General features: G+C 38.1%; 1 long non-coding RNA gene across 3 annotated transcripts; it reads left to right on the forward strand.

Annotated features, from left to right (window-relative positions):
• The first annotated feature begins 13,882 nt into the window (after positions 1-13,882).
• LOC149749814 (uncharacterized) lies at positions 13,883-81,115 on the forward strand. Of its 3 annotated transcripts, none has more exons than XR_016392531.1 (5): positions 13,883-14,125; positions 15,583-15,770; positions 19,604-20,014; positions 20,408-20,529; positions 74,181-81,115. It is a non-coding gene; the product is annotated as an uncharacterized LOC149749814 (long non-coding RNA). The 3 variants fall into 3 exon arrangements; XR_016392533.1 differs by having other exon boundaries at positions 13,892-14,125; positions 19,939-20,014; XR_016392532.1 differs by lacking the exon at positions 15,583-15,770 and having other exon boundaries at positions 13,897-14,125; positions 19,939-20,014.
• Positions 81,116-121,232: the final 40,117 nt, after the last annotated feature.

Here is a 121,232-nt window from a genome sequence, read left to right on the forward strand (position 1 = left end):
TTCACAGGGGACTTCTACCAAATATATAAAGAAAAGCTAATACCTATCTGTCTCAAACTATTCTAAAAAATTTAAAAAGGATGGAATACTCCCAAATTCATTCTACAAGGTCACCATCACTCTGATATCAAAACCAAAGAAAGACACTACAAAAAAGAAAATTATAGGCAAATATATCTGATGAATATAAATGCAGAAATTCTCAACACAATATTAGAAAAACAAATTCAATAATATATAAAAAGGATATATATGCCATGATGAAGTGGAGTTTATTCTAGGGTCACAAAGATGGTTCAACACTTGCAAATCAATTAATGTGATATACCACATTAACAAGAGGAAGGAGAATATTCACATGATCATCTCAATAGACAAAGGAAAAGCATGTGAGAAAATTCAACATCCATTCATGATAAAAACTCTCATCATAATTGGTATAGAGGAAACACGTCTGAACATAATAGAGACTATTTACAACAAACTCACGACTAACATATTTAATGGTGAAAAGCTGAAAACTTTTCCCCTAAAATCAGGAACAAGACAAGGATGCCCACTCTTGCCACTTCTATTTAACATACATAGTACTGGTAGTCCTAGCCATAGCAATCAGACAATAAAAAGAAATAAAAGGCATCCAAACTGGAAAGAAAGAAGTAAAATCCTATTTTCAGGTAGCATTATACCAATGTGGAAAACCCTAAAGTCTCTATCCAAAAACTATTAGAACTAATAAAGGAATTCAGTAAAGTTGCAGAATACAAAATTAATATACAGAAATCTGTTGCTTTTTTATACACTAATAATGAACTATCAAAAAGAGAAAGCAGAACAAAGTCATGTTTAGAATTGGATCAGAAAGAATAAAATACCTAGGAATAAACTTAACCAAGGAGGAGAAAAACCTAAACTCTGAAAATTATGAAACACTGATGAAGGAAATTGAAGATGATACAAAGAAATGGAAAGATATCCTGTGTTCTTAGATTGGAAGAATTAATAGTTAAATGTGTCCATACTACACAAAGCAATCTACACATTTGATGGAATCCCTGACAAAATAACCATGACACTTTTCACCAAATTAGACCAAATAATCCTAAAATTTATATGGAACTAACCACAAAAGACCTCAAGTTGCCACAGCAATCTTGAGAAAAAAAGTAGATCGCTCAAATTATCATGCTCCCTGATTTCAGACTATACTACAAGTCTACAGTAATCAAAACAGCATGGCACTGGCACAAAAACAGACACACAGATCAATGGAAGAGAACTGAGACCCAGAAATAAACCCACACATCTATGGTCAATTAATCTACAAAAGGAGCCAAGAATATACGGCAGGAAAAGAAAGTCTCTTCAATAAATAGTGCTGGGAAAACTGGTCAGTTACATGAAAAAGAATGAAATCAGAACATTTTCTCACACCACATACAAAAATAAAACGGATTAAAGACCTACCTAAATATAAGACCAGAAACTATAAAACTCCTAGGAGAGAACAAAGGCAGAACACTCTTTCACATAGATCCAAAAAATATATATTGCAATGATTTATCTCCTAAGGCAAAAGAAACAAGAGCAAAAATAAACAAATGGGGACTAATTAAACTTAAAAGTTTTTGCACAACAAAGGAAGACATTGACAAAATATCTGAATGGAAGAAAATATCTGCATATGATATGACCAATAAGGGACTAATATCTAAAATATATAAACAACTCATACAACTCCTTATCAAAAAAACAACCAGAGGGCTCCAATCAAGACGGAAGAATAGAAGGATGTGGAGCTCACCTCTTCCCACAAATACTTCAAAAATACATCTACATGCAGAACAATTCTCACAGAATACCTACTGAATCCTGGCAGCTCTCAGACACACAAAAGTGAAAGAAAGATCTCCATGTATCCAGGTGGGATGAAAGAAAATAAAAGGAAGCAGGACAGGACCTGAACCCCTGGAAGGGAGCTGTGAAACAGGAAAGATTCCTGCAACCTGGGAAGCCCCCTCACTGGCAGCAAGATCAGCTGGGACAGAAAGAGAACTTCAGAAGCTCAGAGGAAAGTACAGCAACCAGTTTCGGCAGGCAGAACAGAGAGAGACCTGCACAGATGGTCCGTGCCACCACCCTGCACTCCCTAGCCCGATAAGTGCCTCCACTGGTGTGGGTGGGGGCTGGGGGCTGAAACTCGGGTATTAGAGGACAGACCTGGGGACAGGACTGGGATTGGCTGCACAGAGACAGCCTGAAGGGGCTGGAGTTTGGTACAGGCTGTAATCACGGGTGTATGCAGAAGAAGCCTGGGCCTGCCATAGAAGTGAAATACCATTTTTAAGCGGCCTGTGAAGGGAGGGGCAGGGCCTGCCAAAACAGCCTCTTTCTCAGTGAGCTCTCAGCCAGCTTGGTCCCACCTCTACAAGCTCTGGGAGCACAAAGGTGCAAGTGCCAGCATGTTGCCCACAGGCAGAGGTGGGCTGAAATCAGAGCTTATCTCCAGGGGCCATTCAACTTAGGAAGCAGGGCTGAAATCTGAGCCCTTTCCCCATGGCTATGCAATCCACAGATTTAAACTGCCACCACCAGCTTTGTAAAATCTGCACCTGCAGGACATCCAAGTGGACAGTGGGTACTCCCACAGCTGGGACAGGTCTGGCCTTAGAATCTGTGGGCTTATAGGGCATGCATATGTGGAGGCATGGCCAGGGTCTGGGCTGTTTCCATAGCTCCCATGGTGGGTCCAAGTGTGCAACAACTGTGGCCCTGTTACCTGATTTTAGTGGATCTGTGCCTATGGATCTGCACTGATAGTTTTGTGAAAGCAACACCTGAGGGACACCAGGGCCGATTTCTGGCATTCTCACAGTTGAGGCAGGTCTGAGGGAAGTGCCAACAACAGTGTACTTTGTGAGATGGGTGATAGGTGACACCACAGAGCACACTCCCCAGTGGACAGCTCCAGCAGAGGAATACTTAGTGGCTTCTCTCTCAGTGGGAGTGCTCTAATCTTGCCTACCTCAAAGCACAGCTCACAAACAGATATGGGGGCTTCTAGTCCAACAGCTACGGAGCAGATCCTGCCCCCAACAGGGCTGTGACAACCATAGAGCAAAGAGGAGGCCCCATTCAACATTCAGTGCAAGCTCCAGCTAGACACCACAACAGTCACATCCCCGAATGAGGGGATAACAGCCAGCACACACTGAGAAAAGAGGTCACAGGCATCCATACTAAAAACAGCCCTCACACCAAAAAACATTAAACCCATGCAGGCTACACAGGGATGTTCCCATGCAAAAATAGCCCTCCAAGACCACAGTAGATAGCTGTTTCTCCTAAACTCATAGAGTAAGAGAAATAAAAGTAAAGTGAAGAAGATGAGGAACCACTCCCAATGAAAAGATCAAGAGAATTCCCCTGAAAGAACAAACAAACAGACCTCTTCAGTCTAATAGAAACTGAGTTCAAAAAGGAGATAATGAAAATATTGAAGGAATTAAGAGAAGCTATCAACAGAAATGTGGATTACTATAAAAAGGAACTAGAAACTATAAGGAGGAGCCAAGAAAAATTAGAAAATTCATTTGCAGAGATGAAATCTGAACTAAAGGCAATGAATAGCAGAATGAGTAATGCAGAAGAAGGAATAAGTGATCTGGAAGATAGAATAATGGAAATCAGCCAATCAGAACAGCAGACAGAAAGCCAAATTTAAAAAAAAATGAAAGCAATATAAGAGACCTATGGGATAATATAAAGCATGCCAGTCTATGCATAATAGGGATTCCAGAAGGAGAAGAAAGGTGAAAGGGGATCAAAAATGTAGTTGAAGAAATTATGGCTGAAAACTTCCCAAACCTAAAGAAGGAAACAGATATCCAGGTACAGGAAACACAGAGGGACCCATACAAGATAAACCCAAACAGACCTACACCAAGACATATTATAATTAAAATGGCAAAAGTTAAAGAGAGGATTCAAAAAACAGCAAGAGAAAAACAAAGAGTTTATTACAAGGAAACCCCCACAAGGCTATCAGCCGATTTCTCTACAGAAATGTTGCATGCCAGAAGGGAGGGGGAAAATATATCCAAAGTCTTGAAAGGGAAAATTCTGCAATCTAAAATACTCTACCCAGGAAGATTAACATTCAGAATAGAAGGAGAGATAAAGAATTTCTCAAACAAAAGCTAAAGGAATACAGCAATACTAAACCTGTCCTTAAAAGAAATATTGAAATGTCTTTTCTAAATAGAAAAGAAGCAAGAACCTATAGGAAAGAGAAAATCACAATTGGAAAGTATATCACTTAAATTAAGCTAGTATACAGATTAAAAAAAGAAAAAAATCAAAAAAAAATTTGTGAAAGCAATGGTAACCACAATGAACAGCAAGATGATAAACATGAAGATTTAAAAGAGGACATCAAACTCATAAAATGTTGGGGAGGAGAGTAAGAAAATGTAGGGGTTTTTTTCAGAATGTGTTGGAGCCTATATGACTATCAGTCTAAAGCAAGTAGATATAGCAAGGGGTTAATATTTTTGAAAAACAGTGTAGCCACAAATCAAAAACATGCAATAGGTTCACAGAAACCAAAAAAGAACACAAACATAATACAAAAGGAAGGCATCAAAGTACAAAAGAAAAAACAAAAAGAAACAAAGAAATACAGAATCAACTGGAAAGCAAGGTTTAAAATGGCAATAAATACGTATCTATCAATAATCACCTTAGATGTCAATGGACTAAGCACTCCAATCAAAAGACATAGAGTAACAGATTGCATTAAAAAAAATAAGAGCCTACAATAGTCTCCCTACAAGAGATCCACTTTACGTCAAAGATCACACATAGATTGAAAGTGAGGGGATGGAAAAAGATACTTCATGCAAATGGAAACGATAAATTGGGGGTTGAAATACTCATATGATACAAAATAAACTTCGAAACAAAGGCCATTAAGAAAGAAAAAGAAGGACACTATATAGTGATAAAAGGATCAGTACAAGAAGAGGATATTACACTTGTCAACATATATATATATATGCACCCAATATAGGAGCACCCAAATACATAAAACAAATACTAACTGATATAAAGGGAGAAATTGATGGAAATACAATAATAGTAGGAGACTTTAACACCCCACTCACATCAGTGGCAGAACTTCTAGACAGAAAATCAATATGGCAACAGAGATCCTAAATGATGCAATAGAACAATTAGACTTAACTGATATTTTTGGAACATTACATCCAAAAAAAAGCAGAATACACATTGTTTTCAAGTGCACATGGAACATTTTCTAGGACTGACCACATACTAGGGCACAGAAAAAACCTCAGCCAACTTAAGAGTATAGAAATTATTTCAAGCATTTTTTTTTACCACAGTGACATGAAGCTAGAAATCAACCACAGAAAAGTAAATGAGAAAACAAAACAAAATGATTACATGGAAACTAAACAACATGCTACTAAAAGACCAAAGGGCCGACGATGAAACCAAAGAATAAATTTAACAATACCTTGAGATAAATGACAGTGAATACACAACCATACAAAAATTTACGGAATGCAGCAAACGCAGTTCTTAGATGGATGTTCATAGTGATACAGGTCTTCCTCAGAAAACAAGCAAAATCTCAAATAAACAACCTAACCTACCTCCTAAAATAATTAGAAAAAGAAGAACAAACAAAACTTAAACTTAGCAGAAAGAAGGAAATAATAAAAATCAGAGGAAATAAAAGATATTTAAAAAACGATAGAAAAAGAAATCAATAAAACCAATAGCTGTTTCTTTGAAAGGGTAAACAAAATTGACCAACTTCTGGGCAGGCTCACCAAGAAGAAAAGATAAATAATCCAAATAAACAAAATAAAAAATGAAAAAGGAGAAACAATAACCAATACCACAGAACTACATAAACCATAAGAGAATACTATGAACAATTGTATGCCAACAATTGGAGAGCCTTGAAGAAATGGACAAAATTCTAAACATTTACAGTCCACCAAAACTGAATCAGGAAGAAATAGATTATTTGAACAGACTGATCACTCACATATATACACACATATATTTATATATGTGTCTATAAACACACAGAGTATATATGTAAGTAATTGTATATATACATATGCACATAATATTTTGAGCTATTTTAGGGTAAGTTACACATGTATAATAGTTTGACCCTTTATCGCTAAATATGTCAGCGTGTGTTTCTTAAGAATAGGGTTATCCTCTTACATTTTCACATCATAGTACAGTTATCAACTTTAAAATTTTACATGAATATAATCCTTTAATCTACAGTGCATCTTTCAATTTTGTCAGTTTCTTAATAATGTCTTTATAGAATAACCCCGACCAACTCCTCCAGGAGGCAGTCAACTGGGTCTGTGACTAAGCTCCAGTTAAAACTCTAGAAACCAAAGCTTAGGTGAGCTTTCCTAAATGCAAATTCTTCATGTCTATTAGTACACGTCATTGATGAGAGGAGTTAACACTGTCCATGACTTCACCAGGAAAGGACAGCTGGATGATCCGTGTTTGGAGACCTTCTAAAGTCTACCAATTGCATTTTTTCCTTTGTCTGATTTTAATTGGTATTCTTTCATTGTAATAGGCTATAGCCATGAGTATAATAGCTTTCAGTGATATTTGTCCGTTTTTCTAGAAAATTATCAAAATTGCGGGTGGTCTTGGGGATCTCTGAACTTGTAATTTGTGTCAAAAGTGAGGGTGATTAGGGAAATGCCCAGACTATTTAGATGGTGTCAGAAGAAAGGGCGGTATTGCGGACAGTTCTCTAGCATCACAGTATTACATTGACCTGCCCCCGCCCCCTGCCCCAGCTATCAGAAGTGCCCTGTGGTACCTCAGACACCTGGAAAAGGTCACCAAACTTAAGTTTGCTTACACTGAAATTGCCTTTACTGGGTGGGTTCTGTAATTTAATCTCAAACAAAAGATTGCTCTCAAAACACAAGCCTATTTCTTTTGTTCTGAGGGTATTTTAATAGTTGTCTCCAAAAGATGTGAGGACATGTACCATATGACCTGCTCTACTAGATAGCCTAATGACAGTTTTGGGAGAAAGCTTTCTGGGTGCAGCTCTTATTACCTCATTGCTGACTTTATGAGTTAGCGGGAGGTAAGGAAGAGCAATTCGATAGGATAAGACATGCTGGGTTTAAACCAATTTCTACCCCCCAAAACACCTTTGGAGACTTTTCATACTATAATATAGCACATACTTGAGAAATAGTTAATATTTTTCCATAGTGAATCTTGCTAGTGAGGGAGGGAAACACTACTAAAAGGAATAGCAGTCTAAAAATTGATTCAAACAAATGCGCCATTAGAAGCATGCAGTTAAAGTAGTGAGTAAAGATGTGATGCTTTATTTCTTACAATTCTTTCTATGAACATCCATACTTTAGGACCCATAAAAAGGATCAATGGATGTTCTTTCTTTTTTATTAAATTTGTAAGTCATTGGAAAATATACAGGCCCACACTTCTTTGCTCATATCCCGTTCATCTGTGAGAGGGTGAAAATAATGGCTCAAAATGTTTCCCATCTTTGTCAGAGTCATATATCCTATTGATTGCTTGTTTCCAACAAATGGTGATGAGCCATAAACTCTAAAGCCCTCCATGCCCCATCTCCTTAACATTCTCCTCATAACAACCAGAATCAGGTCCATTCTATCTGCTTTTGTGATTTTAATCATTAGTTTGTAACTTTAATACCATCCATTTTGCTATCAACACGGTATGTAAGGGTTTTTTTGGATGAAGAAAAATGAACATTTTGCATTTTAAAATTGCATTTAATAATTTAGAACCACCATGGGTTTCTGTTCTTAGAAACTGCAACCAGATCTCATATCAGCAGATTTGATTATTGAAAGCACAGAGTAAAAGTTGCATTATAATGTATAAAGATGCTGATGAAGAGCAATGGAGTGCTGTGTGGTACAGCTTTGATTTACAGATCAACTAGGGTGGCCAGTTATTGATCATTACCTGTGAATTATTGATACCCTGAGATCAGTGAAATGGTTTCTTTTCAGCTTGTCTCAATTTACACTTCCTTCAAAGAATGCAGGTTTTGTTTGTAGGACTGTCTTTGTTTGACTTCCCTGAAACCTAATGGTTCACAGTACTTGTTAGAAGAGGATTCTATTGCATCTTGATATTTTAGGGAAATAAAAGTGTCTCCTTGGAAGGAAAGTCTTTCCGTTCAGTGTAGTAGTATTACCCCTTTGTATCAGATTCTTGTAGGGTCCTGGTTCTTTTAATATGAATTTGCCTTAATCATGTAACGACCTTTCCCACTTTTCTTGACCAAGTGACATTAGAGGTATTCTTTTCTTTCCTTCCTTCCTTCCTTCCTTCCTCCCTCCCTCCCTCCCTCCTTTCTTTCTTTCTTTCTTTCCTTCTTTCTTTCTTTCTTTCCCTTTCTTCCTCCCTCCCTTCCTTCCTCCTTCCCTCCCTCCCTTCCTCCCACCCTTCCTTCCTTTTCCTGTCTCTCTGTCTTTCTTTCTATCTTCTTTCTGATGTGAAAAAGTTGTCAAGTGACAATTAAAACCATCATTATTTCACCCCAAATCAGAACCTTGAAACCACTTTTAAGTATACACTCCCCTTTACTCTTCTTGTGCAATTAGTTATCAAGCTGTATTGATAGTTTTCCTTGATATCTCATCAGTCTTTTCCCCCTTATTCTAATTGTTGCTACCATAATTAAGCACTTGCAATAATCAGCTATTTTCACTATCTGGAGTCCTGGCTCTATATAATACATGATGTTCTCCACTTATAAATTTCAAAGGTTCAGACCCTGACGTTGAATGCAAAATACTACAATCAGATTTTGATCTGATTTTTAGAGGAAATCTATGATTAGAAAAAAGTTAAAGATTTCTTCTGTAAATCATCTTCTGGCACATTGCTTTAAATTTTTAACATTATTCTATACAAGTCTGTATGGATGTTCAGAGTGGACAGCTCATCTGTGCAATAGGATGTTTTATTCTAGATCAAAGAACAATTACCACTCTTAGTATGTGAGATATTTTAATGGTTGTATTTAAACAGTTCCTTTTCTTTAAAGTTTTTGTTGTCTATTCAAAATCATCAGTGAACTCAAATGCCAATCAACTGGGGCTTGGTTGAATCAATAATGCTGTATCTGCAAAGTAGAATACTATGTAACTATTAAAAGAGATAAATCTACCTGGCTTAACATAGAAAAATCCCCAAGATGGATTGTCAAATAAGAAAGCAAGCTATGAGGGATTTTAGAGTAGATACACAATTTAGTTGAGAAAATAAGTATGTGTTTACATATGTACCTGTGTATGTACAGACAAAGTTTGGAAGGATATACCCTATTTTATTAAAACAGTTACCTCTTAGAAATAAATGTAAATAGATTTTTAAAAATTTATACATTTATTTACTGATTGAAATTTTCATTAGGAGCTTGTATCACTTTTATGTGTAACATTGAAAGAAAAAAATGACATATACCATGAGCATTTGTAACTATATAAGCAAGCCTAAAGTTAATATTCAAAGCTCCTCATAATTTAGCCTCTGCTGATATTTCCACCATTACTGTTCACTTTGTTAGGATCAGTTGCAGTTTGCTTCTGGTTTACTAACTCTGTTTTGGCCAAAGCAATCTCCCTTTTCCTGAATATGCCTCATGTGAGTGTATAGTAATGTCTCTGAACACCTCCATTCACAGGGAGGAATCCTGGCCTCCTTTACATGCTAGCATGTGTTCTTCCATCATGTTTTCACATACCTAACACTCCTGCCTACCGATACCAAGAGCAGAATTGTCTGAACGGCAGGGATTGTGTACCACTGCCATTGTTTTCTCCAAATCCCTGTGCAACCTGTAATTTACATAATTTATTTAGATTGCCCCATATTTTCTTTTTTTTTCACATGTTTATTGGAGTATAAATGCTTTACAATGTTGTGTTAGTTTCTGCTGTACAACAAAGTGAATCAGCTATATGTATACATATATCCCCATATCCCCTCCGTCTTGAGCCTCCCTCCCACCCTCCCTATCCCACCCCTCTAGGTCGTCACAAAGCACCAAGCTGACCTCCTTGTGCTATGCAGCAGCTTCCTAATAGCCATCCATTTTACGTTTGGTAGTGTATATATGTCAGTGCTACTCTTTCACTTCATCCCAGCATCGCCTGCCCCCTCCCCTGTGCCCTCAAATCCGTTCTCTACGTCTACATCTTTATTCCTGTCCTGCCACTAGGTTCATCAGTATGGCTTTTTAAAATTCCATATACATGTGTTAGCGTACGGTATTTGTTTTTCTCTTTCTGACTTGCTTCACTCTGCATGACGGATTCTAGGTCCATCCACCTCACTACAAATAACTCAATTTCATTCCTTTTTATGGTGGAGTAATAGTCCATGTATATATATATGCGCCACATCTTCTTTATCCATTCATCTGTTGATGGACACTTAGGTTGCTTCCATATCCTCACTATTGTAAATAGAGCTGCAATGAACATTTTGGTACATGACTCTTTTTGAATTATGGTTTTCTCAGGGTATATACCCAGTAGTGGGATTGCTGGGTTGTATGGTAATTCTATTTTTAGTTTTTTAAGGAACCTCCATACTGTTCTCCACAGTGGCTGTATCAATTTACATTCCAACCAACAGTACAAGAGGATTCCCTTTTCTGCACACCCTCTCCAGCATTTATTGTTTGTAGATTTCTTGATGATGGCCATTCTGACCAGTGTGATGTGATACCTCCTTGTGGTTTTGATTTGCATTTCTCTAATGATTAGTGATTTGCATTTCTCTAATGATTAGTGATGTTGAGCATCCTTTCATGTGTTTGTTGTCAATCTGTATATCTTCTTTGGAGAAATGTCTATTTAGGTCTTCTGCCTATTTTTGGATTGGGTTGCTTATTTTTTTGATATTGAGCTGCATGAGTTGTTTGTATGATTTGGAGATTAATCCTTTGTCAGTTGCTTCATTTGCAAATATTTTCTCCCATTCTGAGGGTTGTCTTTTCGTCTTGTTTATGTTTTCCTTTGCTGTGCAAAAGCTTTGAAGTTTCATTAGGTCCCATTGGTTTATTTTCGTTTTTATTTCCATTTCTCTAGGAGGTGGGTCAAAAGGGATCTTGCTGTGATTTATGTCATAGAGTGTTCTGCCTATGTTTTCCTCTAAGAGTTTGATGGTGTCTGGTCTTACACTTAGGTCTTTCATCCATTTTGAGTTTATTTTTGTGTATGGTTTTAGGGAGTGTTCTAATTTCATTCATTTACATGTAGGTTGTTTATTTGAGATGTTTCTTGTTTTTTAAGTTAGGGTTGTATTGATAGAAACTTCGCTCTTAGAACTGATTTTGCTGCATCCCATAGGTTTTTGTGTCATCATGTTTTCATTGTCATTTGTTTCAAGGTATTTTTTTATTTCCTCTTTGATTTCTTCAGTGATATCTTGGTTATTTAGTAGTGTATTGTTTAGCGTCCATGTGTCTGTATTTTTTGCACATTTTTCCTGCAATTGATATTTAGTCTCATAGCGTTGTAGTTGGAAAAGATACTTGATACAATTTGAATGTTCTTAAATTTACCAAGGCTCGATTTGTGACCCAAGATATGATCTATCCTGGAGAATGTTCCATGAGCACTTGAGAAGAATGTTTATTCTCTTGTTTTTGAATGGAATGTCCTATAAATATCAATTAAGTCCATCTTGTTTAATGTATCATTTAAAGCTTGTGTTTTGTTATTTATTTTCATTTTGGATGATCTGTCCATTGGTGAAAGTGGAGTGTTAAAGTCCCCTCCTATGATTGTGTTACTGTCGATTTCCCCTTTTATGGCTGTTAGTATTTGCTTTATGTATTGAGGTGCTCCTTTGTTGGGTGCATAAATATTTACAATTGTTATATATTTTACTTGGGTTGATCCCTTGATCATCATGTAGTGTCCTTCTTTGTCTCTTGCCTTTGTTTTAAAGTCTCTTTTGTCTGATATGAGAATTGCTACTCCAGCTTTCTTTTGATTTCCATTTGCATGGAATATCTTTTTCCATTCCCTCACTTTCAGTCAGTATGTGTCCCTAGGTCTGAAGTGGGTCTCTTGTAGACAGCATAAATATGGGTCTTGTTTTTTTAACCATTCAGCCAGTCTGTGTCTTTTTGTTGGAGCATTTAATCCATTTACATTTATGGTAATTATTGATATGTATGTTCCTATTACCATTTTCTTAATTGTTTTGGGTTTATTATTGTAGGTCTTTTCCTTCTCTTGTGTTTCCTGCCTAGAGAAGTTCCTTTATCATTTGTTGTAAAGCTGGTTTGATGGTGCTAAATTCTCTTAGCTTTTGCATGTCTGTAAAGGTTTTAATTTCTCTGTCAAATCTGAATGAGATCCTTGCTGGGTAGAGTCATGTTGGTTGTAGGTTTTTCCCTTTCATCACTTTAAATATGTCCTGCCATTCGCTTCTGGCTTGCAGAGTTTCTGCTGAAAGATCAGCTGTTAACCTTATGGGGATTCCCTTGTGTGATATTTGTTGCTTTTCCATTACTGCTTTTAATATTTTTCTTTGTATTTAATTTTTGATAGTTTGATTAATATGTGTCTTGGTGTGTTTCTCTTTGGGTTTTTCCTGTATGGAACTCTCTGCACTTCCTGGACTTGATTGACTATTTCCTTTCCCTTGTTAGGGAAGTTTTTGACTCTAATCTCTTCAAATATTTTCTCAGACCCTTTCTTTTTCTCTTTTTCTTCTGGGACCACTATAATTCGAATGTTGGTGTGTTTAATGTTGTCCCAGAAGTCTCTGAGACTGTTCTCAGTTCTTTTCATTTTTTTTTCTTTATTCTGCTCCCTGGCAGTTGTTTTCACCATTTTATCTTCCAGCTCATTCATCCATTCTTCTGCCTCAGTTATTCTGCTATTGATTCCTTCTATAGTATTTTTAATATCAGTTATTACATTGTTCATCACTGTTTGTTTGCTCTTCAGTTCCTTTAGATCCTTGTTAAATGTTTGTGTTTTTCTCCATTCTGTTTCTGAGATTTTGGATCATCTTTACTGTCCTTACTCTGAATTCCTTTTCAGGTAGGTTGCATATTTTGTCTTCATTTATTTGGTCTTGTAGGATTTTACCTTGCTCCTTCATCTGTAACATAATTTTTGTTGTTTCATTTTTTTTTTGATGGGAGGGGCTGTATTCCTGTCTTACTGGTTGTTTGGCCTGAGGCTTCCTTCAATGGAGTTTGCAGGAAGTTAGGTAGAGCCGGACCTTGGTGCCGAGATGAGGACCTCCAGGAGGCCTCACCTCAATTAATATTTCCTGGCATCTGAGGTTCTTTGTTAGTCCAGCAGCTTGGACTTGGTGCTCCCACCACAGGAGCTCGGGCCTGACCTCTGGCCTGGGAACCAAGAACCTGCAAGCTGCATAGCATCATTAAAAAAAAAGAATAAAAAAGAATAAAAGGAGCAGTACAATAACAAAGAATAAATATAAAATTAGAACAATAAAAAATGTATTAGGAAAAATAAAAATATAATTGAAACAACTGCAACTGCAACAAGGGAAAACAAAACCACACCAGAAACAAGAAAAAAAAGTGGTGGGGGGGAACAACCCAAAAGGAGCAGAAGAATAACAAAGTATAGAGAATAAAATAAAATTAGAAAAATAAAAGGTTTATTAGAAAAAAATAATTATATTAATGAATTATCAAGAAGAAGGTAAAACAGCACCCTGACCTAAAAGAAGAGAAAAGGAAAAAAAAAAAAAAGGCCTTGGCTCTTGGGGGTGGAGTTTAGGTGGGGGGGGTGGAACTTAGGCAGGGGCAGGGTTTAGGGTTGGGCAGGGCCTAGCCAGGGTGGTGACGTTTGAGTGTGGGGCGGAGCCTAGACTCAGGACCCACACAGCCAGAAAAGGCCTTGGGTGTGGGGACTAGGCTGGGCAACATTCAAGTGTGTGGTGGGGCCTCTGCCTAGGACCTACACGGAATGGGAGAGGCAGCACATCCAAAGGGGTTCTCTGGAGTGTGGATTTCGGGAGTTTGGAGGTAGGGCCATGGGTGAGGGTGTGTGTGTGGGGTTTAGGCCCAGGGTGTTTGGAGGGGGTCTCAGAAGGGGTCTCCGAGTGTAGAGGTGGGGCCCTGGGTGGGGGTGTAGGGGCAGGGCTTGGGCTCTACCTGGTAGGAGGGAGGCTCCCAGGGCAGAGGATTAGGCCTGGGAGCCCAACAGGCTCCCCGGTGCCTAAGTGAGCAGGGAAAGCACTGGCCGTGTTCCTTTCTGTTCCTCCACGCCCTCCCCCATGGTCTCCCCCAGGGTCTCCACAGTCGCCGCTGGACCCCTAACTGTGGGCTGGTCCCACTGAGTGTAGGATCTCCTACCCCCGCCCATTTGCCCCTCAGGGGTGCAGGTCCCAGAGGTCTGGCCTTTACTTTTGCTCCCCCTTTCCTCCCTCCCACTCCGTCAGGACCCACGCAGCTGGAGGGGTTTAGGTGGGCAGAGGATCAGGTCCGGGATTTCATCAGGCTTCTGGGGCCCAAGAGGGTAGGGGAAACCTAGCCACCCTCCGTTTTGATCCTCTGCCCTCCCAGTGGTCCCCCAATTTCCCCCTCCAGGTGTGGAATCTCTTCCTCTCCCCCAGCTGCCCCTCAGGGGCGCCAGTCCAGTCCCACCTCCACTTCTCCTCCCCACTCACTCTCCCCATGCCCCATGTCGTACTTGGTTGCTGGGGGTTCCTCCCGTCCCCTTAGGCGTCCGTGGTCCCCTACCGGTGCCTGGTAGGTGCCCTAGTTGTGCCAAGATGCGAATTTCATGCCCTCCTAGTCTGCCATCTTGACTCCCCCATATTTTCTTTAGTGCTTTATAAGGGTAACTGGGTAATTAAGTATGAAAAGTGAAACCACTGATATAAGTCAGTTCTATATTCACTTTAATAACTGTTAGAACAAAATAGCTGTTAAAATATCTTACACACTGAAAGTGGTAATTGTTTTTTGATCTATGATTATGTATCTTTTGGCACAGAGAAGCTGTCCACTCTGGCCATTCATGTAGCCCTGTTTGGAATAACTTTAAAATGCTTATCTTAGATTTCTAAGTGCTTAAGGCCAATGTCCCGTTTAAAAAACATTCTTCCATACAGTTCCAGTGACCCCTTTCCAGCACCTTACTTATCTTTCTATGCCTTAGTTCTTCATTTGGTGATAACAGTAGTTCCTACCTGATAGAGTTGTTATGTGATTATATGAGGTAATGATATTTCGAATGTGCTTAAAATAGTTGTTTGGCATGTATTAGTGATGTTTCATTTAATCCTCACTTGGGACTTATCTTGAGAGCTTAGTAAAACACCATTCAAATATAGCACTTAAAACAGTGCCTGGCACACAGTAAGTATTCAGAATAATTTATGGAAATAATTCTTCTTAATTTTTTTCTCCTCGTCTGAATCCTCCCCAGCCACATTTCACAAAAGTATCTTAGCACCTTTTATGCTCTTTTGTCTCAGGGCAGGCTTGTATTTCAGTGCTAACTTGCAGAAATTTCCTGGAAGATATATTCCTCTCCTGGGTTTTGATCTTTAAAGGCTGAGCATCCTGGAAAGATGATACTAAGTGCCTATGTTTAGGATTGGAATTTTGGAGGATGCACATTGATGGTGACAGGATTTTGGAAGGAATGGGAAGCAGTTTGAAGGTGAGATTCTAGAGGCTCCTAGTCTCAGCGTACATCCCCAGGTACATACATGGCGTAAAATCAAATAGCTTTTAGATTATAGACTTGCATAATGAGGATTTCTGCTGTGGCCGCAGAAGGCTGCAAGATGAAGCTCTTTCTCTAGAATGTCCTAAATTATGGGTGAACCCTGAAGGTGATACACCCAGCAATGGCAGAGATCAGAATTTCCTAGCAGCCCATTAGGCTTTTGAGGCTGAATATAATTTGATTAAATGAAAATAAAATCATTGATCATTCTTGCATACCCTATAAAATGAGATTCACAGCCCTTAACCAGAGAAATTGGGTCCTTTTATAGGCTAACTTTGTCTCTGTCAAACTGGGATATGCACCTCCTGATGATCCAGAAGGACAGTTGAATATTTAATAATCTGAGCTCCAGGATCCATTACCCATCTAATAGCTGTTCTTTGGAGGAAACGCAAATGACTTTTTCCTAATCTTTATTCAAGGATGAGTCTTAAAAAACTCTGGAAACATAAACAGCATGAGCTCCATCGAGAATAGTGCAGAACAAGCACACATTAAATAGTAAACTAGAAGGAATCTGAAAGAGTCAATGGTGGTCATTTTGAAGTAAAAATTCTAAACCCAGTGGTGGATGGTAGGACAGATAATGACACATCTAGTCACCACAGACTCCCTAATAAAGCATAAACCTTAGCTTTGTTGCAAGGATGAAAGTAAGAATAATCTCCCTTAATGGGAGCAGCAGACCAGAGGTGTTTAATCACCTAAAATCACTGATGGTAAAATCACCTCATCGTGCTTATGGAGGCAAGGATCATTTACACACACTTCAAGTCACCCTTGACAAACAGGCTCTTTGTTGATTTCATTAAGTGCCGAACTTTTCTCACCCACCTCGCCTCAGGATGCACACATTTCATTTCCATGCGTGTTCTGGGAGGACAGTCCATGTCATTTGCCAGCATTTCGGCCAACATATACATAATCAAATGCAGCCACCATGGAACATGGCCTGAGAAACAATCCATCCAGTGTTTAATGAGTAACATTAGCATGCTCTTAAAAGCACTAATAGCAAGTTTCATTACTGTTCATTTTAGTGTGGATGGCAGCTATCCAAAACCTAACCATGTACTAAATTCATTTTAGTAAAAGCAGAAAATAATAAATAAAATAAATGATTGTAATTACAAGTTACTTCTAGAAGTTAGACTTATATTAACATGACATTAACTCAGAAAAGAAACACTTTCTTCTTTTTTTTTTCCAGATTACAATTTTCTTTTAGGAAACCCTTTCTCTCCTACAGTGACTTTCAATCTAATATTGTCTTCAAATTAATTTTCATTATTTTATTATAAAAGTGATGTTATTATACTTTTTGGGATTTTGATCCTGAGGATCAGAAATTGTTCAGAAGGCATTTGGAGTTTTCTATAAATTTGTTTATATTGACTTTTGCAGTATCCACTCCCACTGCTTTCTTGTGTGCCTTCCTATACTTCTTCCCTTTCCAGTCTCTTCAGGATGTTCCCCAGCTCCTTTACAGCTATGGTTCTGGATGTGATTTTAGTTCTGCAAGTCACACATTCTCACGGGGACATGGATTTGGAATTTTCTGGTGCAGATGGTGGCAGAGGTTCTCAGTTGCTGGAGTCATCAGCTTCAGCGGTGTTTCCTCATTTGAGAATCTGCTTCCTCACCATTGCAGAGGCAGTAGCTGTTGTGGCAGCCTGGTGTGACCAGAACCTCAGTCTAGGGTCTGTTGCTTCCCTTCTCTCTAATTATAAGCTTTTCTACTTCAGGTATCTAGGAAAGATTCTATGCTCTACAGCTGAACCCTGAGTAAGACTGCCTTGGTGCCTACTTCATAGATTGCAAACATTTTGGTGATTAAATGGGATACTTGCATACAGTTTCCTTAGCCAAATGCCTGGCACAGAGTGGATAATAAATATTAGCTTCTATTTTCCCCTCATAATGCCTAGGGTGGTTCAATGTGAACCTACCTGATAGAAAAATTAAATCCTCAGTATACTTTTTAGTTACATGGTGACTACATATGACACAGTAGAGAAAGACATAGAGACAGTGTGTTATAATGGTAGGGCCAGAGAGTGGTGAACAGTATTTAGAGTAAAATGATCTAGGTTCAACTCTCAGACCTACTTATTGTTTGGCCTTGAGCAAAGTTTTCTGGGGTTTATTTGTTCCAGCTACAGTGGGAGATGAACTGCGTTTTCTTTAATGTTTCTCAAGTTTTTAAAATTCTGAGACTTATATTCTAGCTTCATTTGCTTCTAATTTTCAGTAATGATTTGAAATAACAAGAATGTTCACTTCTTTAGATGACTCATTGTTTAAGGCGTATGATAGCAAACGATGAAGTTGTTTTGTTTTGTTTTTAAGACTTGCCTGATGCTTGCCATCATAAAAGGTGAATTAAGCAATGCAAGGAAGAAAAAAAATAGAGGTGAGGATAGTACATTCAACGCATTTGGGAGGGTAAAGAAAAAAGTCCTCTTAGTTTAGTTTGTCTTATCAGTGACAAACTGAAACTGGTTTTTCATAGTAACACCTGGTCATTGTTCTAAAAATATGAAACTTGAGGCCTGTTTGTTGTTGTTGTGTTTTTGTTTTTTTACAGTTAGAAACCTTGATTACAGTGCTACATTTAGAAAATTTAGAAAAGGCACTCTGAGGAACTGAAAATTGTAGAAGAAAATAGAATCTCTTAATGGTGTAGGAAGTAGATAAAATCTCTGGCAGAGAAAAGCAGTTTTCACAAAAATATAATAGAGAAAGATAACTGAACTTATTATAAAGGCACCTAACTAAAAGGGAAAAATCAGTAGAGGAAAGGAAGTTATCTCCTAGTCTTAAGCTGTTTAAGGTCTTGGGATGCCAGGAAAGATGCAAAATGCCATTTATTCTTTTTCTTTCTCTCTCAAAACTGCTTTAAAAATCCACGAAAAAGGGCTTCCCTGGTGGCGCAGTGGTTGGGAGTCTGCCTCCCGATGCAGGGGACACGGGTTCGTGCCCCGGTCCGGGAGGATCCCACATGCCGCGGAGCGGCTGGGCTCGTGAGCTGTGGCCACTGAGCCTGCGCGTCCGGAGCCTGTGCTCTGCAACGGGAGAGGCCACAGCAGTGAGAGGCCCGCGTACTACAAAAAAAAAAAAAAAAATCCACGAAAAAATCAAGCCTGCCTTTTAGCTGTTAAAATTGAATTTTTAAAAAATGACATGGGTTCAGATTTGGATTGACATTATTGACTAGTCACTCTTCTTTTCATACAAATGATAGCAGTATCAGTGTTTGAATCTGGCTCATTTGGTTACGAGGAAGAATTCAGTCAGATTATTGCAGTGGACAAATGGTTGTTATAATTACATATGGACTCTGACTGGACCTGGAAGCTGAGGCGTAGAGAGAAATATTTTGCTCCCTCTCTGAGTCTTTGGTGCTCTGTGTCCATCTGCTGTATTCCCCATTCCAACCTCTGGAACTTATCTGCTGACGCTGGTTTTCTACATCTTCATTGTCCAGCTTGCCTATTTGCGTAGGTTACTTCTCCTAGATTATCTTTGTCCCCTTTCTACAGCACACATTTTTTTCTCTAACTTGTATTTTAATCTCATGTATAACATAGGAAGCCTTGCCTCTGTTGGGGTAAGGAAAGCATTTTCCTCTTTTCTCCTCAGAGCAACTCCTTCATTTGGGAATATGTAACTAATATGATTGAGGGAATTGGGACCTGGGCTGCCAAGAATTTACCACTCGTTCTTATTCTCATTCTCTTGTTCTTTCTGTTTCTCACTAGTTTCACTTCAGAGGGAAAGAAAGAAATCCTTTTTTTTTTCTTTTTTGGCCGCACCACGCAGCATGGGGAATCTTAGTTCCCCAGCCAGGGATTGAACCCGCAGTGGAAGTGCATAGTCTTAACTGCTGGACCACCAGGAAAGTCCTGAAAGAAGTCTTGATTTTAAATTCCAAGCTGTATTCTGGCTTTACCAGAATGACAGCTGTTAAATTTCCCCTTTTGATTTCTATGTATATTGATCTACTGGTTCAAGATCCATAAGGCAGTGATTCTCAACTGGAAGTGATTTTGATAGGGGACATTTGACAATGTCAGAAAACATTTGTGATTGTCAGGACTGAAGAAGGAGATTCTACTGGCTTCTGGTCATTAGAGTTCAAGGATGCTGCCAAACATCATTCAATGCACCAGGTAACAACCCGCGTTAAAAATAACAATAATAATACTGCTATATTTAAAATAGATAACCAACAAGGAGCTACTGTATAGCACCAGGAACTCTGCTCAATACTCTGTAATAACTTATATGGGAAAAAAAATTCGATAAAGAGTAGATACATGTATACGTACAACTGAGTCACTTTGCTGTACACCTGAAGCTAACACAGCATTGTTAATCAACTATACTCCAATATAAAGTAAAAATTAAAAAAATTTTTTCTAGCCCCAAATATCAGTAGTGCCAAAGTTGAAAAATTCTGCCATACGAGAAGTAAAGGGTTTGAGATTAATTATTGCCTTTTTATTCAAAAACTATTTTATTACCATTTCTAACTATCTAATCTCTCAATTACACCCTTCCAGATTCCCAGGGAAAGATATGAATGGTGAAGCCTATTTTTGAACTAGGCTCCACAAAGCACAGCCTTCTGCCAGTCCAAGGGTTCAAGTTCCTTAGTCCAACCCGAACAACTATGACTCACAAGGTATCAGCTATGATTATAAAATAAAACATGGACATGTTAGCTCTTGTCTCTAAAAAAGGTAGATAATTTTTTTAGAAGGAGATGTGATTAGGTAGGAATCATAAAACATGTTCAGACCAAAAAAATAAAATATAATTTCCTTAATACTTAATAACTTTTAATTGATGACAAAAATCAAGTGAGTCTTCTATCATGTACATTTTAAGCCAATATGATTCAGTAATATTGTTTTGGATATTCAGTTACTATATTTGTGAGAACACTTAATTTTTATTATCTCTGAGAAAAAGGAAAAAACTAATTACATATTGGATTAATTTGTGAGTTTCCTATCCTTAGGTACCCTGGGGGTCTATAATTCTTACTTCCAGGAACTCTTTGTAAGCCTTTTTTCCAGAAAAGAGTTTCAGACCAGGAATGCAGAGGCAAAGCAGAACACATTGTAGATGCTAATATTCACTAGAAGAGGAGCAAGGGAGCTGTTTTCGAAGGAGTGAGAAGGAGTGTTGTGCACAGATTCTGTTATGACTTTAATGGAAACAGTGCATGTCATTCCCACAGCTTGCTGAGTACTTGCCCCTGAGAATATAGTGATTAGAATGAATGATGTGCTGGGATTAAAACACTTTACTGTTTAGTTCTATTTGTTGGGAAACATTTACTGATTCTAGCCCTGGTTTCCCTTATGATATGATTAGGCAGAGAGGAGTCACTTTCCTGAGGAAACTGAGGTCACAGTGTTCTCTCACGATATAAAGCTCGTGAGGCATGTGGAAGAGCTGAGATCATGGATTTGGAAAGGATCGCCGTAGAGTTGTTAAAATAAAATTTTCTACAGATAACTTACTGATCTAGTTGACTTCTATTCAGTGATTCATGACTTGGGTACTGTTTAATCTAGCAGGTAGAAAGGAGCTCTGAAGAGCAGTACAAGGTGAGAGCTTTTTATAGACCAAAGTGAGCAGGGTCAAGGACGATGTACTGGTCATTTGCTAATGGGTTAATGAGAGTTCCTTTCCTTATATGGAACAAGGAGCTGGATAAGGGTTTGGTAAGCAGGCAAGCATGATTGGTTGGTTGACCTGGGCCTTCCTTTGCTTGGAGAGCCCAGGTAGGGAAACTTAGATAAATTTTGGTTTGCTGATGTGGGGCTTAGCATGAGTGATTCCATCTTGGACCTAATCTGGTTACTTTGACAGAGTCCTTGGCCTATCACATAGTCTTTACTATGCAAATAGGGCCAGTCACTTCAGAATTTTGAGAATTGATCTCAGTATCTTTCTACTGAAGACAATAACTGCTTTCCAGCATTGTGGCAAGACATTTAAGAGCTTCCATCACAGCTCCAGCGCAACTTAACCACGTAACCAGTTCTGTGAATGCTGTCATGTTCTGGAATATTATCGTGCCTCACTTTTCTGTTTTGTAAATTTGGGAAGATTGTATCTGCTTCACAGGGTTTTTTGAGAAAGAAATGAGTTACTAATAATGACTGCAAAGCACTTGTGACAGTGTCTGTCTCAAATGTTATTATCATTGTTAATGCACATTGAGCTTTTAGCTCAGTGCTTGAAAACCTGGCAATCATTCAGTCAATGGTAGCTAGTTTTTACACAGTGCCCGGTATTATTATTGCTAGAAACAAAGAAAAATAACAATTTACGTCAAGGGAGAATCCAGTAAATGATCTATGAAGGTCTGTTATTGCCTAAACCAACATATGCTTTGTGATAGTGATTAGGCTGGGTGGGAGCCATCAGTCAAGCCAGAAGGATGAGGCAAATGAGGAAACCTTTTCAGAAGACATGTGGATGATTCTAGGGAACTGGATGACGTTTTGGTTGGGGGCATAACTTCACAGTAATTGAACACTCCCCAAATATCATTTTTAAAGTAAACTTACCTTATTGCTGTTAGTTGGAGGCATAAATTTCCACTCTGTGAATGCCCTGTGCATTTGTGGATCCGATTGCAGGGTTAAACAAAATCAACAGAGTTCTTCCATCCCATTCATTTCTAATGCAACCTGTATTGCTACCATCAGCAGCAAAATAAAATCTTTTCCATTTACCTCTGACTCAAAAAGCAGAGGGAGAGGCATTTTGAGATAGTTTAAATAGGGAAATGGAGATTTAGAGGTTAAGTGATGGGTTTAATGACAGTGGTGCTTCATGTTAGTACTGTATTTCATTTTTCAAAGTATATCCTCATAAATAATCTCCTTGGATCTATACAACTAAATAGAATAGAAACAAGAATATAAGACTGTTATCTCCGTATAACAAATCAGAAAGCTGATGTTTCTCTATCAGATGTATACTCAGGCTAAACTGGAGACATTGATTCCAGCTCTCACTGTTACGTAGGGGAGCTTCTCTTGCTATCATTGTAAAGCCTACAGCATTTCCCCAGCATTGACTTTATTCTGATTTCTTTAAAAATAAACTCCTGGGCTTCCCTGGTGGCTCAGTGGTTGAGAGTCTGCCTGCTGATGCGGGGAACATGGGTTCGTGCCCAGGTCCGGGAAGATCCCACATGCCGCGGAGCAGCTGGGTCCGTGAGCCACGGCCGCTGAGCCTGCGCGTCCGGAGCCTGTGCTCTGCAACAGGAGAGGCCACAACAGTGAGAGGCCCGCGTATCACAAAAAATAAATAAATAAATAAACTCCTGCTAGTCTTTCTTGAATTAGATGCTGATAGACCTAAGAAAATGAGTCTAATTCCTCTTCCCCATTAGCCCTAAAGCTAACATACCTGCAGATCTTCTAAGTTACTCTTTTCTCTAAATCAGACTTCCCTCAGTAGTCTGAACTTATCTATCACAAATTCTAGAACTTTCATCATACGTCAGAAAAATGTACTTTATCCACTTCCCTGAAGAAAGAAAACAAGTATAATTCACTCAGCTAATATTGACTGATGGCCAACAGTATTAGAATCTTATTGTGTGTTTATGTACAGTCATGAACAAAAAAGATACAGTCCTTGAAATTAGGTAATTTGCTTATTAGGGCAGGGACATAGGTGATATTCATGAAATAATTTAAAATTTTATTCAGCAGTAAGTTGCCATGAAAAAAATAAAATAAAAAACAGTGTTCTTGAGCATTATATTATATTGAATGGAGCAAGAAGTTATCCCTAAGGAAATTGCCTTTGAAAGACAAAAAAGGAGCCAGGCATTCAAAAATCTGGGACAAGAGAGAGCCAAATAAAGGAAAATGTTAGTGCAAAGATGGGAGCCAGGCTGGTGTGATCAAAGGATCAAGAGGATTCCAATAAATAAGGACTAAGTTGAATAAGGGTGCAAATGAGAAGAATTGAAGTTAGGGACATAGGCAGGGACAGATATTCTGGGGCCTTAGGATGCCCCATAAAAGGGATTTGGATTTTATTCTAAATCCTAGTGCTATCTATTGGTTTTGAGTGTGGAGAGACTTGATCTGATCTCATTTTTAAAAGAATACGCTGGCTGTTTTAAGAAAAATGAATTGTGGGGAGGCAAGAGTAGAGTCTGGGGACTAGTGAGAGGCTTCCAGTAAACCAAAAGAGATTATCATGTTCAAACAAGGACTTGATGATGCATTGTCTTGCCTTAGAGTTGGGGCGGATGGTGATTGAAAGGGAAGAATTGGACACTTCCTAGCTGGGGATTTGAGTAGCTGGGTGGACAACGCTGTCCTCACTTGAAGTAGGAAAGACTTAGGGTGAGAGAAAAGGTCTTGGGGCTGGGGACAAATGGGTAGTTCTGGTTTTAAAAAAATTATGTCTGGAATTTATATTTTGTTTTAGATGTGTTCTCACTTATATGCAGTACAGGGTAACAGTAGTTTCCCTTGAATTTGAGCCGTTATTTCTATTATATCAGCCTCAGGTTGTAGTTGTTTATTAAGCAGTCATGTGTAGAAAAAAATGTATTCAGTGAAAAACTATGCATCCTTTCTCTCTCTCTCTCTCTCTCTCTCTCTCTATATATATATATATGTATATATATATATATATATATACACACACACACACAGACACGTACTTTTTTTTAATGCAGCCTTCTTAGATTTCCCTTCTTGGTTATCAGATTCTAGCTCTGTTTCTTGTCTCTGAGCTATTTTGCAACTCTTTGTAAGTTGCAGGTAACTAATAGATATATAAACTCTTCTCTGTGCAGTAGTGATTTTAATTGAGTACCTTTTTTCTGTGGAAAACTGGTTTTGTCCACATTTGCAATTAATTTCAACATTCCTTTACTCCATATGAATTTTTCTTCCTTTTCCCTTCATTCAGTTACAACATCTGCTTGATTTCCTCATCTAAGTAAAGTAAAATCTTTAATGTGCATTCCTTTTTATATCTGTATGAGAATCATAGCTTTACTTTTTCCTAAAAATGATCTTTTAGCACAGTTCTCACCAATGGCTCATATTGCTCTCCTGGGCAGATGAACACCCATACATTTTCACACAAACTACTGTAAAGTTGTGCTCCCGAATTCTGTATTTAATAATGTGACATTAACACATTTCATTTCATATGATGCCAATTTCCCAGAAAAATTCTGGACTCTCATGTGAAATACCCAGAATCAATTTTGCCAGTACAATTATGAATTCAAATGTCAAATGATTCATTTTATACCTCAGCCCCAAGAACATTGCATCCTCCTAGTGGAAGGGAGAATTTCTAATGATCAGTCTTTGAGCTTCCACAAGCCATTTAGTAAAATTTTAGACACTTTGTGTACAACAGAATTAGTTTGTCAATAATGAAAGATATCATTGAGTGTTTCTAAGCAAATTCATACATTGCCTCTATTCTCAGAAGTGTATACTTCAGTGACTAAGGTTCTGAGAGATTGTAATTCATTAATTCTTAGAGGAAACTTACTTGAAGTTATATTCTAAAACTGTCTTTTAAAAAAGATTAGCTCATGACTCATAAATTGGAGTGGTTCATTTTTTGTCTTGTCAAGGAAGAAGAAAACGTACTTCACTGACAAGGAAAAAGAAACATTGCATCTTTGGCAAAGGTGCAGTTTAAATATTTAGAAAATTGTGATTCATAAGTCAAAAAAGGTAACGATATAATATCATTTCCAGAGCTGTATCTGTGCAAGCACTTTTTGTACTCATATAACATTAATTGATTTTAAGGTATCATTTGTATAAGTTATTATTAACATTGAAAATATAAATCATGAAGATTAAATGACACAATTAATTTACAAAAAATAAGTTCATCTAACGTTTATTTTGTAAGACTTTTTAAAAAATATTATGCCAGGCCTGGCAAACTTTAACAAATATTTTAATTTCTTATAAATCATTTTTTGAATGTGACTATTTTAGAGGAATTATAGATGAAAACAGAGTTTTGGTTGACAAATTGAAAACTTCACAAAGAAAGAAGCATAGATTTATTGATTGATATAGCTAATATGTTTATGGCATCTGTGAGAGCCACGTATACAGGTAGATTGTGAGATGGGTTGATGATTACCAATTTTGTTCTGACATTATGAAAATAAACACTCAAATGTTACACAAAACTTATTCTTTGAGTTGGGGTGGATGGTTATTGAAAAAGAATAATTAGATGCTTTCCATTTTGGGGATTTCAGTAGCTGGGTGGACACTGTTGTCCTGACCTGAAATAGGAAAGACTTATGGTGAGGGGGAAGGTCTTGGGGCTGGGGTAAGAATGGATAGTTCTGTTTGTAACAAACTTACTTCTAGAATTCACATTTTATTGTAGATGTGTTTTTACTTGCATGCAGTAGAGGGTGACTGTAGTCTTCCTGGGACTTGAGCCTTTATTTCTGTTATATCAGTCTCAGGTTCAGTTGTTTGTTTAGCAGTCATGTGTGGAAAAGAAAGATGTATTGCATGGAAAACTATGCATCTTCCTTAGATTACCATCTGTAAAATGCTTACTTTAAAAATCTTAGTTGAACTTACTTTTATCCATACTGGGTTGACATTTTTGGTATATTTTTAACAGTTCTAAGACAAAATATTTCACTTGTCATTGAGAGATTATACACTAGACTTGGGGAAACGTGGGGGCTATCCTGATGAGGCCTCTCATTTACATTTCCTCATTTGTGAAAGAGAAAGTATTTAGTTTCTGGAAACTTGGGGTTGCCTCCCCCCTCTTTATGTTAGACTACATTTTGAATTGGCCTTAGAGTTCCTTCAAATAAAGCAACAAGCAATAAATGGATATTTTCATACTTCTATAAGCTCTCTTCTTGAAGGAGAGATCCCTTGTAGTATTCACCATTTTAGCTCCAGAACCTACATTGTTGATGGTTGAGGGTAGATCTCATAGAGGTGTCTTTGCCTTACTGGGGAGTCTTTGTATGGCTTATAGGGTACAATTCTAAGGTCAAAAGGAAAGTGATTGACTCTATCCCTAACATTTCTCAAGGACCCGTGATGATAGAGAATCACAACTCTCTTCCCACATTTGGTACCCTAAGAGGTAGATTTCTGTTTATTCTGTATAAGAAATATTTTTATTTATTACTTTATTTTATTTTATTTTATTTTTTGCGGTACACGGCCTCTCACTGTTGTGGCCTCTCCCGTTGCGGAGCACAGGCTCTGGACGCGCAGGCCCAGTGGCCATGGCTCACGGGCCCAGCTGCTCCGCGGCGTATGGGATCCTCCTGGACCGGAGCACGAACCCGTGTCTCCTGCATCGGCAGGCGGACTCTCATCCACTGCAGCACCAGGGAAGCCCAAGAAATATTTTGAAAAGAAGCAAACATCATTTCTAATCAAAGAGATGTTTTTCAAAGGAGTTCTTCAAAATGTACGTGTTCTTTTCCTTTGGGATAGTACATAAGACCTACCTTCTGGAAAGGTACACACATATCAAATCATGTGCTTCTTCCTTAAAAGGAAAAATTCATGTTTGGTCAATCCTCTTTACTTCCCATAAGGAAAAATTAACTCATTTCTTAGAGTGTCCAGAGACTCTCAAGCTCATAATGAGTATTTTATGGAAATTTTCTCATAATTGAAGATTAATGTTTAGTTTATGATTTTATTTCAATAATCTCTACCATATTTATTTTTAACCCATTGCACAAATAGGGGTAACATAAGTTGACTAAAGCAGTATAACAAAGATTTTATGTTTGATGGACTTGGGAAGAGGGAGGAATAAGAAGTTTTTACACCCTTTTTCTCACTTGTTCCCAGCAGTGATCTCAAGTTTCAGGACAGTCTGGATGGCAAATAGGCGAATAGAGAAAAGTATGCTTTGTTTCTGTGGCAGTCTCAGAGCCAATGACTTCTCTGGGAGAGAGGTAGCTTATCCAGCCTAAAATTTTGAGACTGAAAACTTAGAGGGAAGCTGGTGCAAGATTTCTGCAGGATAAAACCCTTGGTGCTACTGCCAGAAAGGAATAGATGTCTGGTTTGTGATATTAGTTATCTGTTACATTCTTGGAAAGGCTAAATATCAGCTTCCCTGGTACCCAGCAAATGGCGATAGGTCAATTACTGCTGCTCTAAATGAATATTTTTAAGCAACTTTTTCCCCTTGGCATTATTTAAAGCATAAGTGGTTAGATTTATTTATTTATTTTTCACCAGCGTATACATGTCAATCCCAGTCGCCCAATTCATCACACCACCACCCCCACACCCCCGCTGCTTTCCCCCCTTGATGTCCATACGTTTGTTCTCTACATCTTTGTCTCAGCTTCTGCCCTGCAAACCAGTTCAAGTCTACCATTTTTCTAGGTTCCACATATATGCATTAATATACGATATTTGTTTTTCTCTTTCTGACTTACGTCACTCTGTATGACACTCTCTAGATCATCCATGTCTCAACAAATGACCCAATTACGTTCCATTTTATGGCTGAGTAATATATATGTGCCACATCTTCTTTATCCATTCGTCTGTCGATGGGCATTTAGGTTGCTTCCATGACCTGCCTATTGTAAATAGAGCTGCAATGAACATTGGGGTACATGTGTCTTTTTGAATAATGGTTTTCTCTGGGTATATGCCCGGTAGTGGGATTGCTGCATCATACGGTAATTCTATTTTTAGTTTTTTAAGGAACCTCCATACTGTCCTCCATAGTGGCTGTATCAATTTACATTCCCACCAAAAGTGCAAGAGGGTTCCCTTTTCTCCACACCCTCTCCAGCATTTGTTGTTTGTAGATTTTCTGATGCTGCCCATTCTAACTGGTGTGAGGTGATACCTGATTGTAGTTTTAATTTGCATTTCTCTAATAATTAGTGATGTTGAGAAGCTTTTCATGTGCTTCTTAGCCACGTGTATGTCTTCTTTGGAGAAATGTCTATTTAGGTCTTCTGCCCATTTTTGGATTGGGTTGTTTGTTTTTTTAATATTGAGCTGCATGAGCTGTTTATATATTTTGGAGATTAATCCTTTGTCCGTTGATTTGTTTGCAAATATTTTCTCCCGTTCTGACGGTTGTCTTTTCGTCTTGTTTATGGTTTCCTTTGCTGGGCAAAAGCATTTAAGTTTCATTAGGTCCCATTTGTTTATTTATTTTTTTAATTTCCATTACTCTAGGAGGTGGATCAAAAAAGATCTTGCTGTCAAAGAATGTTCTTCCTATGTTTTCCTCTAAGAGTTTTATAGTGTGTAGTCTTACATTTAGGTCTCTAATCCATTTTGAGTTTTTTTGTGTGTATGGTGTTAGGGAGTGTTCTAATTTCATTCTTTTACATGTAGCGGTCCAGTTTCCCCAGCACCGCTTATTGAAGAGACTGTCTTTTCTCCATTGTATATCCTTGTCTCCTTTGTCATAGATTAGCTTACCAATCTAGGAACGTGGGTTTATCTCTGGGCTTTCTATCCTGTTCCATTGATCTATATTTCTGTTTTTGTGCCAGTACCATATTGTCTTGATTACTGTAGGTTTGTAGTATTGTCTGAAGTCAGGGAGTCTGTTTCTTCCAGCTCCGTTTTTTTCCCTCAAGACTGCTTTGGCTATTCGGGGTTCTTTGTGTCTCCATACAAATTTTAAGATTTTTTGTTCTAGTTCTGTAAAAAATGCCATTGGTAATTTGATAGGGATTGCATTGAATCTGTAGATTGCTTTGGGTAGATAGTCATTTTCACAATATTGATTCTTCCAATCCAAGTACAGGGTATATCTCTCCATCTGTTGGTATCATCTTTAATTTCTTTCATCAGTGTCTTATAGTTTTCTGCATACAGGTCTTTCCTCTCCCTAAGTAGGTTTATTCCTAGATATTTTATTCTTTTTGTTGCAATGGTAAATGGGAGTGTTTCCTTAATTTCTCTTTCAGATTTTTCATCATTAGTATATAGGAATGCAAGAGATTTCTGTGCATTAATTTTGTATCCTGCAACTTTACCAAATTCATTGATTACCTCTAGTAGTTTTCTGGTGGCATCTTTAGGATTCTCTATGTATAGTATCATGTCGTCTGTAAACAGTGACAGTGTTACTTCTTCTTTTCCAATTTGTATTCCTTTTATTTCTTTTTCTTCTCTGATTGCTGTGGCTAAAACTTCCAAAACTATGTTGAATAATAGTGGTGAGAGTGGACACCGTTGGCTTGTTCCTGATCTTACTGGAAATGCTTTCAGTTTTTCACCATTCAGAATGTTGTTTGCTGTGGGTTTGTCATATACGGCCTTTATTATGTTGAGGTAGGTTCCCTCTATGCCCACTTTCTGGAGAGTTTTTATCATAAATGGGTGTTGAATTTTGTCAAAAGATTTTTCTGCATCTATTGAGATGATCATATGGTTTTTCTTCTCAGTGTGTTAATATGGTGTATCACATTGATTTATTTGCATATATTGAAGTATCCTTGCATTCCTGAGATAAATCCCACTTGGTCATGGTGTATGATCCTTTTAATGTGTTGTTGGATTCTGTTTGCTAGTATTTTGTTGAGGATTTTTGCATCTATATTCATCAGTGATATTGGTCTGTAATTTTCTTTGTTTGTAGTATCTTTGTCCGGTTTTGGTATCAGGGTGATGGTGGCCTCATAGAATGAGTTTGGGAGTATTCCTTCCTCCGCAATTTTTTGCAAGAGTTTGAGAAGGACGGGTGTTAGCTCTTCTCTAAATGTTTGATAGAATTCACCTGTGAAGCCATCTGGTCCTGGACTTTTGTTTTTTGGAAGATTTTTAATCACAGTTTCAATTTCATTACTTGTGATTGGTCTGTTCATATTTTCTATATGGTTCAGTCTTGGAAGGTTATACCTTTCTAAGAATTTGTCCATTTCTTCCAGGTTGCCCATTTTATTGGCATAGAGTTGCTTGTAGTAGTCTCTTAGGATGCTTTGTATTTCTGCAGTGTCTGTTGTAACTTCTCCTTTTTCATTTCTAATTTTATTGATTTGAATCCTCTCCCTCTTTTTCTTGATGAGTCTGGCTAATGGTTTATCAATTTTGTTTATCTTCTCAAAGAACCAGCTTTTAGTTTTATTGATCTTTGCTATTGTTTTGTCTCTATTTCATTTATTTCTGCTCTGATCTTTATGATTTCTTTCCTTCTGCTAACTTTGGGTTTTGTTTGTTCTTCTTTCTGTAGTTCCTTTAGGTGTAAGGTTAGATTGTTTATTTGAGATTTTTCTTGTTACTTGAGGTAGGCTTGTATAGATATAAACTTCACTTTTAGAACTGCTTTTGCTGCATCCGATAGGTTTTGGATCATCTCGTTTTCGTTGTCATTTGTGTCTAGGTATTTTTTGATTTCCTCTTTGATTTCTTCAGTGATCTCTTATTTAGTAACATATTGTTTAACTTCCATGTGTCTGTTTTTCCCTGGAATTCATTTCTAATCTCATAGCATTGTGGTTAGAAAAGATGCTTGATATGATTTCAATTTTCTTCACTTTACTGAGACTTGATATGTGACCCAAGATGTGATCTATCCTGGAGAAGGTTCCATGTGCACTTGAGAAGAAAGTGTAATCTGCTGTTTTTGGATGGAACATCCTATAAATATCAATTAAATCTATCTTGTCTATTGTGTCATTTAAAGCTTCTGTTTCCTTATTTATTTTCATTTTGGATGATCTGTCCATTGGTGTAAGTGAGGTGTTAAAGTCCCCCACTAGTGTGTTACTGTTGATTTCCTCTTTTATGGCTGTTAGCAGTTGCCTTATGTATTGCGGTGCTCCTTTGTTGGGCGCATATATATTTATAATTGTTGTATCTTCCTTTTGGATTGATCCCTTGATCATTAGGTAGTGTCCTTCCTTGTCTCTTGTAACATTCTCTATTTTAAAGTCTATTTTATCTGATACGAATATTGCTACTCCAGCTTTCTTTTGATTTCCATTTGCATGGAATATCTTTTCCATCCCCTCACTTTCAGTCTGTATGTGTCCCTATGTCTGAGTGGGTCTCTTGTAGACAACATATGTATGGGTCTTGTTTTTGTATCCATTCAGCAAGCCTGTGTGTTTCGGTTGGAGCATTTAATCCATTCACGTTTAAGGTAATTATCAATATGTATGTTCCTATGACCATTTTCTTAATTGTTTTAGGTTTGTTTTTGTAGGTCCTTTTCTTCTCTTGTGTTTCCCACTTAGAGAAGTTCCTGTAGCATTTGTTGGAGAGCTGGTTTTGTGGTGCTGAATTCTCTTGGCTTTTGCTTGTCTGTAAAGCTTTTGATTTCTCCATTGAATCTGAATTAGATCCTTGCCGGGTAGAGTAATCTTGGTTGTAGGTTCTTCCCTTTCATCACTTTAAGTATATCATGTCACTCCCTTGTGGCTTGTAGAGTTTCTGATGAGAAATCAGATGTTCACCTTATGGGAGTTCCCTTGTATGTTATTTGTTGTTTTTCCCTTGTTGCTTTCAGTAAGTTTTCTATGTCTTTAATTTTTGCCAATTTGATTACTATGTGTCTCAGCGTGTTTCTCCTTGGGTTTATCCTGTATGGGACTCTCTGCTCTTCCTGGACTTGGGTGGCTATTTCCTTTCCTATGTTAGGGAAGTGTTCGACTATAATCTCTTCAAATATTTTCTCGGGTCCTTTCTGTCTCTCTTCTCCTTCTGGGACCCCTATAATGCGAGTGTTGTTGCGTTTAATGTTGTCCCAGAGGTATCTTAGGCTGTCTTCATTTCTTTTCATTCTTTTTTCTTTATTCTGTTCCGCAGCAGTGAATTCCACCATTCGGTCTTCCAGGTCACTTATCCATTCTTCTGCCTCGGTTATTCTGCTATTGATTCCTTCTAGTGTAGTTTGCATTTCAGTTATTGTATTGTTCATCTCTGTTTGTTTGTTCTTTAATTCTTTTAGGTTTTTGTTAAACATTTCTTGCATCTTCTCAATCTTTGCCTCCATTTTCTTTCCAAGGTCCTGGATCATCTTCACTATCATTATTCTGAATTCTTTTTGTGGAAGGTTGCCTATCTCTACTTCATTTAGTTTTTTTTTCTGGGGTTTTAACTTGTTCCTTCATCTGGTACATAGCCCTCTGCCTTTTCATCTTGTCTCTCTTTCTGTGAATGTGGTTTTTTTCCCATAGGCTGCAGGATTGTAGTTCTTGCTTCTGCTGTGTGCCCTCTGGTGGGTGAGGCTATCTGAGTGGCTTGTGCTAGTTTCCTGATGGGAGGGACTGGTGGTGGGTAGAGCTGGCTGTTGCTCTGGTGGGCAGAGCTCAGTAAAACTTTAATCTGCTTTTCTGCTGATGGGTGTGGCTGGGTTCCCTCCCTGTTGGTTGTTTGGCCTGAGGCAACCCAACACTGGAGCCCACCTGGACCCTTTGGTGGGGCTAATGGCGGACTCTGGGAGGGCTCACGCCAAGGAGTACTTCTGCTGCCAGTGTCCTTCTCCTCACGGTGAGCCGCAGCCACCCCATGCCTCTGCAGGAGAGCCCCCAACACTAGCAGGTAGGTCTGGTTCAGTCTCCTCTGGGGTCACTGCTCCTTCCCCTGGGTCCCGATGTGCACACTACTTTGTGTGTGCCCTCCAAGAGTGGAGCCTCTGTTTCCCCCAGTCCTGTCGAAGTCCTCTAATCAAATCCCGCTAGCCTTCAAAATCTGATTCTCTAGGAATTTCTCCTCCCATTGCTGGACCCCCAGGTTGGGAAGCCTGATATGGGGCTCAGAACCTTCACTCCATTGGGTGGACTTTTGTGGTATAGTTCTCCAGTTTGTGAGTCATCCACCCATCAGTTATGGGATTTGATTTTATTGTGATTGCACCCCTCCTACCATCTCATTGTGGTTTCTCCTTTATCTGTGGTAGTGGCGTATCCTTTTTGGTCAGTTCCAGTATCTTCCTGTTGACGATTGTTCAGCAATTAGTTGTGATTCTGGTGTTCTGGCAAGAGGGAGTCCTGATCCCTTACTTGAAACACCTATCTTTCCAAAGATTATGACAAGAAGAAGGTTCAAATAAATAGTAACGTTTCTTCACTTTAATGATAACTTAGAAACTCCACTTCCTTTTGCACCACCCTGGTCTCACAGCTCCCGCCCCTGCTCCTCGGACCAGGTCCCCTATTTATTTTTTTAATACTCAAAACTTATAAAAGTAGTAGAATCTAATATTTATTGTTATCTTTTACTGTTTGTGCTTTTTAAGTGTGGTCTTTGGTGACCACATAGTATTCCTTAACGAGAATGCACCATATGTGTTTAACAGCGTCCCCATTTTGGGACAGTAGGAAAGTTTCCATTTTTAGCCACGTACGTGTAATACGGCCTTGAGGGTGGAGCTTTGCCTGTATGTTTGGAATCACTGCCATACTGTTGGCTCTGAGGGATGGAAGGCTCTCCTGTAGATACTCCAAAACTCTGCACCTGTGTGCCTTGCCGCAGCAGTGTGTCGGTCCCTCTTCACCAGCAACTCTCTGACCATCCATTACAGTTGAGAGTAGCCATCTTTCAAGAGAATGGAAACTGTCTCATCCCCCTTCATACACTACTTGGACCTTCTTCTTGTGCTCATGAGGCACTTTTGAGAACTTGACTCTCTCTTGATCCCTTCAAGGGGATCCAGTATGTGTGGTGGCATTTCTGACCTCTGAGAGGGAAACAGCTGTATTTGAAAATATGAAGTTAGTAGATGAGCAAGATGCTCTTTGGGAAAGAAGAAGAACGAATATTTTCTTTGAGAAGTTGAGCAGTCACTGTAACGTACAGTAGACGATTCATGTCTCTGTGTAAATTGAATTGTGATTATCTTTCCCATACACTCAAAGCCTTATTTATTTTGAGTACATTATATAGATGCTGCTATCCACAGGATGCAGAGAGGATCCTATGTAATGTGTCAGCCTCGACACTGCAATAGAAAGAACTCATTTGCTTACCATGTTATACGTATTGGTCTGCATTTCCCCAGGCTGTGAATTACTCCCTTCCAGGGAATTTCTGCCTTGGAAGGATCATTAACTCTTTGAGGGTACCAGCAAACCAGGTAGCAGATTCACCTTTTGTGAACTAAAATTCTAAATCCAGAAAAGACGATGAGAGTTCTGAAGTCCATCTCCCTATCTTTGTAAGAGGATCATCTTAGTAAGGAATGATTAAGGTTGTGATTTTTAAGGAGGCATTCCTAGATTCAATTCCTTCCTCCATAAGGCTTAAAATTCCTCTATGCCTCAGTTTTCTCATAGGTAAATAATATCTACCATATAGTTTATTATGAGGATTAAATGATAAATAGAACTTAGATACTAATAAGAACTCAATAGGGAATTCCCTGGCAGTCCAGTGGTTAGGACTCTGTGCTTCTACTGCAAGGGCCACAGGTTCAATCCCTGGTCTGGGAACTAAGATCCCGCATGCTGTGTGGTGTGGCCAAAAAAAAAAACAAAAACAAAAAAACCCCGCAAACTCAATAAAAGCTAGCTATCATATTATTAGTCTTATTATTATTGTCATTATTAATTTGATGAGCTTCAGAAAAAATTGTGCACCTTTCTTCATGCCGTTGAGACCTGGCTGTCCCTTTAAGACCTGCTACTCTGAAATAATAACCAACCACAAGTAAACCTAGTCAGTGGAGAAGAATTACGGCCATTTTCTTTCCTTTTTTTTTTAACTTTAAAAAAAGAGCATTACAGATAACCCCAGTTATACAGATTTTTTCTTGTGTCATTCCATTTAAGCTCTTAGGAGCACAAAGTTTTAGGTCTCTAGTCTCTTAAAGTAGTAAATTGTTTAAGCAAGAAAATACTGCATTGATAGGATCCTGATTAGCTTATTGGCATTTGGCTTTGTGGATGCAAATGCTGAGCGAAGATTTAGGATGCAAAGATTTAGGAAAGCGGTGTTTAAGACCAGCTCTGCCTCTTAGCGTTGCGACTGTGCACTACTCAGTGCCTCTCCTTTGCAGATTCTTATCCAAGTTATGGGACTTGGTAATCTCTGAGATACCTAGAAGAGCTAATATCCTGTGATTGATTCAGAAAGGAATCATGCTTTAAAGAATGGGGAATGAATTCTGCTCCCAGTTCCTCAGGTAAACTATTACTATGGTATAATAAATTGTTGGGAAAATTATTCTAATTTTCCTTGCCATTGGATAGATACAGCCATTGAAGCATTTCAGGTGAGAATAGCTTGTCTGGACAGCACCACAAAACCACTGCTGGGCTGGATTAAGTTCCTGACATAACAAGCTGATATAAAAGGTTATCAGAAGTGAGTTAGCCACACAGAGAATTGGCAGGTGTAGCCACTATCAGCAAAGCTTTGTTTGTCAACAGTGTTCCTAAGGGAATCACCTTCTCAGCAATGCCACTGTCCCTGCAAAGTCATTCTCTCTGTAGCTTTGAGAAACTCGCTTCTTGGTACAGCCAAACCCTTTTCTATTCAATGTGTCTGCCATCTTTTGAGAAGAGCTTCCACCATAACGTGTCATGTTCATTTCTGTGACTTCATAGTATTTGGCACTTTCTGGGTCTTGAAACAAACACAGTGTCAGCAAACTCATTTCTTCATCCAGGAGGAAAGGGCCAAGTTGTTGTTGCCCAGTTGTTGCTGGTGGACAGAGGCTCTGTTTCCAGGTTTTCAGGGTCCTGGTATACCTGTGTTTACCTTGGAAACTAAGACATGCTGGGGTTTTTTGTTTTTATTTTTGCTTTTTAATCAGGGCTATAGTTGCTTTACAGTGTTGTGCTAGCTCCTGTGGCACAGTGAAGTGAACCCGCCATATGTATACACATATTCCCCTCCCTTTTGGATTTCCCTCCCATCCAGGTCACCACAGAGCACCAAGTAGAGTTCCCCTTGCTATACAGCACATCCTCACTAGTTTTCTATTTCATGCTGGCTTTATCTCAGAAATCACTCTTATCCCTGCACCTCTTGGTTCACCTGTGAGTGAAGACTAGAAACTTCTCTTTTTATCTGACCTCTTGTTTAAAGAAGAAGAGTATTTTGATGTTCTGTTGACACACTGATTACGGTGGAGTAGTGTCTGCCTCAGCAATTAGGGTTTAGTCAGCACTTAGGGCAGAAACCATGTATAGTGAAAAAATGCCTTTAGAAATCCGTTAAGTTTGACATAAAGTGCAGCGTAAGTAGATTTGTGTACAATTCTATGAAGTAAAATACGTATATGAAAAATGCATATCTTCAAACTAGAACCACACTGCACACACTGCAAGCTGATTACTCTGAGAGAGGTTCCAGGGACCGACATACCTTGTAGGCACAGTTAATTTGTGTCTCCCTGTTCACTACCCTCCTGGTTATATTTAGTGCATGGAAGGGCAGGCAGACTCACTCAGGCTACTTAAATTCTTGTTTCTCTCCTTCTCTCTTTATCTCCCTAGATGTGTACAATTAGAATATTATAAGCTAAATACCCAAATGATGTGGCTCCTCTATAGCTAGGGTTAGCTCTGTATTCATAGAGGGGAAAGATGATTTAAAAGATGTTTCAGTAATAGGCTGCTGCAGAGAATCAGTTTAAATTACTTTTTTTTTTTTTTTTGTGGTACTAGGGCCTCTCACTGTTGTGGCCTCTCCCGTTGTGGAGCACAGGCTCCGGATGCGCAAGCTCAGCGACCATGGCTCACGGGCCCAGCCGCTCCGCGGCATGTGGGATCTTCCCGGACCAGGGCACGAACCCGTGTCCCCTGCATCAGCAGGCGGACTCTCAACCACTGAGCCACCAGGGAAGCCCTAAATTACTTTTTGATGCATCAAAGAGCACTTATTGAGCACCTATGTTACGGACTCAGTGTTTTGTGTGCTCCCTCGAAATGCATATATTGAAACCCTAACCCCCAGTGTGATGGTTGGAGGGCCTTTGGGATGTAGTTAGGTTTAGGGTGATGCCCTCATGATGAGATTCGTGTCCTCATAAGAAGAAGAGACAGGAGAGTCAACTCCCTCCCCACAAGCACACATGGAGGAAAGGCTATGTACGCACAAGCTGGAAGGAGGCCCTCTGTAGCCAGGAATCAGCTCTCACCAGACACTGAATCTGCTGGCACTTTGATCTTGGACTTCCCAGCCTTCAGAACTGTGAGAAATAAATGTCTGTTGTTTAAGACACCTGGCCTGTGGCATTTTGTTATGGCAGGCTGAGCTGACTAAAACAACTTACTGTCCTCTTGATCTAGATTTTTTAAACCAGGGAAAGAATGCTGTTGCCTGCATGTGAATGTAAACGTGATACATAATAGAGATGACATTACAGATCACTGAAGAAAAAAATGGACTGGTAAATAACTAACCTGGAAGTACTATGTTATCCATATAGAAAAAAAAATCTATACCATTCAAATATAAAAAAAATCTGTTGCATTTAGGTTAAATACCTAATTATGTAAATAAAATATTAAAATTTTAAAAATAAAATGTAAGATGATTTCTTATAAACTTAAAATAAGAATGAGGTTGTCTAATGAAATATAAAATTCAAACCTTGAATAAAAGAGTTGACACATTGATCCACATAAAAATATCCTGTTCAATAAAAATCACTATAAACAGCCAAGTCACAAACTGGGAGTAGATGTTTGCAATACATATACACAATGTAGGATCAATATTTCATATTTATAAAGAATTTCTATAAATTAGCAGGACAGTAACTAATAGGAAAATGGACAAATGAGGATCGAAGCAGGCAATTTCTAGAAGGGACCATACTGGACTGATGGATAAAGAATTGATAAGATGTTCAACTTCACTAGAAATTGGTGAAATATATGAGAAACAAGGAGATCTAGGAAATCGGTAAAATATTTTAAATTCTTACAATACCAAATGTTGGTAAGGGTGTTTAGAAAGGGACATTTTTAGACCCTGTTGTCTTTTGCATAGCTTGATAAGCCTAATTTGCAGAACAATTGTGTAGTATCTAGTAAGTAAAATTGTACCCATTTTTAACCTAGCAGTTCTGTTACTAGCTGTGATTTTAGAAAAACTCCCTAGTATGTGAGCAGGGAAACATATACAGACTTAATTATGGAATCATTTGCATTAAAACATTAAATACAGTACATAATGTTTATTACAAGGTCTTTCTTTTACTTGTTTTTTCATGTATTTATTTATTCAGTTTACATGGTCTATACATAAAATCACTTTAAAACCTCTAAATTATCTCATGTCCATTAAATGGAAACAGTAATGCTAGGCCTGTTTAAATTACAAGAAAAAATCACTCTATACCAACAAAGTGTTTTAAAAAACCAAGGTCAAAGGAAGTAGTCTTGGGAGAGAGGCATTCCTGAGCTGGTGGCTGGATCCCAGGAGCTGCTGGGCGAAAGAAAGAAAAAGATGCTTTCAGACAGGAGTGGTTTGATTAGAGCCCAGTGACACAGCTAAAGGGAATTAATCATAATTACATGTCTCAACATAGTAAACCTCAAATGCAGTGTCAAGAGACAAAAAAAAAAGCATATGCCATGGCAAAAAGACAAAAAGACTAACAGCATTTATCGGGTGTTATTCTATGTTGAGCATATTGTAAATACAGTTTATATAAAGTTTAAAGTAACAGGGAAAATATTGCAATTATTGTTTAGGGAGAAATATTTTGTAAAAGAATAATATGGACAGTAATGATAATCACCAAAGTCATTCGAGGGAGTGCCTGGGAAAGGGCTGGTGGGGGAGGATGTGGGAGATTGAGCAGCAGTTCACAGAAAGCTTTAGCTATATCTCTATATCTGTGAAGACCTAGTCCATTAAAAACAAAAGTTTTGAGGCAAATTTGGCAAACTGAATCTGTGGTGTGGTGAATATATGAATATACATTACTTTTTCCCCTAGGTAAGTTTTAGTCTATTTGAAATATTCTAAATGTTTAGAAATTTTAAAATTGCCCTTGCAGTTATTTTTGCAATGTGTTTAACTTAGCAGCTTTGTGAAATGTATGGCGACACAGGGTAAATTGCCCTATACTTAATATCTCCAGTGGTAACAAGGCATGATTTAGAAATTTCACCCAGAATTCACCTCTGTAAACTCTGCAGTAACGAAGTAGTTAAGTTCAGGACTTCTATATTGATCAGGATTGCTTTGAATATAATTCAAAGATTAGTGCTAGAGGAATACACACCTGTGGGAAGGCAGAGTGAACTAAGAGGACTCAGATCATCTATGGATTCACTGCATATTTACATTTTTATATGTTTACAGTGGAAAAAAGTTAAGTTGCACAATGAAAGCATTAAGAAATATGCTTAAAACTTCCTGCTCAACAAAAAATGCTATAAACAAATTTAGTCAACTCACACACTGATTTTAAAATCATTAAATCTGAAGACATTGCCTCCATTTTCTTGAGTTTAGTTAGGACGCTTCTGGCTGCTTAATATGAATTTTCAGATTTAAATTGGAGTAAAGAGAATGAATGAAGAATATGTATAAAAAATTTATAGGTATCTTTAAAATTTTTTCTATTAGTTTTCTTTGGTTACATTTAGATATCATGCCAAAAAAAAAGCAAGTACTAAGAATGGAAAACAAAGATTTTTCAGCTGAGAGGATTTATGACTTTATTATCAAATATGTAGTCAGTCATTCAAGCAACAGTTAGTTATTGAGTATCTGCTCTGTGCCAGGTACAGTTCGAAGTGCTGAGGAAGGAGCAGAGAACAAAGTAAATGAGAAACCCCTGCCCTCATTTTATTTATGCTCGAAGGAGGAAGGGGTAGAACTTACTTTCTCATCGTCTAGTGCCCATATACAAGGAAACCTACTAAATGGTAATTGAGAATCTTTGTGGTTTTGGGAAGGAAAGGGGTGGGGGGAGTGCACTGAATGGGATTTCTTGGATAACCGTAATTACAGAAGGAAAACACGCACTGGCTTCTCCTATTATATAAATGAGAACGTTTATAGTAATTTTCTGAGAATGGCATTCTCAAATGTTTTAAGTGCAGAAGAAGAATAGATGGTCGAGTCTGCTTTTCAGCTCTGCTATGACTGCCTGTTTTACTCTTTTTCCTTCCCAACTCTACTGAGCTTATTACTTAATTGATGGGTTTTTCGTTTTCTTTTTTTTCCCCTGAAGAGTAAATCATTGTCTTTATTCAGTAAGGAGTTCAAGTGAAATGTAAAGTCCTCTTTTATTCAACTAACTCTTTACTTTCTTGTTAAGACCTCCTGTGTGTGTCAGGCACGGTCCCAGGCTCTGTGTGTTCAGAAATGCACAGCTCCTCCTCCAGGGGGTCTGTGGTCTAACAGGCCAAATGCCAGTGCCAGTTGTCGTGCAGCATGGCAGGTGATCTTAAGGAGGGATAGACATAGTTCTGAGTGAGCAGTCCTGCCTGAGGTTCAGAAGCTGTGTAGCTGGAAGATTTTTTTCATTGTTGGGGCTTCAAAAATGAGTGATGGTTTGCCAGATGTGAAGTGTGAGGTGGACTTCCCAGCAACCTCACAACCCCATGACTCCCGTCAGTCACTCAGTGCATTCATTGCCTCAACGTGCCGTAGCTTCTGTATGTCATTCATTCGGTCATTCATTTATCCGTTGATTTATGCCATCAAATTTAGTATATGTATTATACTCCTTTTGTGGGCCATTTGCTAAGCAGTAGTGAAATGTGTAAGAAAGATGCTGCATTTACCTTCATTTTATATGTCAACACCAATGGCTAGAGTTATTGGCACGTAGGCATTCTAATCCAAAGATTTTTCAATTCAAAATATTGGGTTGGCCAGAAAGTTCCTTTGGGTTTTTTGTAACATCCACGGAAAAACCCGAAGGAACTTTTGGCCAACCCAGTGTGTGAGTTATTATAGTCAGATGGGTAACATGACTTGGTTTTGAATAGAAGTACTTAGTTATATTCTACAATGGACAAGAGCATTTAGAGGTTATATAATGCATCTGATCATAGTATCGAACCTGATCAGAAAAACAAAGAAAACAGAATTCTTCTGGAGCTTGCTTTATATACTTGTTTCCACACAATCCAAATAATTCCCATTCACTACAATTCTGGGAGAACATAAGAGCACACAGCAATTTTAGGTAGGTTATCTTGTCGGTTCTGACAGCGTCCCTATGGATCATGAATATAGACTCCATGACTTTTCCAGAAACATAGGAATAGTATGTGGTAGAACTCTAACTTGATTGTAGTGTTCACTTCACCATGCCCATGAGAGAACTCTGAAATTCCTAGATGCCTCTCATACTTCTTTTTCTTCTGATATATCTTTTTATAGTTTTAAAGTAACGTTTTTTTCCTTACATAGCTTTCCTTTAACAAGAAGGCAAATATTTTCTTTTTTTTTTTAAGTAAAATAAGTAAAACAGTGGGGTAATGTAGCTACCAATATAAAAATGTTTACATTTCTAAAATATGGTAGATTTAGGGAACTGTGAACATAGCCATTTGTGTGTGTGTGTGTGTGTGTGTGTGTGTGTATAGAAATATAGCTTTAATAAATTAGATTTCGTCACAAATGCAAAATTATATTTTTTAACATATTGATATTTCACTTCATCATATGATATAACCACGTGCTGAAAATGAAGATGAATTTGGAATTTCAAAGACACACGCAAAAGTATAATCCATCAATGGTCCTCATTCTTCTTGGTGAATCCTTCCCTTTTAGGGTATTTCCTTTCACTGAAATGACTGGACATAAGGCATGTCAATGCAAAACATAAGTGAAGAATTTAGAGAAGCTAAATTTTACCAGGGGAATAGATGGGAAGTAGAGATTAAGGAAGCAGGGAGCCATTGAAAAATGTTGGGTGGAATTGAGAGGGGCTTAATGTAGCTTAAGGGAGATGGGCTTTCAAGAGAGCTCCGAAGTCGGACGAGTGGAAACAAGAAAGTGATAGAGAGCTATAAGGAAGGGTCAGCAACTGTTTAGTAACTGTGCGCCTCTGCAAGACCCCAGTGCCTGGTGTTGTGGACTCAGTGGAGCTCTCAAGATTCTTGAGGTCTGGAAAAACATGTTCTCGTCAGATGAGAAGAAAAGATCTAAAAAAGATAAAGCAAGTCTGAGAGGTGGAGTAGAAATTGAAATTTAGGACTATTGTTGTCAGTGGCACACTATGAGCAACTTTTAAAAGCCTTGTTAGGGTAAAAATGCACTTTTTGGCTTTTTAAGAAAGCATACTATGAAGAAAGAAATAATTGATCATATACTCAGAGCTAAGCATAACTATTGGCTTGCTGTCCCTCCCATAACAACCAAAAATTGAGGGGAAGGGAGAGCAAAGATGCTGATCTTGTGAGCTTCAGATTGCCACAGCAGCCAGCAAACAACGATTGGACCATGGATCAGTATTTCAAGCAAACAGTCTTGACTGTTTTACCAGCATAATCCCAGGATCTTCACTTTAAGCCAATGTTCTTTGCCCTAAGAGAGCGTCACGCAAAGCATTTGTTTCGTTGTGACTGAAGAACAATTAATTTAGTTCAACTCACTTTGTTGAGCATGTACTATGTGAAAAAACCATACCTAGTCCATAAATCGTAGTTCTCCATGACCATAACCACTGGGGGCTGCTGTTTCAACATACCAACAGAGGCAGTGAATCTTTAGAAGCAAAACAATCTAGGCCAAAACAAATTAGTAAAGGATGTCTGAGGGTAAGTGGTTTTTTTAATTGATATAAAATTTATATCCAGTGAAATGCACAGTTGAGTACTCTCTTCTACATGATTTTTTTTCCACCTTGAATTCTGTGAAACTAGTTTGCCCTGGTCTTTCTCCTACACCTTTGGCTATTCCACCCCTCTCTCATCATAGTTACCTATCGCTTCACTAAATGTTGATATTCCAATGTCTGACTCCTTCTCTTCTCAGGTTACGTATTCTCTTTATACTGTGTTGCTTTCAATAACCTCATCAGTATCACATCTACAAATCTAGACCCTATTTCCCATCTGCTCCATTCGTATATATCCAGCAAGCAATGGGACCTCTTTGCCTAGTGGTCCCATAAGCACTTTAAATTTGTCATGTGCAAAAATGAACTTATTGCCTCTCACTACAAACATGCTTTTAATTATGTTTTCATTATTAGCACTAATGAAAACATACTATTCAAAACAATTCAAGCAATCGAGCACTTTTGTGTGATAAGGGATGTGTCAAACATTATAAATCAGGTAACCCTCTTTTGGGAGAACTGATAGTTTAGCCATTTATTCATGCCAAACCGGGCCATCATTCTGGAACTTTCCTCCTTCCTCATTGCACCCACCCAGAATCCCCCCAAAATTTCACCTCCCCCTCATCATCGTGGTCCTTGCTTCTTTCTCTGGAATCTCTCAAATCTGTTTCTTTGTCCTTGTCAAAAATCTTTCTACTTTCTTTCCAGACTTCCACACAGGGAGTATTGTTACAACAGATTCAGACTCTGTTCCTTAGGCATAGAGGTAACGGAGGGATGAATTCTGATTGGAGATTTACTCATCAACCATGTATTGAGTTTCTGTTAGGCATAAAATAAGTCTATTAAAGTAGCAGAACAGAATTAGTCCGAGTGGAGCAAGCGAGCTGAGTGCTTGAGTAGTCGAGTCCCGGAGACCGGTAGCGCTTGCAGCATGGCTGACCAGCTGACTGAAGAGCAGATTGCAGAATTCAAAGAAGCTTTCTCACTATTTGACAAGGATGGTGATGGAACTATAACAACAAAGGAGTTGGGAACTGTAATGAGGTCTGTTGGGCAGAATCCCACAGAAGCAGTTACAGGACATGATTAATGAGGCGGATGCTGATGGTAACGGCACAATTGACTTCCCGGAATTTCTGACAATGATGGCAAGAAAAATGAAGGACACAGACAGTGAAGAAGAACTTAGAGAAGCATTCCTTGTGTTTGATGAGGATGGTAATGGCTATATTAGTGCAGCAGAGCTCCGCCATGTGATGACAAACCTTGGAGAGAAGTTAGCAGATGAAGAGGTTGATGAAATGTCAGGGAAGCAGATATTGACGGTGATGGCCAAGTAAACTAAGAAGAGTTTGTACAGATGACAGCAAAGTGAACACATTGTACAGAACGTGTTAAATTTCTTGTACAAAATCGTTTATTTGACTTTTCTTTGTTTGTAACTTATCTGTAAAAGGTTTCCCCCTATTGTCAAAAAATATGCGTGTATAGTAATTAGGACTTCATTCCTCCATGTTTTCTTCCCTTATCTTACTGTCATTGTCCTGAAACCTTATTTTAGAAAAATTGATCAAGTAACATGCTGCATGTGGCTTACTCTGGATATATCTAATAAGCCCTTCTGCACATCTAAACTTAGATGGAGTTGGTCAAATGAGGGAACATCTGGGTTATGCCTTTTTTTTTAAGTAGTTTTCTTTAGGAACTGTCAGCATGTTGTTGTTGAAGTGTGGAGTTGTAACTCTGCATGGACTGTGGACAGTCAACAATATGTACTTAAAAGTTGCACTATTGCAAAACGGGTGTTTTATCCAGGTACTCGTACACTATTTTTTTGTACTGCTGGTCCTGTACCGGAAACATTTTCTTTTATTGTTACTTGCTTTTTAAACTTTGTTTTAGCCACTTAAAGAAAATCTGCTTCTGGCACAATTTGCCTCAAATCCATTCCAAGTTGTATATTGCTTTATTATCTTCACGGTGCTATGTCCCTCTCTAAATCATCTAGTTTATTATCTGGTTTCCTACTTTATAGTCTTTCTCCACTCTCGTATGTAAGCTTGCTAAGGACAGGGGTGTGTTCTAACTTGTTCATTACTCCATCCTTATTGTGTAGATACAGTGGTAAACACACAGTAGGTGCTCAGGAAATATTTGTTGCATGTTAACAAGTAATCTTCCCTCCAGCCTTAAATGAGAGTTTTTGACTGGCGCAGTGATTCATATTCACCTCTGAGGATTTGTATAATACCATTATGAAATGTTGCTGGGTGTGTTATCTGCCTCATAGGGATATAAGGATGTTATAAGGATCAAATGAGATAATGTATATGAAAGTTACTTTGTTAGAGAAACAAAAACTTATAATAGTATTTATGATCACTCTCCTGATTTCACAGATGAGCAGATGAGAAACCTGGAGCCCCAGTGGGTACATAATCACCCAAGGGCATAGATATCAGCTCTTACATCTTCTGCCAACCATCACAAAGATGCTTTTACATATTTTTTCCCCTTTATGCTGAATGTCCCTCACTGAAAGGTCATAAGGATGACAAAGATGTTTCTGAAAATTAGAAAGGGAGGAGTAAAGCCACTTTTTGTTGAGAAAGAGTGTGCAGATCAGTAAAAACAGCCACAGGGAACATAGGAATGAAAAATTCAGGGTAGAATTTGGCCTACTGGCCCAGATGGGAATAAACTAGTTGCGATGTTTAATGTGAAGCTATAGAAAAGTTAATAGGTTTGTGAACAAATGTTCCAAACTCTCAGCTCAGGGTATGATTTCCGAATTCAAGAAACTTTTCTACCCTGAGGGTAACAAGTTTTACTCAGCTTTTGTGCAAAGAAACTGCCACTATTTCATATTTTCTTTTCTTTTTCTGTTTCCTTAATAAAAGTATTCAGTATTACTTGGTGGAGTTCTGCCCTATTGTTTGATATCATGACACTTTCTTCCAGGCAGTGCGGTGTCCTGTCATTGGGAGCCATTGGTGCTAACCAGAATGGTGTACAGTACCAGGGAGTATGCTAGTATATTGAGTTATATCTCATATTCTTATGTAATTCACAAACCAGCCCTTGAAAAGAACTCAATTTCGGACCCGTGTGATGTCATTTGTGGTATACTTAAGCCACACTTTATTTTTAATTTGATATATGCTCATTAAAAAACATTATCTTACTTGCTTTAGGGTCACACAACTAGTAAGTGAAGGAACCAGTCTTCCAAACTCCATTATTTGCATTTTTAAAAATTGTTTAGCATTTATATGAAGGCAAAAATTAACCTTCCAGCTCTGTTATCAATTTCTGTATCCCAGTGGATATACCAATGTCCTCTGAAGTTGCATAGCTCTGATTTGTCATGAGGTGGCAATGTGACAACACCTTGAATTGGATCTATGATGAATTCCCCCACCTTGGTGAATTTCTGAGGGAGCTGTCCAGAGCTGAGTTTGCTATGGAATGGCCACTGAGTGAGGAGGCATGAGAACAGACTTCTAGGGCTTGAATATTTGATTTTATGCACATCCAGTCTTAGCTTCTAGCTGAAGAATCCTAATGTGGAACCCTAGGAGAATTTGCTTTCTGGATTTCAAATACAAAAGTTCAAAGCGGTCAGGTTCTATTTAAAAAGCCCACATGCAAAAGTAAGTGAAGTACCTTGAAATTGCCAGTGAAGAGGTCATCCTGAAATCTACAGAGTAAAAAAATGAGTTTTAGAGGAGGAAAATATGTTTTCAAATAAGGGAATGTATATTATAGCTTTTCAAATTCCATTCATTCAGAGAAAGTGAATAAACAGGGATAAAAGACCTTGAACAAGACTCTTTTTCATGTCTATTTAAATAAGAACTTTATTCAATTTGTGGTACTATTAAATAGGAATACAATATTAAATAGCTTAAAACTTATAGTGGTATTTCTTATATCCAAATATGTGAAAAGAATTTTATATAATTTATTATGGCTCATTCTGAGGTGGCTCTGAAATTATGAATTGTGAACACTGTCTAATACTTTTCCCTAAAATATTAATAAATTTATACTTATATATTCTTAAAAATTCAAATATTATATTAAAATAATGTTCATATTATCATTTAAAGATCTAGAATGTAATTTCCCAGTCTTGATTTTAATTCGATTATATGAAAGCTGAAAATATAAGATTGTAACACTTTTTTTTAGATTGTGGTTATTTTTTAAAAAGTCATTCACCTGTTGAATCATTCAGTAGATATATAGTGGCACATTCCAAGCTGTGGTCACATGGTTCCAGCCTCCATTAGACTTATAGTCTAGTGCAGGAAAGGTTAAGTAAACTGAAGCTTAAAATGCACGATAATAAGTGCTATGATGGGGTTGGTACAGCGTATTATAATCACACACTGCAGGATCCTCTTATTTGAATTTGGTTGGGGGGCTGGTCAGAGAGAGTTCCCAGAGAAAGTGATATGGAAGGTGATACCTGAAGTATTAGTAGAATTCAGCCAAGCAAAGAGATGGAGAAGAATCTTTCAGTCACAGTGAGCATAATATGTGAAAGTATGGAGACAAAAGAGGATGTGGTGTTCTTCGAAGAGAAGTTAAATTTAACTAAAAGTTAGAATTCTTAAAAGATAAAACAGGGACTGGGGATAATAAATAAGACTGAGGCAGTAAGCTGAGGTTGTACCATGGAAGCATGAACATCCTTCTAAGAGCATTGGGATTCTGTAGTAAGGTTTTAAATAAGGAAGCTGCCTGGTCAGGTTCACATTTTAGAAAAGTCATTTCAGTGTAAAGAAAAGATCACGGTTAGGTGAGAGCCTAAGTCTAGAGGCTGAGGGACTCTTTTGGAATCTGCTACAGTGGTTCCAGATGATACATGATGCTGGCCTCAACTAGAATAGCACTAAGTGTTGATGGAGAGAAGTAGCTGGAATCATCATTTTTTAGAAGATTAAATTGAGAGAGCTTCACAGCTGTTTGGAAGTAGAGGAGGGTGAGAATATGAGGTCAGGGAAGCTAATTAGATTTCTGGAATCTGCAGCAGTGGTGGCTGGTTCCACTTCCAAAGATAGAAAACACAGAAGTTTGCAAGTGAAGGTAGTGAGATCATTTGGGGGCATAGAAAGTTTTATGTTTCTGTAGGACTCTAAATGAAATGGCTAGCAGAAATTTGGGCCTGTGGATTTTGAAGCTCAGGAATGAGATGTGACCTAGAGATATAAAGTTTAGAACTTTTATCAGGTGGATGGTAATTGAGCATTTAGGAATGGATGATATTACCCAAGGAAGATGTTGAAGAGATTCTCAAACTTTGGGGTCAGATGAATTACCCAGGAGGTGTGATAAAATTCAGAATCCTGGGCACCAACTCCAGAGTCTTACTGAGTAGTTATAGGATGTAGCTCACAAATCTACACGCTTGACAAATAGAGTTCCATGATTTTGATGCAGATGATCCTCTGACCCCACTTTCAAGTAAAAGGAAAAGTGGATCTTGCATAGGAGCCTAAGTAGTATCAGCACATAAAAGATGGACAGAGGAGGAGGAACCCGGAAAGAAGGCTGGTGAAGAAGTAACCATAGGTGTGGAAGGAAAATTAAAAGTATAAAATATCACTAATTACATGGAAAGAGAATCAGTATAAGAGAAGGAATCATCGACAGGGCCAGAAGTGTTGAGACAGGAAGTAAAGATAAAGGCTGGAATACACCTACTACATGTAACAAAAAGGAGGTCATAACAAAGTTGGCAAGAATAGTTTCAGTAGAATAATGTGGGCTGAAGCCAGATTGCAGTGGGTTGAGGGTTGAATATGATATGAGGATGAAGAGACATGAAGCAGAGACAAAATCTTTTACAAGTAGTTAGAAGGGATGGAGGAGGTTGCTACAGCAGGATATGGGTAGGGGTGAATGTTTTAGGAAGGAAACAGCGTGAGTCACAGTCTTATCTCACCCTTGGCCTGGTCTTATCTCTAATTTTTTTGGAGCTTTTCATCTTATCAACTTATGAATGGATATATTATACAATTCAGCAATAAAAAGAATGGGTTGTGTGTTAAGTTTATGTCGAAATTTCTAAGAAACTACCAAATACTTTTCCACAGAGCTGTTCTGTTTTACATTTGGATATTGGGGAGCAAATTAAGGTGCTGCTTTGTGTTTTGTGCATTATGGTTATGCCAAAAAATACTGAAATATGCCTGAATATTAGCCTGACCCCTAGTGGTGGTCCACATCCATGGGGCTAAACGTGGAACTGAGTTTTTTCTACGCTTTCCATCACATGAGCTGCCACTCCACCTCCATCGTTTCTTGCAAACACATAACAGTAGAGAGATGGTGTAAATATGCCCAAACAAATTTAGATGGTGTACTGCGGGGTCCAGTGGGGCAGAAGGAGGGAAGTCCTTACACCCTGCTACCTGCTTGAGATCAATACCTGCTGTCCTAGCTTCAGCATCACCACCATCCGGGGGACTTTGAGAAAAATACTGAACTTCATTTAAGCTCAATTTCCTCATATTTACAACGACGATTATAGTAATACCTACCTTAGAGTGATTAAGTGAGGTTAAATGAGATTGTGTATGTAAAGCGCCTAACACAGTTCAGCCCAGAGTTGACATTCACGAAAGAGCAGGTGTTCATATTTCATAATGATAAAAACAATCAATAATGTAGTCAAACCCTACAATGAAATTTTATTCATGATATTTTTTTTTCTGGTTCTCATTTGCTTGCATTCCATGTTAATGTTCTCTATTTCAATTGGAACCTCTTTAAATTTAGGACTGGGTTTTATTTGATAAAGATAAAAGCCACAACCATACCAACAATAACATCCTCTATTATTTTAGAGTAACTATATATCAAGACATTGCTAAAATATTTCTTATGTAAAATTTAATGCTGAAACAGTTTTATGAGGTAGGCAAAGATCTCAGATGGTCTATGTTAAAGATTTTCATCTGTACCTTTTTCACCCAGACCCCACATCTTGACTCCTTGATGTGCTGGCCCTGCCAGTGGCAATGATAATATCAGTTACAGATGGTTGATACAAGAAATACAAAGATTATGTACAAAGTATTGATATTGATACTGATATTGATAAAGCTAGCTTTCTTCTCTTTGAGCTTTTCCATTCTAGAAAGCTAGCTCTCACCGAGAAAAAAAGCTACCTCTTATTTAACCCTTGAGAAACAAAAACAGAATGAACAAAAATCTATTTGTTTCTTTTATTACCCCAACGATACTAGGGCTGACTGTTGTTATTTTTAATTATTATGTTTCCAGGTATTTTTCCCCCGCACTCAACTGACTGATTAATAACCACATAATTTCTCTTTAACAATGACTTCTTCAGCTTATGTCAGAACAAATAATGAACATCCAGAACTATAAAGGACAAACCAGAACATTAATCCTTATGTCCCTTATTCATTGGCCAACAAACTTACTAGGCCTCTTACTGAACTCATTTGCGCCCCTACACAACTTTCAATAACCTTAGGCACAGTGGTCCCTTTATGAGAAGGCACTGTGATCACTGGCTTCTGCCATAAAGCAAAAGCATCTGTAGGCCGCTTTCTATCACCTGGGGCACCAATCCCTCTTATCCCTATGCTAGTAATTATTGAAACTATTAGCTTATTTATCCAACCAATAGCCCTAGCCCTATGACTAACAGACAGTATCACAGCCGGTCACCTGTTAATTCACCTAATCAGAGGAGCATCCCTTTCCCTATTAAGCATGAATCCTCCCACAGCCCTCATTATATTTATTAGTCTTGTTCTTCTCACTTTTCTCGAATATGCAGTAGCCCTTATTCAAGCTTACGTGCTCACCCTGTGAGTGAGCCTCTACCTACACAATGACACCTAATGACTCACCAAACCCATGTGTATCATATAGTAAATCCTCGTCCCTGACCTCTTACAGGAGCCCTCTTAGCCCTTCTCTTAGCATCCCATCTAGTCATATGATTCCATTTTAACTCAACTTTTTTATTATCCTCGGGCTGATTAACTAGTATGTTAACAATATGTCAATGATGATGAGACATCACCAGGGAAAGCACTTTTCAAGGCCATCACACACCAGTTTCATTCAAAAAGGATGTTGATATGGCATAATTCTGTTTATTATTTCAGAGGTTCTCTTTTTTATAGGCTTCTTCTGAGGTTTTCATCACTCAAGTCTTGCCCTTACACTTGAACTAGGTGGTTGCTAACCACCAACAGGCATTCACCCCCTAAATCCATTAGAAGTACCACTTTTCAACACCTGTCTTACTGGCCTCTGGAGTACCTATTACCCAAGCTCACGACAGCTTGATAGAAGGAAATTGTAAGCATATTCCTCAAGCTCTTTTGATTACAATCTCCCTAGTTTACTTTACACTACTGCAAGCCTCAGAATATTATGAAACAGCTTTTACAATCTCAGATGGAGTACACAGGTCAACAGTCTTCATAACCAAAGGTTTCCATGGCCTACACGTGATCATTGGCTCTACTTTTCCTCATTGTCTGCTGCCTGTGCCAACTACAGTTTCAAATCATTTCAGATTTGAAGCCACTGCCTGATACACTTTGTAGACATAGTATGGCTGTTTCTATACATCCCCATTTATTGATGAGGGTCTATTCTGTTTTTTCTTTTATTGGGGTAGAGTTGTTTTACAATGTTGTGTTAGTTTCTACTGTACAGTGAAATGGAGTTGAGGGTGTGTTCTTTTAGTATCAATTAGTTGTCTTCCAGTCAATTAGTACAATCTGAAAAGAATAATAAAGCTTATAGCATTAACCACAAACATAGTACTAGCTTCACTACTTGTACTTAGCGAATTCTGACTTCCCCGACTAAAGACAGATACAGAAGAATCAAGTCCTTACAAATGCGGATTTGACCCCATAGGATTTTCCATAAAGATTTTCCTGGTAGCCGTTACATTTCTCCCCTTGATCGAGAGAAATTGCCCCCCTTCGGCCCCTGCCCTGAGCAGTCCAAACTAGCAACCTAAAAACAATACTCATCATAGCACTAATCCTGATCTCACTACTAGCAGTAAGTATAGCCTGTGAGTGAACTCAAAAGGGATCAGAATGACACAAATATGATAATTAGTTTAAATGAAAACAAATGATTTTGTCTCGTTAAACTATGATTAAACTCATAATTACTGAGTATCTTTTGTCTACATAAATATTATTCCAGCATTCACAGTTTCCCTTATAGGGCTATTAATTTATTGATCTCACTTAATATCTTCTCTGCTATGTCAGGAAGAAATAATATTATCATTATTCATTATAGCAACCCTAATAATTCTAAATGTCCATTTCACTCTAGCTAGCATAATACTTGTCATCTGACTAATATTCATAACCTGAAAAGCTGCGCTAGGTTATCCCTGCTAGGAATATTATCAAACACCTATGGCACTGATTGCATCGAAATACAAACCTTCTCCAGTGTTAAAATTACTGTTCTAACTATTATATTCATGCCACTAACACGTTTATCGAAAAGCAATATAATTTGAATTCACACCACAACCTACAGCATACTAATTAGTTTTGTTAGTCTTTACCTTTCTAACAGCAGCCTTAACTTTAATCTTCTCTGACCCTCTGTCAGCACCTTTACCACCTCGAACGGCATGACTCTTACCACTAACACTCAGAGCTAGGCAATTCCAGCTACCTAAAGAATCACTGGCTTGGGAAAAAAGCAAACAAACTGTCTATTACTATATTAATCATACTACATATATTCTTAATCTTAACATTCAAGGCCATGGAAATGATTCCATTCTACAGCTGATTTGAAGCAACACAAGTCCCAACATTAGTTATTATTACTTGATGAGGAAACCAAACAGAACGGCTTAATGCAGGACTCTACTTTTTTATTTTACTCACTAGTGGCATCCCTTCCACTTCTAGTTGCACTAATGTCTATCCAAAATACTACAGGCTCGCTAAACTTTTTAACAATGCAGTACTGAGCCCAAACAATATCTAACTTTTGATCCCATATTTTCACACGATTAGTGTGTAAAGTGGCTTTTATAGTAAAAATACCCCTTTATGGGTTACACCTATGATGTCAAAAATGCACGTAGAAGCCCTTATCGCCTGATCTATGATTCTTGCAGCCCTACAACGCAAACATGGTGGCTACGAATCACAATAATCCTGAAACCCCTAGCAAAGTATGTAGGGTACCCATTCCTTATATTGTCCTTCTAAGGAGTAATTATAATGAGCTCAATCTGCTTGCACAAAACAGACTTAAACTAGCTCATCACATGCGCCTCCGTTAAGCACGTGTCACTTGTCATAGTAGCTCTTCTTACCCAAACACCTTCAAGTTCCATAGGAACTAGGGCCCTAATAATCACCCAGAGCCTCACATCGTCTATATTATTTTGCCTGGCAAATTCAAATTATCAGCGTGTTCATAGCTGAAACATAATTTTAGTCCGTGGTCTACAAACATTTCTTCCACTAATGGCAACATGATGACTACTAGTAAATCTTACAGACCTAGCCCTGCCCCCAACAATCAACTTAATCAGAGAACTATTTGTAGTAATATCTTTCTTCTAGTCCAATATCACCATTATCCTCACAGGGGCTAAGACAGTATTACCGCCCTATACACTCTCTCTGTATTAATCATAACACAACGAGGTAAATATATGTATCATACCAACAATATCAAACCACCATTTACATGAGAAAACACCCTCATAACTCTTGACCTATTACCCCTTCTGCTCCTATAACTCAACCCAAAATTATTTGGGGACCTAGGTACTGTAATAGACTTTAACAAAAACATTAGGCTGTGAAGTAAAAGAAGCTTAAATCTCCTTTTTACTGAAAAGCTTAGCCTTTTCTCGGGTGAGCCTCCTCACTCTGGAAAGCTAGCTCTTACCCAAAGCCAGCTACCACTTATTTACCCCTGAGAAACAAAAACAGAATGAGCGAAAATCTGTTTGCCTCTTTCATTTCCGCAAAGATAATAGGGCGCCTGTTGTTATTTTATTTTATTTTTTAAAATTAATTAATTTAGCTATTTATCTTTGGCTGCGTTGGGTCTGAGTTGCTGCACGCAGGCTTTCTCTAGTTGTGGCGAGCCAGGGTTACTCTTCGTTGCGGTGCGTGGGCTTCTCATTGCGGTGGCTTCTCTTGTTGTGGAGCACGGGCTTCAGGCTTGTGGGCTTCAGTAGTTGTGGCTCGCGGGCTCTAGAGCGCAGGCTCAGTAGTTGTGGTGTACGGGCTTAGTTGCTCTGCGACATGTGGGATCTTCCCGGACCAGAGCTCGAACCCCTGTCCCCTGCATTGGCAGGTGGATTCTTAACCACTGCACCACCAGGGAAGTCTTGTTATTGTTTTAATTATTCTGTTTCTGAGCATTTTATTCACATCCAACCAACTCAGCTACCTCCTCAATGAGGAGAAATGTGGGCATCTGTGACCTCCTCAGACTCAGTATCTCACGAGCGTTTGTTACTCTGGAGAAGAGAAGACACAACACCAGGAATGGCCAGTACCTGATGATTATTCCAATCAGCCATTTGGCAATTTAAGATAGTTGCATTCTTTTTCCCACCCCACCCTGAGCACATTTATTTCCTTTTTTTTTCACTGTAATAGCTGAGTTTCACCCTAAAATAGTCAAAGGATTCTATTCACATTTTGTCCTTGTAGATTAATGATAGTGTTAAGACACACAGTTCCTTCATGGAAAGTAAGAAAGCGTCTTCTTGGCCACATGTGATTAGCACCATCCAGACTTCTGCCTCACATGCCTGGTGAGGCGTGCATTCTCTTCAGTATCCAGTTGTTTTTCAAGAGAGATGTGTAAATTAAAGTAGTGACAACGATGTTAACATATGTGTTAGGCAACAAAATAGATGGCGCTGATGCAGATGGTGTTACAAGTTGTATTTTCAACTTGGGTCTGCATTTGGAAAATATTTCTACTATTTCCTTCCTTCAATGTCATCAATTTTAATGGCTTCTATTCCATCTAATTTTTAAGCTGTAAATATATTCTAGTATTTGAAAAGGAAATCAAAACGATCCTTTGTAACAGAGGCTGAACCTAGTTTGTTTTCTCAGCAAAATTAGTCTTCAGTTTATATGTATCTAAATGCTGGATTATGAGTTCCCAAATCCGTAATTTACCCTAGAATTCTTCAGTTAATAAAAACCGATGTGAGAATAAGTTTGTCTCATATGATTATTAAAAAACCTCTGAGCAAGCATTTAAATATTAGGAGATTTCATATAAAAAATCTTCCTTTGGGCTTCTCTGACAAATCAATGGTTTCGAAATGCTTTCAGAGACCTGAGTAGGGCCTGGACAAGTCATACGCACTAACACTCTCCTATCAGCCTGAGAGCCCCTGGACAGTTTTGACTTTTGCTTAATATCAGTGGATATTTAGTCTACTGAAATATTTTAATCCATCTTTCCCTGTAGAAATTTGAACCTAAATTTAAAGGGGCTTTTCTAATGCAGTTCAAGCCAACAGGTATAATTCATTTTAAAGGTAATTTTTAGGACTAGCTTCAAAGTGTCTAGGCAAACATTTATTTAATTTCCTATGTTTCTGTAGAAATGATAATACCTAACAAATATTACTTACTCTTTGTCACATGCTGTGGTTTACATATCTCATATTTTAATTCTTACAACAAGCCTTAAGGTAGGTGCTAAATGCTATTATTAGTTTAACAAGGACAACCTGAACCTTCAAGAGGTATGTACATTGCCCAAGGTCGCAAAGTTTGCAAGAGGTTGAGCTGGGAAAATCTTTTCTCTAAAATTCATGTTCTTAACCACTCACTGTCTTACTCTGACATATATGTTCTAAACTAGTTTCAAATGTATCTTTAAAAATAATTTAAATATGGATACTTTAAAACACATAAATATATAAATAGGGATATTTATATAAAGAAACATTTATCCTCGTTCTGAAGTAAAGGCTCCAGATACTCTCTGCTCCCTATGCCCCCTTTTAGGTCACAAAGGGACCTCTTTTTATGCATTGTCCACCAAAGGGGTCAGGGTTTGAATTCTCCCCTAGTCTTTTCCTTTTTTCCCTGTTGTAAATGAATTACGTATATGCCCTGAAGTAATAAGCAAAGACGCTGTTGTTCAGGTGAATTTTAAAATAATTAATCTGACCTAATACCTGTCAAGAATAATTAGGAGAAAATATGTCCTCCCTGAGCAGCTCTTTCAAGCTAAGATGCTAAAGCACGATGTCTCCTGTGTGTGCACTGCATGTGCACTGCGTGTGCACTGTGCTAAAAGTGAGAGGGCTAAAAGTGAGAGTAAATCTTAATGGTTTTAGAGGAAATGCTAAAATGATACCTCTTCAATTGCCACCTGGGCATCAGCTCTTCAGTTTCTATATCTGAATAAAAACAAGAAGCTGAACTAACGACAGGGATTCTGACATGAGTGATATCAGTGACTCCTTAAGACATTGTGGTTTGCAATTAAAACTTAAAAACTAATCCCTCCTCTTCCAAAAGGCTTTTGAATGAAGTCACATGCCCCATTTCACAGCCTGTTAATTTTCTTATCATAAGAGCTATTCAACTGTCTTCTAACCCTCTCTCCCATCCCCTACCTGTCCTTTTTTAAATGTTTAGCATCCTTAGTAATCTAATTAACTGGTGAAATTTCTCATGTAATAACCAAGTCCTAAGCAGTATGTTTCGAGAAAGATATTTTAGGAAAAATCAATAAGCAAGCTTTACCCACAGATGCAGTTTGTCAAGAAGGGGAGATAATCTCTGGCTGCAATGACGGCAGGTTTGAATATGATGACATTTGCTGTCCATGATTGTCTGGAGCCCTAAGCACTGCTCTGTCATTGTATAGCAACCTCTCTGCATGCCCTCTAACCTTGCCTTCTAATATATTAAGGGGCTTGTGGAAGAGGAGACCACTGGAGAACTTATATCTCACATCGCCACGCAGTTCAGAGTTAATAATTTCCTTATTAAACCTATGAACCCTTCACGTTTTGTAGTCCTGCCTGCCCAACCCCCTTCTAAGTTAGTTTCTAGGCAAACCAATAAACATGGAATTACATTAAGCTCCTTATTTCAAGGCTGCAGTTCAGGATTTTGCTGCATATTTGTTGGCTCATTTATGGAGACTGCAGCATAATATTCATTAATTCTGTTTAATCTCCAGTACTTCAGTGATTTGATTCTCAACCACATTACCTATGCCAGTTTGTCCATGTTTAAACCACCCCAGTGCTGTGATGCTGTTCTATATGTTGATTACCCAAAGGTTCTGTGAGCTCTAGTCTGGAATCACAGAGGCAGATTATCCACCATTTCCAGTTCTTGGTGATCACTCAGCACTTGAAGGTAACCTATTAGAAAATTTAAAATTTCAGCATCTGTCTTGAATGGCCAACATATCTGTAGCTGACTTTTAATAAGAAAGAATGTGCAGTTTAGGAATAGTCTGAAAAGGTAATAAGCATTTGCAAAAAGAAGGACATTGTTTGCTTTGACAAATTAAGGTTTTGATGTGAAAAAGAGCTTCTTGGAAATATCCCTTTATTGATATGAATCAAGGAATTGAGGTTTTAATTTCAAACTTACCCAGCACTATGTGAGAATGAATATTAATCTTCCAGCAGAACTGTTCTCTGTTTTGAATGTTGAATGTTTTGAGACATTCTCTAAAACACTCTTGCAAGTACTCTCTCGCTCTCTCTTTCTCTTTCTCTTTGTGTGTGTGTATGTGTGTGTGTGTACATCTACGTCTTCACAACCAAACAAAAACATAAATTAAATGTTTACTCTCTAGTTTCATAACATAAAGTAATCACTGATATTGGTCACACTGAAGGGTGGCTTGGAAAGGAGAGAAGTGAAGTCCTTTCAAATGCCGATTCAATATCTTTCCTTCACCTGCTTTCTGGTGGGGAAGGGTGTATAAGGCTGGGTGAAAAAAGTCAATTGAGTAGTTTTTGCAGGCTCAACCAAACTGTAATAGTTAATAATAGTTTTACTGGCAGGGTCTGGAACGGTGGTGCTCCTGTGTGTCGCTGGTGATGGAGGCTCTGCCAGGATTTCTCATTGTGCCCCCATCACTAGTGACACAGGAGCACCACTGTTTCAGACCCTGCCAGTAAAGCTACTATCCGTCACTGAGAATTTGCGTGCATGTGTTTTTTTGTTTTTTTTTTTTGCGTGCATCTGTTCTAACAGCTAGTATTACTTTTCACTTCGAAAAGTACCGTGAGCCCTGTGATAGGATAACTTGAATCAGTAGAACCACAGAACACTCTTCACTGCCCGCTGTGTGCCACATAGTACTGCAGATTCCAAGGATTCTACAGTCATTAAAACAAGAAAGGGCCCTACCTCCATTCAGTTGTTAAAGTAGCAGGGCAAACAGACATAAACTATTGCAATGAGTCTATTAGTTATGCACATGTAAAGAAAGGCAAAATAGAAATTCAATGGCTATGGAACACACAGTAAGATCTAAATTACTCTAGCAATGATGAATTATATTTTTTAATTTATTAATGCTTATTTCCAAATGTTAGTTTGTACAAACATAAATCTGGATTTCATGTTACACCGAGGGAACTGTGTACAGAGTAGACTAGTAGACTCAGTAGTTTAAACTGTTTCTTTCTTTTATATATATATAAATATATATATATGTATATTTATGTATTTATGTATGTATGTGTGGCTGCGTTGGGTCTTCCTTGCTACGCGCAGGCTTTCTCTAGTTGCGGCGAGCAGGGGCTACTCTTCATTGCGGTGTGCGTGCTTCTCATTGCGGTGGCTTCTCTTGTTGTGCAGCACGGGCTCTAGGTGCACGGGCTTCAGTAGTTGTGGCTCACGGGCTCTAGGGCGCAGGCTCGGTAGTTGTGGTGCATGGGCTTAGTTGCTCCGCGGCATGTGGGATCTTCCTGGACCAGGGATGGAACCCATGTCCCCTGCATTAGCAGGCAGATTCTTAACTGCTATGCCACCAGGGAAGTCCCTAAACTGTTTCTTAAAATAGGTGTGTTTTTTTTTTTTTCCTTTGAGCTATCAGGGTATTTAGAAAACATTTCACCTAATCCTTCTCCAGGTAAGGAGAAATGTCTTATCCAAACTAATAATACCATCATTTTAAATGAATGGAATATTTAGTGTATACTAGGAACTATGTTATTCTCTACTTTTAACCAATTTTTATTGTGAAATTTAGTATCCTTAAGGATGAGTCTATAATGAAAGATATGTAGGTCACTGATTTATCAAAAGAAAAAAGAAAAAAGAAAAAAGACACGTATGTAATGCCACTCAGGTCAAGAAATGGATAATTGCTTGCTTCCCAGATTTGCTGAGCAGCCCAGCCTACTTCTGACTCCATTCCTTCCCCCCTCCCTACTGCCCTTCTTCTGAGGGTCATGATTATAATTTAGCTTTTCTTTATAGTTTTACACATTCACATGCATTCAAAAATGATGTATTTTAGGGCTTCCCTGGTGGCGCAGTGGTTGGGGGTCCGTCTGCTGATGCGGGGGGCGCAGGTTCGTGCCCCGGTCCGGCGGGATCACGCGTGCCGCAGAGCGGCTGGGCCCGTGAGCCATGGCCGCCGAGCCTGCGCGTCCAGAGCCTGTGCTCCGTGGCGGGAGAGGCCGCGGCGGTGAGAGGCCCGCGTACCGCAAAAACAAACAAACAAAAATGATGTTTTTAAATGTACTTTTAACTTCAGATAAACTGATTTGTAGTAGTGTGTATGCCTTGATGTCTATCTTCTTTCACACAACTCAACATTTGTGATAGTAATTCATGTTCTTTTTTGTAGCATTACCTTGGTCATTTTCATTCTATTGTATGAATGTATCACAATTTATTCTACTGTAAGTATTCTAAAATTAATCCATTTTAGAATAAATGGCATTTGTTCGTCTGACTGATATGAATAGCATAACTCTAAATAGTCTTGTGCTTGTTTCTTGGAACACATGTGCATATATTTCTATCTCCTAATTCTCAAAATTTGGTGTTATGCTATATCCCACACTCATGTTTCTGTAGAATTCAAAGATATATTCTTATGAAAGAAAGTTGGAAAGGAAGGACAGGCTGAGGTAACATAATAGAACCAGATGTACTGAATTGGTTGCCTGATTGCAGTCTCACAGATTTTTGGTTCAGTATCTAATGGGTTAAGCTGGGTTCCTTCACGTGTCACTGAAACAAATGAATAGAAGAAGTAAATGATCAGTGTCATCTTTATGGTTACTAATTCTTTGTTTAACCTTTGGTAATATGGGTGAGATGCAATGCCTTCCTGCTCTTATGCTTGGTTCAACTATTTTTATTGCATTATTTCTGTTCTTTTGTCTAGCTAAGTTTTTCCCATCACAGAATATGCTGTTCCCTTTGCCTGAAATATGTTCTTATTGTAAAACTTTGGTCGCATGACTAACTCCTTTTGTTATTGAGGTAAAGCTGACGTACAGTGTTAGTTGCAAGTGTATGACCTAATAGTTCAGTATTTGTATACACCGCTAAGTGATCACTATAATAAGTCTAGTTACCCTCTGTCACCTTACACAGTTACAAACAATTTTTTTTTCTTGTGATAAGAACTTCTAAGATTTACTATCTTAGCTTCTTTCAAATATGGAACTCCTCCCTTCCTTCTCAGGATCATTTCATCTGAACTCGGAAATCTTCTTTGATAGTGCTACTGCCCCCAGTCACTCTCTATTACATTTACCCCTTATAATTGCTGTTAGTTAATTCATCTCTTTAATGGTTATCTTGTTTATAGTTTATTCTTTTTTCTGGTCCCTCCTTTCCCTGCCTTCCAGAAATATAAGCACCAGGAATCTCATTTCTTTTGTAGAACAAGTTAGCTACAGTATGTGGAACAATACCAGTTCATAATAGGTGCTCAATAAATGTCTAATGAATAAATGGAAGAAAGGAAGGTAGAGGTTTGGAAGGAGGCCAAGCAGTAAAGAGACTATTTGCATGTTTCAAAAATGCTGTAATTCTTCATGACAGGTGTAAAAGAGGAGATTTGTGGATTCAGGTCTTATAAGGAGACTAAGCAATCAAAGATACCAAACCATTGAAGGTTAGAAAGAAGCAGGGAGCTCAGTGTTTCCACACAGTGAGGCAGACTGAAAGCAATAAGGGAAACCAAAAGCCCAGGACGGTGTGTGACTGTCATTCCAATGTTCTATATATCTCTTTGCCAAGCTATACATACATGAATTCCTAACAGTCTGACTAATGTTCATCTCAAAGAAAGAATCTGAGTCAAAGTGACCTCAGGGTTACTAGCCATGGAAACAGAGGAGGGAGAGTGTGGTCATTAGATGCTGTTGTCAAAGAACAAAGGAGAGACAAAAAATAGAAGTTTGGTGCTCTCCCACATTGATTTGGAGGAAATTGGCCAACATCCAATGTGAGCAAGGCAGTTGGGTAACCCTGGGAGAATGAGTCGTCTTGGCAGGCTCTGCAGAAGTGCCTGCTTGTGTCGATCATCACTGTAATGACAGATACCAAGGGTCAATATTTACAAGGGTCCACTAGGATGAGTAGTAAGATGAGTCTAGGAGTGGTCCCCAGGAAATCACAGAGCAGTGAGGCTCATAGAAGAGATATAAATTCCAGGAGTTGACCAAACTGTTAGCTATAAAGGAAATGTATATTTAACACATGAAGAAAAGAGAGCCAAGTACTACTGTAGGCAGATCCAATAGGAATGTAATATAATACTTGTGGTTACAGACAGGGAAAATGTTTAAATATCTGTAGTGTCAAACTGCCATATATTAACGCTTTAGTCAAACACGGTTTCTACCCATTTAGGCTATCTTCCTTCCCTGCCAAAGATGGCAACTTTCATTTTACCATGTTAGTGAGTAAGGGAAATGACTCATTTTACAGACAACTTGGCAAGACTATAAGTAAGAAAAGGAGGGCATGAACTGTGTCCTGTAGGTAACAAAATGCTTTTCTAAAGTCATTGCTGGGGAAATAGTAAAACATTACAACCCAGGAAGTCCAGGTAAATTATATGAGAGAGTAGTCAGTAGATGTCACAGGGGAAAAATACAAGCATTTCTGAGAGGAAAAGTAAAAGGCTTTGATGTGATGTCTCTGACACCTAAGTGGAGCAGAGAATCTGAGGCAGAGATCCATGCCTCTCATTTGTGAGAGCTCGAATAGGGAGGGTTGTGCTGAGTAATTTTGCTTGGCAATGAACTTAATACCTCCCTCCTCTTCCCCTCCCCCCACAAAAAGCAAAATTAAACTAGGTAGCAGAGGTAGATCATCTCCCTCCTAAAGCCGACTCAGCATTCCACAGCATTTATACATCAAATTCCAAGAACTAGGCTATAAAATGTGGAGTTCATTTTGCCACCTTGCAAAAGGAGCTTCAGCTTCTCATTTCTCTTACCTTGTGATGAGGAGGCCTTGAATGGGTCGTTCCTGAGGACCAAAGAGACCCAAAGAGTGATAATGGCATCCCAACCTTGATCTCTGTCTCCCCTAAGAACTGCCAAGCCCTGTGGGCCTTGAGGAATTTTCTGTTTCTCCCCCAATCTCTAGGAACAAAGGTGTGACTGACTCTTTCAACTGAGTGACTCTCAAGGATCTGTAGAGAATGAACTCTTTCATTAAAGTAGCACATTAACTCCCAATGCTAAGAGGAGAAGCCAGTCTCAGTACAACCCTATGAAACATCTTATTCTCTAGTCTAGGGGTAAGGCAATGAAAATTCTCAGTTCCTGCCTCACTTAGAGGTAGTACAGGTCAGGACTTCCCTGGTGGTGCAGTGGTTAAGAATCCGCCTACCCATGCAGGGGACATGGATTCGATCCCTGGTCCGGGAAGATCCCACATGTCGCAGAGCAACTAAGCCCGTGCACCACAACTATGGAGCCTGTGCTCTAGAGCCCGTGAGCCACAACTACTGAGCCCACGTGCCACAACTGCTGAAGCCCACATACCTACAGCCCATGCTTCTCAACAAGAGAAGCCACTGCAATGAGGAGCCCATGCACTGCAAGGCAGAGTAACTCCCACTCGCCCCAACTAGGGAAAGCCCGCCCGCAGCAACGAAGACCCAACACAGCCAAAAATAAATAAAATAAATTTCAAAAAATGTTAAGGGTGAAGGGTTTTTTCTTTTTTTAAAAAAAAAGGTAGTAGAGGTCAGAGAATAATTGAATTTCAGAGCTGAAACGGATATTTCTGACTACCTACTGTAATCACCTCACCTTCCTGTTAAGGATATTACCAGGAAGGAGAAGTGACTTATACAGTTCATCCCATCATGGGTTTATGTAATGTCTATTTACATAGCACCAAACATACTTTTACCAGGCACTTCATTATTGGTTATACAGATAAAATATGACTAAGACTTGATTCTTGCCCTCAGGAACTTGCTATCAATTGGGCAGTTAAGATGAGTAAACCGAGAAAGGCATTGCCGTAGTACAAAAGAGGACAGTGTACACAGCGGTTAAGAGTACAGGCTGTGGGTTGAAGCTATCTGAGTTCAAACACAATACCACTGCTCACACGTTGGGTGGCCTTGGGCAACTGAGTTCACTTTACTATGCTTCAATTTCCTTTTCCATGAAACGTTGATAACATTAGCATTTATCTTATAGGGTTACTTGCTGATTAAGTGAGAAAATGTATACTCAATGCTTAGTAAAATATTTAGTAGTAGTAATCGATCAATAAATGTATTATTATCAGTAGTAGGTGCAATAGAGTAGGAACATCATCATTATCATTAGATTCCAGGTGTGGTAGTTTAAAAAGAAAGCTTCCCAGCAGTGGGATTTAATAGTCCATGATTATATTAAGGTTTAGGAAGAGTGTTCTGGCAAAAGGGGTTAAATTATTTTCTGGTTTCCTGGACTTTGACTTTGTGGAGCCTTCTGAATGTCAAGGTTTTGGCTAGAGCTGTAACTGAATTGCAAACATAACTCTCATGCTCGTGATGATCCTGGGTTTATATGCCATGTGTTCCAGAAAATGGCAGTGAAGTTTATGAGAGGAAGAAACAGCTCTTTCTCTTTCACACAAAGGTGAAGTTTCAGTTGGAAGTGTGGCTTCCTAGGGTGTTTGTTCTTACCCCACTGACCCAAACAGAGTGAACTATATGACAACAGGGTGTATATCACAGTATGTCATAGAGATGTAAGTTGGTAACATTTTGTATCTTCCACTGTAGGCTGTAAGTATTCTGAGGTCTGGGATGTAGCAGTTATCTATTGCTGAGTAACAAACCACTCCAAAACTTAGTGACTGTTTTTAGTGACTGAAACAACAGTAGTTATGGAATTTGCATTTCGGGCAGGGCTCTGTGGGGATGACTTGTTCTGCTCTATGCTTGACTTGAGGCTGAGATCCACTTTCTAGATGGCTCACTCATGTGGCTGGCAAGGTGGTGATGGCTTTTGGTAGTGAACTCAGTCAAAACTGGAGTACTCATTTCTTGCTGGCTGCTTATTTGGGTTTCCTTACGGCATGGCTACCACCTCAGAGCAGTCAGACTACTTACATAGTAACTTATTGCCACTCGTGAGTGTCACAGAAGTACCAGGCAGAGACTGTGTGGCTTTGTAAATCTAGCTTCAGGAGTCAAATAACGTTACTTCTGCCATAGTTTCAAGTGCATCCACATTCAGGGGGAAAGAACATAGGCCCTCATCCCTCTATGGTGGAAATGTCAAAGTTACATGATGAGAGGGACATGTGGGTATGACTCTGTTGAGAAACACAATCTGCCAAAAATGCCACTTCGGTTTTGCCCACCAGAGTGTCCAGAACAGTGGTGACACAACACGGGTACTTAATAAATATAGCTCTGAATGAATTATAGCACTGAATACATTGAGTGAATGAAAATAAATGAATAGATTACTATTGCTACCCCAGTTCCTGACCCTTTCTGAATGACACGGATATTAGTATCAAACTTGGCTCCTGGCTTGAAATTTTGCTCTTTAATCTGGGCACTTACTTATGTATGTCTGTAGTTGATGTTGGAGTCTTAAACTCCTTTGGGGAATAAGGAAATGATTACAAAGACAGAGCGGTAGTGCCTTTGAAGAAAAGTAATTTGAATAAGTGAGGCAGAATTTGGTTGTAAAGATTTATCAAGTCGTCAAAGAGAGGAAAATAGTTCTGAAGGAGGAAAATAATTGATGATGAACCAGCGTGGTTGCGATGAAGGAAACAATATGATGACAAGAGATCGGGCAGCTTCTAGGGGAACAGCAGCCAAAAGAATCATCAGCAAAACTCTGTTTAATTAATGAACGGCAGCAGAAGAGGGTGCTCTAAAAAGATTAGAGATGGCACTTGAGGCTGTGCCTCCTGGGAAATATTGGATGACTGAAGTACTTCTGTGTGTGATGTGATTAAAATAATCAACTAGATTATTTGAACATTGAATCATGAATTTAAAAGATTTTGTCTGCCTGTGTAAAGCAAACATAAGACAGTCATTTTTGATTAATCTTGGGGAATAGGGAAGACCACCAATATAATGGTTGTTTCCAGAAGCCATAGTGGAAATGTCTTATTCTTTGTCCATAGCAACCTGATATATTATTGTCCATCAAGATTTTAACTCTGTGCCCTTATTATAAAATATATTTGGAGCTGACAGTTGCAACTTGAACTGTGTAACTTAGGATAAAAGGTACAGATTGTAAATTTCTCCTCTATATCATCCATGATTATTTTTATTTTTTTAATGAAAACGAAAGAGTGTGTAATCTTGTTAGTAAGTGCAACTCCTCAAACTTCAGAACAGAAAAAAAAATAGAATTTTGTTGATTATGTCACTCTTGATCATTTTGCCATTGTCAAGTGTTTCTTGGATTCTTCCAGAATGTTGACATTTACCCAACTTTGATTGAAGTTAAGGGAAAACTGTATTCCCTTTTTATTTGCTTTTTATCATCCTTTTCTAAAATTTTGTTATAGGAAAAGAGGCACACAGGGATTTAGCTATAAGGCTTCTGAGTGTTATGAATTAACAAGAGAGCAGTATTATTCCCATATCTCTGATTCCTACTGTCGTGGTGGGAATGACCAATAATTACGTTTTTTTTCTTATTTCACTGTACTACAATAAATGCATGTTGCAGCTGAACGGGTTTGACAGAAAACATACTTCAAGTACGTGACTACATTTACAGTTATTTACATATTAATGGTATAGGATTTGGACATCATAGTGTTATCACTGGCTTTAAAAAACACTTAGAATATTCTTTTAATTAAGTTTAGATTTGCTATGAGAGTTTGAAAATATAATTTGTGCCGAATTCTAAAGCTGAGTAGTCAAGGACATTATTTAAAAGTTCTCATAAACTTTAAATTATGCTTCAGTTGATGTTTCTTGCTAAGCAGAACATTAATTTGGTTTTGCTGTATATAAATATATCAAAATTAAGAAGTAAATATTTTCATCGGCTCTTTAGACACTCGGATTAAGGTATCTGAAGCAGGCTGGTCAGGAACCTTTGACCTGGTAGTGGAGATTACAGATATGGCAAACTCCTACGGCAGATTAAAACATTGCATACAAAGACACCAGCTATGTCTTCAAAACACACCAAACGTCACTGCATAGTTTGTTAAGGTGATCATATAAGAGGGCGAAAAAATTCAGGTGGGGCTTTGGCTACAGAGTGAGACACTGCCGCCCCAAGCTACAGTACTTCCACTTCTTTGTTCTCACTAGCTCCTCACTTCCCACCAGCACCTTTCAGTAGAGTCCTAATCGCCACCTATAATTAGATTTTTATTTGTGCCTTAACATGCTTAACGTCCGCCTCCCTCAGACAGGGGATACCCTTGATGGAAAGACTATGGGTAATTTGTGTTTCCCTCTGAATCCCTGATACTTAGTATAGGACATCACATATGGTAGGCACTTCAGTTAATTTTTATTAAAAGTTAAAAGATGCCATTTTGGGAAAGAGATTTCTCATTTAACCTTAATCAGAGCAGCACCAGGACTGGTCCCAGGCATAGACTTTAGAGTCTCAGTTTACATTCATATATATGTGAAATCATCAGCACTGCCTTCTCTCAGGCAACAGAGTCACATGCGTTTAATTCAGGATCTGTTTTCTTTTTTTTTTTTTTTTTAACATCTTTATTGGAGCATAATTGCTTTACAATGGTGTGTTAGTTTCCGCTTTACAACAAAATGAATCAGTTATATATATACATATGTTCCCATATCTCTTCCCTCTTGCGTCTCCCTCCCTCCCACCCTCCCTGTCCCACCACTCCAGGAGGTCACAAAGCACCGAGCTGATCTCCCTGTGCTATGCGGCTGCTTCCCACTAGCTATCTACCTTAACGTTTGGTAGTGTATATATGTCCATGCCCCTCTCTCAGTTTGTCACAGCTTACCCTTCCCCCTCCCCATATCCTCAAGTCCATTCTCTAGTAGGTCTGTGTCTTTATTCCTGTCTTACCCCTAGGTTCTTCATGACATTTTTTTTTTCTTAAATTCCATATATATGTGTTAGCATACAGTATTTGTCTCTCTCTTTCTGACTGACTTCACTCTGTATGACAGACTCTAGGTCTATCCACCTCATTACAAATAGCTCAATTTTGTTTCTTTTTATGGCTGAGTAATATTCCATTGTATATATGTGCCACATCTTCTTTATCCATTCATCCGATGATGGACACTTAGGTTGTTTCCATCTCCGGGCTATTGTAAATAGAGCTGCAATGAACATTTTGGTATGTGACTCTTTTTGAATTATGGTTTTCTCAGGGTATATGCCCAGTAGTGGGATTGCTGGGTCATATGGTAGTTCTATTTGTAGTTTTTTAAGGAACCTCCATACTGTTCTCCACAGTGGCTGTATCAATTTACATTCCCACTAACAGTGCAAGAGGGTTCCCTTTTCTCCACACCCTCTCCAGCATTTATTGTTTCTAGATTTTTTGATGATGGCCATTCTGACCGGTGTGAGATGATATCTCATTGTAGTTTTGATTTGCATTTCTCTAATGATTAGTGATGTTGAGCATTCTTTCATGTGTTTGTTGGCAGTCTGTATATCTTCTTTGGAGAAATGTCTATTTAGGTCTTCTGCCCATTTTTGGATTGGGTTGTTTGTTTTTTTGTTATTGAGCTGCATGAGCTGCTTATAAATTTTGGAGATGAATTCTTTGTCAGTTGCTTCATTTGCAAATGTTTTCTCCCATTCTGAGGGTTGTCTTTTGGTCTTGTTTATGGTTTCCTTTGCTGTGCAAAAGCTTTTAAGTTTCATTAGGTCCCATTTGGTTGTTTTTATTTCCATTTCTCTAGGAGGTGGGTCAAAAAGGATCTTGCTGTGATTTATGTCATGGAGTGTTCTGCCTATATTTTCCTCTAAGAGTTTTATAGTGTCTGGTCTTACATTTAGGTCTTTAATCCATTTTGAGTTTATTTTTGTGTATGGTGTTAAGGAGTGCTCTAATTTCATTCTTTTACGTGTAGCTGTTCAGTTTTCCCAGCAGCACTTATTGAAGAGGCTGTCTTTTCTCCATTGTATATTCTCACCTCCTTTATCAAAGATAAGGTGACCATATGTGGGTGGGTTTATCTCTGGGCTTTCTGTCCTGTTCCATTGATCTATATTCCTGTTTTTGTGCCAGTACCATACTGTCTTGATTACTGTAGCTTTGTAGTATAGTCTGAAGGAAAATATTTTTGTTGTTTTTCTCTTAGTGATTATGAGCCCTCTTAACTCAAATACACTTGAATTTATACTTTTTGATCGAAATTATCATTACCTTTGGATCACCCCAGGTAGAAGTTCCAATGATATTGTCCAAGTTAATTTATCTTATAGAAAATTTAGGATGGCTGCCCATTTCTGGTGTAGTGAATTTTCCAGTTCCTAACAGACTATCACCCACAGAGACTTGGCTGCTCCTTTCAACAAATGAAAGGGAACACACTAATTTCTTAGCTCATCCCAGGATACAAGACAGCACCATGAATCAAAGATCAGAGTTTTGCTTGATTCAGCCACCAAATGCCACTTTCTTCTCAGTGTCATCTAGCGATGACACTTGGATCTCTGCTCATCCTGACTCTAGCCAAGAGATAATTGCTTGGACTGAAGCCTAGGCATGCAGTACACATTGGCTTCCTGTTGGGAACCACACTCAGAGAGAGAGTGTGTCAACCTTCGGTTCTTACGTAGCTTTTTCAAAGAATTCTTGACATCGATGATTCCTCCTTGCAATTTTTGGAATACTAAGACTATATAACAATTTATTAGGAGCCTCTTTAGCGACACCTAAAGACTGTGGGAAAGATGAAAAGAATGCCCACAAAGGACAGGTGGACTTGCTGGGGCTCAGCGTGCTGTTTGCTCTGTTTGTATGTCATTTACTGCTGCTGGCAATTTTAAGAATATATTCTTCATTGGATATCTGAAATGAAATACGTTTGTCTCAACTTACCCTAATTCAGCCTTTGAAAAAGTTTATCTTACTTTGGAAAAATAGTTTAAGCAAAGCACTTGAGGGAAAACGGGTTAGAGAAAATGTCTCCAAAAACTCAATGTCTTCATTAGTAGAAGTTACAGCTACCCCACTCATCTTTTAGATACTGAAATCTGACCTAACAAAATGAAAAATAAATAATCTAATTAAATATCAGGGAACTCCAGTGGTTATTAAGTATAAATACAATTAATGAATACAAAAGGACTTTCATAGTACATTATATTTTACAATTATTTATAATAGAAATAAAATAAAGATAATAAAAACCTTGGAAACTTTATTAATTGTAAGAGTTTATCGTGCTTGCAGTTACTGTGTTTTGTTTTGTTTTATTTTCCTCAGAAAACAGGTTGAAACCTCTAATTTATTTTATGAACTGCCAAATTTTGCAAAAGAGTCTAGGAACTCATCATGATTTGCCCCCTTCCAGAAATTCGTGTATTCCTCAGAAATCAATTCTACTTAAAACTTTCTGATTAATTCAATCATTTCTGAGTGTTCTGGGAAATAATTTATTTAATAATCTCTGCTTTGGAAAAGATATTTGGAAAAATGAAAAAAGAAAGAATCATTAATAGAGTATGAAATAGGTTTGTTAGTTGACTCCAAGGAGGGTGGGGATTAGACTGTGGACGCAGAGTTTATAAGAGAAGAGGAAGAAATATGGAAGCAGTCATTATAAATACAGGAGGAAATCACATCTGTTAGAACTCATGGCCTGTGGCTATTCTGGACCACAGTTAGGAAAATGGTAAAGTAGATCTAGGTGGTAGACCAGGCGTATGACCCAAAGTAAATCCGTTGAACTGTGTGTGCCTAGACTCTTGAGCCTCAAAACATTCTCGTTCCTATTGGAAAAAAAAAAACCACTATTATTTTCTGAAACCACACACACACACACACTCTACAGTGCTCGTACACTGGGCATCTTTGCATTATTAGGAATTGATGGTAGGAAGAGCATCATAGCTCGACAGAGTGGAGAAGTGTTTGTGAGAAGTGTTTGTGATAGAAAGGATTTTCGTACTTTAGAAGGCAAGTGTGATCACAGAATTCTTAAATCATGGCAAAGAACTCATTTCTTTTTGCCCTGTCAGACATTTGGTATTTCAAAAATGAACAGCTCTTACATTTTTGCAGTTACAGCAAGGCCTTCTCATGACTGCCATGTCCTGGCTGCTGACCTTTGCTCCAGTGTCATCTGGTGTCACTTTCCACCTTGCTCGTCTCACTGCAGCTACTCTGTTCTTATTTTAGTTCTGTGCTCCGATCTCTTTTCCAACACCTAGCCTCACACTTTCCCCCAGAGGAAGAATCTTTCTCTTTCTTTCTTTCCCTTTCTTTCCTTCCTTTCCTTTCTTTAACCTGAATGCCTTCCTATCAGCCTTTCTGTCTTCCTTTCTCTTTTCTTTTTCTTTATTCTATCTCTCAGCTCCTTTTGTAATTAGTCCCTTCTCATGTTTCTGTCCTGTCTGACATGTTTCTTACTTGGAGATACTTTTCCTGTGCACCTCATCTAAGATGGGTTCCCCCGTCTTACCCTCAGCTGTTAACTGCCTCAATATCCCATTTTCACTTAAGAAGTAAGAATTTTTTATTCTGCACTTCTTTGATATTGATATTTACATCTATCAGAATAATTTAACTCTGGGACATGAATTCTTATGACTGTCTGAAAACATTCTGAGGGTGTATACCAAAGAGTTTCTGTTTTTCAAAACTGTTCATAAATCATTTTAATAAGTAAAACGAAGACTCTTAGAGCTACACATTTTCATTCATTCCAATTTCCATAGAATCAATCGAACAAATATTTTTTTCTCTGCAGAGAGATCAAGATGGTTTTCCTCCCAGATACTTTAGTTTTCTATTCTTAGATTTGTATGTATATATCTTTGAGTGTGTATGTGTGTGTGTATATATATATACATATATATATATGTAAAAACTGTATTTGCTCCCACTCAAATGTGGAAAGAATAAAATATGATGCTTTATTCCTCCATAAGTGTACTTCAGAAAAACTTAAACTTCCTAAGGGAATGTAATTCATTATGAGGTGAATACTCAGTGAAGTCATAGTTCACACTTACTATCAAGGTTATTCATCCCATCTCAAAGGGTGTTCCATCGTTTCCTTCCCAATGCAGGCCCGCTCTAGGTGCACGGGGATACCTACCTGTGCCCAGAGATTTGACAAAGGGGCCTATGGTCTGCATGTTCTTCTCTTCCTGACTTATAATAAATTCTAGATTACCATAAGTGATTTTAACTAGACTCTGAGTCATGGTTTCACATCTTGCTCTACCTGCTGCTGAAGTAGCTTAAAGCTGGTATAACTCATGGTCTTTTCAGAGTACAGTGGTTCCCTTTCTGCAGTAACTTGGCTCCATCTTGATTTTCTTTGCTTCAGATGCTCTGAGAGCATCTGAAATGCCTGCTTTCCAGGTCCTGGCATAGACTCTTCATGTCAAGGCATCCATCCCATGGCTACCTATTCCCTTACCATGGTGGTCTCAGCCTCCCCAGGAAGTTTAGCTCTCAATCCTCAGCAATTCCACTGGGGGTGTACCAGGCCTTCTAGATCCCTCTCCAATCCTGTGCAGACCTGACAGTATCTCATGTCTACTCTCTTCTTAAACATATCAAGCCACTCTCTTTCCTTAGCTATAAACAACAGCTAGCAAATCCTTTTCAGAGGGAAGAACTTTCAGGGTACTTAGCAAGTGAAGAGGCATCACCATGCAATTTAAAAAGCAGACCTTCAAAGCAAAATAATTTTCTAGGTACCTCTCTTGCAAGAAGAGGTTTTTTTAAAAGTTATATATAAATGACTGTGAGACCACTAACTAAAATACACATCTAATTAATATATATTTTTTAATCCAACACTGCCTTCTACCTTGTTAGCTACAAGATCCCTTGGAATTTTGAGATTCTGATATTGTTGTTGACATAGGGTATTAGATAAGTTTTTTCTAATAGGAAAAAAAATAAGTCAGCATTGAGACTTGAAGCTGAATCGTGACTGTGTTATTCTGTGCTGAACTTGCTCTATTTTTACCTGAGGTAACAAACTTCATGGCCAAGCCTTCATGGTAGAATGGGTACAAAGAAAGAAATTGGCTTACCAGTAAGAAGAGGTACTAGGAAAGTGTTTTAAATTTTGACATCTGGTATCATATATTATGTTTAGTTTGGACAGAGTAGTCTTTTCTTATTCACTATGACTGGCCTCACCGGTCAATTAATGACAGAAATAATTTAAAGAGGGGAGTCATTTAAAAATGTTTGATATAGATGTACTATTTTAACTGTCATTCACTTTATAATAATTTGAAGCAGGGCTACATTTACTGTTATTTGGTTTTTGTTTTTGTTTTATTTTGTATCTTAACATGAATTTACTTATCTTGTATAAACTGTATTTATAATGCATTGTCTTTTATTTCCATGTTGTTTGTCTTTTTTAAGTGAAATGAGAACGTAAATGTATTTGTAAAATGATCCAAGACTATAATCCTCATAGATTTTATATTCCTCTGCCTAATTTTTTAAATTTATGTTTTTCTATACATAATTCAAGACTTTGTTTGTAACCTGCTTAAGTATTTTGAAACCATTAAGCACAGACTTCAAAAGAACTGCTCTTTCCATGCTCATATTCCATTAGGTTATATAAATAACAAAGAAGTAATAAAAAGGACACCTGGGGGAAACAAATTGAGAAAAAGCACAAATTATTCTTGATAAACATGCAGCTTATGTGGTGGTGGCAGAAATGGGAGAGTATTAGACCATAATTTAGTATCCTGGTGCAGTCCTTGGTTGATGAACATAAGTTTTAAGTCTTGCAAAGAAAATTGGTATTCTTAGTTAACCCAATAGGTTAGTTAAATTGAGACCAGTTGAAAGGGCTTCTCCCATGTTTACACACATTTTATATAATCATATCAATCATGCATGTATTTTGTATTTCTTTTCTTTTGTCTTTTAGCTTGGTTGAATTCAGTAGCCTTCTGGAGCCCCTTCTCCTGGACACCTACTCAACTATGTGTTGGGAAGACCAAGGCGAATAAGGACTGGACTCTGAATGCAGTGAGGGTCTAAAAGGGAGATAACAAACACTCATCCATGCTTTATGTAGTAAATCCCACCAAGCACAAAAACTAAAAGTACATCGTTTCACATATTAAAAATAGGCCCCTATGTCACTTATTCTTATGCCAGTTTTTCTTCAGTATTTTATGTAAAATTTTACTTGATAATTTAGATCAAGTTTTAAAGATGTAAAAATATCTGGATAAAAGTATGTGCCCTTATCACTAATTGTCAGTCTACATCAGCTACTATTTATTTTAAAGTACTTCATTCCAGTGTGAGGAGGGTTACATTTAAATATTTCTCAGTCTCCTGAGATTTCTGATTCATATATGTAGCTCTGAAATACTGTGAGCAGGGTGCCATTCAATGCTTTTATGGAGTTTTTTTTTTTTTTTTTTTTTTTTGCTGCTCGTGAACTGCTATGTGCCAGATGCCCCATTCATAACATCTCTTAACTCTGATAATGAGTAGATGTCATTATTTTGCCTTCCAGCACTTCTGATCAATATCAGGCTAATATTATTTTCTCTCTGATTTTCCTTTATATTTTCAAAATTTATAGCAAACACAAAATGAAGTAATTATTTAATGTTTAACACAGTACAGTTTTTTTTTGACTGCCCTCTAAGCCCTTGCAACTAGGATCGACTTTATTACAAGTTTAAAAAATTATGAAAATATTTTAGCATAAATATTTATTTAGTGGTACCCTTAACAGTGAATTTATGAGTTTTTTAGGCCACTTTTCAAACTCATTTTAGTTTCAATTAAGATTTGGTGGAATATTTCTTAAACTCATATAAGAAAATATAAGACCTAAAAAGGAAATGTAAGTCACATTCTTTAGAATTATCTTTCTGTTTATACCCAGTATTTCTTAGTTATCGGAATAAAATTGTGAGCCCAGTGCCTGACACATATTTGGCACTCAGAAAAGTGTATTAAATGAATGCATTCAAACTGAAATAACGTAACTGCTTAGTTAAGGCTCCTCTTGTTTTAGGTGTTTTTTTACAAGATTCTTTTCATTTTAAAAGAGATAATAGAGACTTTAGAAACTGAAAGGTAATGTTAATAGGAATCATAGCAATTATCTCGTCTATCTTCTCCAATTTTCAGATGGAGCTGACAAAGAAATTAAGTGATTTAACCAATGGCAAGTTAAATAGACTTCAAACTTTCAGATGTATTATTAAGCCATGTAGTTAATTTGGTTCAAAGTTTTGATTTAACCAACATGTATTAAGTATGTGTAATGATGAAGGCACTCTAATGAGCGCCAAGCTTAAAAAAAAAAAAGAAACACGAAATTCCTACCCAAAGTTTGTAAACTACGGACTAGTATTTGGGAACCACTGAAATTTGATTCTTAGGCTCAGGACTGGAGTCTGGGCGGGCGATACTGATTTGAGAGTCATTAGTATACACTTGTAATTGAACGGATGCAGTGATTGAGATCACACAAGAAGAGGAAATAAAACGAAAGAAAGAGTAGAACTAGTGGATTCCTGGTGAAGACGTATTTATAAGATGATACAAAGAGAATCAGGGGGGAAAAGAGACATATAAAAGGAGTGAGAATCAGATGACAAATAGTTCCTTGAAAATCAAGGGACAAAGAGAACCAGGTAGTAAATGATGGGAGGTTTCTTGTACCTTGCAGAAAACTCAATTATGATGAAGACTTAAAAGACACTATTAAAATCAGACATTCAGCATCACTGGGGATTCTTGCAAAAGTGCTTTGCTACAAAGGGAGTAACATATGAGCCACAATGAAGATTGCAAATTCTTGGAAAGAAGGAAAGAGGAGGAAAGAAATAATACAAATAAAAGACCAGCATTTTCCAGAATGAGTTCTGCTATCTTCACAGGTTTTAGTAGCTATTACTTGAAAAATATAAAGGAGAGCGTTGGGGTAGAGAGTTCACTTGTGAGATATCTTGAGGAAACAATTTAAAAAGTTAATTTTGCTGCAGGACTTCAGAAAATTTATTTGACAAATGGGAATGGAGAATATCCAAAAGAGGGTATATTTGGTCATCTATTTTCTTTAAAAAAAAAAAAACAGTTTTTGGGATTACTATTCTATATTAGTCACTTGGGAAATTTTGCTTTGGAATAAAAAGAAAAAGCCAAGATATTTAACACTAATAGAAAAAGAAAGAAGAGAAAGAAACAACAGGAATTCAAAAAAAATTCTCCAGCTTTATTAAGATATAATTGACATATAACATTGTGTAAGTTTAAGGTATACAATATGTTGATATGATACATTTATATATTGCAAAATGATCACTACCATAGTACTAGCTGACACCTCCATCATGTCACGTAACTACCATTTCTTTTTTGTGGTGAGAACATTTAAGGTCTACTCTTAGCAACTTTCAAGTATATTAAACAGTTTTATTAGCTAAAATCACCGTAATGTAATTAGACCCAGAGAACTTATTCATCTTAAAACTGGAAGTTTGTACTCTTTGGCTGACATCTCCTGATTACCCCCAACCCCCTGCCTCTAGTAACCACCATTCTAGTCTCTGTTTCTATGAATTTGACTTCTTAAAAATTCCACATATAAGTGATATCCTACAGTATTTGTCTTTCTCCAACTTACTTCAGTTAGCATCGCGCCCTCAAAGTCCACCCATGTGATAGGTTGAAAGAAACCTTGTTTGTGTTGAGGTGTGAATCCCTTCTACTCCAGGATAAGTTTGATTAGATTTGAAAGCCCAAATATTGGAATTTCAATATGTTTAAAGGTTCAGTGCAAATAAAGACCTTCTGAAGTCAAGTGTACACTCAGATAGTGACAGAGCCATGCAACAGAATTTCTATTCATTTGTGTTTTCTTCACAAAGACATCCAGGAAAGATGCATCAAAGGGGAAACCTAGCAGAAAATCTTAAACCAAAATAATTGGTAAGGTTGATTAAGAGAGGAGAAAGCATGAAGCAAAGAAACTTAGTAAGTACTTTTTTCCAGCTTTATTTCAATATAAATGATATATAACATTGGGTATATTTAAGGTGTACAACATGTTGACTTGATACACGTATATATTGCAAAGTAATTACTACCATAACATTAGCTAATACCTGAATCATGTAGCATAATTTCCATTTATATTTTGTGGTGAGAATATTTAAGATATACTCTCTTAGCAACTTTCAAGTATATAATACAGTATTATTAACGTAAATTACTATACTGTACATTAGATTCCCCAGAACTTATTTATCTTATAACTAGAAGTTTATAACCTTTGACCAACATATCACTTCTCTGCCACCTCCCAGCTCCTGGTAACCACCCTTTTTTTCTCTGTTTCTACAAGTTTTATGAATTTTGGGTTTTGTTTGTTTGGTTTTTTTAGATTCCATATGTAAATGAGATCATACAATATTTGTCTTTCAGTGTCAGGCTTATTTCATTTAGCATAGAGCCCTCAAGCTCTATCCATGTTGTCACAAATGGCAAGGTGTCTTTCTCATGGCTGAATAATATGTACATATGTATATACACCCCCCACCTCATCTTTATTCATTCATCTGCTGAGGAACACTTAGGTTGTTTCCATATCTTGGTTATTGTGAATAATGCTGCAATGAACATGAGAGTGCAGATATCTCTCCCAAGATCCTGTTCTCATTTCCTTTGTATATATACCCAGAAATGGGATTGCTGGATCATGTAGTAGTTTTATTTTTAATGTTTTGAGGAACCCTCTTAGTTTTCCATAGTGGCTGCACCAAGTTACACCCTCACCAATGGTGCAGGAGAGTTCCTTTTCTCTACATCTTCGCCAACACTTGTTGTTTCTCGTCTTTCTGATAATAGTCATTTTGACAGGTATGAGATGGTATCTCATTGTGGTTTTGCATTTTTCCGGTGATTACTGATGTTGAGGACTTTTTCATGTACCCGTTTGACTGTCTTCTTTGAAAAAAATAAAGAAGATTGAAATCATATCAAAAGCCTTTTCGTACCACAGTTGCATAAAACTAAAAGTTTTCCTAGTTTCCTAGTTTCTCCTAGTTTACCAGGAGAAAACTGAAAAATTAACCAATATGTGGAGATTAAACAGCATGCTACTGAACAACCAGTGGGTCAAGGAAGAAATCAAAAGAGAAATCAAAACCATTTCTTGAGACAAATAAAAATGAAAATACAATATACCAAAACTTATGGAATGCATCTAAAGCAGTTCTAAGAGGGAAGTTTTTAGTGATAAATACCTACATGAAGAAAAAAGAAAGATCTCAAATAAACGACCTAATTTTACAACTCAAAGAACTAGAAAAAGAAGAACAAACTATGACCAAAGTTAGTGGGAGGAAAGAAATAAAGATCAGTGCAGAAATGAATGAATGAGAGACTAAAAAGAGAATAGAAAAGATCCCTGAAACTTGAGTTTTTTTGAAAAGATAAACAAAACACACAGACCTTTAGCTAGACTTATCAAGAAAATAAAAGAGGATTCAAATAAACAAAATTATAAATGAAAGAGGGTACATTACACCTAGATACCACACAAATGGAAAGGAATATGGGAAACTACTATGAACAATTATGCACCAACAAATGGACAAACTAGAAGAGATGAACACATTCTTAGTAAGTACTTCTACTGGTCTTACATTCCTGCTCATTTTCTGGCATTCCAAAATCTTATTTGAAATTTTGGACATAAACATTCTTAGAAGAATCCACTGGTTAACAAAGAAAATTTTGTTTCATACTTAAAATTTTCTTTTCAATTCATAACTGGTTTTCTGTATGTGAGACATATTGTTTTCTTATACCAAGTGAATGCTGTCGGGAGTGATCTTCCATCACTTGTTCCTGTTTCTGGAACACGGCTTGCTCTGTGGCTTGGCATTTTGGAGCTGTCCCTTTTAGACAAGTCTTGAATAAACCATCTTCTCACATAATTTGGCAGAAGCAAAATGGCATCCTCATGTAAAATGTCACCTGCTCTAGACTGGCATTATTCTTGAGATTATAAGTATTCGAATAATGCTCTAAGATTCCTCTCTGTTTATCTCAGAAATATTACTCCCTGATGGTTTCTAAGAGGATAGATTTGGTTATTTTATTAGGTCAAACTTTAATCCTTGATAGAGAGCAAAATATTTTAAAAACGGAGCCTAGGACAGATAAAGTTTGATTTAGTAATTAAACATTAGAGCTGGAAAGGAAAATAGAGTTCATTGAATTCAGTGATTAGTGAGATGACTCTAGAAGAATTTCTGTTTCAGTACCATTGTGGAGAAAGAAGGTAAGCTAAATTAGGGTTTTTGGTTCCTTGGTTTTCTCCCCTCATAGCATTTCTTTGGGTTTCTTTTTACATTGTGTTTTTCTTTAGTAGATTAACATTTTATTTTAAAACAATAATTTAATATAAATATTTCATATTGAAAAGTTGGAAAATTAGTTTTTAAGGGATTAAATGATTTTCCCAAGTCATAACTCTACTAAAAGATACAATGGGAACTAGGAACATGGTTTCTTGTGTTTTAGTGCTTTTTGATTTTTATTTCATGTTTTTGTTCTATTAAAGATCTAAGAACCCAATTGGAATTCCATAATAGGACATGATGGCTTAAAAAAAAAATAGAAAGAATGAAAGAAAAGAGTTATAAAGAGAATTAAAATCATCAATAGTTATTCTTGCCTACTGCATTTTTCCTTCAAATAATTATTTCTTCACCTGTTTATATTCTTCATACTGTATGTGATAAAGAATTTAAATAATAAAATAAAAATTTCCCCAAAATGTATTCATCTCGATCAGGGTTTCTCAACCTCAGCACTAAAACTTTGGAGTGACACATTTTTTTGTTGTTTGCTGTCCTATGCATTGTATAATGTTTAGCAGCATCCTTGGCCTCAACCCACCAGATACATGGAGATATGACAGTCTTTTACTCAGTCATGATAATCAGAAATGTCTCAGAGAATGCCAGATATCCACCAGAGACAATACTACCCCCGGTTGAGAACGATTGATCTAAATAATGTACAGTCTAGATCCAAACTGAGACACCAAACTGAAGATAATCTTACCATATGTTAGCTACTGTGAGTAGACACTTGTTCCAAGATTTTAAGCAGTCCATTGTGATATTTTAGAAATTCTAAGGAAAACAGTCGTGGCTGTAAGAAGTGAGGCAGGTGTGGGAGTCAAGCCTTAATGCAAGCAGGTGAAGTGGGCTGCATGAGTGTTGACTATGTGCTTGGTGGGTGTGGAGAGTCCACAAAAATATTTAATATTCTAATTTAATTGAACTCAGTTCTTGTTAACTTTTTGTATTATGTGACCCTACATGTAATAGGCCAAAAGAGTTAAATATTTGTCTTTGATGGCTGGACAAGGCAGTCAGACTCTAGAGTAGAGTATGGTGATGGTGATGGGGATTTTAAGCTTGCCACTTTGATGTCCAGATGTGTCTTAGAATGAAAGACGGAAAAAGTCATGAAGAAAGGGCTATCTTGAGGACTAGCTTTCCCTAGTTACAATAAAAGGGAATTATTTTTTGTTTTTTTGTTGTTTTTTTTTACTTTGTATTAGTGAACAGCTATTAATCCCAGTGTGGAATTGTTCCTCTATCACCCACATAGTTCTCTTGAGTCTCTCAGCCACAGTGTCTGATCACTTCCTGGTGTAAAGCATGACTCAGCTTTGCCCAACTAGATTACTTTCATGCTATTTTCTGTACTTGTTCTATGGTCATTGGCATAGAGGTAACTATTACTTTAGCATTTTGACCTGTAATGATTTTATAAAGTAGCTGGGACAGTGATTATCTTACCTGTCAATGCAAAGAGGCTAGCCACAACAGGAGAGAACTAAGCCACCAAGCAAAAAGATACAAAGGCAAACAGACCCTGAACGATAAAGCACCTCAAGACTCTTTAATCACCTGGATCCAGCTGTATCTGAAGCTCAGGTTGCCCCTTGGACATCCAGCTACATGAGTCAACAAAGTAACCTTTTTTTTTTTTTTTTTTTTTTGCTTCATCTAGTTTGTGTTAGGTTTCCATCACTTACAATTGAAAGAGGTCTGCTGAGTATGGAGAATATTCCCATTGAGCAAATGTGAGCAAGGAATTGCAAATGCATAGAAATAAAATGACAGCTATACAGATGAAAGACTAACACGAAACAACAAGAAAAGCCCCTTGAACTTTAATGCAGGAATAATGAACAAATAAAGAGTATGTGTGAGCTATCTCACAAAAACCTGTTCTTCAAGGAGAAGCAAGGCATCAGAGAAAAATGACCTCATAACAGATTGAAATAGAGACGATAATGGAGGAGGAAAATGTCCAGAATCAAACCAGAGAGTGTGTCCTTCTATTCACATACTGTTTGCAAATTCTAATGATGGAGGACCAGTAATTGAGTTCACCTGTGTAAGAACTGTATAATTCATTTATTCAGCCAACATTTACAAATTATCAACCAAGAGGGAAGGATTCCAAGTTGTTAAACACCAAGTCTCTGAACTTCAGTCTTTATCCAAGATGTAAGTCCAGGGAGGGGAAAAAAAATTCAAGAAACCATGAATAGTATAAAAGCTATTGTAGGCAAGTGCAGAGTGAGACAGACAATTCACTCTATTACTTATGGCTTCTTCAATTGTAAGTGACAGAAAAAGGAATTCAAACTAGCTTAAGTAGGAAAAAAATTTGCATGAGGTTGCATTCAGGTTTGAACTCCTGAGTCCATGCACAGCTGGTCTCCTGGTTTGAACTCCTGAGTGCATGCACAGCTGGACTCAGGAGTTCAAACCATGGCACCTGAATTCTATCTCCTTCTCTACCTCTTAATTTTGTTTGCTTCTGAGTTGTCTTTCCACATTGTTGCAAAGAAGACAATTAGCAGATCTGGGTTAATGTCATTAGAGGTCATGACTCCAAAGGTAAAGTTACCTCTTTTCCTCACGTGACATTTATTGACTCTGCTTTAGTCTTAGGCCCATTTCTGGAGCAATCTCTGTATCTAAGAGGATGTGCCTCAGCCTTGTCCATGTACCACTTCTGCAGCTGGGTGCTGGGACCATGATACTGACAGACCCACCAAGATAAGGTGAAGTGAGAGTTACTGAAAGGAAAAGAAGCTATGTAGTCAGTATCATTTATGATGATGATGGTTATGATGATAACCTTCATCATCATTATTCTAGACGACATTCAGTCTCCTAACACATCCTGGGTGGGACCTAGAAGTTGTCATGTCACATCTGAGCTAACTATTAAAGAGTAAGTATTTGTATGACTACTGTTGGTTAGGGTGAAAAACAAGAGGATACATTAGTGTAGAGGATTCAGTGTAATTATGCAGGCATGCTTTAGCAAAATTCGCTAATGTCCAAATATACACAAATTGTCATCTACCATTTATTGAGTACTGATTATGTGCCAGGCATTTGCTAAGTAAGCTCTTTAATTTGATCATCTCATTTAATTCTCCCAAATTTTACAAGGTAAGTATTACTCTCTTTCTCAAATTGCAAATAATGCTCAGTGAGGTGAAATAATTTACTTAATTAGCAAGTGGTAGAGTTTGGATTGAGACACAGGAAGTGTGAAACAAGAGCTTGGATATTTAATATGACTTTGTACTTAGGGGGACCATACATCTCAGTTTATGCCTCTTGTCCTGATACAATTATTAATTGCATCCCCTTCTACTTCAAAACATGTTCAGATTTTGACAATAAATTATATAACATGAACACTGCCTCCTTCATGGATATGTTTGAGCTCCCTTGTATTGTATATTCTTGTCTTTCATTGAGAATGATTTTAATAATCTTTTGTTTTAGGAGAAGAGCTTCATATTTACAAAGAAGGTGCAAAGATAGTACAGAGAGTTCTGATATCCCCACACCCACTTTCCCTTATTATTAGCACCTTATATTAATTTGTCACAATTAATGACAATATTGATACATTATTATTAACTAAAGTTCATACTTTATTCATATTTCCTTAGTTTTCACTTAGTGTATTTTTTCTGTTACAGGATCCCATCCAGGATATCACATTATGTTTAGTCATCATGTCTCCTTAGGCTCCTCTTAACTGTGACAGTTTCTCAGGCTTTCCTTGTTTTTGATGACATTGGCCCTTTTGCGAAGTACTGGCCAGGTGTTTTGTAGAATGTCTCCCAACTGGGATTTCTCTGATGTTTTCCTCACAATTATAATGGGGTTATGGGTTTGGGGGAGGAGATCACAGAGGTAAAGTGCCAATTTTATCACATAACATCAAGGGTGTATACTATCAATGTGGCTTATCATTGTTGATATTAACCTTGATCACCTGGCTGAGGTAGTGTTTGACGTGTTTCTCCATTGTAAAGTTACTCTTGTAAAATGGTTGTTAACCTTTTCAAGTTATGTTTATACAGAGAACATGCACACATTTTAAGTGTGTGAATCCATGACTTTGGACAGATATATTTACCCATGTAACCACTATCCCTTTCAAGATGTAGAACATTTCTGTCAGCCTTCTAAAGTTGTTTTAACTTGTCTTAATTTAATCTTTTGATTTCATAGAGTCCCTAAAGAATCCTTTCAGTTATGATTGAGTCAGAAGTGCCCCAACTCTTAGCAGACATATCACAATTTTGAGCTGCTCTCGAAATAAATAACCAGATTCTTAACTATGTTTGACTCTATCAGGTTACCTTTTATAGACTGGCCATCTCTCCATATATCTTTCCTGACTGGAATAACTAGGTAATGCAGACTTACCATCCCATGGACTTGAAACCTTGTCCTATAGGTAAGAACACCAGGATGAACAAGCCTCAGAAAGGGAGACTTAACGAAAAATCACAAGGAACCAATCTTTATAACTGCTAAAGTGTGACAGGATGTGAAGAAGGCTGACATGACTGTGACAAATCTGGCTTAGAGAAGACTATTGTGGATAATATCATGGGATACCACCGCATTTTATATTCAGAGATTTCTAAGAGTGGACCTGAAGTAGGAGCAAGACAGGTATGGTCTTAACATCCTAAGTAAGACATTATCAGTATTCGAAAGAGGTTTCTAAAGCACTTTTATCAATTCCTTTTTTAAAGTATTAATTATAATATTAATCACTGTTGGATTTATAGGGAAATAATGTTTTACAAGAAGCAACATAAATATAAGTGTAAAAGTTCATGAGGCGGCATCATGCAAGTTATTTTATCAAAACTTATATAAAAATCATGGCATATAATTAGAGCTGAAAGAAATGTTAAATCTCAGAGAGCCACAAAAAAAAAAAAACTCTTCCGTTTATAGATAATAAAAATGGATGAGTTGAAAAATTTGCCCAGATAATTGGATCTTAACCTTATATATAAACTTTATTGTGGTATAGTTTACATAAACAAAAGTATATGCATATTAAATATATGATTGATGAGCTTATAAAATATAAACTAAGCATAAAACTTTATATACTAAAAACCACCACAAATTAGATATATAACATTTTCATCACCCTGGAAAGGTACCTTATACCCCTGTTTACTCAATCCATCCCCTATTCTCAGACCCAGGCTGATCTGCTCTCACTACATATTAACTTTGACTTTTCTAGAATTTCATATAAAAGATGTCATATTGCATACACTGTCTTTTGTCTTTCTTCCTTTACTTCCTATAACATTTTTGAGATATATCTGTTTAGTGTATAGTAGTTGTTCCCTTTTAGAGCTGAGTAGTATTCCATTGTATGGATATACCACTTGTATTTATCCTTTTGATGGGCATTTGTGTTGTTTCCATTTTATAGTTATTTTGAATAACACCACTATAAACATTTATACAGAAATACCTGTGGATTGTTCTTTCCTTGGGTAGAAGTGGAAATGTTGGGTTGAATGGTAAGTGTATGTTTACCTTTATGAGAGACTGAGAAAGACTTTTCTAAAGTGGTTGCACCATTTTGCATTCTGACCAGCAGTGTATAAAAGTACTAGTTCTGCTGTATCCTTTCTAACACTCACAATGGTCAGTCTTTTTCATTTTAACCTTTGTAATAGGTAGTGGGATCTCATTTTGGTTTTAATTTGCTTATCCCTGAAAACTAATGGTGCTGAACATCTCTTCATGTGCCTACTGCCTTTTGTGTATCTTCTTTAGTGAACATATATTTTTTCTGTGTGTGTGTGTAGTATATAACCTTCCTTATGTACAAGTTCTTTGTAAAATATATGTTTTGTGAAATTTTCACCATTTCTGCTTCCTTCTCCCCTATTTTCTGAACGAGTCTCTGTAAGATTGACATTTTTCCTTAGATTGTTGATCACATTCACCAAGGAATGCCATCTGGACCTAGAATTTTCTTTGTGGGAATGATTTTTTATAGTTACTTTGTTTATCTTATTCAAACAGCTTTGTTGAGATGAATTTTACTTATAAAATCCACTAATTTCAAGGATACAATTTAGTCATTTTTAGTAACTACCAAATTATACAACCATCAACATGAATCAGTTTTAGAATATTTTTATTACCCTAATAAGATCTCTCATGCCCATTTCCAGTTTATCGCCATTCCCACCACCAGCCCCAGGCACGGGAAGGTTTTTCACTGTAAAGGAAATGTAACAAACATAAAGTTTTTAGATTTTTTTCTTTCTTTTTGAGTCAATTTTGGTAAGTTGTGCCTTTCAATGAATTTGTCCATTTCACTTAGTTATCAATTTTTTGATATAAAATTTTCATGACATTTCCTTATTTTCCTTTCCATGAGTCTAGGGTCTAGAGTGATGGTTTTTCTTTTTATCTTGGTCATTTCTCTCTTCTTTCTTTTTTTCTTAATCTGTCCAGCTTAGACATTTTCAGTTTTACTGGTCTTTACAAGGAACAGCTTTTGGTATTATTGGGTTTTATCTCTTTTTGCTCTTTTCTATTTTATTGATTTATACTTTTTATTCTTTCTTTTTACTTTGAGTTTAATTTATTTTACTCTTTTAGTTTCGAATGCGAAGTTTAGATGATTGAATTAAATGTATATTTTCTTTTCTACTATATGGCTTTAAGCTATAAATCTCTCCCTAAGAACTGCTTTAGATAGAGTCAACAGATTTTGACAGGCTGTTATTGTTATCAGTCATTAAAGATATATTCTAATTTATCTGGATTTTTTTTTTTTTTTTTTGCGGTACACGGGCCTCTCACTGTTGTGGCCTCTCCCGTTGCGGAGCACAGGCTCCGGACGCGCAGGCTCAGGGGCCATGGCTCATGGGTCTAGCCACTCCGTGGCATGTGGGATCTTCCTGGACCGGGGCACGAACCCGTGTCCCCTGCATTGGCAGGTGGACTCTCAACCACCGCGCCGCCAGGGAAGCCCCTACCTGGATTTTTAAAAAAATTGTGAGTTAAGTGTGTTTAAATATCAAATATTAGGGGATTTTCTAGATATTTTGTTATTGATTTTCAAGTTAATACCGTTGTTATCAGAATGAGTTCAATAATTTTAAGTGTACTGAAACTTGTTTATGGAACAATATATGGTCTATCTTGAACAATGTTCAAGTTTGTCTTCTGCAGTGTGCAACTGCTGTTACACAGATGCAGTGAATTTCAAACAATGTATTTTTCAGCCCTACACATTCCATTTATTTTTATATTTTTCACTTCTCTCCTCATTGGGTTCATGTTGCCCTCAAATTCTTGAACATATTTACACTAGCTGTTTATATTTATTTCCTATTGCTGTGACACAACTACCACACATTTAGTGACTTAAAACAATACTCATTTATCTCACAGATCTTTAGGTACTCTAGTATGCGCGGCTTGGCTGGGATCTCTCCTGAGGCTCTTTTACAGAACTGAAGTCAGAGTGTCAGCCAGGCTGAGCTGTTATCTGGAAGCTCTGGGAAAAATCCGTGTCCAAGGTTATTTAGCTTGTCAGTAGAATTCAGTTACTTACAACTGTAGGGACGACGTCCTTGTCTTCTCTTGCCGTTATCCAGGGGCCAGACAGCTGCTAGGGCCACTCTCAGACCCTTCCAGATGGCTCCTTCCCTCTCAGCAATAGAGAACCTCCTTCATGTTGAATCCTTCTCACACTTAGGATCTCTCTGACATACTCTTTTGTGACCAGCCAAAGAAAAGTCTTATTTTAAGGACTTACGTGATTAGGTTAGGCTCACCTGGAGAATCTCTCTCAAAGCCAACCGATTAATAACCTCACCTACACCTGCAAAATCCCATTCACTATATAATTATGGGGGCTATTTTAGAATTCTGTCACACTGTTTTTTTTTGTATTTGTGCTGATTCTAAAATCTGTCATTTCTAGATCTGTTTTTATTGACTAGTTTTTCCTCCTGCCTTTTCACATGCCTTATAATTTTTATTGGATTCTGTACAGTGTAAAAATAATGTGGTTGTGTCTTCATTTCACTGTCTTCCTTTAAAAAGCATTGAATCTTGTTTTAGCAGATGTTAGGTTACTTGCAGGTCAGCTAGAACCTTTCCAGGTTGGTTTTTAAGACTTTTTCCAGTGGGTATTTAGCCCTGCTATTAAAGTCTTTCTGGGTCTCTACTAATTTGTCCGAGTCTTCAGAAAGATTTCTCCCCTCCAGAGGGTTAGCACTTCAGTGTCTCCCAGTGCTGCGTGAGCTCTGTTACAGTTCCCTAATAGTTGTTATTTTCCTAGGGTCCCATATCCTCATCCTATGTTTTCCCAGTTTAGTGTTGAGCCAAAATTCAAGGGACTACCTTACATATTTCTAGCCCTCTTTCTCTGTGTACCTCCTGTCTATCTTGTACTCTTGCCTGCAAGTTGCAGCTTCCTGAGTCTCTCTGAACTCTGATCTCTGTTTTCTCAAATTAGCCCATTGACCATGCTCAGCTTGGGTCTGAAAAGTGGCACCAGGCAGGAACATTCATAGGGCTTGCCTCATTTGTTCCCCCTCCTTTGGGGAACACAGTCCTGAGCTCTTAGCTGCCCAGTGTCTTAAAAGGGTTGTTTAAGTTATTCTAATTTTCTAATGATTAGCTTTGAGAGGAAAATTCTGGGGCCAATTACTCCATAATGGCTAGAAGCAGGAGTCCTCAACTGAGATTGATTGACTGAATGAATGTCTACAAGAGCTTACCTGCTACCTTCTCCCCACAGAAATGAGACTTGATCCCACTTCTGATTTTATTTTAATGGGGTGGAGGGTTGAGGAACTGAAGAATCAAAATCATTATAGGATAGGGACTTCCCTGGTGGTGCAGTGGTTAAGAATCCACCTGCCAATGCAGGGGACACGGGTTCCATCCCTGGTCCAGGAAGATCCCACATGCCCTGGAGCAACTAAGCCCGTGCGCCACAACTACTGAGCCTGTGCTCTAGAGCCCGTGAGCCACAACTACTGAAGCCTGCACGCGTAGAGCCCGTGCTCCACAACGGAAGAAGACACCGCAGTGAGAAGCCAGCACACTGCAATGGAGAGTAGCCCCTGCTTGCCGTAACTAGAGAAAGCCTGCACACAGCAACGAAGACCCAACACAGTCAAAAATAAATAAAATAAAAACTAATTTTTAAATTGCTGTGAATTCACAACACAATGATAAAAAATTTTTTTAATCATTGTAAGATAAATAACTTGCATGGGGAAGATACTAGTATCAACTTACGTTAAATAATTTCAAAGCAGATACGATCATGAGAAATGGGCCCACATCACAAAGAATCAAGATATGCAAAGAATATGAGTAATTACCCTAAGGAATATTGTTTGAATATTAAATGAGATGTGAATATTAAAAAATGATAGATGGTCTAAAATTCCATTTAATTCGATTAGTGGAATTAAGTATGGTAGATGGTCTCGTAAGACATTCCCCAGAGAGAACTTTCCAATAATTTAAACATTTTATGTTCAGTTGTTCACTGGACATACCCAGAACGTGATTCATCCAAGAGGAATAGTTCTGGAAACACTGCTGATAGGGATTACTGTCTAATACATAGACAGACAACAGAGTACAATAGTTAAAAGTGTTGTTGCTGAGATTAGACATGGGTATGAGCTCTGTTTCTGCACCCAAGAGCTAGGTGGCAGAGGGGTTGAAACATAGATCTTGAAGATAGTTCCTGACTTCAAATTGAGCTCTGTGCTTCCTAGCTTTATGTCCTTGGCAAGTCTCTTAAGAACACTGTACCTCAATTTCTTCATCTTGAAAAATAGGGGTGATGAATAATAATACCTGCCCTTTATGTGTTGGGGATGAGATAAATCCTTAGTTTATTATGAGGATTAAATAAATTAACATGTGTAAACCATTCAAGCAGTACCTGGGGCATAGTAAGTTCCAGATAAGTGTTAGCTATTACAATAATTTCTTGTCTAAAATTAGGATAATAATAAAAATAGTAACTCTTTCATAAATACAGGTGTCAGTGCCATTTGGAATAGTCTCTATAACAATTTCTGTCTCCACATTTACTGTGTTTCAGCAAATTTACCTAACAGATGGTGAGTGGGCAATTTTTAAAGGGGCATTTTTTAAAAGAGCGGAGAGGGAAGGAATAGAGACAGGCACATACTATATTTGAAGTTACCTCCACGTGTATTTTATGTATGTATACCCATACAATTAAGAAGTCTTTGGATGTTTTATCTTCAAGAATAATTCAGATACTGGATTACTTGAATATCATAAACATTTAGGGTTTAACAGATTTGTTACATATAGACGTTGTATCATGGATTTAAAAGACCATAGCCAGCGGGCAGCGGCGGGCGGAGCGACCGAGGGGCGGCGAGGGCTGGGCAGCGGGTGCGGGGGGGGGGGGGGTCCGTGCTTCCTCGCGGTGGAAGGCAGGGGTTCGCCAGAGACGCCGGGTTGCTCCGCGTTGCCAGGTTACCGAGCGCGTGCCCCGCGTCCGCTCTTCCGCCCGGGCCGCCCTCGGCGCCGCCTGAGCCGCGGTGCGGGCTGCGCGGGGCGCCGGGTCCGCGGAAGCCTAGGTCGGGGGCTGCGTGAGGGATTCTCGTCGCGCGTGGACGCTGCGCGAGCGCGCGGGGGACGTAGGGCGCCGACCTGGGGCTCCCCGGAGCTCCGGCTCCGCTCAGGGCGCCCGCTCAGGGGCCTCCGGCGCGAGGCCCCCTTTGTGGTCAAGATGGCGGCGCCCAGGCGGGCTGCGCCGAGGTGAGCTGGAGCTGGGCCCGGAGAGGGGCGAGTGTGCCACGCCCAGGACTTGGACCCCGGACTCGTCTCCCGTCTCCCGGGGAGCGGCGGGTGAGTGGGTGCGGCCGCGCGTAGGTTCCTCTCGTGGGGTGGTTAGCTCTTCGTGCGTCCGCATACTTCTGTCGTCTGATAGATCTGGGGTGGCCCAGGTTGGAGGCGAGGGTGCTTGATTGGGGAAACCTGAGGGGTTTAAGGACTCTGTTGGGATCGTTTCAGACCCCAGCAAGAAGCTGAGCAAGTTTTCTCCTCTCTTCCCGGCTAAGTTTTCTCCCTTCTCTGAAGACGCCAGCTTTTCTGAATCACCTTGTTACCCGGGGGGATACAGTTGGTGGTTCTGACCGTGGAACGTAGGACCCGGCGCGGGGAAGCCTGAGCTGGTTCTAGTTACTTCGTTTGTAAAGCACTTGTCTTGTCTTTGGAATCTTTGTGTATGTAACCAACGTTGGGAAGAGCCAGCGTTTTCTCCTCCAGAACACTGCGAGGGGTAACTTTATACGTAAGAAACAAGTGGGCGTTCACATCCATCTCTTTTCCAACCACTGAGTTTTGGTTGTGTTTCCTTTCTTTAAGTTTGTCTCGTTTTGAAGTGATAACAAAACAAACTAACTAACTAAACCATAGCCAATTACACAAAGTATATACTCTAGTCTCAGTCCTGCCATTAATTAGCTATGTTATCTTAAGTCATTTAATTTTTCTAGGCCTCATTTTTCTCATGTGATGTTTTTTCTTTGAAAAAGTGTAGTTTCTAGAAGTCTCTAATCTCTGTGTCATAGTTCAACTTGGAGAAAACCTGTTCTTATCCAAACTCCATGACATTGTATTTCCAGCTCCAACTTTGGACTTTGAGTGAGTTGGGGGCAACTTTTTAAGGATATTTTTACACAGCTTTTTTAGTTAATATCAGTCTAGCTGACTTGTCATACTCAGACTTTCTCCCATATTCTTTTACCAGTGTGTTCCTTAGTCATATATATAAAGACTGTTGTGGGAAAAATGACCTCCTGGGTCAGCTTACTGCATGGTCATCGACACAGGGCAGGGAGTAAGATTCTGTGGATTTTACAGAAGCAGATACAGGTTTCATTATCCATGTCCTCTCCCCTTTCATCTTACAAAAACAGCAGGCTTTTCTTGGAGAACTGCCAGATAATGCCATCCTGCCTCCTCACGGGCCCCGGGGATGAGTTGCCCAGGGACTGAACTCCAGTAAAGCAGGTGATTGGCTCATGGGTAGGCATCTGACCTCGGCTAAGTCTATCAGACTCCTCCCCAGGACTTTTCTCTCAGAGCAAAATGGAAGAATTGTCTTCTCTCTCTGGAATTTCTAAGCTGGGGAGATATGACTCTGGGACTCCCAGTGACCATCCAGCGCCAGAAGAGACTTTCTGTAAAATAAAGTCTTGCAGAGGTAAGCAGGGCTGAGCGATGGAGAGAGAGCTGGAACCCTGCTGATACTCTGGAATTTCCAGATCCAGCTGTATCTGAATATGGCTGCATCCCTGAATTTCTAGTACTTGTTTGTTGAGGTTGTTGTTGTTGTTTGGTTTTTGTTTTGAAATTTCCTTGGACTATTTTGAATTTGTTTTCAGCCATGTGCATTTGAAAGCATCATAGCTAAAAGAGCTAATTTCCTACATTAGTGTCAGGTTTGCTGACTGGCATTCCTTAAGTGAAAAATCATATCTGCTATTTTCTTTAAATAAAATCCTTCTAGCTCAGGTTTGAGATATTCAAAACTCTGCCTCCTACCCCCCTCTTTTCCAACATTTACTATATCACCTTGAAGCATTTGTGACCACATCTTTCCCATCTAGACGCAGTTGAGAGAGAGAGCAAAGACTTCTGATATGAACTGCAACCTGTACGCCTCCTACCTGGAAGCTTTAGAACATACTTGATTCTTGTCATTAAAGCAGATCTTTTGTTGTTGTCTCCGGGGCACAGAAGCATTTTCATGGCATAATGGAGTACAAAGTACATTAAGCCTAACTCTACTTCTCACTCTCTTTTACTTTAAATAGGCAGAAAAGAACAATCTCAAACACATTTTCCCAACAAATAAAATACATATACGATTATGTTTAGAAGATATTTATGCAACATATAGTTAGACTGATTAATTAATGGACCTTTCGCCAATTGGCACAGTAAATATATATGTTCAATGTGCTTAATTAAAAAGAAGACAATAACATATTTTTACAGGTTAATTATCTGAGCAGAGTATTGTGCCAGCACACTTGATACTACAGTATTTCATGTTTGACAAGTAACCTTCTTTCAATTATATTTACTGCTAAATGTTTCCTGGATCAAGCTATTAAATTATAAGGTCAAAAGTAAAATGATATGAAATTACAATGATAAAGGGACACATATCCCACTTTATGAGAATAGAAGTTGTAATTTCTTTTCAATACTACTAGTAGTGACCACAGTACTAATTTGAGCCCTTACTATGAGCCACTGTGCCCATATACATTTAGTTCTTACAGTAGTTCTGCAAAGGGCATATAATAATCCATACTGTAACGCTGAAGAAAGTGATTCTCATAGCTGAAAGTCACATAGCTGGTGAGTGGCAAAGTCTAGATTCAAACTTAGAGTCCTCTGACAATGCCCAGGTTGTTGACCACTATGTACACTGCTCAATTGTTGCACCAATAAAGAAGTGCTTGAAATAATTATAGATTTGCCTACCCTGAAACTGCAGTGATTTAAAGACATCAAAGTTGCCAGTTGCTTAAGCACATCTACTTACAGTAAGAAATTACATTTTATTTCATTTCTAAAACAAGATTAATTCTGCAGGCCCATCGAAACTTGAGCACACAAATCCTACCTCCAAATGAAAGATGCTTGTTTTCCATTATTCAACAGATGGCCCTGTACAGAGGCAATAAATATATAGTAGAATTTTCATTCAAATAAATGAGAAGAGAGGTTTCTTCTTGTCCTGATTCAGTGCCCATCATTATGGATTATGATGGCTCTTCCCAAACTTTACTTCATTCACTCCACTCTTTCTACAAAACTCCAGTAATGGAATCCGTCATTCAGATATATGTGCAAAGCGAAAGGACTGTATTAATACAGTTGCTGAAAGTCAAGTTGATAGAGCACAGGAAATACATCCTAATAAATGCAACATTAATGTTTGTGTGGGCCTTGGAGTGAGGGGTCGAAGAATTTTCAGTTTAACGGAATATTTTGCCTCTTGCTATGAAAGTGTGGCTTAATAGTCTTGTAATTGGTCATTTACAGAATCCTCCATCTCTGGGTTTCATGCTTTCTTTACTCTGCAGCTGTTGATTCCTTCTCTTGTTCTGGATGGAAGATAGCAACGAAGCCACTTCAAAGGGCTCAGCCTGCCTTTTTGTGTTATTGTTTAGATGAAGATATTTCCATTTATTAAAGCACACTATTTAAACATTTTTATCATGTTTCAAACTTGACTGTGTTCTGAAGGTATGAGCACAGGCAGACATAATGGGGGATGTTTTCCAGGAGAGAACATACGCTTATCAAAAGAGTTATCAGAATTTTCATGTATGGATTGAGAATCAAATTCTGGAGTTAGACCTGAATTTAAATTCATACTCACAACTTATTACCAGTCTCATCTTGATCAAACGGTTACCACACTTCTCATCAATTTCCTTATCTTTGAAAGCGGAATAAGAGAAGTATGCCTGGTGGAGTTACACATAAAGCTCATCCGATAGAATATTCATAAGGATTTTGCACAAAATATACATGGAAATATTTTAGCACCGAGTTTAGCATGCAATTCATCTTCAATACATTTAAGAGCTATTGTTTTATTATTATTATGCTATCATTAAATATCACTATTACTTAAATGTCATTATTGCTAAAATTGCTGTAAAATTACCGCAATAACCCATGATGAATTCCCCTCTTCTGTTTCCTTTGTTTAAATGGAAAATATATATATATAAATCTAGACAGAGAACACTTTAGTGATCCTGTTCAGTGGAGTGAGAATTTCCATGGCACTGATTAAAACAAATCCTGAATTTCATGGACTTAAGATAGCAGAGAGGGGCTTCCCTGGTGGCGCAGTGGTTGAGAGTTCGTGACCCGATCCGGGAAGATCCCACATGCTGCGGAGCAGCTGGGCCTGTGAGCCATGGCTGCTGAGCCTGCGCGTCCGGAGCCTGTGCTCCGCAACGGGAGAAGCTGCAACAGTGAGAGGCCCGCGTACCGCAAAGAAGAAAAAAAAGATAGCAGAGAGGCTAAGAGATTTGAAGTTAGACATCCCCAAGTGTGAATTCTACTGTGACCCTCTTCTAGCTCTAGAACCTTGAGGAAGTTTCTTAAACTTTCTGAGCTTTACTACTGGTTTCCTCATCTGTATCTTTTTCAGGACTATTTATCAAGCATCTTCCTGTTCTCTATGCTTGGACGTATCAATGAATAGATTAGACAAGAGCCCTTGCCTGCGTGCTCCTTCTTGCATGCTTTCTCCCTCCTTACACTCTCGTGTGGAAACGGATGTTATAAATAAATTCTATGCTTTGTCACAGGTTGATGGGCACTACGGGATAAGGAAAAGGATGTGAAGCTCACTGAAGAGGCTTGGGTTGGGAGTGCTGGAGGAGTGTACAGGTAGGCTCTGATTTTAGATAGGGTAGTCAGGGTGGATGACATTTGAGCAAAGACTTGAAGTGAGGGAGTTGTCAGAATGTATGATGGGGAGACCACTCCCTGGGAGCAAGAATAACCAGTCCCAAAACTCTAAGGCAGAAATATGCCGGGCAGCTTGGAGGAATATCAAGGAGGCCACCCTGGCTGACTTAGTCAGTGGGGAGGAAGAGACAGCAGGAGGGCTGGAGGTCGGATATGTGATGGGATGGATTGGGTAAGTCCTGGGAGGCCATCACATGCATTGTGTCTTTTACTCTAAATGTAGGCAGCCAGGGGCAGGATTTTAGCCGAGGTGTGGCATGAACTGTCTCTTGTTTGAAAAGCATAACTCTATCTGTGGTCTTGAGGATGTGGGGAGAGAGTGGAGTCAGGGAGAATCTCGGGAGGCGACGACAGGATCCTCGAGGTCTATGTTGGTGGCCTGCACCAGGCTGCTAGCGGCTGGTAGTTCTCAGAAGTGGCACATTGGGAAGGTTGTGACAGCACTTTGTGGTAGATTGAATGCAAGAATGGAAAGGAAGAGGGGGTCAAGGGTGAATTCGAGATTTAGGGCCTGGGGAACTGGAAAGGTGTGGTTACTGTCACCTAAGATGGAAAAAGTTTGGGGTAGAGCGTGTTTGGTGGATTAAAGACCAGTTTTGGAGGTGTAAGATTTGAGATGTTTTCGTGACGTCCAAGCAGAGATGCTGCGTACACAGTTGGATACACAAGTCTGCAGTTCTGAAGAAAGGTCTGAACTAGAGATACACTTTAATACAATGGAGATATTAAGAATAATGACATGGAAGCGCTATTTTAAAGATAAAATGAAGTCATGCAGTTAGCACTCTGCTTTCTCAAAACATTTAGTAACTGTTAGCTAAAATAATTACCTGAAATGAAAAAATACCTATAGTTTGTTTTGTTGTTTGCAGTAAAAGTGAATAAAATGTCACAATTATTTTAATAGTATTTGTGACAGAGTAGTTTTAGGTAAGACACCATGACTACAAACATTTACAATAAACCTTTCAGTCTCCTACTTTTCACTCTGATAGGGTACTTGGAACCATATTTTGTAAGGTTTAAGTTAGTTGTCATAGGGTACCTCTTTAATTAGAAGTAATTCTGAACTGTCTAGTTCCATGCAGTTTTATATACATATATGTATAATTATTATTTTATGATTTATCAAACTCAGTTGAAAATTTGCATCACTGATATACATTAGAATTTAAGCATTTACCCCGGTATTCAAGGAAAAAAAGGTACTTGTCTTGTCATTTCCATAGGGGTACTTACTTTCACATCTTCCCTTCACTTTGCAATTGAAAACATGGCAGGGGAAATACTATCTTACTGGTCTTTGAGTTCCCCTTAGCTATCTGCAAGTCCTTAAACAGCCTTTGTGGCTTAACCAAAATTCTCTTCCATCTTCATTCCGCTAACAGATATTGGTCTAAGCATGTACTTATACTAAAAAATGCATGACCACGTTGTCTCTACACATCTATAATTTTATGTTAACACTATCATTATGTAAGCTATACTTTAGTTGTAATTATAACAGATTTTATGTCAACACACATCCATTTCTAGTGTTCATCTGGTGTTCAAGGGGAGAGCAGTATGTCGTAAATTTTATCAAAATATAACATCTGAAGAATAGAACAGAGGATAATTGTGTAATTCTGTATTCACTCTAATTAAGTTCAGTGGAGTTGGCATAATAGAATTAAGAAGAAAAACAAAAGACTGAGGTACCATGGCTCCCTCTCCTTAACACACCCTTTCGTATCCAAGAGCAGAGACTCAGCACCTTTCTGTACAGAAATGGAGACAGGAAGAGGCCAGAGGATGAATGACAGGCACGAATGAGGTGGAACTTGGAAGAGCAACATGGAAATGAAATACTTCTTTTGTATTTGGTAGGTGGGGAAAATGTACCAGCGTGTATGCCTACTGGGACCACGTTTTCCAGAACAGTTAAGCCCAGTGTCAACTATGCTGTCCCACCTTCCTCGTAAGTACGAGCATACTGTTACTTGAATCTTTGCTTCCTGTTTCTTGATACCTGGTTGAGAAGATTATCACAGGAACTACATCATGTTAGCAAACACAGTGTTTTGAAATGATTGACACTCACTGAAGAGTGGCAACTCCAAGCTTGCTCTCTCTTGATCTTGGACTGTTGAGGTCTGGAGTGCAGGAGTGGGTTATGGGGAAAGACCATTGGAATTCTTATGTCTTCAGCATAATGGTTATAGCATAATGGTTAGGAGTGTAGGTGCTGGTTCAAATCTCTGCTTTCCACTTGCTAACCATATGAGCTTGGGCAATTTACCTGATTACCTGAACCTCAATACTCCTGCCTATAAAATGATGTTAATAATATTTCATCCTCATAGACTTGTTTTCAATGTTAAAATGAAGTCACTTACACCAAGCACTTAATACAATGCCTAGAGCATAGTAAAGTCTATTATTATTACTATTACCACTACTACTACTATTATTATTATTACTATCACGATGCCAGGTGCTATTTTTCCTATGCCTTATTCCATTATCTTCTGCCCTGTCCCCCCATTTCTGTCTTGTTTCTGTACAGGGGTAGGTTTGTCACAGAGCATTTTCTTTCCCTAGTGTCTGACTCTTAGTCATCAAGGTGACTGGTCCACGACCCGGCATTCATTGCTGCTCGTTGAAGCAACCCATTTTGAGAAGGGGAGCTGGATATTGATGCCAAGTTGGGTGAAGGAGAGAGAATTTTCTCTCTTCTGCACACAGAGAGCTAAGTGAAATATTCAGGCCTCAGAAGGAGAATCAGGCAAAGGGCAACATGCTTAATTTCATACCTTAGTGATTAAGAACAAGTCAGACAGGCTGGATTTGAACTCATTTCCGTCATGTACTGACAACGGGATCTTAGGTGCTTTTGTAACCCCTCTGAGGCTCAGTCAACATCTGAAAGAGACGAATAACATTATCAGGACCTAGCGTATAGCCTCGTTGTAGTAAGTGAGTAAATCCTTTTAAAACGTTCAGCACGTTGTTTGGCATATAAACACGTAATAAAATTTAGCTTCTTTGACTACTACCGCTGCTAATATTAAGTAGCTGAGCAGATCCGAGGCCCATTTTTTTCTTAGATTGCACATAATCATTTGGACAACCAGCTCCCATTGATCAACCGTTGCTTATATATAAACCCCCATGAACCCAAAGGTGCTTTAACTCTCTCCCAGTCAGAGCCTGTTCTGGGGGCAGAAGCAACACCGGCACTACCCCCGTCATCTTTGCCTTTATTGTCACTACACTCGCCTGCCGTACTGAGCACTTTCTGTTTGCCAGGCACCAAATTTAGCCCTGCGTATGCACTATATCATGTAGTTCTCACACTCAGGTGGGAGACATTATCGTCATCCCCAATTTTCAGATAAAGACGCTGAGGTGTTGGAAAGGTAAGAAAGTTGACCCACAGCAAGAGATGGAGCCGGAGTGTTCAAACCCTTCTCTCTGACCTCAAGAACCCTTAAATATTAGCATACTACTACATCCTGGTAAGAAAATCTGCTTCCAGCCACTCTGGTGAGAGTAGAAATGATTCTCAGTCCCCACATTCCTCTACTGCCCATGCCACCCTAGCCTCAGGACTAGAGGGGAAAGGAAGTGATCTCTTCAAAGAGCAGCCAAAGGGAACCTACTCCCTTCTGCCTTTTCGTAATCAACTAACCAATATTTTATTTCCTTCTTAAGAGTCCCCACATGTTCCTTTTGGTACTTAGCTTGGCCTTTTGGAATTCTGACATTCTGTACATGACTCATCCACTGTATTTCATGGTAATTTATTGAGGTCAAGTATAGGGTCTTACTCATCCTGAAGTCCAGTTATCCCGTCACATCTAACTCTGTTCTTTTCTTCTTGTAGGACATCTGCAGGTATTTATTTGAATTTTGTTGAATTGTTCTCATCAATAGTACATTAAAAGTTATACAGAAAGTGCTTTCTTATAAGGAAAACCATCTAAATAGATTTCTAGCTCTTTACTTTTTATAGCACTATTGTAGAATTATAGATCTCCAGGTAATATTTTTTAGATTGAGTTCTTCATATCATCTTATTTTTACATATAATGATAAATCTGAATTTTCTCTATCAAACCTCCGAGACTTCACTGGCTTGTAACTTAGCTTGTTGATTATGTGTTGTTGACTTTTCCATTTACAATGATATTTGATCCTGGTAAGGATGGGGCTGGGTGGGAAGGTACATCTTAGGGCCATAAATTGGTTTTGCAGAGAACTAACATAAAGATCTAAAGTCTCATCATATTTCTGCAGAACTCATGAATCATTTTATTATAATTCCATTCATTCAGGGAGTATAAAACCATTTTCAAATTGTTATTCCTAATTTGTTCATCTTCTCTTCCTTAGTCTTAGTGAGAAGAGAGCAGGCTGAATGGAAGAAAGTCATTATGACCACTGGGGCCACTAGGGTGGGCATCAGTCCCAGAGTTTTGTTATCATCTCTCCGCTATTAATATTGGCTAATGTCTTGAGTGCTTACTTGGTGCCAATTACTTAGCCGACCATGGCAAATGGATTGTGTCATTTCATCCCCTGATAGTCGTACAATTAATGTATGTATTATTATGATATCCCATAATGCATACATGGAACAGAGCCTCAGAAGTGGTTATTTGCTCACAAAAATATGGTAGATGTGGAATTTGGACTCAGGTCTGATAGACTCCTAAATCACTCCTAGTGATTTTTACCACTAAATTAAAGTTGTATACCTCTGGAGAGTAGATAGTTTCTAAAATTTCCTCAGCTCTAACGTTTTATAATTAATTTTTTGTCTGATGGCAAGCTTAACAGTTAAGATGGGTAGGAAGGAATGCCAGCCTGTTGAATGGAATTTCCCTGAAATAAGCCTGTTTTATGACACCAGTTCACTCATTCATTCACTCAGCATGGTTTGAATGTTTGCTCTGTGCAAAGGCATTTTAGGCATCACAGTGGAGTGAGCGCCCCTTCCATAGACTCTCCTGCAACACTCAGAGAAGTGTTGGACTGGTTTGCCTGTTATGGAATGGGGCTTGGTGATAGAAGCCTGGTTTGTCCTCCACTGATAAAACTAAGACATACTCATATGAGTTTATAGGCATCTTGAAGCCGTGGGATAGTAACACACATGAATCTTACCATTTTTGCCTGGGATTAATGATATAAAGGCTTTGGATTTGGGTATGGAAAATGGGTGCAATTATGGGCGTGTTGGTTCTACATATATATGGACATCACGTGTCATCAGCCTGCAGCTACCTGCCATTCCTCACTACTCCTTCTTTTCACAAACCAAACAAGTACCTTCTTATCTGTCCTGTGGATAAGCTCTTGACAGTGGCACTAGGACCTCCCTGAATAAGTACATCATTGGCTAAACCAGTGGTTTCTCAGATATGCTCATTGAACAACCCTTAAGGTGGATTGACATTCCACTGCCTAGAATAGAATATGGTGTTCTTTAGAAATCGGGGGGGGGGGGGAAAATAGGCCACCAGATGTACTTTCTTTAATTTAAATTGTATATATATATATATATATATATATATGAACAATTGTTATATATGTGTATGTATACTTGTTCATATATATGAATGATTTAAAATTGAAGAGATATATATATACACACACATATATATATATGTATATTTAAATTTTGGCTTGTGTTAGCAAGTAGTAAATTAAATTATTAGCAGATCCATACTGCAGGGAAATAACCAATCAGATTTCATTCAATAGCTTGCTTTTTTGTAGATTTATGGTTGTGATTTTATATCTGCAGGTATGTTTGCTGAAGAAAATATTTCTACCACTTTACACAAAATTACATTCATTTAATACCAATGCGGCATGTCTCAAATGTCTTAATACAGTTTTAATCTTGAATCCCATCAGAAGTATGAAATTAGAAACATACCCCAAAATCATTTGAAGATAAATTACTTTCATTTCCCTTATACTTTTGAGACTTTTGAAAAATAAGTATTTAGTTGTACTTATCTGTTTCTGTCTCTCTAAGGATAGCAAACACTGAAACACAATTCTTTTTAAAAGTCAATATTAAAAATATATTGTCCAAGATGATCAAAACTAAGGAAGTGGCAAAGAAATTCAAAAATTTAAACTTTCAAAGGGTGCTTTTTTTGTGAATGTGTAGTACTTGTTCTTCTGAAGGAATTAATCTTTTTAAAAATTTAATTAACTTATTTTTTATTGAAGTATACTTGGTTTACAGCGTTGTGTTAATTACTGCTGTCCAGCAAAGTGACTCTGTTATACATGTGTATATACATTCTTTTTCATATTCTTTTCCATTATGGTTTATCACAGGATATTGAATATAGTTCCCTGTGCTATATAGTAGGACCTTGTTGTTTAGCCAATCTATATATACCAGTTTGCATCTGCTAATCCCAAACTCCCAGTTCATCCCTCTCCCACCTGCTTCCCCCTTGACAGCCACCAGTCTATTCTCTATGTCTCTGATTCTGTTTCTGTTTCATAGATAGGTTCATTTGTGTCATATTTTAGATACCACATATAAGTGGTATCATGGTATTTGTCTTTCTCTTTCTGACTTACTTTGCTTAGTATGATAATCTCTAGTTGCATCCATGTTGCTGCTGCAAATGGCATTATTTCATTCTTTTTTTTATGGCTGAGTAGTATTTCATTGTATATATGTACCACATCGTCTTTATCCATTCATATGTTGATGGACATTTAGGTTGTTTCCATGTCTTGGCTATTGTGAATATTGCTGCTGTGAAGATCAGGGTGAATGTGTCTTTTTGAATTATAGTTTGGTCTGGATATATGCCCAGGAGTGGGATTGCTGGATCATATGGTGGGTCTATTTTTAGTTTTCTGAGGAACCTCCATACTGTTTTCCACAGTGGCTGCACCAACTTACATTCCCACCAACAGTGTTGTAGGAGGGTTCCCTTTTCTCCACACCCTCTCCAGCATATGTTATTTGTAGACTTTTTAATGATGGCCATTCTGACTGGTGTGAGGTGGTACCTCATGGTAGTTTTGATTTGCATTTCTTTAATAATTGGCAGTGTTGAGCATCTTTTCATGTGCCTATTGGCCATCTGTATTTCTTCTTTGGAGAAATGTCTCTTTAAGTCTTCTGCCTATTTTTTTGATTGGGTTGTTTGCTTTTATTGTCATCAAGTTGTATGAGCTGTTTGTATATTTTGGAAATTAAGCCCTTGCTGGCCGCATCATTTGCAAATATTTTCTCCCATTCTGTAGGTTGTCTTTTCATTTTGTTTATGGTTTCCTTTGCTGTGCAAAAGCTTGTAAGTTTGATTCGGTCCCCTTTGTTTATTTTCATTTTGATTTCTATTGTCTTGGGAGACTGACCTAAGAAAATATTGGTATGATTTATGTCAGAGAATATTTTGCCTGTGTTCTCTTCTAGAAGTTTTATGGTGTCAGGTCTTATGTTTAAGTCTTTAAGACATTTTGAGTTTATTTTCGTGTATGGTGAAAGGATGTGTTCTAACTTCACTGGTTTATATAAGGCTGTCCAACTTTACCAACACCACTTGCGGAAGAGACTGTCTCTTTCCCATTATATATTCTTGCCTCCTTTGTCAAAGATTAATTGTCAAAGATTAACTGAGGTGTGTGGGTTTATTTCTGGGCTCTGTATTCTGTTCCATTGATCCATATGTCTGTTTTTGTGCCAATACCACGCTGTTTTGATTACTGTGACTTTGGAGTACTGTCTGAGTCTGGGGTGGCTATGCCTCCAACCTTGTTCTTTTTCTTCAGGATTGCTTTGGCAATTCTGGGTCTTTTATGGTTCTGTATGAATTTTAGGATTATTTGTTCTAATTGTGTGAAAAATGTCATGGGTAATTTGATAGGGATCGCATTAAATCTGTAGATTGCTTTGGGTAGTATGGGCATTTTAACAATATTAATTCCTCCAACCCAAGAACATGAGATGTCTTTCCATTTGTTTGAATCATCTTCACTTTCCTTTATTAATGTCTTACAGTTCTCAGCGTATAAGTCTTTTGCCTTCTTGGTGAGGTTTATTCCTAAGTATTTTATTTTTGGGGTTGTGATTTTAAAAGGCATTGTTTTTTTACATTCCCTTTCCGATATTTCATTGTTGGTATAAAGAAATGCAACCAATTTCTGTATGTTAATCTTGTATTCTGCTACCTTGCTGAATTCGTTTATCAGTTGTAGTAGTTTTCATGTAGAGTCTTTAGGGTTTTCTATATATAGTATCATATCATCTGCATCTAATGACAATTTTACCTCTTCCCGAAGGAATTAATCTTGAAGTTCTACTAAGACTTTTGGGATACCTGTTTTAATGAGCCACTACTTCCTGCCTGAGATTGCACTATGCGCCAGAGATTCTAGAATTAGCATACTAAAACTAATAATGCAAACAACAACAACAGATCTTCACAAACCTTCCTTGCAAGGAAGTAAAGTCCACTGGAAAAACAGACAAGTGAAACACACATTCAAAATGGCAGTGATTCTCAAACATTTATGTGCTGAAAAATCATGACAAGCATGATAACCAGAGCAATTACTAGACCCCTTCTCCAGCTGGTCAGGTGTAAGTCCTGTATCTGTATTTTTGGTGAATGCCTCCAGGAGAGTCTGAGACAGATGTTCTCAGTTGTCGTCAACCTTTAGTGTGCATCAGATTTGCCTGAGAATATTGTTAAAACACAGATTGCAGGGCTCCAGTGCCAGAGTTCTAACCAGTTCCCAGGTGTGGCTGATATTGCTGGCCCAGGGACCACATTTTGAGAACCACCTTTCAAAACTCTGCAGTATGCAGTTGTGTGTGTTGTGAATGCAGTATGCGGTTGTGTGTGTTGTGAATGAGACGGGCCCAGAGAACCAAAGGAGGGCAAAGGGACTGCCCTAAATTAGTCAAAGGTAGCAATAGCAGCTAGAATTGATTGACCCAAGAAAAAATTATAAGAACTTTACCTGCATTTGCTCATTTAATCCTTTCAGTAAGGTACATAGGTGCTACTTAGTGTTCCTCTTTTACAGGGGTGTCCAGAGAAGGTAACTACTTTGCCCACGTCCTAAACTGGTAAGTAACAGATTAAGAATTCAAGTCTAGGAAGTCTGATTCCAGAGCCCACACCTCTACCCTTTCTGCATGTAGAGAGGAGTAAAGGGTTGTCAGTGAAGCCTTCCTGGGGGCCCTGGCCTCTGAGTGTAGATAGAAGGATGAGTGGACATAAAGATCATTATTTGTGTGTGGTGGGGGTCGGGGAGGAAGTATGAGGGCTTCCAGAAGAGCCCGCCCTCCCCATACATCTGCTATAAGCAAGTCTGATGATCAGGAGTCCGGAACATGAGTATGACTATGGGATACTGAGAAGGGTTCTAGAACCCTGAGGTTAGAGTTCTGGATCAGTTAGTAGGTAACAGAAAGTGAATGAGTGATTTACCTTACTTTCCACGGGTAGCAGGAAGTTTGGAGATAGTCCCTCTAGCGTTAGTCCAGCTGCTGAAGGGCATCACCAGGGGACTGGGTTGCTTCGCTCTTCCAGCTTCCACATCTCTAGCACGTCCACATAGCTTCAAAGTGACCCCAGAATCTTCAATAGTGTTCCAACAATTTGGGCAGGAAGAAAGAAAAGGAAAAAAAAAAGAAATTAAGTAAGAAAAAAAAGGCAGTGTCTAACTCAGAGAGCAAATTTTTTACCACAGATGGTCAGCAGACTTGCACTTAGATCTCATCAGCTCGGATTTTAAACTGGCCACCTTAGCCTTAAGGATAATGGGGTCTCCTAAACCAGGGCTCTGATAGTAAGGGATAAGGAGAGAGTGGTACTGATTAGCAGTGCCTGCTGTCCCAAACAAATATTATCCCCAAACTATTTTTTTTATCCTATATTTTACTTTAAAGAATGGAGGGGAAACATTATGTATCTGTAAATAGCCTTTTAGAAAGGGTACAATTATATAGTTATACAACCCCCTGGAGGGCTCCTTTCTTCTAAAATCTCTTTAAAAACTGTTCAAGGTTAAGGACATTTTTATCTTAATTTAGTAACTTGCAGTCGATTATCTTGGAATGACATCCTCTCTCTGCAGATGTTCTGTCAGGCTTTAGAAAATTCTAGAAGTGGACAGAGAAGTGTTATGGTACATGTATTTGCAATATGCACGTCTTTGAAATGAAATCCATTTAGGGACCAAAAGGCATTTCACGTCTTTGCTATACATTTTCACATATTTGCCTTTCCAGAATTCCTTTGAGCAAATCTGTTAGATGTAACCCATCCGTTTCTCCCATCTGAATTCTTTATTACTAAACGTTCTTCAGTATGCTCTCACTCCCCTCTGTCAAAGGCGTTTCTCTGGGTCCTCACCCTTCTCATCTCATATGTGAATGCGTATCTTAAACTGAAGCAACAGTCTGCTATGACTTCTCCATAACTTGAAGAACCCGTCTTTGTGGGAAAAAAAGTAGACTTACTAACTTAAAAGGTAAAATGTGCGCAGTGTTTCTGAGAATTAAAAACTAAGATAAAAACATAAGCAATGGAAAAAACTTACAGTGGATCCTTTTCAAAGACTTTATTTTACAGAGAAGGCAACTGAGGTTTAAAGAAAAAATGCGTTAGTTAAACACTAAATAATAAACCTTAAACCTCAGTGGAGCAACACATGGACAGTTCATTTCTCACTCACTCAGGAGTGTAGTATGGACTTTGGTGGTCTGAGGGTCAGTTTTCTGCTCAGTTATTCAGGGACCCACCACCTTCATCAAGTGGCTCTACGTTTGTCCTAAAAAGGAAAGGAGAGAGGAAGCTGCAAGCTACAATTATCAACTCGTTATCCTTCAGACATAAACTCTTCAGGTCACCTCTGGTCACATTCTTTGGGATAGAACCATACCCAGATGCAAGCGGAGATGGAGAATGTTGTTCCTATCTTGGTCCTAGTGATGCCTCTACAGGCTGGAGGAGCTAATTAAAGTGTAGTCAACAGCTCGTTGTTTCTGCCACAATGAGTGATTAGCCTAAGACTGTGGATTAATTATGTGTGTGTGTCACATATACATATAATACACACAAACATATATACGTGTGTGTATATATACATTTTTTAGCATGAGTTGACACAGGGGGCTTCTGCCGTATCAAAAGAGTACAAACTGCCTCTTGTTGCTTTTTCTTAATTGAAGTTGACTACTACTATCTATTTCCCTTCATTTTGCTACCTCCCCCCCACCTTTCAGTATTATATGAAAATTCTGAAAGAAATAATTTCAAAGTTTCCAGTGCTTTAAAAGGTAATAGAATACTCAGACCTTAACAATTTTCCTGTGTGAAACTTTTGCCAGACTAAAATAGTTACCTTATGAAAAGTAAATTTAGATTGATACAAAAGAGAAAATAAGCTGATTTTTTTTTTTTTACACAAATGCCCTGAGCCAGGGTGGAAAATAAATGGAAAACTGGAGGAATTTAGATCCTTTTATTGTAAATTTAAATATTTTTAATTGTAAAAATAATACAGGCTCATTGCAGAAACTCCAAAATTGAAAGGATTTAAAGAAAAAAGGAAAAATAACTCAAAATCCCATTTCTGATAAATCATCTCTGTAACATTTTTGAGGGTATCTTTTGAAACTTTTTTGTGACGGGGTGCATATAAATACAATGCAAGTATAAAATACCTTTAATTATTATATCCAACTACAAAACAGTTCTATAACATTTTTATTTAGTAATATAAGTATGATTACTCATCACCTAATAAAAATCTGCAGCATCATTTTTAATGGTTGAACAGCATTCTATTATTTATTTAACCAGTCCCTACTGTTCAGCATTTAGATTATTCCTGTTTTGCTTTGCTAAACAATGAGACAAGCATCCTTGTTCATATGTCTTTGAGCATTTGTTTATTTCCTTAGAATGGACTTCTAGAACTTGAATGGCTGGTTGTCAGTTCTGGTACATACTGACATATTGTCTTCCAGAAAGGTTACCGTGCTTTTTATTTCTACCAGGAATTTAACATCCAGTGTGGTTTCTTACACACACTCATCAGTACCAGTATTATCAATATCAATACCAGTATTATCACGTTTTTTAAAACTTTGTCATTCTAGTCAGTAAAATATGACACCTGAATTATTTTATTTGTATTTCTTTGATTAATAATAGCAAGGTTGAACATATTTTCCTATCTTAATTGGCTGTTAATACTTTTTAGTTTGTGACTTTATGACATCCATTTTTCATCGATGTATAACAACCTTTTATATATCAATGTGTTTATTTTGTTTGTTGTAAATGCAATTTTTTTCTCTTCATTTATTAATTTTTATTTTGTGTGTGTTGAACTTCTTTAATACTGTCAAGTCTATTCAAAAACCCTTTAATGAACACAACAAATGTGGAAAATCAGTCACTCTCCTGCATTTTGTAATCAATGTATTTCCTTTTGGGCAGTATGGAAATGTAAGTTCTTATTTCATCTTATGGTTGGAAAGAATCTATTCCCTCGGAAAGGGATTATAGTCTCCATGATGCAGTAATGGGAGATTTTATAGGGTAGGCAGGGTCTACAGAAGAAAAAACCCTAAATCACACTCCATTGGTGGTTGCCTTATTTATAAAAATGGCATTTGAGGTTGTGTGACTGCCATCAGGTAAGCAAAATTAATTTTTAGCATGAAGTACTCCTATCAGCAAGAACAGCCTAGGATAGGCTAGCGGTAAGAAGTGAGGGGTTATGGGATTGGGGCATAGCCTCTGTTTCCTCCAATGCAGCTGGAACTTTAAACTGTGGGGCTCCTGCTTGATCCAATCAGCCCAGCTAGTATGTGTTGCCAGGTAGGGTGAATAGACTCAGAAGTACAAGAGCTCATCCTTGGTCCCCTCTGGAAATGAGCAGAGAATACTGTGTCAAGCAGAGGTGATCAGTCCATGGTCTGGAGACTTGGATCTCCTCACATAGTCCTAAAAGTCAGGGTGAGACAAAATGCCAATACAAATTATATTGATGACAGTATCAATGAGGTGACATTGAGTCCTTTGACCCAACGTGTGTCTGCAGTGTGCCATCCATTAGTAAATGGGCAAAGCCATTTGACAGATCTATCTGATACAATGAATGAATCTGACACTCATAGTTTGGAAAACTGAAACTGTATCCATTTGTCAAGAAAAGTGGCTACTTGTTCTGCTTTATTCCCCCTGGTAGAACTAGGTGACATTGCAGGCAGTAAGACGTTCGGCATTTCACCCTGGAGTAGCCCCAAAACTGAAGAAGCTGTCTTATCAATAGTTAGCTCCTTGTCACCAAGAATATTAAAGTAGATTTGTATGATTAGCAAATTAAAGAGACTGTAGTGCCTACCACTGCTGTATTCACTAAGGCACCCAAGTTATTCTAAAGAAATCCTAATAATACATTAGGACCGTTTTGAATATTTTTATTTGATTAGCCATAATCTTCTAGTTCTAACATCCATCACCATTTTGACCACTGAAACTTGGCCTTCTTTTCTTACAGCCTAGCCCTGTGGTCTTGGGCTAATCACTAACCTGCTTAGAGATACAATTTTCTTCTCTATGAAATAGAAACAATATTATACGCTTTGAAGGGCTGCAGGAAGATGAGCTGTAATGTTTATCAAGTGCCTAGTAAGTAGCCTGGCCCATAATAAATACTTGGCTAATTGTAGATGTTAGTTTCATTTTTAGTTTTATTTCCAAACATTGCTCTTTACTTTTGGAACTGTAAAATTTGTTTTGAGAGTGGAGGACTTGTTGTTTGGATTCCTCCAACACTCTCTGTATATTCTGTACTTCTATCCCTACATCGTTTATCTTAATGGAATAAATGATCTTTGGTCTGGTGATTCCAAGGTGATGAGGAGCTAAGCAGATGTTCAGTATACACCTGGAAGTATGGATTTTCATGCCCAGTGCAAATGTGGGAAAGGCATTACTCCCACATTATAAAGGGGGTAAAGACCTCCAACTTGAGGAGACTCTGGGTTGAGAGATGAGAGATTTACAGGTACTGTGTTTATCCTACAGGGTACCACAGGGGCTTTTATGTTCTGTAGCAAGAATTTGCACCTTATACCCTTGTAGTTAGAAGTAAAGCATACCACATAACTAATACCTAGTAAGCATTAGAGTTAGAATAAATACCATTTATTTAACGTTTCCTTTGTGTTAAGCATTTTACAGTTACAACATATGGATGGATACTATATTGTAATGGTTAAGAGTGTAGTTTTTTGAGCTGGATAATCCTGGATTGGAGTCTCATATTTATTACCTCTTTTTTTTTCTGTTTTATTGAGGTATAATTGACAAAATTGTAAGGTAGTCAAAGAGTATATCATGATGATTTGCTATACATATGCGTTGTAAAAGGATCCTTCCCATCACGTTAATTAATACATCTAACAGCTCATGACACCTTTTTGCTTTTTTTCTTTTTTTTGTGAGAACACTTAAGTTCTATTCTCTCCGAAAATGTTAGTTATACAATACTGCAGCTGAAAGTTTGTACCCTTTTACCAGTCTTCCCCTCTTTTCCCCACCCACACCCCAGCCCCTGGCAACCAGTTTTCTACTCTGTTTCTATGAGTGTGGCTTTTTTTCTTTTTAGATTCCATATATAAATGATATCATTCATATTTATCCTGTCTGGCTTATTTCATCAGCATAATGCACTCCTGTTTCATCTATATTGTCACAAATGAAAGGATCTCCTTCATTTTTTTAAGGCTGAATAATATTCCATTACCTCTTAAATGGGTGACTTTTGGTACATTGTTTACACTTTCTAAGCCTCAGGGTTTCTTTTCTTCTGTAAAAAAAAAAATATATATATATATATATATATATATATACACACACAGGTTATTTTCTGATATGTGGAATGTTTGTTGAATAAACAGATAATTAGTTGAGATCATAAATGTGACACTTAGCACTGTATTAACATTTATTAATACTCTCCCTGTTAATTTCTACAATAAATTGTATAATAAGTAACAATAATAATAGTACTACTAGTAGTTTTAGAAAATGCATAGGATGTGCCAGTCATCATATACTGTACTATCCTCCTTCATGTGCACCACAAGTTACATGTGGATATCATCTTCCACATTGTTTCCTTTAAAGAAAATTGAAGCTCAGCAAGATTGAGTAGCTTGCTCCAGATGTGAACTCAGGTCTGAATCACTCCACATATAGGTTCTTAATGACTCCATGTCTTTAATTCCACACCTGCATTTGTTTGTTGTTGTTGTTTTTAACTTTCCAAGCATCTGATGTGAAATTCCTTTCTCTTTGGGGAATTTTCCACTTTGTGGGTCTTGGTGAGAAACAGAGCCTTCCTCTCGTTATACAAGCTGAACATGTCAGATACACTGTTTACTCACATGCTCAGTCTCCCTTACAGATGGAAAACAGTCGGGCGACCTCGGGTTGGCCAACTGCACCCTTCTCTTGGATTTTGAATTACAAATAAATGATGTAAAGAAGCAAGGCCAGCAGTGCTGGGTCAACCTCCTGTTTCCTGTTCCTGCTTGGTAGCAAGGCCAGCTAGGACTTATAACATCACTTTGGCCTGATCCTATAATTGCAATAGCATAGGCTTGGCTTTCGGTTGTTTAGTCTGCTTCTAGTTACTGAGACCTAACCATAAACTTCCAGAAGTTTCCTTTTCTGCTCAAATTAGCCGTATCTGGTTCCTGATGATTACAAATAAGACCTTTCCTGATATACAATGGTGACCTACTTATCCAGGCAGATGTAACATCGTCCTGGCGGGGACAGAGGGCAGGCAAGTTCCTTGAACAGCTGAACAAGAAGAAAAAGACCTAAGAAGGAAGAATTGAAGCCAGTTCTGCTTGTGTTATAATTCTACCCGCAGCTGCCTCTGTTTCACAGACCACATGCTAAGGACCGTGTCCCTTCCCCTGTAACAGACGAGCAAAGTAGACCCAGGCCTTCCAACCCAGAGACCAGCTGAGCTGTACCGTGGACAATCTAGGATGTGAAAGACTTCACTCAGTGTCTTTGTCACTTGACATATTGTTCCTCTCTTTGGGAAGTAGCTTCTTTGTGTGACAAGAATATGCTAAACCAACACTTAAGTGGACAGAGGTGAAAGATGCCAAAATTAGCTACAGAAAAAAAGGTGTAAAGACTTGTATTTTCTGTTATTTGAAGGTGTTAAGACCCCACATAGAATATGAGTCCTTTAAAGGAAAGTTGTGAATGGCCCAGGGAATGTTGAATTTCCATGTGGCCATATGTTCTTGATCGGTCACGATGATGATGATGGTAGCAGCAGTAGCATTTATCAGTGTTTCCTGGGTGAGAGGCACTTTATCCTAATGACCTTTTATCCCCATGACGACCCTGTGAAGTAGGAAATACTGTTTCAGCATCTTCAGAGTTTTTCTTTTTTTTTTTTTTTTTATCAGGAATTTACCCTAGATCACAGTTGGGTGGTAGAACGACCAGAACTGGACACTAGCCTTTCCTGAATTCCCAGAGTGTGATCTTAGCAGTTGTATTGCCTGATGCAGAGCCATGTAAATGTTGCCAAAGCAATGAAACGTGTACCTATTTCTAAGAGATTCTAACTCAGAAGCTCTGGGGTTTAAGTGCAGAGCAGTTGAGTGTGATTGTCTTTACAGACAGTAGATAACTTAAGAGAAGTTGTTTAAAAGTATATTTGCATATTGCACTACACTCTCATGTCTGTGATTGGTTAGCTATTGAGTAACTAACACAAATCCCAATCCCATCTCTAATCTCATTCATCTCTTGTATATTTGACCTAATTGAGGCAGTATTTTTTTTGTTCTTTCCCACAAACACACATCGAACATCCAAAACATGCTTACCATTTGTGAGCATATTCTCTTAGTTATTTAGGAGTTGAGTAAGAGTGAGAGAGAAGGGCTTCCCTGGTGGCGCAGTGGTTGAGTGTTCTGCCTGCCGATGCAGGGGACGCAGGTTCGTGCCCCAGTCCGGGAAGATCCCACATGCCGCGGAGCGGCTGGGCCCGTGAGCCGTGGCCGCTGAGCTTGCGCGTCCGGAGCCTGTGCTCCGCAACGGGAGAGGCCACAACAGTGAGAGGCCCGCGTACCGCAAAAAAAAAAAAGAGTGAGAGAGAAAAAGACACATAAATATGAAATACGGTCATCATTTTTTTAATATCCTTTATGTTGTTAATCCCTCTTAGCATTTACTGCCATTCACTCATTTGTATTATTTGGGGTATAGCAGTTTATTCACACAGCATTTTTACATATGGCTTATCATTTGTATTCTATTTTAATAGCACTAATAATTATAGACTATTGACAAACTCATCAGACCCTACATATTCATTTCAAAATCATGAAAATAAGGTGGAAAATGAGGTGTAAAGTGGAAAATCTATGTGTACGTTTTCATTGGTGGAATGAGGAGCTACCTGAATATCACTCCTTTAGCTTTTCCTTCAAATGGTGCACTTTTTCCTCCATGCATAGGAGTCACTTCCATTAGGTAAACAGTAGTCTTGAGGGCAAACCTCAGAAGTAGAAACAGGAGAACTTTTCAGTTATGGTAAAATCAAACCTATTTTTCTTCAGTAGTGAAAAAAAATTCTTCATGAGAAGTTCAACCACCGTGAGTTCCATGGTGAAAAACTTTCCCCTTATAGATGCAACTTCCCCCAGAATTCTGAGAAATGTCGGTAGTAGAGAGGGGTGTTGCATACACCTGTTTCATTTCCCTCTGACTTTTCCTTCTCCTTTCTCTATTGACATTAAAATCTATAGTGAAAGCACATAGTAAGCAGTCTAGGACAAAATCTAGAATTATTCTTATGTGATCAAATGTACTAAAATAACAAAAGCAAATCTTATTTCTAGCTAATAAAATAGCATTCCTTATATGATGTCATATTATGGTAGAAAAGAAATATATGCGTCTATTTTCTTCTATATTAAAACTGCTAAGGAGTGGGGACCCATGAACTAAATCAATTGTTTTGGGTTCAAGTTGTAGTTTTTAGTAGCCATCCTTCTTAGCAAGTTTTCAGAAGCAAATGTAGTTCGTTTACTATCACCACTAAATGTGCAATTGTGTAGATTTGTGGAAAAAAGTATTATCAAATACATATACTTGAAAATGATTTGTGTAAATTTATCTATTCATATTATTATTCTCCCCAAGTAAATCAAAATCTATATACTGTGTTTTTCTTCTATAGCTTAAAAGGGGAATGTATGTTGAAACTTATTCAAATATTTATTAGGTGTCTACTAAGTGCCAGGCACTCTACTAGGCAGTAGAGCTGTTGTATTAGAGGTGGAAAATGTCCTTGACCTCCAGAACTGATACTCTTGTAAGAGAAATACTGGGTCAAACTAAGTCAACAGTTTCTTTGCTACAGAGCTTTTTACCAGTCTTGTGAATTATGAGTCTCTGATAAGGAGATGTAGTGGACAACAGATCCCAAATTTATTTGAAATCTTTTCCTTCATGGACTGTCTCATAGGATTTATGATCCACTGAACACACTTGAGACACACTAGTATTCTGCAGTGGTTAGTTAATTGTTTTCTATTAAACAACTATATACTGAATCCATGATATTATTATCTGGATTTTTTGGAGGATACAATGATGTACATGGCCACTGTGATGATAAGGGGGTCCAGTTTAGTTAAGAAGAGAAACAAACCACAGGAGTTATAACTTAACGTAACAAAAAAATACACACACATATACATATATTTATATGTAAATTACTATTTATATAGTATACAATGTCTTCTGAAGAAGATAGAGTTGTTTGTAACTTGGGATCTCACAGGAGGTTTCACAGAGAAGGTAGACCCTGAGCTGGGCAGAATTTCAGTAAGTTAATTTGGTTCTGACCGTACGATAAAATCAGGTATTTGCACTGGTCAATCTGACCTTGATGGAACAGCATTCCATTTGCAGGGAATAGTGTGATCAAACATGCAGTGGTAGAGATTGCCAGATTGTAATATTCCAGTGCCTGGAAAGTGTTGGAACATCTGCTTTCTCCACGGTCTAGAAAAGTGAATCTCAAGTGAAATGGACGTATAATGGAGGCCAGTGCTCTTTGCTTTGTACACTGCTTTGATTCTACAACATACAACAATGTAGTGATCTGTTTCACATTGTCATTATTCGAGAGGGTTCTTAGTAACAGGAGTGGAAAAGGAAGACCTCCCTTCCTGTGTTTCTGCCCTATGCTCTTAAGCCAGAAAAGGTACCAACATCACTGACGTGACCTTGTCTCAGGTATCTATCAGGATCTACTAGAATCATTCTAGTGAAAGGTAACTAGACGTCCAAAGGACTTAAAAGATACACTATAACCTCTGTATACTTTATATACCTGGTGAAACAAAAATGTCACCTGAGTGGTCCCCTTCCCTAGAAATACCAGTATGTTTTTCCAGTGCATGGCAGAACTTTGCAGGTAAAACTGGGATAAAGGTGAAGAACAGTCTTAAAATTCTAGTCCTTGAACAGCACCTAACACACAACAGGTTTTCAATAATCTTAGCAACAGTATTCACAAATAATGACCGTCAGCGTAACTGCTCTTTTGTGCCAAAATACATTACCATATTCCTTTTTTTCCTTCAGCTTTACAACTTGGGTTCTACTATTGTTTCCATTTTACAGATTAGGAAAGTGAGTCTCAGAGATGCTAAGTCACTTGGGCAAGGTCACAGAGCTTGTAGGAGATAAACCTGCACCCTTACTGTTGGATCCTACCAACCAGACCATAATTTAAGTCCTTCAAAATATACCTCAGAACCTTTGAGTAAATTAATGAATAAATCCTCCTAGTCAGACTGATCAGATCATTATATTAGGTTCAGCTATAAGTGGAGGAAAGTCATAATCATAGTTGGACAGTTAATACAGTAATTTACTTGCTTTGAATTTTCTAAATGATGTTTAGCTGGTAGTTTCATGATGATAACCATCGAATAAAAACAGGCATATTTTGGTGTTTGGAATAAGATCTCGTATTGAGTAAAATACGTATTGATTCCTAGACCTATATGATGTGAGTAACAGATGACATTGAGATGTCATCTAGAAGTACTCCTGTGCAGTTCATCATGTCAACCCAGCTAATAATTTTAGAATGTTCAGAGTGAATAATATATGCAGCCATAAAGCATATTTCTAATCAATGCAAATAATATTTTTCCTATGCTAAACCCAGAGTTAAGTTATAACACGCATCATAAGATTAATGGGCCATGTTTTCTTCATCACTTTGCTAAATTTCTTAGTCTGGAAACCATTCAGAAGGTTGCGAATTGGAGCTGAGCAGTAGTAGTGACACTGTGCCTCTGATGATGAAACTATTTCCACCCCGACCCCTACTGCTCCCTTCTTGGGAAAGAAGGCAACATGTCTCCTAGAAAAAGTCACAGGTTTATAAGCTGGCTTGTATAATACGTTTGGAGGAATAGTGTGTCTTTTAAGCAGAGCCTATCTCGGCATATAAAATAATTTTTACCTACCATTTAATGAAATTAACACTCACTTTGAGGCTCGGTCTTTTGCCATTTGACTCCTGGATCACGTCTATGGATATATTTTTTTCTTGAGACGAAGTGTGAACCCAATATAGTATCCATCATTCAGTCTATCTAGCTGATGTACATCCTCTGAAGCACAAGCTCCCTGAGGCCAGGCACTTTATCTGCTCTATCAGTGTAGCCCTGATGCCTAGTGTCTAGCTTTTGGAGATTCTTAATAAACATTTGTACTGAATAAGGTATGTATATGGTGAGCAAAAGTTGGCTTCCCATTTTACAGTCAAGAGTATCCCACTCATGTTCTGTGAACACTGGATAGCAGAATCTTACTGTTATTTTTCTGTTCCCTTTGCAAGATTCCTGAAAGGGCATTCCTGTCCTTAGAATGTCCATCTCCTCCCATCTTCCTGGAGAATAACTCTTCTTTCTGAAATACTTAGCCCCATTATTGACTCTTTAAGACTGAATGTATTACCTCCTTACAAACAGGAAAATGCAGTGCTTTTTTTTTTTTTTCGACAATTTATCACCAGAAAATTATTCTAACACCTGAAATTCTGGACCTAAAATGCCTGGACTAGTGGTTCTCAAAGTCTGGTACCCAGACCAGCACATCAGCTGCACGTAGGAATTTTTAGAAGTGAAAGTCTTGGGTCCTGCTCCAGACCTGCAGACTCGGACACTCTGGGGGTGGGGCCCACTACCTGTTTCAGCAAGCTCTCTGGGTGATGCCGATGCATACTCAAGTGTGAGAGCCACTGCTTAGACCTAGAGCTTAAGGTTTAGGCTTTGGACAGATCTGAGTCCTAAACACTACTGAGACACTGGAGTGACCATGAGCGAGTTACTTCTGGGAACCTCTTAGCATCTGTGTGCCTTGCTTAGCTAATAGTGATTTTAATTAATTAGAATAATGCACACGGTGTACTCAAGAGAGTAACCAAAGCATACGTTATGTTCCATAAATTCTAGCTGTTTACCATTATCATCAATCAGAGCTTACTGACACATCCTGAAGACATTCTTCTAATAAGTGTAATAATGTGGTTTGTAAAATTAACAGCTTAGAAGAGCATATTACGAAGTTCATCAGACAGGGTCTCAGCAGGAAATCAGGGGTACATCAATAGGGATAAATTGAGCCCAATGTAGAGAATCAAGAGATAGTGTAGTGCCCTGGGTTCAGTAAAAGTGTGGCTGCTTTATAGGAGATGAAAGAGAAAGGAAGCCTTGCTGGAGAGAGAGTCCTCCCCAAAGATGCTGTGATGCCCCACAGAGAAGCACTATACGTTAGTTGGGGGATGCAGCCAACTCCCAGCAATTTGGCAAGAATTAATACCCTAACTTCACTCCCCTCCTTCATTCCCTACAATCTTCTATTGGTACTCTTCATTGGTGAGCCAAACAGAAGCCAGAGCAAGGACACTTACTAAGATAGGCCATGCAAGCCATCCATATAGAGTTGGGTGGAGAAAGGATGTGGAAGGGCAAATAGGACATATTTCCCGCAGGTGGTGAGCGAGCTGTAAAATCACTCGCCCTTCTAACATCATTGCCATTGCAGGAGCACGGAGGAGCAAGTGGTTAGTTCTGACTTGGCAGGTCCAGGAGACTGTAGGACAGAACTGGTATATGAGTTGGGCTTTAAAGGTAGATTTGAATTTTAATGGAGAGTATGGAGTAAGAAATGGTGAAGAACCAAGGGAAAGGGAGATTCATTGCAAATGGAGAAAAGAAAAGTGGCATAAAGACGAGAAAAGTCAAGACTTACGGAAGAGATAGCAAATACTCTGCGTGTGACTGGAGCAGAGAATGGGTAGACAAAGGCTGGAAGTTAAGATGAAGTCATCCTTGAATAACATTAAAGTTTCCTCCTTTAACCTCAATTTCCACCTTCTACTCCCTTCACTAACATTGGAAAATTAAAAGTGAATTTGACTGGGTTGGTGGCAATGGCAGTATGAAGCAAAGAGAGGAGAATAAGAGTAAAAAATTTAGTAGTACCTTGGTGAAGCTGGGTAAATGATGGGTGGTGGTGTCACGTCAAAGCATGGGCAAGTGATTGTGACAAATATAGGCTTATTTCTTGACTATATGACTTCAGTTAAGGTACTTAAGCCCTCTAGGCTGCAGTCTCCCAACCTGTAAAATGGGGATAAAACCTCGCTTCCTCCAAGGTTTCTGTGAGGATCTAATGAGAAATGGAAGTAAGAGTTGAGTCCAGTAATCAGTTTTTAATACATATAAACTAATGTGAGGATAAGGGTAAGAATACTTGCTATCATTTATTGAATACTTATTATGTGTCCAATATTGTGCTAGTCTATTTACATATCTTTTCTCACTTAGCTTTCTTTTATCTGCCTTTCTATAGGCAAGAGATAACTGATGGCTCAGTTATGAGGAAATGCAGTTGTGAGGAAAATGTCAGAGGGAAAATGTACCAGAAAGTTAATTCCTAATGGATCTGTCAGCCTTAAACAGAGCATGTCTGTGCTAAAATGTATAAAATATCTGTGCTAAAACTACTCAATTGGGCAAGTTTTGATAAAGTATTAACTTAATGAATAGGCATAAACAGCTTGGAGCTTTTTGGAGGGTATGTGGTAATCTTAGTATTGGTGTGATGACTTTTGAAAGTTCTATGGCGTATAGAAGTCAAAAAGAAGACCCGGAAATTGGGAGAACTCTCTCTGAAAGTTATTGGGGAAGTCTGGCTAGTAAGACTCCAAAAGGGAGAATCAGTAAGAGGCCAGGTTATTCATAGGCCTTCTAAGAATGTGTCCATGAGAAATATTTACAATGATTGGATGCCGGAATAAAGGAGAACACTGGCTCCATAAATGGTAACTTATTTTACACAAACAGGCTAATGATAAAAATAATGAAAATCTGATGGATTTTTAAGAGTTTCATTGACCAAACTGAGACAAAAGTGCATAACAGCTAGATGCTCATAGTTTTAATCAGTTCCCTTTGGAGTCAAGCAAAGATAGCACCTGAAATGGTAAGGGACGTTTATGCAAGGTCACCAAGATTTTTGGTGGTGCATTTGGGATATAAACCCATTTCCATAAGAATTCTTTCAGAAGTCAAATGTTTGCTTGTCAAAAAGAGCATGAACTTACTTCCAGGAAAAGTTCTTAAGAAAAAATAATTTGAGTAATGAAGAACACTGATGTAACAGTTAATTTAATTTAAGAACCCAGAAATAGAGGTAAAGAGTAAAGCAATTATGGGTTAAGAGTCTGCATAAATTCCCCTGGAAGGGGGATATGGTCAGAGATGGCAATTTGAAAACAGTGAGTCACCAAAAGTAAAAGTTTAAATTACAAGCTGTTTTGGGGGTCTTCAAGAGAGGTTTTATAGATTGAACAACAACAGCAGCAAGGATAAGATATAACGCTGTCATGTAGACTGCAGCCTGAAAAGAAAGCATTGCAGAAAAGCCACATCATCCTGAATTTATATTTCCGTGCATTTGAACAGATTGGAGAGCAGTAAAGTTGTTTTAAGAGCGAGTGATTTAAGTCAGCCAGCTTGTGAATAATACGAGATATTTTTGCATTTACATTAACTTATGTCCATAAATAACGAACTTTAACAATGAACAAAATCCATAATCCTGATAATGCTAAGAAAACTGGAAAGATACCTTTACCTTGAAAAGACAGGATAAAGAAGACAGCATAGAAATTTAGGGAGATTGCAGTTTTGGAAAAATCATATTAACATTTATTAGCTGCTACAGCTTTGAAATGTGATGATTTAAAGAAAGAAGTAGACTGTTGATTTCTAAAAGGTAATGTGTTGGCTGAAAGAGAAGAGAATCTTGTTGAGACCTAAAGTGTTCTTTTAAGGATATATTTCAATGTCATTTCAAAAAATAAACGCATTTCCCATAACAAAACAGTGAGGTTAATGGAATCATGCAGGTGAAAGCTTTTTGGCCCGAAGGAGTTCCATCCTTTGGAACAAAGTTTTATTGTTGAACACACCATGACCCAGGCCTGTGAGTGCCAGCACAGTGGCTGTTTTTACAAGATCTGGTACAATATTCACAGTAGTTCTGGCCTTAGCACTAGGCAAGGATCATTCTTTTTGTATCTTCCTGATTGCTTCCTCTACAGAAATGGGATAATCCCTCCTCTTCTAAACTGGAAAGTAGTTTCTTCCCTCAGTAAAACTAGTTTCTTCTCCAGGTTGAGCTTTTCCAACTCTTAGAGGTCTAAAATGAATGATAGGAAACATACTATATTTGCATCTATTTTTATTTAAGAGTTATCTAAGGAGATTTATCTAATTAAATAGGAATTTCCTAACAGATGCCAAAATAAACAATCAACAAGTTTTCTTTAAAGATCATATATATTATATAACAAGATCCACCTAAGAGTTAAAATATAAGTAGGTATACAATTCAACTATTTGAAGATAATTTTTCTTCTTACCACTGAAGCAATAAGCAGGTAGTAGTACAATTTGGGGAAAACAATATTTCTGGCTTTTGTTTATTTTAATTTGTGATATTCATGAGATCTTTTGTGAAGCCTTTGGGTATATAGTAAAATTAATGGGTTTTTAACTTTGTATCGACTCGTACTTTTGTAGGTTTTAAATTTTTCTTCTGGCTTTAATTTATGCTATCTCCTTTTACTTCTTCATTTAGAAATAATGTATTTTTCTCAGGATTGCAATCTCAGTGCAGTCCTCTACTTTTCTATTTGTTGGACGTTCTCTTAGACATCTACATTTTTATCTAGTTAGTACCTTTTTAGTTTTTTATACAATTGATAAGAACTCTTTAATCTTATGAATTCTTTATATTTTCTCTTTGGAGACAAGATTTATAGGGATTTCCTTGGGCTTAAACTAGAAAGAAAAACGAATTTGCATATGAAATGTTGAAGGCTTTGTTACAAAGTGGACTAACATTATATGTATGTTTGAAATAAACTGCTTCAACCGGAGCACCTAGCTGTTAACCTCCAGATTAATATCTGTCATAAAATATGTGCGTGCTTCCAACACATGGCATTGCCTCCTATTACTGCATGTCCAGGAGAAATTGTTTTGTCTTGTAGCAAAAGACATTAGCTCTTTGCACATTTTTTTTGTTTTTTTAATGACAGCTATCCAAAAATCAAGCGTTCCCTTGTATGTGAGGACAGAAAAGGACAATTTTTAGACAGGTCTAATATCCAGTTGTACCTTTCAGTCACTTAGAGAGAAGGCTTAGACCCCTGAAGCCCAAAGTCACAGGTTTTTTAGGATTATGGTGGTATATACCTCCAGTTTATAGAAAAAAAAATGCGTTGTAGAAAATCCAAGTTAAATTAGGACTCAAATCCAAGTTAAATCTAGAACTAAAGTTTTACTGCCCCAAATACTTGTAAACTCTAGGTTA

Source organism: Delphinapterus leucas, chromosome 3, assembly GCF_059928025.1.
Source record: "Delphinapterus leucas isolate spDelLeu-1000000601 "Yukka" chromosome 3, BTC_Dleu_Yukka2, whole genome shotgun sequence".
NCBI lineage: Eukaryota > Metazoa > Chordata > Mammalia > Artiodactyla > Monodontidae > Delphinapterus > Delphinapterus leucas.